This window comes from Mercurialis annua, linkage group LG8, assembly GCF_937616625.2.
Source record: "Mercurialis annua linkage group LG8, ddMerAnnu1.2, whole genome shotgun sequence".
In the NCBI taxonomy this organism is placed as follows: domain Eukaryota; kingdom Viridiplantae; phylum Streptophyta; class Magnoliopsida; order Malpighiales; family Euphorbiaceae; genus Mercurialis; species Mercurialis annua.
This window is the reverse complement of record NC_065577.1, coordinates 21,257,193-21,401,371: the sequence shown is the minus strand read 5'-3', so window position 1 is coordinate 21,401,371 and position 144,179 is coordinate 21,257,193.

Sequence of the window (144,179 nt, the reverse complement as noted above, 5' to 3'; positions counted from 1 at the left end):
CGTGTTAGAGAGACTTGTAATGCGACATAAGCATGGTAATCGAAACGACGCATTAAAGAGACTTGAGATGCGACATACTAATCTAGCGTTACTTTTCACGCACGCTTTGTGTAATATAACCTAACCATGCTTAGGTAATCAGAACGACGTGTTAGAGAGCTTTGAGACGCGACATACTAATTTAGCGTCACTTTTCACGTACACTCTGTGTAATATAACCTAACCATGCTTAAGTAATTGGAACGACGCGTTAAATAGACTTAGACGCGACATACTAATCTATTGTAATTTTTCACGCACATTTAGCCTAATATAACCTAACCATGCTTAGGTAATCGGAACGGCGCGTTAGAGAGACTTGTGACGCGACATAAGCATGGTAATCAAAACGACACATACCTAACCATACTTAGGAAATCACAACCACGTGGTAGAGAGACTTTTCACGTGACATACTAATCTAGCGTCACTTTTCACGCACACTTTAACCTAACCATGCTTAGATAATCGGAACGTTAAAAAGACCTGAGACGCTATATACTAATCTAGCGTCACTTTTCACGCACACTTTGGTTAATCTAACCTAACCAAGCTTAGATAATCGGAACGACGCGTTAGAGACACTCGTGACACGACATAAGCATGGTAAACAAAACAACGCGTTAAAGAGACTTAAAACGCGCCATACTAACCTGGTGTCACTTTTTACGCACTCTTTGCGTAATATATCGTAACCGTGCTTAGGTAATCGGAACGACGCGTTAAGAGACTTGAGACGTAACATACTAATCTACCGTAATTTTTCACGCACACTTTGCGTAATATAATCTAACCATGCTTAGGTAATCGGAATGACGCGTTAAAGAGGCTTGAGACGCGACATACTAATCAAGCGACAGTTTTCACGCACACATGTAATATAACCTAACCATGCATAGGTAATTGGAACGACACAAAGAGACTTGAGACGCGACATACTAATCTAGCGTCACTTTTCACGGACACTACCTAACCATGCTTAGATAATCGGAACGACGCGTTAAAGAGACTTGAGACGCGACACACTAATCTAGCGTCACTTTTCATGCAGACTTTGTGTAATATAACCTAACAATGCTTGGGTAATCGGAACGACGCGTTAAAGAGACTTCAGACACGACATACTAATCTAGCGTCACTTTTCACGCACACTTTGTGTAATACTCCCTCCGTCCCAATAGAGTTGTCCACTCTGAGAAATTTTTTTATTGCAAAACTTTTGTCCACTTTCAAAAAGTAACTAACTTTTACACTCAATTTTCTATATTACCCTTATTTAAAATCCACTAATGAGTAAATTGAAAGTAAATTATAAGTGGACCCTATATTAAATAGGGGTATGACAAGAAAAGTAAGGAAAATTTTACAAACTCCATAAATAATAATTACTTTTCTTAAACTGTGTGATAAAGACAACTGACAACTCTATTAGGACGGAGGGAGTATAACCTAACCATGCTTAGGTATTCAAAATACGCGTTAAAGAGACTTAAGACGTGACATACTAATCTAACGTCACTTGTCATGCACACTTTGCGTAATATAACCTAACCATGCTTAGGTAATCAGAATGACACATTAAAGAGACTTGAGACACGACATACTAATCTAGCTTCAATTTTCACGCACACTCTGTGTAATCTAACCTAACCATGCTTAGATAATCATAACGACGCGTTAGAGACACTTGTGACGCGACATAAGCATGGTAACCGAAACTACACGTCAAAGAGACTTGAAAAACGCCATGCTAATCTAGTGTCACTTTTTACGCACTCTTTGCGTAATATAACCTAACCATGCATACGTAATCAGAACGACGCGTTAAAGAGACTTGAGATGCGACATACTAATCTAGCGTAACTTTTCCTGCACACATTGCGTAATGTGACCTAACCATGCTTAGGTAATCGGAACGACGCGTTAAAAAGACTTGAGACGCGCCATACTAATCTAGCGTCACTTTTTACGCAAACATTGCGTAATATTAACCTAACCATGTATAGGTATTCGGAACGACGCGTTACATATCTAGCGTCACTTTTCACGCACAATTTGCGTATAAGAACCTAACCATGCTTAGGTAATCGGAACGACGCGTTAAAGTGACTTCAGATGCGTCATACTAATCAATTGTCACTTTTAACGCACAATTTGCGTAATACAACCTACAAATGCTTAGGTAATTTGAACGACATGTTTGAGAGACTTGTAACGTGACATATGCATGCTAATCGAAACGACGCGTTAAAGAGACTTGAGACGTGTCATACTAATCTAGCGTCATTTTTTACGCACACTTAACGTAATATAACCTAACCATGCTTAGGTAATCGTAACAACGCGTTAAAGAGACTTGTGACGTGACATACTAATCTAGCGACTCTTTTAACGCGCAGTAACATAACCACGCTTAGGTAATCGGAACGACGCGTTAAATAGACTTGAGACACGAAATACTAATTGATTGTCACTTTTCATGCACATTTTGTGTAATATAACCTAACCATGCTTAGGTAATCGGAACGATGCGTTAAAGAGACTTGAGACGCGAAATACTGATTTATTGTCAGTTTTTACGGACACTTAGCGTAATATAACCAAACCATGGTTTGGTAATCAGGACGCGTTAGAGACACTTGTGACGCGACATAAGCACAGTAATTGAAACGACATATTAAAGAGACTTGAAACGCGCCATACTAATCTAGCATCACTTTTCACGCACACTTTGCAAAAAATAAACTCCCCATGTTTAGGTAATCGGAACGACATGTTAAAGAGACTTGCGACGCGACATACTAATCTATTGTCACTTTTCACGCACACTATGTGTAATATAACCTAACCATGCTTTGGAAATCGGAACATTGTGTTAGAGAGACTTGTAATGTGACATAAGCATGGAATCGAAACAAAGCGGTAAAAACACTTGAGACGTGCCACACTAATCTAGCCTCACTTTTTACTTACACTACGTAATATAACTTAAGCAAGCTTAGGCAATCGTAACAACACGTTAAAGAGACTGGTGACGAGACATACTAATTCTGCGATACTTTTAACGCGCACTTGGCGTAATATAACATAACCATGATTTGATAATCGGAACGACGCGTTATAGAGACTTTGAGACACGACATACTAATCTATTGTCACTTTTCACACACACTTTGCGTAATATAACTTAACCATTCTTAGGTAATCGGAACGACGCATTAAAGAGAGTTGAGACGCGACATATTAATCAAGCGTCACTTTTCACCTACACTTTGCGTAATATATCCTAACTATGCATAGGTAATCAGAATACGCGTTAAAGAGACTTGTGACACGACATAAGCATGGTAATCGAAACGACGCGTTAAAGAGACTTGAGACGCGCCATAAGCATGGTAATCCAAACGACGCGTTAAAGAGACTTGAGGCATGCCATACTAATCTAGCGTCACGTTTTATGCAGACTTTGCGTAATATAACCTAACCATGCTTAGGTAATCGTAATGACGCATGAAAGAGAGACTTGAGACGCGACATACTAATCTAGCGTCACTTTTCACGCACATTTTGTGTAATATAACCTAGCAATGCTTGGGTAACCGGAACGACGCGTTAGAGAGATTTGAGATGCTACATAAGCATAGTAATCAAAACGACGCGTTAAAGAGACTTGAGACGCGAGATACTAATTTAGCTTCATTTTTCACGCACACTTTGCGTAATATAGCCAAATGATGCTTAGGTGACGCGTTAGAGAGACTTGTGACGCGACATATAAATCTAGTGTCACTTTTCACGCACACTTTGCGTAATATAACTCAGCCATGCTTAGGTAATCAGAACGACGCGTTAGAGAGACTTGTGACGCGACATAAGCATGGTAATAAAAACGACGCGCTAAAGTGCACGCCATACTAATCTAGCGTCACTTTTTTACGCAGACTTTGCGTAGTAATACCTAACCATGCTTAGGTAATTAGAATGACACATAAAGAGACTTGAGACGTGACATACTAATTTAGCGTCACTTTTCACGCACACTTTGCGTAATATAGCCTAATGATGCTTACGTAATCGGAATGACGCGTTAGAGAGACCTGTGACGCGACATACTAATCTAGCGTCACATTTCACGCACACTTTGCGTAATATAACCTAACCATGCTTAGGTAATCGGAACACGCGTTAAATAAGGATAGTAATCGAACGACGCGTTAAAGAGACTTGAGACACGACATACTAGTCTATTGTCTCTTTTAACGCACACTTTGCGTAGTATAAACTAACCATGCTTAGGTAATCGGAACGACGCGTTAAAGAGACTTCAGACGCGACATACTAATCTAGCGTCACTTTTAACCATGCTTAAGTAACCGGAACACGCGTTAAAGAGATTTGAGACGTGACATATTAATCGAGCGTCTCTTTTCATGCACACTTTGCGTAATATAACCTAACCATGCTTAGATAATCGAACGATGCGTTAAAGAGACTTGCGACGCGACATACTAATCCAGCGTAACTTTTCACGCACACTTTGGTAAAATAACCTAACCATGCTTAGGTAATCGGAACGACGCGTTCTTGACTTATGACGTGACATACTAGTCTAGCGTCACTTTTCAGGCACACTTTCGTAATATAACCTAACCAATCTTAGGTAATCGGAACGATACATTAAAGAGACTTGAGACGCGCCATACTAATCAAACGTCACTTTTAGAGTACACTTTGCGTAATACAACCTAACCATGCTTAGGTAACGGAACAACGTGTTAAAGAGACTTGAGACGCTACATACTAATGTAGCGTCTCTTTTTATGCACACATTGCTTAATATAACCTAACCATGCTTAGGTAATCGGAATGACACGTTAAAAAAGACTTGAGACACGCCATACTATTTTAGCGTCACTTTTTGCGTACACTATGCGTAATATAACCTTACCATGCGTATGTAATCGGAATGACGCGTTAAAGAGACTTGAGACACGACATCTTAATTCAGTCACTCTTTGAGTAATACTACCTAACCATGCTTAGGTAATCGCAACGATGCGTTAAAGAGACTTGATACGCGACATACTAATCTATTTTCACTTTTGCTGCACACTTTGCGTAATATAACCTAACCATGCTTAGGTAATCAGAACGACGCATTAGATAGACTTGTGACGCGAAATAAGCATGGTAATCGTTACGACGCTTTAAAGAGACTTGAGACGCAACTTACTAATTTATTGTCACTTTTCACGCACACTTTGCGTATGATAACCTAACCATGCTTAGATAGTAAGAACGACGCATTAAAGAGACTTGAGACGCGACATACTAATCTAGCGTCTCTTTTCACGCACTCTCTACGTAATATAAACTGAACATCCTTAGGTAATCGGAACGACGCGTTAGAGAGATTTGCGACGGGACATACTAATCTAGCGCCACTTTTCATGAACACGTTGCGTAATATAACCTAACAATGCGTAGGTAATCGAAACAACGCGTTAGAGAGACTTGTGACGCGACATAGGCATGGTAATCCAAAACGACACGTTACAAAGATTTGACACGCGTAATACTAATCTAGCGTCACTTGTTTTGCACACTTTGCGTAATATAACCTAACCATGCCTAGAAATTGGAACGACGCATCAGAGAGACTTGAGATGCGACGTACTAATCTAGCGCCACTTTTCACGCACACTTTGTGTAATATAACCTAACCATACTTATGTAATCGGAACAACGCGTTAATGAGACTTGTGACGCGAGATAAGCATGGTAATCGAAACGACGCGTAAAAGAGACTTGAGACTCGACATACTAATCTAGCATCACTTTTTATGCACACTTTTCGTAATATAACTCAACCATGCTAGTTAATCAGAACAACGCGTTAAAGAGAATTGAGACGCGACATACTAATCTAGTGTCACTTTTCACGCACACTTTCTATAATATAATCTAACCATGCTTATGTAATCGGAACGACGCGTTAAATTCGAGACACGACATACTAATTTATTGTTTCTTTTCACGCACACTTTGTGTAATATAACCTAACCATGCTTAGGAAATCGGAACGACGCGTTATAGAGACTTGTGACGCGACATAAGCATGGTAAGTAAAACGACGCGTTAAAGAGACTTGAGACACGGCATACTAATCTAGCGTCACTTTTTACGCACACCTCGCGTATATCCTAACCATGCTTAGGTTATCAGAACGACGCGTTAAAGAGACTTGAGACGCGACATACTAATCTAGCTTCACTTTTCAAGCACACTTTGCGTAATATAATATAACCATGCTTAGGTAATCGGAACGATACGTTAAGAGCCTTGAGACACGACATACTAATCTAGCGTCACTTTTCATGCACACATTGCGTAATATAACCTAACCATGCTTTGGTAATCGGAACGACGTGTTAAAGAGACTTGAAAAGCGACATGCTAATCTAGCGTCACTTTTCACGCACACCTTGCGTAATATAACCTCACCATGATTAGGTAATCGGGACGACTCGTTAAAGAGAGTTTAGATGCGACATACTAATCTATTGTTACTTTTCACGCACACTTCGCGTAATATAACCTAACCATGCTTAGGTATTAGAAACGACGCGTTAGAGAGACTTATGACGCGATTTCAACATGGTAATCAAAACGACGCGTTCAAGACACTTCAAAACGCGACATACTAATCTAGCGTCATGGTTAACGCACACTTTGCGTAATATAACCTAACCATGCTTAGGTAATCGGAACGACGCGTTGAATAGACTTGATACGCGACATACTAATCTAGCGTCACTTTTCACACACACTTTGCGTAATATAACCGTGCTTAGGTATTCGGAACACGCGTTAAAGAGACTTGAGACGTGATATACTAATCTAGCGTCACTTGTCATGCACACTTTGCGAAATATAATATAACCATTCTTAGATAATCAGAATGGCGCGTTAAACAGACTTGAGACACAACATACTAATCTAGCTTCAATTTTCACGCATACTCTGCGTAACCTAACCTAACCATGCTTAGATAATCATAACGACGCGTTAGAGACACTTGTGACGCGACATAAGTATGGTAACCGAAACTACGCGTCAAAGAGTCATGAAACGCGCCATACTAATCTAGCGTCACTTTTTACGCACGCTTTGCGTAATATATCCTAACCATGCTTAGGTAATCGGAACGACGCGTTAAAGAGACTTGAGACGCGGCATACTAATCTAGCCATCACTTTCCACGCACACTTTGCGTAATACAACCTAACCATGATTAGGTAATCGGAATGACGCTTTAAAGAGACTTGAGACACGACATACTAACCTACCAACAGTTTTCACGCACACATTGCGTAATATAACCTAACCATGGTTTGGCAATCGGAACGACGCGTTAAAGAGATTTGAGACGCGACATACTAATCTAGCGTCACTTTTCACGCACTTTGCGGAAAATAAACTCACCATGATTAGGTAATCGGAACGACATGTTAAAGAGACTTGCGACGCGACATACTAATCTATTGTCACTTTTCACGCAAACTAGGTGTAATATAACCTAACCATGCTTTGGAAATCGGAACATTGTATTAGAAACTCTTGTAACGTGACATAAGCATGGAATCGAAACGAAGCGTTAAAAAGACTTGAGACGCGCCACACTAATCTAGCCTCACTTTTTACGCACACTGCGTAATATAACTTAAGCAAGCTTAGGCAATCGTAACAACGCGTTAAAGAGACTTGTGACGCGACATACTTATATTTCGACACTTTTAGCGTGCACTTGGCGTAATATAACATAACCATGATTTGGTAACCGGAACGATGCTTTATAGAGACTTGACACGCGACATACTAATCTATTGTCACTTTTCACGCACACTTTGCGTAATATAACTTAACCATTCTTAGGTAATCGGAACGACGCATTAAAGAGACTTGAGACGCGACATACTAATCAAGCGTCACTTTTCACGAACACTTTGCGTAATACAACCTAGCCATGCTTAGGCAATCGAAGCACGCGTTAAAGAGACTTATGACACGACATAAGCATGGTAATTGAAACGACGCATTAAAGAGACTTGAGACGCGCCATAAGCATGGTAATCCAAACGACGCGTCAAAGAGACTTGAGGCCCGCCATACTAATCTAGCGTCACGTTTTATGCAGACTTTGCGTAATATAACCAAACCATGCTTAGGTAATCGGAATGACGCATTAAAGAGACTTGAGACGCGACATACTAATCTAGCGTCACTTTTCACGCACACTTTGCGTAATATAACCTAACCGTACTTAAGTAATCGGAACGACGCGTTAGAGAGATTTGAGACGCGACATAAGCATGGTAATTAAAACGACGCGTTACATAGACTTGAGACGCGACATACTAATTTTGCTTCACTTTTCACGCACACTTTTCGTAATATAGCTTAATGATGCTTAGGTGACGCGTTAGAGAGACTTGTGACGCGACATATTAATCTAGTGTCACTTTTCAAGCACACATTGCATAATATAACTCAGCCATGCTTAGGTAATCAGAACGACGCGTTAGAGAGACTTGTGACGCGACATAAGCATGGTAATAAAAACGACGCACTATTGTGACTTGAGACACGCCATACTAATCTAGCGTCACTTTTTACGCAGACTTTGCGTAATATAATCTAACCATGCTTAGGTAATTGGAATGACACATTAAAGAGACTTGAGACCCGACATACTAATTTAGCGTCACTTTTCATGCACAGTAATATAGCCTAATGATGCTTAGATAATAGGAACGACGCGTTAGAGAGACTTGTGAGGCGACATACTAATCTCAATTTGCGTAATATAACCTAACCATGCTTAGGTAATCGGAACACGCGTTAAAGAGACTTGTGACACGACATAAGCATGGTAATCGAACGACGCGTTAAAGAGACTTGAGACGCGCCATACTAATCTACCATAACAATGCATAGGTAATTGGAACAACGAGTTAAGGAGACTTGAGACGTGACATACTAATATGGCGTCACTTTTCAGGCACACTTTGTGTAATATAACCTAACCATGCGTAGGTAATCGGAACGACGCGTTAGGGAGACTTGTGATGCGACATAAGCATGGTAATCTAAACGACGCATTAAAGATACTTGAGACGCGACATACTAATCTAGCGTCACTTTTCAACCACATATTGCGTAATATAACCTAACTATGCTCAGGTACTCAGAACAACGCGTTAAAGAGACTTGAGATGCGACATACTAATCTAGCGTCACTTTGACGCACACCTTGCGTAATATAAGCTAACCATGCTTAGGTAATCCGAACGACGCGTTAAAAAGACTTGAGACGCGGGACACTAATTTCGCGTAACTTTTCACGCACACTTTCCGTAATATAACCATTATTAGGTAATCAAAACGACGTGCTAAAGAGACTTGAGATGCGACATAGTCGTCTAGCGTTATTTTTCACGCACTCTTTGCGTGATATAACCTAACCAAGATTAGGTAATCGGAACGACTCGTTAAAGAGACTTTAGATGCGGCATACTAATCTATTGTTACTTTTCAGACACACTTTGAGTAATATAACCTAACCATGCTTAGGTATTCGGAACGACGCGTTTGAGAGACTTGTGACGCGACATAAGCATGGTAATCGAAACGACGCGTTAAAGAGACTTGAAATGCGACATACTAATCTAGCGTCACGTTTAACGCACACTTTGCGTAATATAACCTAAGCATGCATAGGTAATCGGAACAACGCGTTAGAGAGACTTTTGACGCGACATAGGCATGGTAATCGAATCGACGCGTTACATAGACTTGAAACGCGTAATACTAATTTAGTTTCAACCTAACCATGCTTAGGAAATAGGAACAAATGCGTTAGAGAGACTTTAGACGCGACATACTAATATAGCGTCACTTTTCTTGAATGCGTAATATAACCTAACCATACCTAGGTAATCGGAACGACGCGTTAAAGAGACTTGTTACGTGAGATAAGCATGGTAATCGAAACGACGCGTGAAAGAGACTTGAGACGCGACATACTAATCTAGCGTCACTTTTCACGAACACTTTTCGTAATATAACCTAACCATGCTTAGGTTAAGAACAACGCGTTAAAGAGAATTGAGATGCGACATACTAATCTAGATTCACTTTTCACGTACACTTTGCGAAATATAACATAATCATGGTTAGGTAGTTACAACGACGCGTTAAATCGACTTGAGACACGACATACTTAATTTATTGTTATTTTTCGCGCACACTATTCATTATATAACCTAACCATTCTTGGGTAATCGGAACGAAGCGTTAAGAAGACTGGAGATGCGACATACTAATCTAGCTTCACTTTTCATGCACCCTTGCGTAATATACCCTAACCATGCTTAGGTAATCGTAACGACGCGTTAAAGAGACTTGAGAAGCAACATACTAATCTAGCCTTACTTTTCTCGCACACTTTGCGTAATATAACCTAACCATTCTTTGGTAATCGGAACGACGCGTTAAAGATATTTGAGACGTGACATACTAATCCTGCGTCACTTTTCACGCACTCTTTGCGTAATATAACCTAACCATACTTAGGTAATCGGAACGACGCATTAAAGAGCCTTGAGACGCGACATACTAATCTAGCGTGACTTTTCACGCACTTTGCGTACTATAACCTTAACCATGCTTAGCTAATTCGAACGACGCATTAAAGACACTTGAGACGAAACATACTAATCTAGCGTTACTTTTCTCGCACACTTTGCGTAATATAACCTAATCATTCTTGGGTAATCGGAAAGACGCGTTAATAATGATCATAATATAACCTAATTTATAATTAAAATAATAACAAATAAATAATAAAAAAATACCACATACTCACTGTCAACAGAAGGCTGAGGCGGAGGCGATGGTCGGCGATCTAAGCGGCGGTCGGAGGTCGGCAGATTGAGGTAGATGGAGGAGTGGACTGTTTTTAAAAAAATTAACATCTAAAATATATAATTAACAAGTAAAAGAAAAGAAAAGAGAGAAAACTTACCGGAATAAGAAGAGATGGCAGCAATTTCCAGTTAGTGGCGGCGGCAGCGGTTACAGGAGGCAGCGGCAGCAGTTCCAGTTACCGGCGAGGAGAGGAGAGGGTAAAGAGAGGGAAAGATGGCGGCAAGGGAGGAGGGGAAAGATGGCGGCAGCGGAGGAGGGGAAAATGGCGGGGGAGAGGAGAGGGAAAGATGGCAGACCGGAGGAGGGGAAAGATGGTGGCGGCGGGGAAGATGCTCTGCAAACTGGAAAAAGAAATAAATGGGAGGAAGAAAAGAAAGGTCTGGTCATCGAAAATGGCGAGGAAGCTCCCGCCATTTCAATTTAGCTATTTGGCGACAGAATATTAATTCCGTCGCCAAATCCGTCGGTAAAAGTAATTTAGCGATTTAAAATACATCGCTAAATTTCGTCGGTAAATTACTGTATTTTAGTAGTGATAAAAGTTATAAAACAAATCTAAACGTTTCACCTTTTTAGCGATTTAAGCCAAACGCTTGCAAACGTCATGAAATGAAACCAAACATTTCGCATTTTTAGCGATTTAAGCCAAACGTATATAAACATTACAAAACAAATCCAAACATTACCCATTTTAGCTATTTAAGCCAATCGTTTAAAACGTTACAAAACAAATCCAAACGTTTCACCTTTTTAGCGATTTTAGCCAAACGTTTAAAACGTTACGAAACAAATCCAAACGTTTCCCTTATTTAGCGATTTAAGCCAAACTTTACAAACGTTACGAAACAAATCCAAACGTTTCACCTTTTTAGCGATTTAAGCCAAACGCTTACAAACGTTACGAAATAAAACCAAAGGTTACGAAACAAAGCCAAAAGTTTCACCCTTGGTTCTCATTTTTAGCGATTTAAGTCAAACGTTTATAAACGTTACGAAACAAATCCAAACGTTTTACCTATATAGTGATTTAAGCCAAACGTTTACAAACGTTACGAAACAAATCCAAACGTTTCCCCTTTTTAACGATTTAAGCCAAACGTTTACAAATGTTACAAAATAAAATTACGAAACAAATCCAAATGTTTCACCTTTTTAGCGATATAAGCTAAACTTTTACAAACGTTACGAAACAAATCCAAACGTTTCACCTATTTAGCGATATAAGCTAAACTTTTACAAACGTTACGATACAAATCCAATCGTTTCACCTTTTTAGTGATTTAAACCAAACGTTTACAAAGGTTATGAAACAAAACTAAATGTTTTCACCTTTTTAGCGATTTAAGCCAAATGTTTACAAACGTTACAAAACAAATACTAACGTTTCACCTTTTTAGCGATTTAAGCCGAACGTTTACTAAATAAATCCAATTGTTCCCTATTTTAGTGATTTAAGCCAAACGTTTACAGATGTTACGAAACAAATCCAAACGTTTCACCTTTTTAGCGATTTAAGACAAACGTTTACAAACGTTACGAAACAAATCCAAACGTTTCCCCATTTTAGCGATTTAAGCAAAATGTTTAAAACGTTACGAAATAAATCCAAACGTTTCACCTTTTTAGCGATTTAAGCCGAACGTTTACAATCGTTACAAAACAAAAACAAATGTTTCCCCTTTTTAGCGATTTAAGCCAAACGTTTACAAATGTTATGAAACAAATCCAAGCGTTTCACCTTTCTAGCAATTTAAGCCAAATGTTTACAAACGTTACGAAACAAATCCAAACATTTCACCTATTTAGCAATTTAAGCCAAACGTTTACAAACGTTACGAAAAAATCCAAACGTTGAATCACCTTTTTAGCGATTTAAGCCAAACGTTTACGAACGTTACGAAACAAATCCAAGCGTTTCTACTTTATAGCAATTTAAGCCAAACGTTTACAAAGCCAAGCATTTCACCTTTTTAGAAATTTATGCCAAATGTTAACAAACGTTACAAAACAAATCCAAACGTTTCACCTTTTAGCGATTTAAGCTAAACTTTTGCAAATGTTGCGAGAAAAAAAATCCAAATGTTTCCCCGTTATAGCAATTTAAGCCAAACGTTTAGAAACGTTACGAAACAAATCCAAGCGTTTCATCTTTTTAGCAATTTAGTCCGAACGTTTACAAATGTTATGAAACAAATCAAAACGTGTCACCTTTTTAGCGATTTAAGCCAAACGTTTAACCTTTTTAGCGATTTAAGCCAAACGTTTACAAACGTTATGAAAAAAAACCAACCGTTTCACCTTTTTAGCAATTTAAGCAAAACGTTTACAAATGTTACGAAACAAATCCAAACTTTTAAAACATGACGAAACAAATCCAAGCGTCTCATCTTTTTAGCTATTTGATCCGAATGTTTACAAATGTTATGAAACAAAATCAAACGTTTCCCCTTTTCAGCTATTTAAGCCAAATGTTTACAAAACGTTAAGAAACAAATCCAAGGGTTTCACGTTTTTAGCAATTTAAGCCAAAAATTTACAAACGTTAAGAAAAAAACCAAACGTTTCACCTTTTTAGCGATTTAAGCCAAACGTTTATAAATGTTACGAAACAAACGTTTAAAACGCGACAAAACAAATCCAAGCGTCTCACCTTTTTAGCTATTTAATCCGAACGTTTACAAACGTTACGAAACAAAACCAAACATTTCCCCTTTTCAGCGATTTAAGCCAAACGTTTACAAACGTTAAAAAACATATTGAAGACCTTTTTAGCAATTTAAGCCAAACATTTACAAACGTTACGAAACAAATCCAAACATTTGACCTTTTTAGCAATTTAATTTACAAACTTGCGAAACAAATCCAAACGTTTCACCTTTTTAGTGATTTAAGCCAAACGTTTACAAATGTTATGAAACAAAACTAAATGTTTCACCTTTTTAGCGATTTAAGCCAAATGTTTGCAAACGTTGCAAAACAAATCCTAACGTTTCACCTTTTAAGCGATTTAAGCCGAACGTTTACTAAGCAAATCCCATTGTTCCCTAATTTAGCGATTTAAGCCAAACGTTTACAAATGTTACGAAACAAATCCAAACGTTTCACCTTTTTAGCGATTTAAGCCAAATGTTTACAAACGTTACGAAACAAATCCAAACGTTTCACCTTTTTAGCGATTTAAGCCAAACGTTTAAAAACTTCACGAAACAAATCCAAACGTTTCACCTTTTTAGCGATTTAAGACAAACCTTTACAAATGTTACGAAACAATTCCAAATGTTTCACCTTTTTAGCGATTTAAGCCAAACGTTTACAAATGTTTTCACCTTTTTAGCGATTTAAGCCAAACTTTTATAAACGTTACAAAACAAATCCAAATGTTTCACATTTTTAGCAATTTGAGCCAAACTTTACAAACGTTACGAAACAAATCCAAACGTTTCCCCATTTTAGCGATTTAAGCTAAATGTTTACAAACTTTACGAAACAAATCCAAACGTTTCACATTTTTAGCGATTTAAGCCAAACATTTACAAACGTTTTAAAAAAACCAAACTTTTTACCTTTTTAGTGATTTAAGCCAAACGTTAACAAACATTACGTAACAAATCCAAGTGTTTCACCTTTTTAGCGATTTAAGCCAAAAGTTTACAAAGGTTATGAAGCAAAACGTTTCACATTTTTATCGATTTAAGCAAAACGTTTACAAACGTTACAAAACAAATCCAAACGTTTCCCCGTTTTAGAGATTTAAGTCAAATATTTAATACGTTCCGAAACAAATCCAAACATTTCTAGCGATTTAAGCCAAACGTTTAAAATGTTACGAAACAAATCCAAACGATTCTAGCGATTTAAGCCAAATGTTTCACCTTTTTAGCGATTTAAGCCAAAAGTTTACAAAGGTTATGAAACAAAACGTTTGGATTTGATTCGTAACGTTTGTAAATGTATCCCCATTTTAGCGATATAAGCCAAACGTTTAGAAACGTTACGAAACAAATCCAACTGTTTCCCTTTTTTAGCAATTTAAGCCTAACGTTTACAAAGGTTATGAAACAAAACCAAATGTTTCCCCATTTTAGCGATTTAAGCCAAACGTTTACCAACGTTATGAAACAAAGCCAAAGGTTTACAAACGTTAAGAAACAAATCCAAACGTTTCACCTTTTTTGCGATTTAAGCCAAACGTTTACAAACGTTACGAAAAAAATCCAAACGTTTCACCTTTTTAGCAGTTTAAGCCAAACGTTTACAAACATTACGGAACAAAACCAAACCTTTCACATTTTTAGCGATTTAAGCAGAACGTTTACAAACGTTACGAAACAAATCCAACCGTTTCACATTTTTAGCGATTTAAGCCAAACGTTACGAAACAAATCCAATCCAAACGTTTCCCCATTTTAGCGATTTAAGCCAAAGGTTTACAAACGTTACGAAACAAATCCAAACGTTTCACCTTTATAGTGATATAAGCCAAATGTTTACAAACTTTACGAAACAAATCCAAACGTTTCCCCTTTTTAGCGATTTAAGCCAAACGTTTACAAACGTTACGAAAAAAATCCAAACGTTTCACCTTTTTAGCGATATAAGCCAAATGTTTATAAATGTTATGAAACGAATCCAAACGTTTCACCTTTTTAGCGATTTAAGCCAAACGTTTACAAACGTTACAAAACAAATCCAAGCGTTTCACCTTTTTTGCGATTTAAGACAAGCGTTTACAAACATTACGAAACAAATCCAAACATTACCCATTTTTAGCAATTTAAGCCAAACGTTTCCTAACGTTATGAAACAAATCCAAAAGTTTCCCCATTTTAGCGATTTAAGCCAAACGTTTACAAACATTACGATATAAAACCAAACGTTTCCCTTTTAGGTTACGAAACAAATCCAAACATTTCCACTTTTTTGTGATTTATGCCAAACATTTACAAACGTTACGGAACAAAACCAAACGTTTCACATTTTTAGCAATTTATGACAAACGTTTACAAACGCTAGGGAACAAATCCAAACGTTTCATCTTTTTAGCAATTTAAGGCAAACGTTTACAAACGTTACAAAACAAATTCAAATGTTTCACGTTTTTAGCGATTTAAGCCAAACGTTTACAAACGTTACGCAACAAATCCAAACGTTTCACATTTTTAGCAATTTAAGCCAAACGTTACCAAACAAATCCAGACGTTTCCCCTTTTTAGCGATTTAAGCCGAACGTTTACAAACGTTACGAAACAAAACTAAACGTTTCCCCTTTTTAGCAATTTAAGCCAAACGTTTACAAACATGGTTATCGAAACGACGCGTTAAAGAGACTTGAGACGTGACATACTGATATAGCGTCACTTTTCATGCACACGTTGCGTAATATAATGCTTAAGTAATCGGAACGACGCGTTAAAGAGACTTCAGATGCGACATACTAATCTAGCGTCACTTTTCACGCACCCACATAGATTAATATAACCTAACCATGTTTGTATAATCGAAACGACGCATTAAAGAGACTTGAGACGCAACATATTAATTTAGCGTCACTTTTCATGCACTATTTGCGGAATATTTCCTAACCATGCTTTGGTAATCGGAATGATGCGTTATAGAGATTTTTGACGCAACATATGCATGGTAATCGAAAAAGACGCGTTAAAGAGACATGAGACACGAGATACTAATCTAGCGTCAGTTTTTACGCACACTTTGCGTAATGTAACCTATCCATGCTTAGGTAATCGGAACGAGGCTATAAAGAGACTTGTGATGCGACATACTAATCTAGCGGCACTTTTAACGTGCACTAGGCGTATTATAACCTAACCAAACTTAGGTAATCGAAACGACACGTTAAAGAGACTTAAGACACGGCATACTAATCTAGCGTCTTCATTATACGCAAAATTGGAACAACGGATTAAAGAGACTTGAGATGAGACATACAAATCTATTGTCACTTTTCATGCACACTTTGTGTAATATAACCTAACCATGCTTAGGTAATCGGAACGACGCGTTAGAGAGACTTGTGCCGCAACATACTAATCTTGCATCACTCTTCATGCATAATTTGCGTAATATAACCTAACCATACTTAGGTAATCGAAACGACGCTTTAAAGAGAATTGTGACGCGACACGCTAATCTAGCGGCATTTTAACGCGCACTTGGCGTAATAATAACCAAACCATGCTTAGGTAATCGGAACGACGAGTTAAACTTGTGCCGCGACATACTAATCTAGCGGCACTGTTAATGCGCACTTGGTGTAACATAACCTAACCATGCTTAGGTAATTGGAACGACACGTTAAAGGGACTTAAATCTACTATCACTTTTCACCCACATTTTGTGTAATATAACCTAACCAAGCTTAGGTAATCGGAACGACGCGTTAGAGAGACTTGTGACGGGACACACTAATCTTGCGTCACTTTTCACGCACACTTTGTGTAATATGACCTAACCATGCTTAGGTAATCGGAATGATGCGTTAAAGAGACTTGGAACGCGACATACTAATAGACTTGAGACGCGACATACTAATTTAATGTCATTTTTAACGCACACTTTGCGTAATATAACCCAACCATGCTTAGCTAATCGGAACAACGCTTTAGAGAGACTTGTGACACGACATAAGCACGGTAATCGAACCGACGCGTTAAAGAGACTTCAGACGCGACATACTAATCTAGCGTCACTTTTCACGCACTCCTTGCGCAATATAATATAACCTAACCATGCTTAGGTAATCAGAACGACGCGTTAATGAGACTTCTGACGCACCATACTTATCTAGCGTCACTTTTCACGCCACTTTGATATAACCTAACCATGCTTAGGTAATCGGAATGACGCGTTAAACAGACTTGAGACGCGACATACTTATCTAGCGTCACTTTTCGAGCATGCTTTGCGTAATATAACCTAACCATGCGTTGGTAATCGGAACGACGCGTTAAATAGAATTTATACGCGACATACTATCTATAGTCACTTTTCACGCACACTTTGCGTAATATACCTAACCATGCTTAAGGTAATCGGAACGACGCGTTAAAGAGACTTGAGGCGCAACATATTAATCAATTGTTACTTTTCACGCACACTTAACCTAACCATGCTTAGGCAATCAGAACGACGCGTTAGAGAAACTTGTGACGTGACATAAGCATGGCAATCGAAACGACGCGTTAAAGAGACTTGAGACGCGACATACTAATATACCGTCACTTTTTGCGCAAACTTTGCATAATATAACCATTCTTAGGTAATTGGAACGACGCATTAAAGAGCCTTAAGACGTGACATACTAATATAGCGTCACTTTTCACGCACACCTTGCGTAATATTACATAACAATGCTTAGGTAATCGGAACGACGCATTAAAGAGACTTGAGACGGGACATACTAATATAGCGTTACTTTTCTTGCACATTTTGCGTAATATAACCTAACCATTCTTGGGTAATCGGAACGACGCGTTAAAGAGACTTGAGACGCGACATACTAATCTAGCGTCATGTTTCACGCACTCTTTGCGTAATACAACCTAACCATTCTTAGGTCATCGGAACAATGCGTTAAAGAGACTTGAGACACGACACACTAATCCAGCGTCACTTTCTACGCACACTTTGCGTAATATAATCTAACCATGCTTAGGTAATCGGAACGACGTGTTAAAGAAACTTGTGACGCGACATACTAATATAACCTAACCATGTTTATGTAATCGGAAAAACGTGTTAAAGAGAAATGAGACCCGACATACTAATCTAGCGTCACTTTTCACGCACACTTTGCGTAATATAACCTGGCTGCTTAGGTAATCGGAATGACGCGTTAAATAGACTTGATACGCGGTATACTAATCTATTGTCACATTTTACGCACACTTTGCGTAATATAACTTAAACATGCTTAGGTAATCGGAACGACGCGTTAAAGAGATTTGAGACGTGATATACTAATCTATTGTTACTTTTTACGCACACTTTGCGTACTATAACCTAACCATGCTTAGGTAATAAGAAAGATGCGTTAGAGAGACTTGAGACGCGATATAAGTATGGTAATCGAAGCGACGCGTTAAAGAGACTTGAGAGGGGACATACTAATCTAGCGTCACTTTTTACGCAAACTTTGCATAAAATAACTTAACCATGCTTATAAACGGCGCATTAAAGAGCCTTTATACGCGGCAATATAACCTAACCATGCTTAGGTATTCAGAACAACGCGTTAAAGAGACTTGAGACGGGCGATACTAATCTACCGTCACTTTTCACGCAGACTATGCGTAATATAACCTAATCATGCTTAGGTAATCGGAACGACGCGTTACAGAGACTTGAGATGCGACATACTAATCTAGCGTCATTTTTCACGCACACTTTGCGTAACATAGCCAAACCATGCTTAGGTAATCGGAACACGCGTTAAAGAGACTTGAGTCGTGACATACTAATTTAGAGTCGCTTTTCACGCACACTTTGCGTAAAATACCCTAACCATGCTTAGGTAATCGGAAGAACGCGGTAAATAGACTTGAGACGCGACATAAAAATCAATTGTGACTTTTCACGCACACTTTGCGTATATAACCTAACCATGCTTTGGTAATCAGAACGACATGTTAAAGACGCTTGTTACGCAACATAAGCATGGCAATCGAAACAACGCGTTAAAGAGACTTATAACGCCCACACTTATAGCGTCATGTTTTACGCACACTTTGCTTAATATAACCTAACCATAATTAGGTAATCAGACGCGTTAAAATGACTTGAGACACGCATACTAATTTAACGTCACTTTTGATGCACACTTTGCGTAATACAACCTAGCCAAGCTTAGGTAATCAGAACGACGCGTTAAACACACTTGAGATGTGACATACTAATCAAACACAACTTTCCATGCACACTTTGCATAATATAACCGAACCATGCTTAGGTAATCAGAACGATGCATTAGAGACGCTTGTTATGCGACATAAGACTGGTAATCGAAATGACGGGTTAAAGAGACTTGAGACGCGACATACTATTCTAGCGTCACTTTTCATGCACACTTTGCGTAACCTAACCATGCTTAGGTTGCAGGAACGACGCGTTAGAGACACTTGTGATGCGACATACTAATCTAGCGTCAGTTTTCACGCACACTTTGCGTAATATAAGTAATCCCTGCTTAGGAAATCGGAACATCGCATTAGAGAGTCTTGAGACGCGCGACATACTAATCTAACGTCACTTTAACGCACACTTTGCGTAATATAACCTAACCATGCTTTGGTAATCGGAACGACGCGTTAATGAGACTTGTGCTGCGAGATAAGCATGGTAATCAAAACGACGCGTTAAAGAGATTTGAGACGAAACATATTAATCTGGCGTCACTTTTTACGCATACTTTACGTAATATAACCTAACCATGCTTAGGTAATCGAAACGACGCAGTTAAAGAAACTTAAGACTGGACATACAAATATAGCATCACTTTTCACGTACACTTTGCATAATAAAACCTAACCATGCTTAGGTAATCGGAATGACGTGTGAAAGAGACTTGGAACGCGACAACTAATCTATTGATCCTTTTCACGCACTCTTTGTGTACTATAACCTAACCATGCTTTAGTAATCAAAACGACGCGTTAAAGAGACTTGAGACGCGACATACTAATCGAGCGTCACTTTGCATAATATAACCTTACCATGTTTATGTAATCGGAACGATGCGTTAGATAGACTTAAGACGCGACTAACTAATCTATTGTGATTTTTCACGTACATTTTGCGTAATATAACCCAACCATTCTTACGTAATTAGAACGACGCGTTAAATGGATTTGAGACGCGACATAGTAATCTATTGTCATTCTTTACGCACACTTTTGCATAATATAACCAAACCATGCTTAGGTAATCGGAAGGACGCGTTAGAGAGACCTGTGACGCAACATACTATTCTAGCGTAACTTTTCACGCACACTTTGCGTAATATAATTAACCATGCTTAGGTAGTCGGAACGACGCGTTAGACAGACTTGTGAGACATACTTAATCTAGTGTCACTTTTCACACACATTTTGCGTAATATAACCTAACCATGCTTAGGTAATCGGAACGGCGCGTTAGTGAGACTTGTGACACGACATACAAATCTAGCGTCACTTTTCACGTACAGTTTTCGTAATATAATCTAACCATGCATAGGTAATCGGAACGATGCGTTAAAGATACCTGAGACTAATCTAGCGTCACTTTTCACACACACTTTGCTTAGGCAATCGGAACGACGCGACATACTAATCTAGGGTCACTTTTCACGCACATCTTGCGTAAAATAACATAACCATGCTTAGGTAATCGGAACACACGTCAAAGAGACTTGAGACGCGACATACTAATCCATCGTCACTTTTCACGCACACTTTTCGTAAAATAACCTAACTTTAGGCAATCATAACGACGCGTGAAAGAGACTTGAGACACGACATACTAATCTGGCGTCACTTTTCACGCACACTTTACATAAAATAACCTAACAATTGGTAATCAGAACGACGCGTTAAAGAGACTTGAGATGCGACATACTAATCTATTGTCACTTTTCGCGCAAACTGCGTAACATAACCTAACAATTGGAACAACGCAATAGAGAGACTTGGATGCAACATAAGCATGGTACTTGAAACGACACGTTAAAGCGACTTGAAACACGACATACTAACTTAGCGTAATGTAACCTAACCATGCTTTGGTAATCGGAAAGATGCATTAAAGAGACTTGAGACGCGACATACTAGTCTAGCGTCACTTATCACGCACACTTTCCGTAATATAACTTCACCATACTTAGGTAATTGGAACGACGCGTTAAAGAGACTTGTGATGCAACATACTAACCGGAACACACTTTAAAGAGACTTGAGACACGACATACTAATCTAGCGTCTCTTTTCACGCACGCATTGCGTAAAATAACCTAACCATACTTAGGTAATCGGAACGACCCGTTAAAGAGACTTGAGACACGACATACTAACCTACCATTGTCACTTTTCACGTAAACTTAGCGTATTATAAGCTAATCATGCTTAGGTAATCGGAACGACGCGTTAAAGAGACTTGAGACACTACATATTATTCTAGCATCACTTTTCACGCACACTTTGCGTAATATAACCTAACCTTGCTTAGGTAATCGGAAGGACACGTTAAAGAGACTTGAGACACTACATACTAATCTAGCATCACTTTTCACGCACACTTTGTGTAATATAACCTAACCATGCTTAGGTAATCGGAACTACGCGTTAAAGAGGCTTGAGACGCGACATAGTAATCTAGCGTCACTTTTCACGCACACTTTGTGTAATATAACCTAACCATGCTTAGGCAATCAGAACACGCGTTAAAGAGACTTGAGACACGACATACTAATCTAGCGTCACTTTTCACGCAAACTTTGCAAAATATAACCTAACCATGCTTAGGTAATTGGAACGACGCGTTAAAGACTTCAGACGCGACATACTAATCTAGCATCACTTTTCACGCACACATTGCGTAAAATAACCTAACCATGCTTTGTTAATCGAAACGACGCGTTATAGTGACTTGAGAGGCGACATACTAATCTAGCGTCACTTTTCACGCACACTTTGTGTAATATAACCTAACCATGCTTAGGTAATCAGAACACGCATAAAAGAGACTTGATATGTGACATACTAATTTAGTGTTACTTTTCACGCACACTTTGCGTAAAATACCTTAACCATTCTTAGGAAATCGGGACAGCGCGTTAAAGAGACTTGAGACGCGACATACTAATCAATTGTGACTTTTCACGCACACTTTGCATAATATAACCTAACCATGCTTCGGTAATCAGAACGACGTGTTTGAGACGCTTGTTACGCGACATAAGCATAATAATCGAAACGACTCGTTAAAGAGACGTGAGACGCGACATACTAATCCACCATTACTATTCATGTAATTTATGCGTAATATAACCTAACCATGCTTAGGGAATCAGAACGATGCACTAAAGAGACTTGAGACGTGACATATTGATCTAGCGTCACTTTTAACACACATTTTGCGTAGTATAACCTAACCATGCTCAGGTAATCGGAACGACGGGTAGGCTTGTTACTCGACAAACAAATCTAGCATCACTTTTCACGCACACTTTGCGTAATATAACCTAACCATGCTTTGGTAATCAGAACGACGATTTAGAGAGACTTGTGACGCGACATAAGCATGGTAATTGAAACGACGCGTATATTGTCACTTTTCAAGCACACTTTGGTAAATATAACCTAACCATGCTTTGGTAATCGGAACGACCTGTAAAGGAGACTTGTGATGCGACATAAGCATAGTATAGTAATCGAAACTACGCGTTAAAGAGACTTGAGATACGACATACATTATCTATTGTCACTTTTCACGCACACTTTGTGCAATATAACCTAACCATGCTTTGGTAATCGGAACGACGCATTAAAGAGACTTGAGACGCGACACTAATCTAGCGTCACTTTTCACGCACACTTTGCGTAATATAACCTAACCATGATTAGGTAATTTGAACGACTCGTTAGAGAGACTTGTGACGTGACATACTAATCCTCCATCACTTCTCACGTAAATTTTGCGTAATTTAACCTAACTATGCTTAGGTAATCAGAACGACGCGTTAAAGAGACTTGTGACTCGACATACAAATCTAGCATCACTTTTCACGCACACTTTGCGTAATATAACCTAACCATTCTTAGGTAATCGAAACGACGAAATAGAGAGACCTATAACGCGACATAAGCATGAAAATCCAAACGACACATTTAAGAGACTTGAGAGGCATTAATCAATTGTCACTTCTCACGCGCACTTCTTATAATATAACCTAAACATGATCAGAACGACGGGTTAGAGACGCTTGTAACTCGACATAAGCATGGTAATCGAAACGACGCGTCAAAGAGACTTGAGACACGACATACTAATCTATTATCGCTTTTCACGCACACATTGCATAATATAACCTAAGCATACTTTGCTAATCGGAACGACGCATTAAAGAGACTTGAGACGCAACATACTAATCTAGCGTCAGTTTTCACGCACATTTTGCATAATATAACGTAACCATGCTTAGGTGATCAGAACGACGCGTTTGAGAGACTTGTGACGCGATACATTATCTAGCGTCTCTTTTCACACAAACTTTGCGTAATATAACCTAACCATGCTTAGGTAATCGGAACGACAGGTTAAAGAGACTTGTGACTCGACATACAAATCTAGCATCACTTTTCACGCACACTTTGCGTAATATAACCTAACCATGCTTAGGTAATCAGATCGATGAGTTAGAGAGACTTGTGACGCTACATAAGCATGGTAATTGAAACGACGCGTTAAAGAGACTTGAGACGCGACATACTAATCTGTTACCACTTTTCACGCACGCTTTGGTAAATAACCTAACCATTCTTAGATAATCGGAACGACGTGTGAGAGAGACATGTGATTATTCGACATAAGCATGGTAATCGAAACGACGCGTTAAAGAGACTTGAGACACGACATACTACTCTATTGTCCATTTTCATGGACACTTTGCGTAAGATAACCTAATCATGCTTTGGTAATCTGAACGACGCATTAAAGAGACTTGAGACACGACAACTAATCTAGCGTCACTTTTCACGCACACTTCGCGTAGTATAACCTAACCATGATTAGGTAATTTAAACGACGCGTTAGAGAGACTTGTGACGCGACATGCTTATCTAGCGTCACTTTTAAAACACACTTTGCGTAATATAACCTAACCATGCTTACGTAATCGGAACGATGCGTTAGAGAGACTTGTGACGCGACATTCTAATCAAACGTCACTTTTCACATACACTTTGCGTAATATAACCTAACCATGCATAGGTAGTCGGAACGGCGCGTTAAAGAGACATGTGACTCGATATAAAAATCCAGCATCACTTTTCACGCAAACTTTGCGTAATATAACCTAACCATGATTAGGTAATCGGAACGACGAGTTAGAGAGACTTGTGACGTGACATAAGTATGCTAATCGAAATGACGCATTAAAGAGACTTGAGAAGCGCCATACTAATCCAGCATCACTATTTACGCACACTTTGCATAATATTACTTAACCATGCTTAGGTTATCGGAACGGCGCGTTAAAGTGACTTGAGACACGAGATACTAATCTTGCGTCACTTTTCACGCACATTTTGCGTAATATAACCTAACAATGCTTAGTTAATCGGAACGAAAAAGAGGCTTGAGACGCGACATACTACTCAAGCGTCACTTTTCACGCACACTTTGCGTAATATAACCTAACCATGCTTAGGTAATCGGAACACGCGCTTAAGACACTTGAGAAGCGACATACTAATCTAGCGTCACTTTTCACGCACACTTTTTACCAATCTAGTGTGACGTTTCACGCACACTTTGTGTAATATAACCTAACCATGCTTTGGTAATCGGACACATGCGTTAAAGAGACTTGAGATGCGACATACTAATCCAGCGTCATTTTTCACGCACACTTTGCGTAAAATAACCGAACCATACTTAGGTAACCGGAACGACGTGTTAAAGAGACTTTAGACGCGAAATACTAATCTATTGAAACTTTTTATGCACACTTCGCGTAATATAACAAACGATGCTTACGTAATCAGAATGACGCGTCACTCTTCACGCACACTTTGCGTAATATAACCTAACCATGCTTAGCTAATCGGAACGACGCGTTAAAGAACAAGAGACTCGACATGCTAATCTTGCGTCACTTTTCACGCAAGCTTTGCGTAATATAACTTTACCATGCATAGGTAATCGAAAAGACGCGTTAAAGAGACTTGAGACACGACATATTAATCTAGCGTTACTTTTCAAGAACACTTTGCGTGAAATAAACTACCCATGCATAAGTAATCGGAACGACGCGTTAAATAGACTTGATACACGATATACTATTGCCACTTTTCATGCGCACTTTGCGAAATATATCCTAACCATGCTTAGGTAATCGGAACGACGCGATTTAGCGACTTGTAATGTCACATAAGCATGGTAACTAAAACGACGCATGAACGAGACTTGAGACGCGCAATATTAATTTAGCGTCACTTTTCACGCACACTTTGCGTAATATAACCTAACCATGCTTAGGTAATATTAACGACACGTTCAAGAGACTTGAGACACGATATACTAATCTAGCGTCACATTACACGCACACTTTGCGTAACATAACCTAATTATGCTCAGGTAATCGGAGCACGCGTTAAAAAGACTTGAGACGTGACCTACTAATTTAGCGTCACTTTTCACGCATACTTTGCTTAAAATACCCTAACCATGTTTAGGTAATCGGAACGACCCTTTAAAGAGACTTGAGACGCGACATGGTAATCGAAACGACGCGTTAAAGAGACTTGAGAAGCGACATACTAATCTAGCGTCACATTTCACGCAAACTTTGCAAAATTTTACCAAACCATGCTTAGGTAATCGGAAGTACGCGACATAGTCTAGCATCACTTTTCACGCTCACCTCGCGTAATATAACCTAACCATGCTTATGTAATCGAAACGACGCGTAAAAGACACCTGAGACGCGACATACAAATCTAGCATCACTTTGCATGCACACTTTGCCTAATAAAACCTAAGCATGCTTAAGTAATCGGCACAACGCGTTAGATAGACTTAAGACGCGACATTCTAATCTATTGTCGTTTTTCATGCACACTTTGCGTAATACAACCTAACCATGCTTAGGTAATCAGAATGACGCGTTAGATAGAATTGTGACGCGATCTAAGCATGGTAATCGAAACGATGCGTCGTCACTTTTTATGCACACTTTACGTAATATAACCTAACCATGCTTAGGAAATTGAAACGACGCGTTAGAGAGACTTGAGAGGCGACATACTAATCTAGCGTCAGTTTTCACGCACACTTTACGTAATATAAGTAATCCCTGCTTAGGAAATCGGAACGTTCCGTTAGAGAGTCTTGAGACGCGCGACATACTAATCTAACGTCACTTTCACGCACACTTTGCGTAATATAACCTAACAATGCTTTGGTAATCGGAACGACGCGTTAAAGAGACTTGTGCTGCGAGATAAGCATGGTAATCAAAACGACGCGTTAAAGAGATTTGAGACGAAATATCCTAATCTATCGTCACTTTTTACGCACACTTTGAGTAATATAACCTAACCATGCTTAGGTAATCGAAACGACGCAGTTAAAGAAACATAAGACTGGACATACCAATATAGCATCACTTTTCACGCACACTTTGCATAATATAACCTAACCATGCTTAGGTAATCGGAATGACGCATGAAAGAGGCTTGACACGCGACATACTAATCTATTGAGCCTTTTCACGCACTCTTTGTGTACTATAACCTAACCATGCTTTGGTAATCGAAACGACGCGTTAAAGAGACTTGAGAAGCGACATACTAATCATACGCGACATACTAATCGAGCGTCACTTAAGACGCGACTAACTAATCTATTGTGATTTTTCACACACACTTTGATGTAACATAACCTAACCATTCTTATGTAATTAGAATGACGCGTTAAATGGATTTGAGACGCGACATACTAATCTATTGTCATTCTTTACACACACTTTTGCCTAATATAACCAAACCACGTTTCAGTAATCGGAACGACATGTTATAGAGACTTTTGACGCGACATAATCATGGTCATCGAAACAACGCGTTAAAGCGACTTGAGACGCGCCATATTAATCTAACGTCACTTTTCACGCCAACTTTGCATAATATCACCTAAGCATGCTTAGGTAAATGAGAACAACGCAATAAAGAGCCTTGAGACACGACATACTAATCTAGCGTCACTTTTCACGGATACCTTGTGTAGTATAACATAACCATGCTTAGGTAATCGGAACGACGCGTTAAAGAGACTTGAGAAGTGACATACTAATCTAGCGTTACTTTTCTCTCACACTTTGCGTAAACCTAACCATTCTTAAGTAATCAGAACGACGCGTTAAAGAGACTTGAGACGCGACATACTAATCTAGCGTCACTTTTCACGCACTCCTTGCGTAATATAATGTAACCCATCTTAGGTAATCGGAACGACGCGTTAAAGAGTCTTGAGACGCTGTCATACTAATCTAGCGTCACTTTTCAAGGACTCTTTTCATAATATAGCCTAACCACGCTTAGGTAATCGGAACTATGTGTTAGAGAGACATGTGACGCGACATAAGCATGGTAATCGAAAAGACGCGTTAAAGAGACTTAAGTTTCGCAATTTTAATCTAGCGTCACTTTTTACGCACATTTTGCGTAATATAATATAACCATGCTTAGGAAATCAGAACGATACTTTAAAGAGACTTGAGATGCAATATACTAATCTAGTGTCACTTTTTCACGCACACTTTGCGTAATATAACCTAACCATGCTTAGGAAATTGGAACGACGAGTTAAAGATACTTGAGACGCGCCGTACTAATCTACCGTCACTTTTCACGCAGACTTTACGTAATATAACCTAACAATGCATAGGTAATCAGAACGGCGTGTTAAAGAGACTTGAGACAAAACATACTAATCTAGAGTCACTTTTTACGCACACTTTGCGTAATATAACCTAACCATGCTTAGATAATCGGAATGACGCCTTAAAGAGAGTCGAGAGTAGCGTCACTTTTTACGCACACTTTGCATAATATAACATAATCATGCTTAGGTCATCGGAACGACGCGTTAAAAAGACTTGAGACGTGACATACTAATCTATTGTCATTTTTCACGCACACTTTGCGTAATATAACTTAACAATGCTTTAGGTAATCGGAACGACGCGTTAGAAGAATTCTGTCTCGACATAAGCATGGTAATCGAAACGACGCGTTAAAGTGACTCGAGACACGCCATACTAATCTAGCGTCACCTTTTACGCACACTTTGTGTGATATAACCTAACCACGATTAGGTAATCAGAACGATGCCTTAAGAGACGTTAGCCGTGACATACTAATCTAGTGTCACTTTTCACGCACACTTTGCATTATATAACCTAACCATGCTTAGACAATCGGAACGACGCGTTAAAGAGACTTGAGATACGACATACTAATCTAGCAATCCTTTTCACGCACGTTTTGCGTACTATAATCTAACCATGCTTAGGTAATCAGAACAAAGCAATAAAGAGAATTGTGACGCGACATAAGCATGGTAATCGAAACGACGTGCTAAAGAGACTCGAGACTCGCCATACTAATCTAGCGTCACTTTTAACGCACAGTTTGCGTAATATAACCTAACCATGCTTAGGTAATCGGAAAGACGTGTTAAAGAGACTTGAGAGGCGACATAATAATCTAGCGTTACTTTTCACACAAACTTTGTGTAATATAACCTAACCATGCTTAGGTAATCAGAACGACGCGTTAAAGAGACTTGAGACGCGACATACTTTGTAATATTTTACGCTTCAATAAAAATGCCTTGTTTCTAAACATCTCTCTTCTCCAATTTTCTATAAGTAAAGGATAGTTATATATGTTTGTTTCTCTTCATATTCAGCCAGAAAAGGCATAAGGGTATGCTCTTCACTTGCATCTCCTGAGGATCCTGTGAATCAAAACCTTGTGTCATAAAAATGGTAATGGAATAAATCTTAACAAATACTAAGAGGACATACCGGTTGATAAAATGCCCATGGTGAGGCTGTGATCCTGGCTAGTCATACATGTATCTGTTATGGTTTATCGTCGTATCTCTAAATACGCAAAGTCTGCGTGAAAAGTGACGCTAGACTAGTATGTCGCGTCTCAAGTCTCTGTAACGCGCCGTTTTGATTACCATGTTTATTTCGCATCAAAAGTCTGTCTAACGTGTCGTTGCGATTACCTAATAATGGTTAGGTTATAATACGCAAAGTGTGCGTGAAAAGGATCAGTCGCGTCTCAAGTCTCTTTAACGCGTCGTTCCGATTGCCTAAGCATGGTTAGGTTATATTACGCAAAGTGTGCGTGAAAAGCAACGCTAGATTAGTATGTCCAGTTTCAAGTCTCTTTAACGTGTCGTTCCGATTACCTAAGCATGGTTAGGTTATATTACGCAAAGTGTGCGTAAAAAGTGACGCTAGAATAATATATTTCGTCTCAAGTCTATTTAACGCGTCGTTTTGATTACCATGTTTATCTCGCGTCATAATTCCCTTTAAAGCGTCGTTCCGATTACCTAAGCATGGTTAGGTTATGTTACGTAAAGTGTGCATGAAAAGTGACGTTAGATTAGTATGTCGCGTCACAAGTCCCTCTCATGCGTCGTTCCGATTTCCTAAGCTAGTTAGGTTGTATTACGCAAAGTGTGCATAAATAATGACACTAGATTATTATGTCGCGTCTTAAGTATCTCTAACGCGTCGTTCCGATTTCCTATGAATGATTATGTTATATTACGCAAAATGTGCGTAAAAACAGTAACGCTAGATTAAAATTGCCTGTCTCAAGTCTCTTTAATGCGTCGTTTCGATTACCATGTTTATGTCGAGTCACAAGTCTTTTTAACGCGTTGTTCCAATTACCAAAGCATGGTTATGTTATATTACGCAAAGTGTGCGTGAAAAATGACAATGGATTGGTACGTCGCGTCTCAAGTCTTATATTATGCAAGGTGTGCGTGAAAAGTGACGCTAGATACTTGAGTCTCAAGGCTCTTTAATGCGTCGTTCCGATTACCTAAGCGGTGTTAGGTTATATTATGCAAAGTTTGCGTGAAAAGTGACGCTAGATTAGTATGTCGCGTCTAAAGTCTCTTTAACGCGTTGTTTTGATTACCATGCGTATGTCGCGTCACAAGTCTCTCTAACGCGTCGTTCCAATTACCTAAGCGGTGTTAAGTTATAATACGCAAAATGTGCGTGAAAAGTAACAATAATGTATGTCGCGTCGCAAGTCTCTTTAACGCGTCTTTTCGATTACCTAAGCATGTTTCGGGTATATTACAAAAAGTGTGCGTGAAAAGTGACAATAGATTAGAATATCGCGTATGAAGTCTATTTAACGCGTCGTTCCAATTACCTAAGCATGGTTAGGTTATTTTACGCAAAGTGTCCGTAAAACGTGATGCTAGATTAGTATGTCGCGTCTCAATTCTCTTTAACGCGTTCTTTCGATTACTTAAGCATGCTTAGGTTATATTACACAAAGTTTGCGTGAAAAGTGATGCTAGATTAGTATGTCGCGTCTTAAGTCTCTTAAACGCGTCGTTCCAATTACCTAAGAATTGTTAAGTTATATTACGCAAAGTGTGCGTAAAAAGTGACGCTAGATTAGTATGGCGCGTCTCAAGTCTCTTTAACGTTGTTCGATTACCATTCTTATGTTGCGTCACAAGTCTCTCTAACGTGTCGTTCCGATTACCTAAGCATGGTTAGGTAATATTACGCAAAGTGTGCGTAAAAAGTGACGCTAGATTAGTATGTCCAGTTTCAAGTCTCTTTAACGCGTCGTTCCGATTACCTAAGCATGGTTAGGTATATTACGCAAAGTGTGCTTAAAAAGTCACGCTAGAATGTCGCGTCTCAAGGCTCTTCAATGCGTTGTTCCGATTACCTAAGTATGGTTAGGTTATATTATGCAAAGTTGGCGTGAAAAGTGCGTCACAAGTCTCTTTAACGTGTCGTTTCGATTATCATGCTTATGTCGCGTCACAAGTCTCTCTAACGCGTCGTTCTAATTACCTAAGCATGGTTAGGTTATATTACGCAAAGTGTGTGTGAAAAGTAACAATAGATTAGTATGTCGCTTCTCAAGTCTCTTTAATGCGTCGTTCCGATTACCTAAAAAGGGTTAGGTTATAGGGTTCCATAAAAAATCATGACCTTTACAAGAAATTTCATTTTAATCTCGACTTTTAAAAGTTGGCGTTTAAACACACGACCTTTAATTTGTTTCAAATGTATCGATAAAGTAAAATTCGGTTTATTTTTTCTAACTTAAATTTACTAATCCTACATACTCTAACTGAGATAATAATATTTAGTGTCTATTTATAATTTGGTCTTTCATTAATGGTTTAGTAGAGAATTTAGTTAACAAAAACACACTGAAATGATATATTTGAAAAACAATGAAAGGTCATGGTTTTATATGGAAACTTTTATAGGTCGTGATTAAAATGAAATTTTATATACAGATTGCGACTTATTATGGAATTGGCCCTAGGTTATTACACAAAGAGTGTGTGAAAAGTGACGCTAGATTAGTATGTCGCTTCTCAAGTCTCTTTAACGCGTCGTTCCGATTACCTAAGCATGAGCATGATTAAGTTATATTACACAAGGGTAGCGTGAAAAGTTGAGCTAGATTAGTATGTCGTGGCTAAAGGCTATTTAATGTGTCGTTCGAATTACATAAACATGGTTAGGTTATTGATAACGTTGTATATTTAGTAGGGGCGAAGGAACCACGCCAAGAACGACCATCGCTAAGTCAAGCATTTTACCAACTGGTGTCGACATAGACCACGAGACCTGGGGGGTCTCCGGATCGATGAACATTCGAGCATCATCCGAGACGCGTGCTTTTGGCAAGGTCGGATCGAAGATCCTGCCCGAGCTTCCTGACTGAAGACAGGAAAGCCCGGCGTAGACAACCCGATCTTCGAGATACACTCAAGCTCTGGACCTAGAGGCATGGGAGTTTAGTTCAGACATTCCGGGCTCTAAGCTTTGTTCGAGCTCCGAGATCTAGATAATGAGCACACTCACGTGTACCAGATTTGGGGACCACAGAAGATCCTCTGACAGGTGCGTGAGGAATGTTCCCTCCACCTGACATACCTAACAAACTGCGCCCCATACGGGGGATATTCTCCACGTAGGCATAACCGATTTCAGAGACCACACGAAAGACAGCCTGCCAGCAAGGCAAGGTTTGCTCCTAAACCCTAACTATATAAAGGGGTTTAAGAGTAAACCCTTGGTAATTCTTTTCTACTCTCTGAAAACCTTTCTCTTCTTTTCTTCTTCATTCATAGCCTCGTCGAAAAGTAACAATAGTACTATTAGGTTACATTACGCAGAGTGTGCATGGAAAGTGACGCTAGATTAGTGTGTCGCATCTCAAGTCCCTTTAACGCGTCGTTCCGATTATCTAAGCATGATTAGGTAGTGTGCGTGAAAAGTCACGCTAGATTAGTATGTCTCGTCTCAAGTCTCTTTAACTCATCGTTACGATTACCTAAGCATGGTTTAATTACATTACGCAAAGTGTGCGTGAAAAGTGACGCTACATTAGTATGTCGCGTCTCAAGTCTCTTTAACTCGTCGTTCCGATTACCTAAGCATGGTTAGGTTATACTATGCAAAGTCTGTGTAAAACGTGACACTGGATTAGTATGGCGCGTCTCAAGTCTCTTTAACGCGTCGTTTCGATTACCATGCTTATGTCGCGTCACAAGTCTCTTTAACGCGTGTTCCGATTACCTAAGCATGGTTACGTTATATTACGCAAAGCGTGTGTGAAAAGTGACGCTAGATTAGTATGTCGCGTCACAAGTCTCTCTAACGCGTCGTTCCTATTACCTAAGCAACATATTAGGATATATTACGCAAAGTGTGCTTGAAAAGTGACGCTAAATTAGTATGTCGCGTCTCAAAAATCTTTAATGTGTCGTTCCGATTACCTAAGCATGGTTAGGTTATATTACGCAAAGTCTGCATAAAACGTGACGCTAGATTAGTATGGCGTGCCTCAAGTCTCTTTAACGCGTCGTTTTGATTACCATGCTTATGTCGCGTCTCCAGTCTCTCTAACGCGTCGTTCCGATTACCTAAGCATGGTTTGGTTATATTACGCAAAGTGTGCGTGAAAAGTGGCGCTTGATTAGTATGTCGCGTCTCAAGTCTCTTTAATGCGTCGTTCCGATTACCTAAGAATGGTTAGGTTATATTACACAAAGTGTGCGTGAAAAGTGACAATAGTAGTACGTCGCATCTCAAGTCTCTTTAACGCGTCGTTCCGATTACCAAAGCATGGTTATGTTATATTACGCCAAGTACACGTTAAAAGTGTCGCTAGATTAGTATGTTGCTTCACAAGTCTCTTTAACGCGTTGTTACGATTACCTAAGAATCCTTAAGTCATATTACGCAGTGTGCGTAGAAAGTGACGCTAGATTAGAGTGGCGCGTCTCAAGTCTTTTTAACGCATCGTTTCACTTTACAAGTGTCTCTAACACATCGTTCCGATTTCCTAAGCATGGTTAGGTTATATTACACATAGTTTGCGTGAAAAGTGATAATAGATTAGTATGTCGCGTCGCAAGTCTCTTGAACATGTCGTTCCGATTAACTAAGCATGGTGAGTTTATCTTTTGCAAGTGTGCGTGAAAAGTGACGCTAGATTAGTATGTCGCGTCTGAAGTCTCTTTAACGCATTGTTTCGATTACCATGCTTATGTCGCGTCACAACTCTCTCTAACGCGTTGTTCCGATTACCTAAGCATGGTTGGGTTATATTACGCAAAATGTGCATGAAAAATGACAATAAATTTGTATGTCGCGTCTCAATTCTATTTAACGCGTCATTTCGATGACGCTTATGCTTAGGTTATATTACGCAAAGAGTGCGTGAAAAATGACGATAGATTAGTATGTCCCGTCTCAATTTTCTTTATCGCGTCGATCCGATTACCACTGAAAGGTTAGGTTATATTACGCAAAGTGTGCGAGAAAAGTAACGCTAGATTAGTATGTCGCGTATCAAGTCTCTTTAACGCCTTGTCCGATTACCTAAAAGCATGGTTAGGTTATATTACGCAATGTTTGCGTGAAAACTGTTGCTAGGTTAGTACATTGTGTCTTTAGTCTCCTTAAAGCGTCGTTTCGATTACCTAATCATGGTTAGGTTGTATTACGCAAAGTGTGCGTGAAAAATGACGGTCAAATTAGTACGCCGAGTCTCAAGTCTCTTTAACGCGTCGCGTCATTTTTAACCATGCTTAGGTAACCGGAACACGCGTTGAAGAGATTTGAGACCTGACATACTAATCAAGAGTCTATTTTCATGAACACTTTGCGTAATATAACCTAACCATGCTTAGAAAATCGAACGACGCGTTAAAGAGACTTGCGACGCGACATAATAATCCAGCGTAACTTTTCACGCACACTTTGTGTAAAATAACCTAACCATGCTTAGGTAATCGGAACGACGCGTTCTTGACCTATGACGTGACATACTAGTCTAGCGTCACTTTTCAGGCACACCTTGCATAATATAACATAACTATGCTTAGATAATCCAAACGATGCGTTAAAGAGACTTAACACGAGACATACTAATCTAGCGTCACTAAAGAACGCACACTTTGCGTAATATAACCACACCATTCTTACTTAATCGAAACGACGTGTTCAAGAGACTTGAGATGCGACATACTAATCTAGCGTCACTTTTCACGCACTCTATGCGTAATATAACCTGACCATGCTTAGGTAATCGTAACGACTCGTTAAAGAGACTTTAGACTTGACATACTAATATATGTTGTCACTTTTCGTGCACACTTTGCGTAATATAACCTAACAATGCTTAGGTAGTCGGGACGACGCGTTGAATAGATTTGAGACGCAACATACAATTATATTGTCATTTTTCACGCACACGTTGCGTAATATAACCTAACCATGCTTAGGTAATCGTAACGACGCGTTAGAGAGACTTGTGACGCGACATAGGCATGGTAATCGAAACGACGCGTTACAGAGACTTGAGATCCGTAGTACTAATCTAGTGTAACTTATTTTGCACACTTTGGGTAATATGGTTGCTTAGAAATCAGAACGACGCATTTGAGAGACTTGAGATGCGACGTACCAAACCATTCTTAGGAAATAGGAGCGACGTGTTAGAGAGACTTGAGACGCGACATACTAATCTTGCGTCAATTTTCATGAAACTTTGCGCAGTATAACCTAAACATACACTTAGGTAATCTGAACGACGCGTTAAAGTGACTTGACGCAAGATAAGCATGGTAATCGAACGACGCGTTAAAGAGACTTGAAACGCGTTATATTAATCCAGTCTCACTATTCATGCACACTTTTCGTAATATAACCTAACCATAATTAGTTAATAGGAACGCATTAAAGAGAACTGAGACGCGACATACTAAGATAGCGTCACTTTTCACGCTCACTTTCCGTAATATAACCTAACCATGGTTAGGTAATTGCAACGACGCGTTAAATATAGTTGAGACACGACTTACTAATTTATTGTTACTTTTCACGCACACTTTGTGTAATATATAACCTAACCATGCTTAGGTAATCGGAACGACGCGTTAGAGAGACGTGTGACGCGACATAAGCATGGTAATCGAAACGACGAATTAAAGATACTTAAGACGCGACATACTAATCTAGCGTCACTTTCACGCACACCTTGCGTAATACAATCTAACCATGCTTAGGTAATCAGAACGACGCGTTAAAGAGACTTGAGACGCGACATACTAATAATCTAGCTTCACTTTTCACGCACACTTTGCGTAATATAACCTAATCATGCTTTGGTAATCGGAACGACGCGTTAACGAGCCTTGAGACGCGACATGTTAATCTAGCGTCACTTTCACGCACACCTTGCGTATTATAAGCTAACCAAGCTTAGGTAATCCGAACGACGCGTTAAAGAGACTTAAGATGCGATATGCTAATTTAGCGTCACTTTTCACGCATACTTTGCGTAATATAACCTAACCGTTCTTAGGTAATCAAAACGACGTGTTAAAGAGACTGGGGATGCGACATACTAGTCTAGCGTCATTTTTCACACACTCTTTGCGTAATATAACCTCACCATGATTAGGTAATCGGGACGACTCGTTAAAAAGAGTTTAGATGCGACATACTAATCTATTGTTCCTTTTCACGCACACTTTGCGTAATATAACCTAACCATGCTTAGGTATTCGAAACAACGCGTTAGAGAGACTTGTGACGCGATTTAAGCATGGTAATCGAAAACGACGCGTTCAAGACACTTGAAAACGCGACATACTAATCTAGCGTCACGTTTAACGCACACTTTGCATAATATAACCTAACCATGCTTAGGTAATCGGAACGACGCGTTGAATAGACTTGATACACGACATACTAATCTAGCGTCACTTGTCATGCACACTTTGCGTAATATAACCTAACCATTCTTATATAATCGGAGTGACGGGTTAAACAGACTTGAGACGCGACATACTAATCTAGCTTCAATTTTCACGCATACTCTGCGTAACCTAACCTAACCATGCTTAGATAATCATAACGACACGTTAGAGACATTTGTGACGCGACATAAGTATGGTAACTGAAACTACGCGTCAAAGAGTCTGGAAACCCGCCATACTAATCTACTGTCACTTTTTACGCACTCTTTGTGTAATATAACCTAACCATGTTTAGGTAATCGGAACAACGCGTTTAAGAGACTTGAGACACGACATACTAATCTAGCGTAACTTTTCACTCACAGTTTGCGTAATGTAACCTAACCATGCTTAGGTAATCGGAACGACGCGTTAAAGAGACTTGAGACGCGACATACTAACCTAGTGACAGGTTTCACGCAAACATTGCGTAATATTAACCTAACCATGAATAAGTAATCAAAACGACGCGTTATAGAGACTTGAGAAGCGACAAACTAATCTAGCGTCACTTTTCACATACAATTTGCGTATAATAACCTAACCATGCTTAGGTAATCGGAACGACGCGTTAAAGTGACTTGAGACGCGGCATACTAATCAATTGTCACTTTTCACGCACAATTTCTTTAATACAACCTAAAAATGCTTAGGTAATTTGAACGATATGTTTGAGAGACTTGTAACGTGACATAAGCATGGTAATCGAAAAGATATATTTGAGAGACTTGTAACGTGACATAAGCATGGTAATCGAAACGAAGCGTTAAAGAGACTTGAGACGTGTCGTCATACTAATCTAGCGTCATTTTTTACGCACACTTAGCGTAATATAACCTAACCATGCTTAAGTAATCGTAACAACGCTTTACAGAGACTTATGACGTGGCATACTAATCTAGCGTTAAATAGACTTGAGACACGTTAAATAGACTTGAGACACGAAATACTAATTGACTGTCATTTTTCACGCACACTTTGCGTAATATAACCAAACCATGCTTAGGTAATCGGAACGACGCGTTAAAGAGACATGAGACGCGAAATACTGATTGACCGTCAGTTTTCACGGACACTTTGCGTAATATGCCATGATTTGATAATCAGAACGACACGTTAGAGACACTTGTGATGCGACATAAGCATAGTAATCGAAACAACGAATTAAATAGACTTGAAACGCGCCATACTAATCTAGCATCACTTTTTACGCACGCTTTGCGTAATATAACCTAACCATGCTTAGGTAATCGGAACGACGCGTTAAAGAGACTTGAGACGCGGCATACTAATCTAGCCGTCACTATTCACGCACACTTTGCGTAATACAACCTAACCATGATTAAGTAATCGGAACGACGCTTTAAAGAGACTTGAGACACGACATACTAACCTAGCAACAGTTTTCACGCACACATTGCATAATATAACCTATCTATGCTTTGGTAATCGGAACGACGCGTAAAAGAGATTTGAGACGCGACACACTAATCTAGCGTCACTTTTCACGCACAGTTTGCGAAAAAAATAAACTCACCATGATTAGGTATCGGAACGACATGTTAAAGAGACTTGAACGCAACATACTAATCAATTGTCACTTTTCACGCACACTATGTGTAATATAACCTAACCATGCTTTGGAAATCGGAACATTGTGTTAGAGATACTTGTAACGTGACATAAGCATGGAATCGAAACGAAGCGTTAAAATGACTTGAGACGCGCCACACTAATCTAGCCTCACTTTTTACGCACACTGCGTAATATAACTTAAGCAAGCTTAGGCAATCGTAACAGCGTGTTAAAGAGACTTGTGATGCGACATACTAATCTTGCGACACTTTTAGCGCGCACTTGGCGTAATATAACATAACCATGATTTGGTAACCGGAACGATGCGTTATAGAGACTTGACACGCGACATACTAGTCTATTGTCACTTTTCACGCACATTTTGCGTAATATAACTGAACCATTCTTAGGTAATCGGAACGACTCATTAAAGAGACTTGAGACGCGACATACTAATCAAGCGTCACTTTTCACGCACACTTTGTGTAATACAACCTAGGCATGCTTAGGTCATCGAAGCACGCGTTAAAGAGACTTGTGACACGACATAAGCATGGTAATCGAAACGACGCGTTAAAGAGACTTGAGACGCGCCATAAGCATGGTAATCCAAACGACGCGTTAAAGAGACTTGAGGCCCGCCATACTAATCTAGCGTCACGTTTTATGCAGACTTTGCGTAATATAACCTAACCATGCTTAGGTAATCGGAATGACGCATTAAAGAGACTTGAGACACGACATACTAATCTAGTGTCACTTTTCACGCACACTTTCATACTTAAGTAATCGGAACGACGCGTTAGAGAGATTTGAGACGCGACATAAGCCTGGTAATCAAAACGACGCGTTACATAGACTTGAGACGCGACATACTAATTTAGCTTCACTTTTCACGCACACTTTGCGTAATATAGCTTAATGATGCTTAGGTGACGCGTTAGAGAGACTTGTGAAGCGACATATTAATCTAGTGTCACTTTTCAAGAACACATTGCGTAATATAACTCAGCCATGCTTAGGTAATCAGAACGACGCGTTAGAGAGACTTGTGACGCGGCATAAGCATGGTAATAAAAACGACGCACTAAAGTGAATTGAGACACGCCATACTAATCTAGCGTCACTTTTTACGCAGACTTTGCGTAATATAACCTAACCATGCATAGGTAATTGGAATGACACATTAAAGAGACTTGAGACGCGACATACTAATTTAGCGTCACTTTTCACGCACACTTCGCGTAATATAGCCTAATGATGCTTAGGTAATCGGAACGACGCGTTAGAGAGACTTGTGAGGCGACATACTAATCTAGCATCACTTTTCACGCACAATTTGCGTAATATAACCTAACCATGCTTAGGTAATCAGAACACGCGTTAAAGAGACTTGTGACACGACATAAGCATGGTAATCGAATGACGCGTTAAAGAGACTTGAGACGCGCCATACTAATCTAGCGTAACCATGCATAGGTAATCGGAACAACAAGTTAAGGAGACTTGAGACGTGACATACTAATCTAGCGTCACTTTTCACGCACACTTTGCGTAGTATAAACGAACCATGTAAGGGTAATCGGAACGACGCGTTAAAGAGACTTCAGACACGACATACTAATCTAGCGTCACTTTTAACCATGCTTAGGTAACCGGAACACGCGTTAAAGAGATTTGAGACATGACATACTAATCGAGCGTCACTTTTCACACACACTTTGCGTAAAATAACATAACCATGCTTAGATAATCGAACGACGCCTTAAAGAGACTTGAGTGGCGACATACTAATCCAGCGTAACTTTTCACACACACTTTGCGTAAAATAACCTAACCATGCTTAGGTAATCGGAACAACGCGTTTAGAGACTTAAGACGTGACATACTAGTCTAGCGTCACTTTTCACGGACAATTTGCATAATATAACATATCCAATCTTTGGTAATCGGAACGACACATTAAAGAGACTTGAGACACGCCATACTAATGAAACGTCACTTTTCGAGCACACTTTCCGTAATGCAACCTAACCATGCTTAGGTATTCGGAACAACGCGTTAAAGATACTTGAGACGGAAAACATACTAATGTAGCGTCCCTTTTTATGCACACTTTGCGTAATATAACCTAACCATGCTTAGGTAATCGGAATGACACGTTAAAAAGACTTAAGACGCGCAATATTATTTTAGCGTCAGTTTTTACGCACACTTTGCATAATATAACCTTATGCTTAAGTAATCGGAACGACGCGTAAAAGAGTCTTGAGACACGACATACTAATCTACCGTCACTATTCACTCACTCTTTAAGTAATATAACCTTACCATTATTTGGTAATCGAAACGATGTGTTAAAGAGACTTGATACGCGACATACTAATCTATTTTCACTTTTACCGCACACTTTGCGTAATATAACCTAACCATACTTAGGTAATCGGAACGACACGTTAGATAGACTTGTGACGCGAGTTAAGCTTGGTATTTGATACGACGCATTAAAGAGACTTGAGACACAACTTACTAATCTATTGTCACTTTTCACGCACACTTTGCGTAAGATAACCTAACCATGCTTAGATAGTAAGAACGACGCATTAAAGAGACTTGAGACGCGACATACTAATCTAGCGTCACTTTTACGCACTCTCTGCGTAATATAACCTAACCATGCTTAGGCAGTCGGAACGACGCTTTAGAGAGACTTGCGATGCGACATACTAATTAAACGTCACTTTTCATGCAAATGTTGCGTAATATAACCTAACCATGCGTAGGTAATTGAAACAACGCGTTAAAGAGACTTGTGACGCATGGTAATCCAAAACGACACGTTACAAAGATTTGAGACGCGTAATACTAATCTAGCATCACTTGTTTTGCACACTTTGCGTAATATATCCTAACCATGCTTAGAAATCGGAACGACACATTAGAGAGACTTGAGATGCGACGTACTAATCTAGCATCACTTTTCACGCACACTTTGCGTAATATAACCTAACCATGCTTAGGTAATCGGAACGACGAGTTAAATAGACTTGAGACTCGACCTACTTTTCAATTGTCATTTTTCACGCACTCATTGCGTAATATACCTCACCATGCATAGGTAATAGGAACGACGCGCTAGAGAGACTTGTGACGCTACATAGGCTTGGTAATCAAAAACGATGCGCTACAGAGATTTGAGACGCGTAATACTAATCTAGCGTCACTTTTTTTTGTACACTTTGCTAACCATGCTTAGAAATCAGAACGACACGTTAGAGAGACTTGAGATGCGACGTACTAATCTAGCGTAACTTTTCGCGCACACTTTGTGTAATATAACCTAACCATACTTAGGTAATCATAACGACGCGTTAATGAAACTTGTGACCCGAGATAAGCATGGTAATCGAAACGACGCGTTAAAGAGACTTGAGATGCAGCATACTAATCTAGCGTCATATTTCACGCACACTTTTTGTAATATAACCCAACCATGCTTAGTTAATCGGAACAACGCGTTAAAGAGAATTGAGACGCGACATGCTATTCTAGCGTCACTTTTCACGCACACTTTCCGTAATATAACCTAACCATGCTTAAGTAATCGGAACGACGCGTTAAATATATTTGAGACACGACATACTAATTTATTGTTTCTTTTCACGCACACTTTGTGTAATATATAACCTAACCATGCTTAGGAAATCGGAACGACACGTTAGAGAGACTTGTGATGCGATATAAGCATGGTAATCGAAACGACGCGTTAATGAGACTTGAGACACGGCATAATAATCTAGCGTCACTTTTCAGCACACCTCGCGTATTATAACCTAACCATGCTTAGGTATTCAGAACGATGCGTTAAAGAGACTTGAGACGCGACATAGTAATCTAGCGTCACTTTTCAAGCACACTTTGCGTAATATAATATAACCATGCTTAGGTAATCGGAACAATGCGTTAAAGAGCCTTGAGACACGACATACTAATCTAGCGTCACTTTTCATGCACACCTTGTGTAATATAACCTAACCATACTTTGGTAATAGGAACGACGTGTTAAAGAGACTTGAGACGCGACATGCTAATCTAGCGTCACTTTCCACGCACTATGCTTAGGTAATCCAGACGACGCGTTAAAGAGACTTCAGACGAGACATACTAATCTAGCGTCATTGAAAAACGCACACTTTGCGTAATATAACCTAACCATTCTTAGGTAATCGAAAAAACGTGTTCAACAGACTTGAGATTCGACATACTAATCTAGCGTCACTTTTCAAGCACTCTGTGCGTAATATAACCTGACCATGCTTAGGTAATCGTAACGACTCGTTAAAGTGACTTTAGACGCGACATACTAATATCTATTGTCATTTTTTAAGCACACTTTGCCTAATATAACCTAACCATGCTTAGGTAGTTGGAAAGACGAGTTAAATAGATTTGAGACGCAACATACTAATCTATTGTCATTTTTCACGCACACGTTGCGTAATATAACCTAACCATGCTTAGGTAATCGGAAAGACGCGTTACAGAGACTTGTGACGCGACATAGGCGTGGTGAAACGACGCGTTACAAAGACTTGAGATGCGTAATACTAATCTAGCGTAACTTATTTTGCACACTTTGGGTAATATAACCCCATGCTTAGAAATCGGAACGACGCATTAGAGAGACTTGAGACGCAACGTACTAAGCTAGCGTCACTTTTCAAGCACACTTTGCGTAATATAACCAACCATTCTTAGGAAATAGGAGCGACGCGTTAGAGAGACTTGAGACTCGACATACTAATCTTGCGTCAATTTTCATGAAACTTAACATAATATAACCTAACCATACTTAGGTAATCGGAACGACGCGTTAAAGTGACTTGTGACGCGAGATAAAATGGTAATAGAAAGGACGCGTTAAAGAAACTTGAGACGCGACATAATTATCTAGTATCACTTTTCATGAACACTTTTCGTAATATAACCTAACCATAATTATTTAATAGGAACAACACGTTAAAGAGAACTGAGACGCGTTGCAACGACACGTTAAATATACTTGAGACACGACTTACTAATTTAGTGTTACTTTTCACGCACACTTTGTGTAATATAACCTAACCATGCTTAGGTAATCGGAACGACGTGTTAGAGAGACTTGTGACGCGACATAAGCATGGTAATCGAAACGACGCATTAATGATACTTGAGGCACGACTTACTAATATAACGTCACTTTTTAAGCACACGTTGCGTAATATAACCTAACCATGCTTAGGTACTCAGAACGACGCGATAAAAAGAGCCTTGAGACGCGACATGCTAATCTAGCGTCACTTTCACGCACACCTTGCGTAATATAACCTAACCATGCTTAGGTAATCAGAACGATGCGTTAAAGAGACTTGAGACGCGACTTACTAATCTAGCTTCACTTTTCACGCACACTTTGTGTAATATAACCTAATCATGCTTAGGTACTCGGAACGACGCGACATGCTAATCTAGCGTCACTTTTCACGCACACTTTGCGTAATAACCTAGCCATTCTTAGGTAATCGGGACGACGCGTTAAAGAGACTTGAGATGCGACATACTAGTCTAGCGTCATTTTTCACGTACTCTTTTCGTAATATAACCTAACCACGATTAGGTAATCAGGACGACTCGTTAAAGAGACTTTATATGCGACATACTAATCTATTGTTACTTTTCATGCACACTTTGCGTAATATAACCTAACCATGCTTATGTATTCGAAACAACGCGTTAGAGAGACTTGTGACGCGAATTAAGCATGGTAATCGAAACGACGCGTTAAAGACACTTGAAACGCGATATACTAATCTAGCGTCACGTTTAACGCACAGTTTGCGTAATATAATCTAACCATGCTTAGGTAATCGGAACGACACATTGAATAGACTTGATACGCCACATACTAATCTATTGTCATTTTCACGCACACTTTGCGTAATATAACCTAAGCATTCTTAGGTAGTCGGAACGACGCGTTAAATAGATTTGAGACGTAACATACTAATCTATTGTCATATTTCACGCAAACATTGCGTAATATAACTAACCATGCTTAGGTAATCGTAACGACTCGTTAGTGAGACTTGTGACGCGACATAGGCATGGTAATCGAAACAACGCGTTACAGAGACTTAAGATGCGTAATACTAATCTAGCGTAACTTATTTCGCACACTTTGCGTAATTTAACCTTACCATGCTCAAAAATCGGAACAACGCATTGGAGAGACACTTGAGACGCGACGTACTAAGCTAGCGTCACTTTTCACGCACACTTTGCGTAATATAACCAAACCATTCTTAGGAAATAGGAGCGACGTGTTAGAGACACTTGAGACGCGACTTACTTATCTTCTGTCAGTTTTCATGAAACTTTGCGTAATATAACTTAACCATACTTAGGTAATCTGAACGACGCGTTAAAGTGACTTGTGACGCGAGATAAGCATGGTAATCGAAACGACGCGTTAAAGAGACTTGAGACACGATATACTAATCTAGTGTCAATTTTCATGCACACTTTTCGTAATATAACTTAACCATAATTAGTTAATAGGAGCAACGCGTTAAAGAGCACTGAGACGCGACATACTAAGCTAGCGTCACTTTTCACGCTCACTTTGCGTAATATAACCTAACCACGGTTATGTAATTGCATCGACGCATTAAATATACTTGAGACATGACATACTAATTTATTGTTACTTTTCACGCACACTTTGTGTAATATAATCGAACCATGCTTAGGTAATCGGAACGACGCGTTAGAGAGACTTGTGACGCGACATAAGTATAGTAATCGAAACGATGCATTAAAGATACTTGAGACACGACTTATTAATCTAGCGTCACTTTTCAAGCACACGTTGCGTAATATAACCTAACCATGCTTAGGTAATCGGAACGACGCGTTAGAGTGACTTGTGACGCGACATAAGCATGGTAATCAAAACGATGCATTAAAGATACTTGAGGCACGACTTACTAATCTAGCGTCACTTTTCAAGCACACGTTGCGTAATATAACCTAACCATGCTTAGGTACTCAGAACGACGCGTTAAAGAGCCTTGAGACGCGACATACTAATCTAGCGTCACTTTCACGAACACCTTGCGTAATATAACCTAACCATGCTTAGGTAATCAGAACAACGTGTTAAAGAGACTTGAGACGCGACATACTAATCTAGCTTCACTTTTCACGCACACTTTGCGTAATATAACCTAATTATGCTTAGGTAATCGGAACGACGCGTTAACGAGCCTTGAGACGCGACATGCTAATCTAGCGTCACTTTCACGCACACCTTGTGTAATATAAGCTAACCATGCTTAGGTAATCCGAACGCCGCGCTAATGAGACTTAAGACGCGACATGCTAATTTAGCGTCACTTTTCACGCAGACTTTGCTTAATATAATCTAGTTATTCTGAGGTAATCGGGACGACTCGTTAAAGAGACTTTAGATGCGACATACTAATCTATTGTTACTTTTCACGCACACTTTGCGTAATATAACCTAACCATGCTTAGGTATTCGAAACGACTCATTATAGAGACTTGTGACGCAACTTAAGCATGGTAATCGAAACGGCGCGTTAAAGACACTTGAAACGCGACATACTAATCTAGCGTCACGTTTAACGCACACTTTGCGTAATATTACCTAACCATGCTTAGGTAATCGGAACGACGCGTTGAATAGACTTGATACGCCACATACTAATCGATTGTCATTTTTTATGCACACTTGGCGTAATATAACCTAAGCATGCTTAGGTAGTCGGAACGACGCGTTAAATAAATTTGAGACGCAACATACTAATCTATTGTCATTTTTCACGCACACGTTGCGTAATATAACCTAACCATGCTTAGGTAATCGGAACAACGGGTTAGAGAGAGTTGTGACGCGACATAGGAATGGTAATCGAAACGACGCGTTACAGAGGCTTGAGATGCGTAATACTAATCTAGCGTAACATATTTCTCACACTTTGCGTAATATAACCTTACCATGATTAGAAATCGGAACGACGCATTAGAGAGACTTAAGACGCGACGTACTAAGCTAGCGTCATTTTTCACGCACACTTTGCGTAATATAACCAGACCATTCTTAGGAAATAGGACCGACGCGTTAGAGATACTTGAGACGCGACATACTAATCTAGCGTCACTTTTCACACACACTTCGCGAAAAAATAAACTCACCATGATTAGGTAATCGGAACGACCAGTTAATATGTCGCGTCTAAAGTATCTTTAACTCGTTGTTCCGATTACCTAAGCTTGGTTAGGTTATATTATGCAAACGTTGCGTGAAAAATGGCAACAGAATTAATATGTCGCGTCTCACGTCTATTTCACGCGTCGTTCCTATTACCTAAGCATGGTTAGGTTATATTACGCAAGGTGTGCGTGAAAAGTGACGCTATATTAGTATGTCGCGTCTCAAGACTCTTTATTGCGTCGTTTCGATTACCTAAGTATGGTTAGGTTATATTACACAAAGTTTGCGTGAAAAGTGACGTTAGATTAGTATATCGCGTCTCAAGTCTCTGTAACGCGTCATTTCGATTAACATGCTTATGTCGCGTCAAAAGTCTCTCTAACACTTATTACCTAAGCATGGTTATATTATAGTACGCAAAGTATGCGTGAAAAGGATCAATAGATTAGTATGTCGCATCTCATTTCTCTTTAACGCGTTGTTCCGATTACATATGCATGGTTAGGTTATATTACACAAAGTGTGTGTGAAAAGTGACATTATATTCCTAAGCATGGTTAGGTTATAACGCAAAGTGTGCGTGAAAAATGACAATAGATTAGTATGTCGCGTCTCAAGTCTATTTAACGCATTGTTCCAATTACTTCAGTATGGTTAAGTTATATTATTACGCAAAGTATGTGTGAAAAATGACAATAGATTAGTATGTCGTGTCATAGGTCTATCTAACGTGTCGTTCCGATTTCCTAAGCATGCTAAGGTTATATTACGCAAAATGTCCGTGAAAAGTGACATTAGATTAGTATATCGCGTCTCAAAACTCTTTAAACGCGTTGTTCCGATTACCTAAGCATGGTTACTTATATTACGCAAAGAGTGCGTAAAAAATGACACTAGATTAGTATGTTGCGTCTCAAGTCTCTTTAAAGCGTCGTTCCGATTACCCAAGAATTTTTAGGTTTACGTAAAGTGTGCGAGAAAAGTAACGCTAGATTAGTATGTCCCATCTCAAGTCTTTTAAACGCGTCGTTCCGATTACCTAACCATGGTTAGGTTATTACCCAAGGTGTGCGTGAAATGTGACGCTAGATTAGTATGTCGCGTCTCATGGCTCTTTAATGCGTCGTTCCGATTACCTAAGCATGGTTTGGTTATTATGCAAAGTTGGCGTGAAAAGTGACGGTAGATTAGTATGTCGCGTTCAAATCTCTTTAACGAGTGGTTTCAATTACCATGCATATGTCGCATCACAAGGCTCTCTAACGCGTCGTTCCGACTACTTAAGCATGGTTAGGTTATAGTACACAAAGTGTGCGTGAAAAGTAACATAGATTATTTTGTCACGTCTCAAGTCTCTTTAACGCTTCATTCCGATTACTTAAGCATGGTTATGTTATAGTACGCAAAGTGTGCGTTAAAAGTGACATAATGTATGTCGCGTCTCAATTCCCCTTATCGTGTTGCTCCGATTACCTAACCATGGTTAGGCTATATTACGCAAAGCGTTCGTGAAAAGTGACACTCGATTAGTATTTTGCGTCTCAAGTCTCTTTAACACGTCGTTCTGATTACCTAAGCATGGTTAGGTTATAATACGCAAAGTGTGTATGAAAAGTGACAATAGATTAGTATGTTGCGTCTAAATTATCTTTACCGCGTCGTTCCGATTACCTAAGCTTGGTTAGGTTATATTATGCAAACGTTGCGTGAAAAATGACAACAGAATTAATATGTCGCGTCTCACGTCTATTTCACGCGTCGTTCCTATTACCTAAGCATGATTAGGTTATATTACGCAATGTGTGCATGAAAAGTGACGCTAGATTAGTATGTCGCGTCTCAAGGCTCTTTATTGCCTCGTTTCGACTACCTTTATGGTTAGGTTTATATTACACAAAGTTTGCGTGAAAAGTGACGTTAGATTAGTATCTCAAGTCTCTGTAACGCGTCATTTCGATTACCATGCTTATGTCGCGTCAAAAGTCTCTCTAACGCGTATTACCTAAGCATGGTTATATTATAGTACGCAAAGTATGCGTGAAAAGGATCAATTGATTAGTATGTTGCATCTCAAGTCTCTTTAACGCGTCGTTCCGATTTCATAAGCATGGTTAGGTTATATTACGCAAAGTGTGCATGAAAAGTAAAAATATATTAGTATGTCTCGTCTTAAGGCTCTTTAATGCGTTGTTCCGATTACTTAAGCATGGTTAGGTTATTGTATGCAAAGTGTGCGTGAAAAGGATCAATAGATTAGTATGTCGTGTCTAAAGTCTCTTTAACGCGCCGTTCCGATTACCTAAGCATGGTTATGTTATATTACGCTTAATGTGAGTGAAAAGTGACGCTCGATTAGTATGTCCAAACTCAAGTGTCTTTAATGCGTCATTCCGATTACCTAAGAATGGTTAGGTTATATTACGCAAAGTGTGCGTAAAAAGTGGCGTTAGATTAATATGTTTCGTCTCAAGTCTCTTTAAAGCGTCGTTTCGATTACCTAAGCATGGTTTGGTTATATTACACAAAGTGTGCGTGAAAAGTGACACTAGATTAGTATATCGCGTCACAAGTCTCTTTATTACGTCATTCCGATTACCTAGGCATGGTTCGGTTATATTACACTAAGTGTGCACTAAAAGTTACGGTAGATTAGTATGTCGCGTCACAAGTCGCTTCAACGCGCTGTTCTGATTCCCTATGCATAGTTAGGCTATATTATGCAATGTGCGTGAAAAGTGACTCTAGATTACTATGTCGCGTCACAAGTCTATTTAACGAGTCGTTCCGATTACCAAGGCATGGTTAGGTTATATAACTCAAAGTCTGCGTTAAAGTGACGCTAGATTAGTAGTATGTTGCGTCACAAGTCTCTTTAACGTGCCGTTCCGATTACATAAGCGTGCTTAGGTTATATTACGCAAAGTGAGCATGAAAAGTGATGTTAGATTAGAGGTATGTCGCGTCTCAAGTCTCTTGAACGCGTCGTTCCGATTACCTATGCGTGGTTAGGTTATATTACGGAAACTGTGCCTGAAAAGTGACGCTATATAAGTATGTCGTGTCACAAGTCTCTTTAACGCAGGTTATATTACGCAAAGTGTGCGTTAAATGTGACGCTAGATTATTATGTCGCGTCACAAGTCTCTTTAACGCTCTGTTCCGATTACCAATGCATGGTTAGGTTATATAACGCAAAGTGTGCGTGAAAAGTGACTCTAGATTACTATATCGCGTCACAAGTCTCTTTAACGCGTCGTTCCGATTACCTAGGTGTTGTAAGGTTATATTACGCAAAGTGTGCGTGAAAAGTGATGCTAGATACTTGAACGTGTCGTTCCGATTACCTAAGGGTGGTTAGGTTATATTACGCAAAGAGTGCGTGAAAAGTGACGCAGGATTATTATGTCGTGTCTCAAGTCTCTTCAACGCGTCGTTCCGATTACCCAAGAATAGTTAGGCTATATTGCGAGTGTGCGAGAAAAGTAACACTAATCTGTCTCTTTAATGCGTCGTTCCAATTACCTAAGTATGGTTAGGTTATATTACGCAAGGTGTGCATAAAAGTGACGATAGATTATATGCCGTGTATAAAGGCTCTTTAATGCGCCGTTTATAAGCATGGTTAAGTTATTTTATGCAAAGTTTGCGTAAAAAGTGACGCTAGATTAGTATGTCACCTCTCCATTCTCTTCAACGCGTCGCTTCGACTACCATGCTTATGTCGCGTCACAAGTCTCTCTAGAGCGTTGTTCCGATTAGCTAAGCATGGTTGGCTTATATTACGCAAAGTGTGCGTGAAAAATGACATTAAATTAGTAGGCCGCGTCTCAAGTCTATTTAACGCGTCGTTCCGATTACACTTATGGTTAGGTTATATTACGCAAAGAGTGCGTGAAAAGTGATGCTAGATTAGTATTTCGCGTCTCAAGTTTCTTTATCGCGTCGTTCCGATTACCATTGAATGGTTTGGTTATATTACACAAAGTGTGCAAGAAAAGTAACGCTAGATTAGTATTCTCAAGGCTCTTTAATGGGTCGTTGCGATTACGTAAGCATGGATAGGTTATATTATGCAAAGTTTGCGTGAAAAGTGACGCTACATTAGTATGTCGCGTCTCAAGTCTCTTTAATGCGCCGTTGCGATTACCTAAGTATGGTTAGGTTATATTATGCAAAGTTTTCGTGAAAAGTGACGCTAGATTAGTATGTCGCATCTCAAGTCTCTTTAATTCGTCGTTCCGATTACCTAAGCATGGTTAGGTTATATAATGCAAAGTTTGCGTGAAAACTGACGCTAGATTAGTATGTCGTGTCTCAAGGCTCTTTAATGCGTCGTTTCGATTATCATGCTTATGTCGCATCACAAGTATTTAACACGTCGTTCTAGTTACCTAAACATGGTTAGGTTATAGTACGTACACAAAGTGTGTGTGAAATATAACAATAGGATGGTTTGACGCGACATACTAATCTAACGTCACCTTTTTTCCTATGGTTTGACGCGACATACTAATCAAACCATCCTATTGTTATATTTCACACACACTTTGCGTACGTACTATAACCTAACCATGTTTAGGTAACTAGAACGACGTGTTAAATACTTGTGATGCGACATAAGCATGATAATCGAAACGACGCATTAAAGAGCCTTGAGACACGACATACTAATCTAGCGTCAGTTTTCACGCAAACTTTGCATAATATAACCTAACCATGCTTAGGTAATCGGAACGACGAATTAAAGAGACTTGAGATGCGACATACTAATCTAGCGTCACTTTTCACGCACACTTTGCGTAATATAACCTAACCATGCTTAGGTAATCGGAACACGCGTTAAAGAGACTTGAGTCCTGACATACTAATTTAGAGTCGCTTTTCACGCACACTTTGCGTAAAATACCCTAACCATGCTTAGGTAATCGGAAGAACGCGGTAAATAGACTTGAGATGCGACATAAAAATCTATTGTGACTTTTCACGCACACTTTGCGTATATAACCTAACCATGCTTAGGTAATCAGAACGACATGTTAAAGACGCTTGTAACGCGACATAAGCATGGCAATCGAAACAGCGCGTTAAAGAGACTTATAACGCGCCACACTTATAGCGTCATGTTTTACGCACACTTTGCTTAATATAACCTAACCATAATTAGGTAATCAGAACGACGCGTTAAAATGACTTGAGACACGCCATACTAATTTAACGTCACTTTTGACGCACACTTTGCGTAATACAACCTAGCCAAGCTTAGGTAATCAGAACGACGCGTTAAAGACACTTGAGATGCGACATACTAATCAAACACAACTTTCCATGCACACTTTGCATAATATAACCGAACCATGCTTAGGTAAACAGAACGATGCATTAGAGACGCTTGTTATGCGACATAAGACTCGTAATCGAAATGACGCGTTAAAGAGACTTGAGACGCGACATAATATTCTAGCGTCACTTTTCACGCACACTTTGCGTAACCTAACCATGCTTAGGTTGCAGGAACGACGCGTTAGAGAGACTTGTGATGCGACATACTAATCTAGCGTCAGTTTTCACGCACACTTTGCGTAATATAAGTAATCCCTACTTAGGAAATCGGAACGTCGCATTAGAGAGTGTTGAGACGCGCGACATACTAATCTAATGTCACTTTCACGCACACTTTGCGTAATATAACCTAACCATGCTTTGGTAATCGGAACGACGCGTTAAAGAGACTTGTGCTGCGAGATAAGCATGGTAATCAAAACGACGCGTTAAAGAGATTTGAGACGAAACATATTAATCTGGCGTCACTTTTTACGCATACTTTGCATAATATAACCTAACCATGCTTAGTTAATCGAAACGACGCAGTTAAAGAAACTTAAGACTGGACATACCAATATAGCATCACTTTTCACGCACACTTTGCATAATAAAACCTAACCATGCTTAGGTAATCGGAATGACGTGTGAAAGAGACTTGGCACGCGACAACTAATCTATTGATTCTTTTCACGCACTCTTTGTGTACTATAACCTAACCATGCTTTGGTAATCAAAACGACGCGTTAAAGAGACTTGAGATGCGACATACTAATCATACGCGACATACTAATCGAGCGTCACTTAAGACGCGACTAACTAATCTATTGTGATTTTTCACACACACTTTGCGTAACATAACCTAACCATTCTTAAGTAATTAGAATGACGCGTTAAATGGATTTGATACGCGACATACTAATCTATTGTCATTCTTTACACACACTTTTGCATAATATAACCAAACCATGCTTCGGTAATCGGAACGACATGTTAGAGAGACTTTTGACGCGACAAAAGCATGGTCATCGAAACAACGCGTTAAAGCGACTTGAGACGCGCCATATTAATCTAACGTCACTTTTCACGCCAACTTTGCATAATATAACCTAAGCATGCTTAGGTAAATGAGAACAACGCAATAAAGAGCCTTGAGACACGACATACTAATCTAGCGTCACTTTTCACGGATACCTTGTGTAGTATAACATAACCATGCTTAGGTAATCGGAACGACGCATTAAAGAGACTTGAGAAGTGACATACTAATCTGGCGTTACTTTTCTCTCACACTTTGCGTAAACCTAACCATTCTTAAGTAATCAGAACGACGCGTTAAAGAGACTTGAGACGCGACATACTAATCTAGCGTCACTTTTCAAGCACTCCTTGCGTAATATAACGTAACCCATCTTAGGTAATCGGAACGACGCGTTAAAGAGTCTTGAGACGCTGTCATACTAATCAAGCGTCACTTTTCAAGGACACTTTTCATAATATAACCTAACCACGCTTAGGTAATCGGAACGATGCGTTAGAGAGACATGTGACGCGACATAAGCATGGTAATCGAAAAGACGCATTAAAGAGACTTGAGACACGCAATTTTAATCTAGCGTCACTTTTTACGCACATTTTGCGTAATAATAACATAACCATGCTTAGGAAATCAGAACGACGCGTTAAAGAGACTTGAGATGCAATATACTAATCTAGTGTCACTTTTTCACGCACACTTTGCGTAATATAACCTAACCATGCTTAGGAAATTGGAACGACGAGTTAAAGATACTTGAGACACGCCGTACTAATCTACCGTCACTTTTCACGCAGAGTTTACGTAATATAACCTAACAATGCTTAGGTAATCAGAACGGCGTGTTGAAGAGACTTGAGACAAAACATACTAATCTAGAGTCACTTTTTACGCACACTTTGCGTAATGTAACCTAACCATGCTTAGATAATCGGAACGACGCCTTAAAGAGACTCGAGAGTAGCGTCACTTTTTACGCACACTTTGCATAATATAACATAATCATGCTTAGGTCATCGGAACGACGCGTTAAAAAGACTTGAGACGTGACATACTAATCTATTGTCATTTTTCACGCACACTTTGCGTAATATAACTTAACAATGCTTTAGGTAATCGGAACGACGCGTTAGAAGAATTCTGACTCGACATAAGCATGGTAATCGAAACGACGCGTTAAAGTGACTCGAGACACGCCATACTAATCTAGCGTCACCTTTTACGCACACTTTGTGTGATATAATCTAACCACGATTAGGTAATCAGAACGATGCCTTAAGAGACGTTAGCCGTGACATACTAATCTAGAGTCACTTTTCACGCACACTTTGCATTATATAACCTAACCATGTTTAGACAATCAGAACGACGCGTTAAAGAGACTTGAGATACGACATACTAATCTAGCAATCCTTTTCACGCACGCTTTGCGTACTATAATCTAACCATGCTTAGGTAATAAGAACAAAGCAATAAAGAGAATTGTGACGCGACATAAGCATGGTAATGGAAACGACGTGCTAAAGAGACTCGAGACTCGCCATACTAATCTAGCGTCACTTTTAACGCACAGTTTGCGTAATATAACCTAACCATGCTTAGGTAATCGGAAAGACGTGCTAAAGAGACTTGAGAGGCGACATAATAATCTAGCGTTAACCTAACCATGCTTAGGTAATCAGAACGACGCGTTAAAGAGACTTGAGACGCGACATACTTTGTAATATTTTACGCTTCAATAAAAATGCCTTGTTTCTAAACATCTCTCTTCTCCAATTTTCTATAAGTAAAGGATAGTTATATATGTTTGTTTCCCTTCATATTCAGCCAGAAAAAGGCATAAGGGTATATGCTCTTCACTTGCATCTCCTGAGGATCCTGTGAATCAAAACCTTGTGTCATTAAAATGGTAATGGAATAATTATAACAAATACTAAGAGGACATGCCGGTTGATAAAATGCCCATGGTGAGGCTGTGATCCTGGCTAGTCATACATGTATCTGTTATGGTTTATCGTCGTATCTCTAAATACGCAAAGTCTGCGTGAAAAGTGACGCTAGACTAGTATGTCGCGTCTCAAGTCTCTGTAACGCGTCGTTTTGATTACCATGTTTATTTCGCATCAAAAGTCTGTCGAACGCGTCATTGCGATTACCTAAGAATGGTTAGGTTATAATACGCAAAGTGTGCGTGAAAAGGATCAATAGATTAGTATGTCGCGTCTCAAGTCTCTTTAACGCGTCGTTCCGATTACCTAAGCATGGTTAGGTTATATTACGCAAAGTGTGCGTAAAAAGTCACGCTAGTATGTCGCGTCTCAAGGCTCTTTAATGCGTCGTTCCGATTACCTAAGCATGGTCAAGGTTACATTACGCAAAGTTGGCGTGAAAAGTGACGCTAGATTAGTATGTCGCGTCTCAAGTCTCTTTAATACGTCGTTCTGATTACCTAAGCATGTTAAGGTTATATTATGCAAAGTGTGTGTATCAAGTGACGCTAGATTAGTATGTCGCATCTCAAGTCTCTTTAATGCGTCGTTCCGATTACCTAAGCATGGTTAGGTTATATTACGCAAAGTGTGCGTAAAAAGTGACGCTAGAATAATATGTTTCGTCTCAAGTCTCTTTAACGCGTCGTTTCGATTACCATGTTTATCTCGCGTCATAATTCCCTTTAAAGCGTCGTTCCGATTACCTAAGCATGGTTAGGTTATGTTACGCAAAGTGTGCGTGAAAAGTGACGTTAGATTAGTATGTCGCGTCACAAGTCCCTCTCATGCGTCGTTCCGATTTCCTAAGCTAGTTAGGTTGTATTACGCAAAGTGTGCATAAATAATGACACTAGATTATTATGTCGCGTCTTAAGTATCTCTAACGCGTCGTTCCGATTTCCTAAGAATGATTATGTTATATTACGCAAAATGTGCGTAAACATAGTAACGCTAGATTAAAATTGTGTGTCTCAAGTCTCTTTAATGCGTCGTTTTGATTACCATGTATATGTCGAGTCACAAGTCTTTTTAACGCGTTGTTCCAATTACCTAAGCATGGTTATGTTATATTACGCAAAGTGTGCGTCAAAAATGACAATGGATTGGTATGTCGGGTCTCAAGTCTTATATTTTCAAGGTGTGCGTGAAAAGTGACGCTAGATACTTGCGTCTCAAGGCTCTTTAATGCGTCGTTCCGATTACCTAAGCGGTGTTAGGTTATATTATGAAAAGTTTGCGTGAAAAGTGACGCTAGATTAGTATGTCGCGTCTAAAGTCTCATTAACGCGTTGTTTTGATTACCATGCTTATGTCGCGTCACAAGTCTCTCTAACGCGTCGTTCCAATTACCTAAGCGGTGTTAAGTTATAATACGCAAAATGTGCGTGAAAAGTAACAATAATGTATGTCGCGTCGCAAGTCTCTTTAACGCGTCTTTTCGATTACCTAAGCATGTTTCGGGTATATTACAAAAAGTGTGCGTGAAAAGTGACAATAGATTAGTATATCGCGTATGAAGTCTATTTAACGCGTCGTTCCAATTACCTAAGCATGGTTAGGTTATTTTACGCAAAGTGTGCGTAAAACGTGATGCTAGATTAGTATGTCGCGTCTAAATTCTCTTTAACGCGTTGTTTCGATTACTTAAGCATGCTTAGGTCATATTACGCAAAGTTTGCGTGAAAAGTGATGCTAGATTAGTATGTCGCGTCTTAAGTCTCTTAAACGCGTCGTTCCAATTACCTAAGAATTGTTAGGTTATATTACGCAAAGTGTGCGTAAAAAGTGACGCTAGATTAGTGTGGCGCGTCTCAAGTCTCTTTAACGTTGTTCAATTACCATTCTTATGTTGCGTCACAAGTCTCTCTAACGTGTCGTTCCGATTACCTAAGCATGGTTAGGTAATATTACACAAAGTGTGCGTAAAAAGTGACGCTAGATTAGTATGTCCAGTTTCAAGTCTCTTTAACGCGTCGTTCCGATTACCTAAGCATGGTTAGGTTATATTACGCAAAGTGTGCTTAAAAAGTCACGCTAGAATGTCGCGTCTCAAGGCTCTTCAATGCGTTGTTCCGATTACCTAAGTATGGTTAGGTTATATTTTGCAAAGTTGGCGTGAAAAGTGCGTCACAAGTCTCTTTAACGTGTCGTTTCGATTACCATGCTTATGTCGCGCCACAAGTCTCTCTAACGCGTCGTTCTGATTACCTAAGCATGGTTAGGTTATATTACGCAAATTGTGGGTGAAAAGTAACAATAGATTAGTATGTCGCTTCTCAAGTCTCTTTAATGCGTCGTTTCGATTACCTAATAATGGTTAGGTTATAGGGTTCCATAAAAAATCATGACCTTTACAAGAAATTTCAATTTAATCTCGACTTTTATAAGTTGGCATTTAAAAACACGACCTTTAGTTTTGTTTCAAATGTATCGATAAAGTAAAATTCGGTTTATTTTTTCTAACTTAAATTTACTAATCCCATACTCTAACTGAGATAATAATATTGTCTATTTATAATTTGGTCTTTCATTAATGGTTTAGTAGAGAATTTAGTTAACAAAAACACACTGAAATGATATATTTGAAAAACAATGAAAGGTCATGGTTTTATATGGAAACTTTTATAGGTCGTGATTAAAATGAAATTTTATATACAGATTGCGACTTATTATGGAATTGGCCCTAGGTTATTACACAAAGAGTGTGTGAAAAGTGACGCTAGATTAGTATGTCGCTTCTCAAGTCTCTTTAACGCGTCGTTCCATTACTTAAGCATGAGCATGATTAGGTTATATTACACAAGGGTAGCGTGAAAAGTTGAGCTAGATTAGCATGTCGTGGCTAAAGGCTATTTAATGTGTCGTTCGAATTACATAAACATGGTTAGGTTATTGATAACGTTGTATATTTAGTAGGGGCGAAGGAACCTCGCCAAGAACGACCATCACTAAGTCAAGCATTTTACCAACTGGTGTCGACATAGACCACGAGACCTGGGGGGTCTCCGGATCGATGAACATTCGAGCATCATCCGAGACGCGTGCTTTTGGCAAGGTCGGATCGAAGATCCTGCACGAGCTTCCTGACTGAAGACAGGAAAGCCCGGCATAGACAACCCGAGCTTCGAGATACACTCAAGCTCTGGACCTAGAGGCATGGGAGTTTAGTTCAGACAGTCCGGGCTCTAAGCTTTATTCGAGCTCCGAGATCTAGCTAACGAGCACACTCACGTGTACCAGATTTGGGGACCACAGAAGATCCTCTGACAGGTGCGTGAGGAATGTTCCCACCACCTGACACACCTAACAAACAGGGCCCCATACGGGGGATATTCTCCACGTAGGCATAACCGATTTCAGGGACCACACGAAGGACAGCCTGCCAGCAAGGCAAGGTTTGCTCCTAAAACCTAACTATATAAAGGGGTTTAAGAGTAAACCCTAGGTAATTCTTTTCTACTCTCTGAAAACCTTTCTCTTCTTTTCTTCTTCATTCATAGCCTCGTCAAAAAGTGACAATAGTATTGTTAGGTTATATTACGCAGAGTGTGCGTGGAAAGTGACGCTAGATTAGTGTGTCACATCTCAAGTCCCTTTAACGCGTCGTTCCGATTATCTAAGCATGATTAGGTAGTGTGCGTGAAAAGTCACGCTAGATTAGTATGTCCCGTCTCAAGTCTCTTTAACTCACCGTTACGATTACCTAAGCATGGTTTAATTACATTACGCAAAGTGTGCTAACTCGTCGTTCCGATTACCTAAGCATGGTTAGGTTATACTATGCAAAGTCTGTGTAAAACATGACACTGGATTAGTATGGCGCGTCTCAAGTCTCTTTAACGCGTCGTTTCGATTACCATGCTTATGTCGCGTCACAAGTCTCTTTAACGCGTGTTCCGATTACCTAAGCCTGGTTACGTTATATTACGCAAAGCGTGCGTGAAAAGTGACGTTAGATTAGTATGTCGCGTCACAAGTCTCTCTAACGCGTCGTTCCTATTACCTAAGCAACATATTAGGATATATTACGCAAAGTGTGCTTAAAAAGTGACGCTAAATTAGTATGTCGCGTCTCAAATCTCTTTAATGTGTCGTTCGGATTACCTAAGCATGGTTAGGTTATATTACGCAAAGTCTGCATAAAACATGACGCTAGATTAGTATGGCGTGCCTCAAGTCTCTTTAACGCGTCGTTTTGATTACCATGCTTATGTCGCATCTCCAGTCTCTCTAACGCGTCGTTCCGATTACCTAAGCATGGTTTGGTTATATTACGCAAAGTGTGCGTGAAAAGTGACGCTTGATTAGTATGTCGCGTCTCAAGTCTCTTTAATGCGTCGTTCCGATTACCTAAGAATGGTTAGGTTATATTACACAAAGTGTGCGTAAAAAGTGACAATAGTAGTAAGTCGCATCTCAAGTCTCTTTAACGCGTCGTTCCGATTACCAAAGCATGGTTATGTTATATTACACCAAGTACACGTTAAAAGTGTCGCTAGATTAGTATGTTGCTTCACAAGTCTCTTTAACGCGTTGTTACAATTACCTAAGCATGCTTAAGTCATATTACGCAGTGTGCGTAGAAAGTGACGCTAGATTAGAGTGGCGCGTCTCAAGTCTTTTTAACGCATCGTTTCACTTTACAAGTCTCTCTAACACATCGTTCCGATTTCCTAAGCATGGTTAGGTTATATTACACATAGTTTGCGTGAAAAGTGATAATAGATTAGTATGTCGCGTCGCAAGTCTCTTGAACATGTCGTTCCGATTACCTAAGCATGGTGAGTTTATCTTTTGCAAAGTGTGCGTGAAAAGTGACGCTAGATAAGTATGTCGCGTCTGAAGTCTCTTTAACGCATTGTTTCGATTACCATGCTTATGTCGCGTCACAACTCTCTCTAACGCGTTGTTCCGATTACCTAAGCATGGTTGGGGTATATTACACAAAGTGTGCATGAAAAATGACAATAAATTTGTATGTCGCGTCTCAATTCTATTTAACGCGTCGTTTCGATTACGCTTATGCTTAGGTTATATTACGCAAAGAGTGCGTGAAAAATGACGATAGATTAGTATGTCCCGTCTCAATTTTCTTTATCGCGTCGTTCCGATTACCACAGAAAGGTTAGGTTATATTACGCAAAGTGTGCGAGAAAAGTAACGCTAGATTAGTATGTCGCGTATCAAGTCTCTTTAACGCGTTGTCTGATTACCTAAAGCATGGTTAGGTTATATTACGCAATGTGTGCGTGAAAACTGTTGCTAGGTTAGAACGTTGTGTCTTTAGTCTCCTTAAAGCATCGTTTCGATTACCTAATCATGGTTAGGTTGTATTACGCAAAGTGTGCGTGAAAAATGACGGTCAAATTAGTACGCCGCGTCTCAAGTCTCTTTAACGCGTCGCGTCATTTTTAACCATGCTTAGGTAACCAGAACACGCGTTAAAGAGATTTGAGACGTGACATACTAATCAAGAGTCTCTTTTCATGAACACTTTGCGTAATATAACCTAACCATGCTTAGATAATCGAACGACGTGTTAAAGAGACTTGCGATGCGACATAATAATCCAGCGTAACGTTTCACGCACACTTTGTGTAAAATAACCTAACCATGCTTAGGTAATCGGAACGACGCGTTACATAACTATGCTTAGGTAATCCAAACGATGTGTTAAAGAGAATTAACACGGGACATACTAATCTAGCGTCCACACTTTGCGTAATATAACCAAACCATTCTTACTTAATCGAAACGACGTGTTCAAGAGACTTGAGATGCGACATACTAATCTAGCGTCACTTTTCACGCACTCTATGCGTAATATAACCTGACCATGCTTAGGTAATATATGTTGTCACTTTTCGCGCACACTTTGCGTAATATAACCTAACAATGCTTAGGTAGTCGGGACGACGCATTGAATAGATTTGAGACGCAACATATAATTATATTGTCATATTTCACGCACACGTTGCGTAATATAACCTAACCATAATTAGTTAATAGGAACGCATTAAAGAGAACGCGACATGCTTAGGTAATCGGAACGACGCGTTAGAGAGACTTGTGACGCGACATAGGCATGGTAATCGAAACGACGCGTTACAGAGACTTGAGATCCGTAGTAATAATCTAGTGTAACTTATTTCGCACACTTTGGGTAATATGGTTGCTTAGAAATCGGAACGAGGCATTTGAGAGACTTGAGATGCGACGTACCAAACCATTCTTAGGAAATAGGAGCGACGTGTTAGAGAGACTTGAGACGCGACATACTAATCTTGCGTCAATTTTCATGAAACTTTGCGCAGTATAACCTAAACATACACTTAGGTAATCTGAACGACGCGTTAAAGTGACTTGACGCGAGATAAGCATGGTAATCGAACGACGCGTTAAAGAGACTTGAAACGCGTTATACTAATCTAGTGTCACTATTCATGCACACTTTTCGTAAAATAACCTAACCATAATTAGTTAATAGGAACGCATTAAAGAGAACGCGACATACTAAGATAGCGTCACTTTTCACGCTCACTTTCCGTAATATAACCTAACCATGGTTAGGTAATTGCAACGACGCGTTAAATATACTTGAGACGCGACTTACTAATTTATTGTTACTTTTCACGCACACTTTGTGTAATATATAACCTAACCATGCTTAGGTAATCGGAACGACGCGTTAGAGAGACTTGTGACGCGACATATGCATGGTAATCGAAACGACGAATTAAAGATACTTAACACGCGAGATACTAATCTAGCGTCACTTTCACGCACACCTTGTGTAATACAATCTAACCATGCTTAGGTAATCAGAACGACGCGTTAAAGAGACTTGAGACGCGACATACTAATAATCTAGCTTCACTTTTCACGCACACTTTGCGTAATATAACCTAATCATGCTTTGGTAATCGGAACGACGCGTTAACGAGCCTTGAGACGCGACATGCTAATATAGCGTCACTTTCACGCACACCTTGCGTATTATAAGCTAACCAAGCTTAGGTAATCCGAACGACGCGTTAAAGAGACTTGAGACGCGATATGCTAATTTAGCGTCACTTTTCACGCACACTTTGCGTAATATAACCTAACCGTTCTTAGGTAATCAAAACGACGTGTTAAAGAGACTGGAGATGCGACATACTAGTCTAGCGTCATTTTTCACGCACTCTTTGCGTAATATAACCTCACCATGATTAGGTAATCGGGACGACTCGTTAAAGAGAGTTTAGATGCGACATACTAATCTATTGTTCCTTTTCACGCACACTTTGCGTAATATAACCTAACCATGCTTAGGTATTCGAAACGACGCGTTAGAGAGACTTGTGACGCGATTTAAGCATGATAATCGAAACGACGCGTTCAAGACACTTGAAAACGCGACATACTAATCTAGCGTCACGTTTAACGCACACTTTGCGTAATATAACCTAACCATTCTTAGGTAATCGGAACGACGAGTTGAATAGACTTGATACGCGACATACTAATCTAGTGTCACTTGTCATGCACACTTTGCGTAATATAACCTAACCATTCTTAGATAATCGGAATGACGCGTTAAAAAGACTTGAGACGCGACATACTAATCTAGCTTCAATTTTCACGCATACTCTGCGTAACCTAACCTAACTATGCTTAGATAATCATAACGACGCGTCAAAGAGTCTGGAAACCCGCCATACTAATCTAGTGTCACTTTTTACGCACTCTTTGTGTAATATAACCTAACCATGCTTAGGTAATCGGAACAACGCGTTTAAGAGACTTGAGACACGACATACTAATCTAGTGTAACTTTTCACTCACACTTTGCGTAATGTGACCTAACCATGCTTAGGTAATCGGAACGACGCGTTAAAGAGACTTGAGACGCGACATACTAACCTAGTGACAGGTTTCACGCAAACATTGCGTAATATTAACCTAACCATGAATAGGTAATCAAAACGACGCGTTATAGAGACTTGAGAAGCGACAAACTAATCTAGCGTCAGTTTTCACATACAATTTGCGTATAATAACCTAACCATGCTTAGGTAATCGGAACGACACGTTAAAGTGACTTGAGACTCGACATACTAATCAATTGTCACTTTTCACGCACAATTTCTGTAATACAACCAAAAAATGCTTAGGCAATTTGAACGATATGTTTGAGAGACTTGTAACGTGACATAGGCATGGTAATCGAAAAGATATGTTTGAGAGACTTGTAACGTGACATAAGCATGGTAATCGAAACGAAGCGTTAAAGAGACTTGAGACGTGTCATCATACTAATCTAGCGTCATTTTTTATGCACACTTAGCGTAATATAACCTAACCATGCTTAAGTAATCGTAACAACGCTTTAAAGAGACTTATGACGTGACATACTAATCTAGCAACTCTTTTAACGCGCAGTAACATAACCATGCTTAGGTATTCGGAACGACACGTTAAATAGACTTGAGACACGAAATACTATTTGATTGTCATTTTTCACGCACACTTTGCGTAATATAAACAAACCATGCTTAGGTAATCGGAACGACGCGTTAAAGAGACTTGAGACGCGAAATACTGATTGACCGTCAGTTTTCACGGACACTTTGCGTTATATGCCATGATTTGATAATCAAAACGACGCATTAGAGACACTTGTGATGCGACATAAGCACAGTAATCGAAACGACGAATTAAAGAGACTTGAAACGCGCCATACTAATCTAGCATCACTGTTTACGCACGCTTTGCGTAATATAACCTAACCATGCTTAGGTAATCGTAACGACGCGTTAAAGAGACTTGAGACGCGGCATACTAATCTAGCCGTCACTATTAACGCACACTTTGCGTAATACAACCTAACCATGATTAGGTAATCGGAACGACGCTTTAAAGAGACTTGAGACACGACATACTAACCTAGCAATAGTTTTCACGCACACATTGCATAATATAACCTAACTATGCTTTGGTAATCGGAACGACGCGTAAAAGAGATTTGAGACGCGACATACTAATCTAGCGTCACTTTTCACGCACACTTTGCGAAAAAATAAACTTACCATGATTAGTTATCGGAACGACATGTTAAAGAGACTTGCGACGCAACATACTAATCTATTGTCACTTTTCACGCACACTATGTGTAATATAACCTAACCATGCTTTGGAAATCGGAACATTGTGTTAGAGATACTTGTAACGTGACATAAGCATGGAATCGAAACGAAGCGTTAAAAAGACTTGAGACACGCCACACTAATCTAGCCTCACTTTTTACGCACACTGCGTAATATAACTTAAGCAAGCTTAGGCAATCGTAACAACGCGTTAAAGAGACTTGTGACGCGACATACTAATCTTGCGACACTTTTAGCGCGCACTTGGCGTAATATAACATAACCATGATTTGGTAACCGGAACGATGCGTTATAGAGACTTGACACGCGACATACTAGTCCATTATCACTTTTCACGCACACTTTGCGTAATATAACTGAACCATTCTTAGGTAATCGGAACGACGCATTAAAGAGACTTGAGACGCGATATACTAATCAAGCGTCACTTTTCACGCACACTTTGCGTAGTACAACCTAGCCATGCTTAGGTCATCAAAGCACGCGTTAAAGAGACTTGTGACACGACATAAGCATGGTAATCGAAAAGACGCGTTAAAGAGACTTGAGACGCGCCATAAGCATGGTAATCCAAACGACGCGTTAAAGAGACTTGAGGCCCGCCATACTAATCTAGCGTCACGTTTTATGCAGACTTTGCGTAATATAGCCTAACCATGCTTAGGTAATCGGAATGACGCATTAAAGAGACTTGAGACGCGACATACTAATCTAGCGTCACTTTTCACGCACACTTTCATACTTAAGTAATCGGAACGACGCGTTAGAGAGATTTGAGACGCGACATAAGCATGGTAATCAAAACGACGCGTTACATAGATTTGAGACGCGACATACTAATTTAGCTTCACTTTTCACGCACACTTTGCGTAATATAGCTTAATGATGCTTAGGTGACGCGTTAGAGAGACTTGTGACGCGACATATTAATCTAGTGTCACTTTTCAAGAACACATTGCGTAATATAACTCAGCCATGCTTAGGTAATCAGAACGACGCGTTAGAGAGACTTGTGACGCGGCATAAGCATGGTAATAAAAACGACGCACTAAAGTGACTTGAGACACGCCATACTAATCTAGCGTCACTTTTTACGCAGACTTCGCGTAATATAACCTAACCATGCTTAGGTAATTGGAATGACACTTTAAAGAGACTTGAGACGTGACATACTAATTTAGCGTCACTTTTCACACACACTTCGCGTAATATAGCCTAATGATGCTTAGGTAATCGGAACGACGCGTTATAGAGACTTGTGAGGCGACATACTAATCTAGCATCACTTTTCACGCACAATTTGCGTAATATAAAATAACCATGCTTAGGTAATCAGAACACGCGTTAAAGAGACTTGTGACACGACATAAGCATGGTAATCGAACGACGCGTTAAAGAGACTTGAGACGCGCCATACTAATCTAGCGTAACCATGCATAGGTAATCGGAACAACGAGTTAAGGAGACTTGAGACGTGACATACTAATCTAGCGTCACTTTTCACGCACACTTTGCGTAGTATAAACGAACCATGTAAGGGTAATCGGAACGACGCGTTAAAGAGACTTCAGACGCGACATACTAATCTAGCGTCACTTTTAACCATGCTTAGGTAACCGGAACATGCGTTAAAGAGATTTGAGACATGACATACTAATCGAGCGTCACTTTTCACGCACACTTTGCGTAAAATAACATAACCATGCTTAGATAATCGAACGACGCCTTAAAGAGACTTGAGTGGCGACATACTAATTCAGCGTAACTTTTCACACACACTTTGCGTAAAATAACCTAACCATGCTTAGGTAATCGGAACAACGCGTAAAGAGACTTAAGACGTGACATACTAGTCTAGCGTCACTTTTCACGGACAATTTGCATAATATAACATATCCAATCTTTGGTAATCGGAACGACACATTAAAGAGACTTGAGACGCGCCATACTAATGAAACGTCACTTTTCGAGCACACTTTCCGTAATGCAACCTAACCATGCTTAGGTATTCGGAACAACGCGTTAAAGATACTTGAGACGGAAAACATACTAATGTAGCGTCCCTTTTTATGCACACTTTGCGTAATATAACCTAACCATGCTTAGGTAATCGGAATGACACGTTAAAAAGACTTAAGACGCGCAGTATTATTTTAGCGTCAGTTTTTTTGCACACTTTGCATAATATAACCTTATGATGCTTAAGTAATCGGAACGACGCGTAAAAGAGACTTGAGACACGACATACTAATCTACCGTCACTATTCACTCACTCTTTGAGTAATATAACCATACCATTCTTTGGTAATCGAAACGATGTGTTAAAGAGACTTGATACGCGACATACTAATCTATTTTCACTTTTACCGCACACTTTGCGTAATATAACCTAACCATACTTAGGTAATCGGAACGACACGTTAGATAGACTTGTGACGCGAGTTAAGCTTGGTATTTGATACGACGCATTAAAAAGGCTTGAGACACAACTTACTAATCTATTGTAACTTTTCACACACACTTTGCGTAAGATAACCTAACCATGCTTAGATAGTAAGAACGACACATTAAAGAGACTTGAGACGCGACATACTAATCTAGCGTCACTTTTACGCACTCTTTGCGTAATATAACCAAACCATGCTTAGGCAGTCGGAACAGCGCATTAGAGAGACTTGCGATGCGACATACTAATCTAACGTCACTTTTATGCACATGTTGCGTAATATAACCTAACCATGCGTAGGTAATTGAAACAACGCGTTAGAGAGACTTGTGACGCATGGTAATCCAAAACGACACGTTACAAAGAATTGAGACGCGTAATACTAATCTAGCGTCACTTGTTTTGCACACGTTGCGTAATATAGCCTAACCATGCTTAGAAATCGGAACGACGCATTAGAGAGACTTGAGATGCGACGTACTAATCTAGCATCACTTTTCACGCACACTTTGCGTAATATAACCTAACCATGCTTAGGTAATCGGAACGACGCGTTAAATAGACTTGAGACTCGACCTACTTTTCAATTGTCATTTTTCACGCACTCATTACGTAATATAACCTCACCATGCATAGGTAATCGGTACGACGCGCTAGAGAGACTTGAGACGCGTAATACTAATCTAGCGTCACTTTTTTGTACACTTTGCTAACCATGCTTAGAAATCAGAACGACACGTTAGAGAGACTTGAGACGCCACGTACTAATCTAGCGTCACCTTTCGCGCACACTTTGTGTAATATAACCTATCCATACTTAGGTAATCAGAACGACGCGTTAATGAGACTTGTGACCCGAGATAAGCATGGTAATCGAAACGACGTGTTAAAGAGACTTGAGACGCGACATACTAATCTAGCGTCACATTTCACGCACACTTTTCGTAATATAACCCAACCATGCTTAGTTAATCGAAACAACGCGTTAAAGAGAATTGAGACGCGACATGCTATTCTAGCGTCACTTTTTACGCACACTTTCCGTAATATAACCTAACCATGCTTAAGTAATCGGAACGACGCGTTAAATATATTTGAGACACGACATACTAATTTATTGTTTCTTTTTACGCACACTTTGTGTAATATATAACCTAACCATGCTTAGGAAATCGGAACGACACGTTAGAGAGACTTGTGATGCGATATAAGCATGGTAATCGAAACGACGCGTTAAAGAGACTTGAGACAGGGCATACTAATCTAGCGTCACTTTTAAGCACATCTCGCGTATTATAACCTAACCATGCTTAGGTATTCAGAACGACGCGTTAAAGAGACTTGAGACGCGACATACTAATCTAGCGTCACTTTTCAAGCACACTTTGCGTAATATAATATAACCATGCTTAGGTAATCGGAACAATGCGTTCAAGAGCCTTGAGACACGACATACTAATCTAGCATCACTTTTCATGCACACCTTGTGTAATATAACCTAACCATACTTTGGTAATAGGAACGACGTGTTAAAGAGACTCGAGACGCGACATGCTAATCTAGCGTCACTTTCCACGCACTATGCTTAGGTAATCCAGACGACGCGTTAAAGAGACTTCAGATGAGACATACTAATCTAACGTCATTGAAAAACGCACACTTTGCGTAATATAACCTAACCATTCTTAGGTAATCGAAAAAACGTGTTCAAGAGACTTGAGATTCGACATACTAATCTAGCGTCACTTTTCAAGCACTCTGTGCGTAATATAACCTGACCATTCTTAGGTAATCGTAACGACTCGTTAAAGTGACTTTAGACGCGACTTACTAATATCTATTGTCATTTTTTAAGCACTCTTTGCCTAATATAGCCTAACCATGCTTAGGTAGTTGGAAAGACGAGTTAAATAGATTTGAGACGCAACATACTAATCTATTATCATTTTTCACGCACACGTTGCGTAATATAACCAAACCATTCTTAGGAAATAGGAGCGACGCGTTAGAGAGACTTGAGACTCGACATACTAATCTTGCGTCAGTTTTCATGAAACTTTACATAATATAACCTAACCATACTTAGGTAATCGGAACGACGCGTTAAAGTGACTTGTGACGCGAGATAAAATGGTAATCGAAAGGACGCGTTAAAGAAACTTGAGACGCGGCATACTAATCTAGTATCACTTTTCATGCACACTTTTTGTAATATAACCTAACTATAATCATTTAATAGGAACAACACGTTAAAGAGAACTGAGACGCGTTGCAACAACACGTTAAATATACTTGAGACACGACTTACTAATTTAGTTTTACTTTTCACGCACACTTTGTTTAATATAACCTAACCATGCTTAGGTAATCGGAACGACATGTTAGAGAGACTTGTGACGCGACATAAGCATGGTAATCGAAACGACGCATTAATGATACTTGAGGCACGACTTACTAATCTAGCGTCACTTTTTAAGCACACGTTGCGTAATATAACCTAACCATGCTTAGGTACTCAGAACGACGCGATAAAAAGAGCCTTGAGACGCGACATACTATTCTAGCGTCACTTTCACGCACACCTTGCGTAATATAACCTAACCATGCTTAGGTAATCACAACGACGCGTTAAAGAGACTTGAGACGCGCGACTTACTAATCTATCTTCAATTTTCACGCACACTTTGCGTAATATAACCTAATCATGCTTAGGTACTCGGAATGACTCGTTAACGAGCCTTGAGACGCGACATGCTAATCTAGTGTCAGTTTCACGGACACCTTGTGTAATATAAGCTAACTATGCTTAGGTAATCCGAACGACGCGTTAATGAGACTTGAGACGCGACATGCTAATTTAGCGTCACTTTTCACGCACACTTTGCGTAATTTAACCTAGCCATTCTTAGGTAATCGGGACGACTCGTTAAAGAGACTTGAGATGCGACATACTAGTCTAGCGTCATTTTTCACGCACTCTTTCCGTAATATAACCTAACCACGATTAGGTAATCGGGACGACTCGTTAAAGAGACTTTTGATGCGACATACTAATCTATTGTTACTTTTCATGCACATTTTGCGTAATATAACCTAACCATGCTTATGTATTCGAAACGACGCGTTAGAGAGATTTGTGACGCGACTTAAGCTTGGTAATTGAAACGACGCGTTAAAGACACTTGAAACGTGACATACTAATCTAGCGGCACGTTTGACGCACAGTTTGCATAATATAATCTAACCATGCTTAGGTAATCGGAACGACGCGTTGAATAGACTTGATACGCCACATACTAATCTATTGTCATTTTCACGCACACTTTGCGTAATATAACCTAAGCATGCTTAGGTAGTCGGAACGACGCGTTCAATAGATTTGAGACGCAACATACTAATCTATTGTCATTTTTCACGCAAACGTTGCGTAATATAACCTAACCATGCTTAGGTAATCGTGACGACTCGTTAGAGAGACTTGTGACGCGACATAGGCATGGTAATCGAAACGACGCGTTACAGAGACTTGAGATGCGTAATACTAATCTAGCGTAACTTATGTCGCAAACTTTGTGTAATTTTACGTTACCATTCTCAGAAATTGGAACAACGCATTGGAGAGACACTTGAGACGCGACGTACTAAGCTAGCGTCACTTTTCACGCACACTTTGCGTAATATAACCAAACCATTCTTAGGAAATAGGAGCGACGTGTTAGAGAGACCTGAGACGCGACTTACTTATCTTCCGTCAGTTTTCATGAAACATTGAGTAATATAACTTAACCATACTTAGGTAATCTGAACGACGCGTTAAAGTGACTTGTGACGCGAGATAAGCATGGTAATTGAAACGACGCGTTAAAGAGACTTGAGACACGATATACTAATCTAGTGTCAATTTTCATGCACACTTTTCGTAATATAACCTAACCATAATTAGTTAATAGGAGCAATGCGTTAAAGAGAACTGAGACGCGACATACTAAGCTAGCGTCACTTTTCACGCTCACTTTGCGTAATATAACCTAACCATGGTTAAGTAATTGCAACGACGCATTAAATATACTTGAGACATGACTTACTAATTTATTGTTACTTTTCACGCACACTTTGTGTAATATAATCGAACCATGCTTAGGTAATCGGAACGACGCGTTAGAGAGACTTGTGATGCGACATAAGTATAGTAATCGGAACGACGCATTAAAGATACTTGAGACACGACTTATTAATCTAGCGTCACTTTTCAAGCACACGTTGCGTAATATAACCTAACCATGCTTAGGTAATCGGAACGACGCGTTAGAGTGACTTGTGACGCGACATAAGCATGGTAATCAAAACGATGCATTAAAGATACTTAAGACACGACTTACTAATCTAGCGTCACTTTTCAAGCACACGTTGCGTAATATAACCTAACCATGCTTAGGTACTCAGAACGACGCGTTAAAGAGCCTTGAGACGCGACATACTAATCTAGAGTCACTTTCACGCACACCTTGCGTATTATAACCTAACCATGCTTAGGTAATCAGAACAACGTGTTAAAGAGACTTGAGACGCGACATACTAATCTATCTTCACTTTTCACGCAGACTTTGCGCAATATAACCTAATTATGCTTAGGTAATAGGAACGACGCGTTAACGAGCCTTGAGACGCCTTCTGATTCCCTATGCATGGTTAGTATGTGGCGTTAGATTAATATGTTTCGTCTCAAGTCTTTTTAAAGCGTCGTTTCGATTACCTAAGCATGGTTTGGTTATATTACACAAAGTGTGCGTGAAAAGTGACGCTAGATTAGTATATCGCGTTACAAGTCTTTTTATTACGTCATTCCGATTACCTAGGCATGGTTCGGTTATATTACGCTAAGTGTGCCTTAAAAGTGACGGTAGATTAGTATGTCGCGTCACAAGTCTCTTCAACGCGCTGTTCTGATTCCCTATGCATAGTTAGGCTATATTATGCAGTGTGTGTGAAAAGTGACTCTAGATTAATATGTCGCGTCACAAGTCTATTTAATGAGTCGTTCCGATTACCAAGGCATGGTTAGGTTATATAACACAAAGTGTGCGTTAAAGTGACGCTAGATTAGTAGTATGTTGCGTCATAACTCTCTTTAACGCGCCGTTCCGATTACATAAGCGTGCTTAGGTTATATTACGCAAAGTGAGCATGAAAAGTGATGTTAGATTAGTGGTATGTCGCGTCTCAAGTATCTTGAACGCGTCGTTCCGATTACCTATGCGTGGTTAGGTTATATTACGGAAAGTGTGCCTGAAAAGTGACGCTATATAAGTATGTCGTGTCACAAGTCTCTTTAGCGCAGGTTATATTACGCAAAGTGTGCGTTAAAAGTGACGCTAGATTATTATGTCGCGTCACAAGTCTCTTTAACGCTCTGTTCCGATTACCAATGCATGGTTAGGTTATATAACGCAAAGTGTGCGTGAAAAGTAACTCTAGATTACTATATCGCGTCACAAGTCTCTTTAACGCGTCGTTCTGATTACCTAGGTGTTGTAAGGTTATATTACACAAAGTGTGAGTGAAAAGTGATGCTAGATACTTGAACGCGTCGTTCCGATTACCTAAGGGTGGTTAGGTTATATTACACAAAGAGTGCGTGAAAAGTGACGCAGGATTAGTATGTCGTGTCTCAAGTCTCTTCAACGCGTCGTTCCGATTACCCAAGAATGGTTAGGCTATATTGCGAGTGTGCGAGAAAAGTAACACTAATCTGTCTCTTTAATGCGTCGTTCCAATTACCTAAGTATGGTTAGGTTATATTACGCAAGGTGTGCATAAAAGTGACGCTAGATTATATGCCGCGTATAAAGGCTCTTTAATGCGCCGTTTACAAGCATGGTTAAGTTATTTTATGCAAAGTTTGCGTAAAAAGTGACGCTAGATTAGTGTGTCACCTCTCAAGTCTCTTTAACGCGTCGCTTCGATTACCATACTTATGTCGCGTCTCAAGTCTCTCTAACGCGTGTTTCTTATTACCTAAGCATGGTTAGGTTATAGTACGCAAAGTGTGCGTAAAAAGTAACAATAGATTAGTATATCGCGTCTCAAGTCTCTTTAACGCGTCGTTCCGATTACCTAAGCATGTTTAAGTTATATTACGCAAAGTGTGCGTGAAATGTGACAATAGATTAGTATGTCGCGTATCAAGTCTATTTAACGCGTCGTTCCGATTACCTAAGCATGGTTAGGTTATATTACACAAAGTGTGCGTGAAAAGTGACGCTAGATTAGTATGTCGCGTCGCATTTCTCTTTAACACGTTTTTCCGATTACTTAAACATGGTTAGGTTATATTAGTATGTCGCGTCACAAGTTTCTTTAACGCGTCGTTCCGATTACCTAAGCATGGTTAGATTATATTACGCAAAGTGTGCGTAGAAAGTGATGCTGGATTAGTATGTCGTGTCTCAAGTCTCATTAACGCATTGTTCCGATGACCTAAGAATGGTTAGGTTGTATTACGCAAAGAGTGCGTGAAACATGATGCTAGATTAGTATGTTGCGTCTCAAGTCTCTTTAACGCGTCGTTCCGATTACCCAAGAATGGTTAGGTTATATTACGCAAAATGTGCAAGAAAAGTAACGCTAGATTAGTATGTCCCATCTCAAGTCTCTTTAATGCGTCGTTCCGATTACCTAAGCATTGTTATGTAATATTACGCAAGGTGTGCGTGAAAAGTGACGCTAGATTAGTATGTCACGTCTTAAGGCTCTTTAATGCGTCGTTCCAATTACCTAAGCATGGTTATATTATGCAAAGTTTGCGCAAAAAGTGACGGTAGATTAGTATGTCGCGTCTCAAGTCTCTTTAACGCGTCGTTTCGATTGCCATGCTTATGTCACGTCACAAGTCTCTCTAACGCGTCGTTCTGATTGCCTAAGCATGGTTAGGATAAGTGTGCGTGAAAAGTAACAATTGATTAATATGTTGCGCCTCAAGTCTCTTTAATGTGTCGTTCCGATTACCTTAAGCATGTTTAGGTTATATTACGCAAAGTGTGCGTGAAAAGTGACTATAGATTAGTATGTCGCGTATAAATTCTATTTAACGCGTCGTTCCGATTACCAAAGCATGGTTAGGTTATATTACGCAAAGCATGCTCGAAAAGTGACGCTAGATTAGTATGTCGCGTCTCAAGTCTGTTTAACGCGTCATTCCGATTACCTAAGCATGGTTAGGTTATATCAAAGTGGCGTGAAAAGTGACGCTAGATAAGTATGGTGCGTCAGAAGTCTCATTAACGCGTCGTTCTAATTACCTAAGCATGGTTAGGTTATATTACGCAAAGTTTGCGTAAAAAGTGACGCTAGATTAGTATGCCGCGTCTGCAGTCTCTTTAACGCGTCGTTTCGATTACCGTGCTTATGTCGCGTCACAAGTCTCTCTATAGCGTTGTTCCGATTAGCTAAGCATGGTTGGGTTATATTACGCAAAGTGTGCGTGAAAAATGACATTAAATTAGTAGGTCGCGTCTCAAGTCTATTTAACGCGTCGTTCCGATTACACTTATGGTTAGGTTATATTACGCAAAGAGTGCGTGAAAAGTGACGCTAGATTAGTATTTCGCGTCTCAAGTTTCTTTATTGCGTCGTTACGATTACCAGTGAATGGTTTGGTTATATTACACAAAGTGTGCGAGAAAAGTAATGCTAGATTAGTATTCCCGATTACGTAAGCATGGATAGGTTATATTATACAAAGTTTGCGTGAAAAGTGACGCTACATTAGTATGTCGCATCTCAAGTCTCTTTAATGCGCCGTTGCGATTACCTAAGCATGGTTAGGTTATTTTATGCAAAGTTTTTGTGAAAAGTGATGCTAGATTAGTATGTTGCATCTCAAGTCTCTTTAATGCGTCGTTCCGATTACCTAAGCATGGTTAGGTTATATTATGCAAAGTTTGCGTGAAAACTGACGCTAGATTAGTATGTCGTGTCTCAAGGCTCTTTAATGCGTCGTTTCGATTATCATGCTTATGTCGCATCACAAGTATTTAACGCGTCGTTCCTGTTACCTAAACATGGTTAGGTTATAGTACGTACGCAAAATGTGTGTGAAATATAACAATTGGATGGTTTGACGCGTCTCCAGTCTTTTTAACGCGTCGTTCTGATTACCTAAGAATCGTTAGGTTATATTACGCAAAGTGTGCGTGAAAAATGACAATAGATTAGTATGTCGCATATCCAGTCTATATCTAACTAGTCGTGCCGGTTACCTAAGCATGGTTAGGTTATATTACGCAAGGTGTGCGTGAAAAGTGACGCAAGATTAATATGTCGCGTCTTAATCCTCTTTAACGCGTCGTTCCAATTACGTAAGCATTGTTAGGTTATATTATACAAAGTTTGCGTGAAAAATTACACTAGATTAGTATGTTGAGTCATAAGTCTCTTTGACGCATCACTTCGATTACCATGCTTATGTCGCGTCACAAGTCTCTCTAGCGCGTTGTTCCGATTACCTAAGCATGTTTAGGTTATATTACGCAAAATGTGCTTGAAAAGTAACAATTGATTAGTATGTCGCTTCTCAAGTCTCTTTAATGCGTCGTTCCGATTACCTAAAAATGGTTATGTTATATTACACAAAGAGTGCGTGAAAAGTGACGCTAGATTAGTATGCCGTGTCTCAAGTCTCTTTAATGCATCGTTCCGATTACCTAAGAATGGTTAGGTTATATTCAGCAAAGTGTGCTTGTAAACTGAAGCTAGATTAGTATGTCGCAACTCAAGTCTCTTTAAGGCGTCGTTCTGATTACCTAAGCATGATTAGGTTATATTACGCAAGGTGTGCTTGAAAAGTGACGCTAGATTAGTATGTCGCGTCTGAAGGCTTTTTAATGTGTCGTTCCAATTACATAAGCATGGTTAGGTTATATTACGCAAAGTGTGCGTGAAAAAGTGACGGTAGATTAGTATGTCGAGTCTCAAGTTTCTTTAACGCGTCATTTAGATTAACATGCTTATGTCGCGTCATTAGTCTGTCTAACGCGTCATTCCGAATACCATAAGCATGGTTAGGTTATAATACGCAAAGTGTGCGTGAAAAGTGACGCTAGAATAGTATGTCGCTTCTCCAATCTCTTTAATGCGTGGTTTCGATTACCATGCTTATGTCACGTCACAAGTCTGTCAAACGCATCGTTCCGATTACCTAAGCATGGTTAGGTTATAGTACGCAAAGTGTGTATAAAAAGGATCAATAGATTAGTATGTCGCGTCTCAAATCTCTTTAACACGTCGTTCCGATTACATAAGCATGGTTAGGTTATATTACGCATAGTGTGCGTGAAAAGATAATCGAACGACGCATTAAAGAGACTTGAGTTGCGACATACTAATCCAGCGTAACTTTTCACGCGCACTTTGTGTAAAATAACTTAACCATGCTTAGGTAATCGGAACGACGCGTTAAAGAGACTTAAGACGTGACATACTAGTCTAGCGTCACTTTTCATGCACACTTTGCGTAATATAACCTAACCAGTCTTAGGTAATCGGAACGACGCATTAAAGAGACTTGAGATGCGCCATACTAATCTAACATCACTTTTCGAGCACACTTTGCGTAATACAGCCTAACCATGCATAGGTAATCGGAACAACGCGTTAAAGAGACTTGAAACACGACATACTAATGTTGCCTCCCTTTTTACACACACTTTGCGTAACATAACCTAACCATGCTTAGGTTATCGGAATGACACGTTAAAAAGACTTGCGACGCTCCATACTATTTTAGCGTCACTTTTTACTCACACTTTGCGTAATATAACCTTACCATGCTTAAGTAATCGGAATGACGCGTTAAAGAGACTTGAGACACGACATACTAATCTACCATTATTCACTCACTCTTTGAGTAATATAACCTAACCATACTTAGGTAATCGAAACGATGCGTTAAAGAGACTTGATACGCGACATACTAATCTATTTTCACTTTTACCGCACACTTTTTGTAATATAACCTATCTATTCTTAGGTAATTGGAACGACACGTTAGATAGACTTGTGACGCGACATAAGCATGGTAATCGATACAACGCAATAAAGAGACTTGAGACAAGACTTACTAATCTATTGTCACTTTTCACGCACAGTTTGCGTAAGATAACCTAGCCATGCTTAGATAGTAAGAACGACACATTAAAGAGACTTGAGACGCGACATACTAATCTTGCGTCACTTTTCACGCACACTTTGCGTAATATAACCTAACCATTCTTAGGAAATAGGAGCGACGCGTTAGAGAGACTTGAGACACGACATACTAATCTAGCGTCAGTTTTCATGGAACTTTGCGTAATTTAACCTATCCATACTTAGGTATTCAGAACGACGCGTGAAAGTGACTTGTGACGCGAGATAAGCATGGTAATCGAAACGACGCGTTAAAGAGACTTGTGACGCGACATACTAATCTAGTGTCACTTTTCATGCACACTTTTCGTAATATAACCTAACCATAATTAGTTAATAGGAACAACGCGTTAAAGATAACTGAGACGCGACATACTAAGCTAGTGTCACTTTTCACGCTCACTTTTCGTAATATAACCTAACCATGGTTAGGTAATTGCAACGACGCGTTAAATCTACTTGATACACGACTTACTAATTTATTGTTACTTTTCACGCACACTTTGTGTAATATAACCTAACCATGCTTAGGTAATCAGAACGACGCGTTAGAGAGACTTGTGACGCAACATAAGCATGGTAATCAAAACGACACATTAAAGGTACTTGAGACGCGACATACTAATCTAGCGTCACTTTTCAACCACACATTGCGTAATATAACCTAACCATGCTTAGGTACTCTGAACAACGCGTTAAAGAGCCTTGAGACACGATATACTAATCTAGCGTCACTTTCACGCACACCTTGCCTAATATAACCTAATCATGCTTAGGTAATCAGAACGACGCGTTAAAGAGACTTGAGACGCGACATACTAATCTAGCTTCACTTTTCATGCACACTTTGCGTAATATAACCTAATCATGCTTAGTTAATCTGAACAACGCCTTAAAGACCTTTGAGACGCAACATTCTTATGTTGCGTCACAAGTGTCTCTAACGCGTCGTTCCGATTACCTAAGCAAGGTTTAGTTATATGCGCAAAGTGTGCGTGAAAAGTGACGCTAGATTAGTATGTCGCGTCTCAAATCTCTTTATCTCGTCGTTCCGATTACCTAGGCATGGTTAGGTCATATGGCGAAAAGTCTGCGTAAAAAGTGATGCCATATTAATAGTCCGCGTCTCAAGTCTTTTTAACTCGTCGTTTCGATTGCCATGCTTATGTTGCGTCTCAAGTCTTGTCAACTCGTCGTTTCGATTGCCATGCTTATGTCGCGTCCCAAGTCTCTCTAACGCGTCCTTCTTATTACCTAAGCATGGTTAAGTTATATTACTCAAAGTGTGTGTAAAAAGTGACGCTAGATTAGTATGTCGTGTCACAAGTCTCTCTAACGTGTCGTTTCGATTACCTAAGCATGTTTAGATTATATTGCTCAAAGTGTGCGTGAAAAGTTAAGCTAGATTAGTATGTCGCGTCTCAAGTCCCTTTAACGCGTGTTCCTATTACCTAAGGTTAGGTTATATTACGCGAAGTGTGCGTGAAAAGTGACGCTTGATTAGTATGTCGCATCTCAAGTCTCTTTAACGCGTTGTTCCGATTACCTAAGCATGGTTATGTTATTACGCCAAATGCGCGTTAAAAGAGTCGCTAGATTAGTATGTCGCGTCACAAGTCTCTTTAACGCTTGTTTACGATTACCTAAGCATTGTTTAGTTATATTACGCAAAGTGTGAGTAAAACGTGACGCTAGATTTATAACACGTCTCAAGTCTCTTTAACGCATCGTTTTGATTACCATGCTTACGTCACGTTACAAGTCTCTCTAACACGTCGTTCCGATTACCAAAGCTTGGCTAGGTTATATTACACAAAGTATGCGTGAAAAGTGATAATAGATTAGAATGTCGCGTCGCAAGTCTCTTTAACGTGTCGTTCTGATTACCTAAGCATAGTTAGGTGATATTACACAATGTGTGCGTGAAAACTGTTGCTAGGTTAGTATGTCGAGTTTCAAGTCTCTTTAACGCGTCGTTTCGATTACCTAATCATGGTTAGGTTTAATTATGCAAACTTTGCCTGAAAAGTGACGGCTAGATTAGTATGTCGCGTCGCAAGTCTCTTTAACACGTCGTTCCGATTACCTAAGCATGGTTCGGATATATTACACAAAGCGTGCGAAAAAAAGTGATGATAGATTAGTATTGCGCGTTTCGAGTCTCTTTAACGCGTCGTTTTGATTACTGTGCTTATGTCGCGTCACAAGTGTCTCTAACGCGTCGTTCTGATTACCTAAGCATTGTTAGATTATATTACTCAAAATATACATGAAAAGTGACAATAGATTAGTTTGCCGTGTCTCAAGTCTTTTTAATGCGTCGTTCCGGTTACCTAGGCATGGTTAGGTTTTTTTACGCAAGGTGTGCGTGAAAAGTGACGCTAGATTAGTACGTCGCGTCTCAAGTCTCTTTAATGCGTATTCCGATTACCTAAGCATGGTTAGAATATTTTACGTAAAGTGTGCGTGAAAAGTGACGCTATATTAGTATGTCGCGTCTCAAGTCACATTAACGCGTCTTTCCGATTACCTAAGCATGGTTATATTACGCAAAGTGTGCCTGAAAAATGACGCTAGATTAGTATGTCGCTACTCAAGTCTCTTCAACGCGGCGTTCCGATTTCATAAGCATGGTTTGGTTATATTATGCAAAGTTTGTGTGAAAAGTGACGCTAGATTAGTATGTCGCATCTCAAGTCTCTTTAACTCGCCGTTTCGATTACCTGAACATGGTTAGGTTTTATGCAAAGTCTACATAGGTAATAAGAACGCCGCGTTAAAGAGACTTGAGAAGCGCGGCATACTAATCTAGCATCACTTTTAACGCACACTCTGCGTAAAATAACCTAACCATGCTTAGGTAATCGAAACGAAGCGTTATAGAGACTTGAGACGCGACATACTAATATCACTTTTCACGCACACTTTGTGTAATATAACCTAACCATATTTTGGTAATTGAAACGACGTGTTAAAGAGACGTGTAACGTGACATAAGCATGGTAATAGAAACGACGCATTAAAGAGACTTGAGACGCGCCATACTAATCTAGCGTCACTTTTTACGCACACATTGCGTAATATTACCTAATCATGCTTTGGTAATCGGACCTAACCATGCTTAGGTAATCGGAACGAGGCGTTATAAAGACTTGATACGCGACATACTAATCCATTGTAACTTTTCACGCACACTTTGCGTAATATAACCTAACCATTCTTTGGTAATCAGAATGACGTGTTAAAGAGACTTGTAACGTGACATAAGCATGGTAATCAAAAAGACGCGTTAAAGAGACTTGAGACGTGCCATACTAATCCAACGTCACCTTTTACGCACACATTGCGTAATACAACCTAGACGTGTTAAAGAGACTTGCGTAGCGACATGAGCATGGTAATTGAAACAACGCGTTAAAGAGACTTAAGACGCGACATACTAATCTACTGTCACTTTTCACGCACACTTTGCATAATATAATCTAACCATGCTTAGGTAATCCAAACGACGCATTAAAGATACTTGAGACGCGACATAATAAACTAGCGTCACTTTTCATGCACACTTTGCGTAATATAATATAACCATGCTTAGGTAATTGGATCGATGCGTTAGAGAGACTTGTGACGTGGTACACTAATCTAGCGTCACTTTTTATGCACACTTTGCGTAATATAACCTAACCATGCTTAGGTAATCGGAACGACGCGTTAAAGTCACTTGAGACGCGCCATACTAATTTAGCGTCACTTTGTACTCGCACTTTGTGTAATATAACCTAACCATGCTTAGGTAATCGGAAAGACGCCTTAAATTGACTTGAGACACGACATACTAATCTAGCGTCACTTTTCACGCACACCTTGCCTAATATAACCATACCATGCTTAGGTAATAGGAACGACGCGTTAAATAGACTTGAGACGCGACATACTAATATATTGTCATTATTCATGCACACTTTGCGTAATATAACCTAACCATGTTTAGGAAATAGGAACGACGCGTTAAAGAGACTTGAGAAATGACATACTAATCTATTTTCACTTTTCATGCACAATTTGTGTAATATAACGTAACCATACTTAGGTAATCGGAACGACGAGTTAGAGAGACTTGTAATGCGACATAAGCAAGGTAATTGAAACGACGCATTAAAGAGACTTGAGATGCGACATACTAATCTAGCGTTACTTTTCACGCACGCTTTGTGTAATATAACCTAACCATGCTTAGGTAATCGGAACAACGCCATAAAGAGAATTGAGACGCGACATACTAATCTAGCGTCACTTTTCACGCACACTTTGCGTAGTATAACCTAACCATGCTTAGGTAATCAGAACGACGTGTTAGAGAGCCTTGAGGCGCGACATACTAATCTAGAGTCACTTTTCACGTACACTCTGTGTAATATAACCTAACCATGCTTAAGTAATTGGAACGACGCGTTAAATAGACTTATGATGCGACATACTAATCTATTGTAATTTTTCACGCACACTTAGCCTAATATAACCTAACCATGCTAAGATAATCGGAACGACACGTTAGAGAGACTTGTGACGCGACATAAGCATGGTAATCGAAACGACACATACCTAACCATACTTAGGAAATCACAACCATGTGTTTAGAGAGACTTTTCACGTCACATACTAATCTAGCGTCACTTTTCACGCACACTTTGACCTAACCATGCTTAGATAATCGTAACGTTAAAGAGACCTGAGACGCGATATACTAATCTAGCGTCACTTTTGGTTAATCTAATTAGAGACACTTGTGACGCGACATAAGCATGGTAAGCAAAACAACGCGTTAAAGAGACATAAAACACGCCATACTAATCCGGTGTCACTTTTTACGCACTCTTTGCGTAACATATCGTAACCGTGCTTAGGTAATCGGAACGACGCGTTAAGAGACTTGAGACGTAACATACTAAACTACCGTATTTTTTCACGCACACTTTGCGTAATATAATCTAACCATGCTTAGGTAATCGGAACGACACGTTAAAGAGGCTTGAGACGCGACATACTATCAAGCGACAGTTTTCACGCACACATGTTATATAACCTAACCATGCATAGGTAATCAGAACGACACAAAGATATTTGAGACGCGACATACTAATCTAGCATCACTTTTCACGGACACTACCTAACCATGCTTAGATAATCGGAACGACGCGTTAAAGAGACTTGAGACGCGACACACTAATCTACCGTCACTTTTCACGCAGACTTTGCGTAATATAACCTAACCATGCTTAGGTAATCGGAACAACACATTAAAGAGACTTCAGACACGACATACTAATCTAGCTTCAATTTTCACGCACACTCCGCGTAATCTAACCTAACCATGCTTAGATAATCATAACGACGCGTTAGAGACACTTGTGACGCGACATAAGCATGGTAACCGAAACTACACGTCAAAGAGACTTGAAAAACGCCATTTACGCACTCTTTGCATAATATAACCTAACCATGCTTAGGTAATCAGAACGACGAGTTAAAGAACGACGAGTTAAAGAGACTTGAGACGCGGCATACTAATCTAGCCGTCACTTTTCACGCACACTTTGCGTAATACAACCTAACCATGATTAGGTAATCGGAACGAGGCCTTAAAGAGACTTGAGACACGACATACTAATCTAGCGTCACTTTTCACGCACACTTTGCGAAAAATAAACTCCCCATGTTTAGGTAATCGGAACGACATGTTAAAGAGACTTGCGACGCGACATACTAATCTATTGTCACTTTTCACGCACACTATGTGTAATATAACCTAACCATGCTTTGGAAATCGGAAAATTGTGTCAGAGAGACTTGTAACGTGACATAAGCATGGAATCGAAACAAAGCGTTAAAAAGACTTGAGACGTGCCACACTAATCTAGCCTCACTTTTTACTTACACTACGTAATATAACTTAAGCAAGCTTAGGTAATCGTAACAACATGTTAAAGAGACTTGTGACGAGACATACTAATTCTGCGATACTTTTAACACGCACTTGGCGTAATATATCATAACCATGATTTGGTAATCGGAACGACGCGTTATAGAGACTTTGAGACACGGCATACTAATCTATTGTCACTTTTCACACACACTTTGCGTAATATAGCTTAACCATTCTTAGGTAATCGGAACGACGCATTAAAGAGAGTTGAGACGCGACATACTAATCAAGCGTCACTTTTCACGCACACTTTGCGTAATATATCCTAACTATGCATAGGTAATCGGAATTCGCGTTAAAGAGACTTGTGACGCGCCATAAGCATGGTAATCCAAACGACGCTTTAAAGAGACTTGAGGCACGCCATAATAATCTAGCGTCACGTTTTATGCAGACTTTGCGTAATATAACCTAACCATGCTTAGGTAATCAGAATAACGCATGAAAGAGACTGGAGACGCGACATACTAATCTAGCGTCACTTTTCACGCACATTTTGTGTAATATAACCTAACAATGGGTAATCGGAACGACGCGTTAGAGAGATTTGAGACGCGACATAAGCATGGTAATCAAAACAACGCGTTAAAGAGACTTGAGACGCGACATACTAATTTAGCTTCACTTTTCACGCACACTTTGCGTAATATAACCTAACCATTCTTAGATAATCGGAATGACGCGTTAAACAGACTTGAGACGCGACATACTAATCATGCTTCAATTTTCACGCATATACTCTGCGTAACCTAACCTAACCATGCTTAGATAATCATAACAACGCGTTAGAGACACTTGTGACGCGACATAAGTATGGTAACCGAAACTACGCGTCAAAGAGTCTAGAAACCCGCATACTAATCTAGTGTCACTTTTTATGCACTATTTGCGTAATATAACCTAACCATGCTTAGGTAATCGGAACAACGCGTTTAAGAGACTTGAGACACGACATACTAATCTAGCGTAACTTTTCACTCACACTTTGTGTAATGTGACCTAACCATGCATAGGTAATCGGAACAACGCGTTAAAGAGACTTGAAACACGACATACTAATGTTGCCTCCCTTTTTACACACACTTTGCGTAACATAACCTAACCATGCTTAGGTTATCGGAATGACACGTTAAAAAGACTTGCGACGCTCCATACTATTTTAGCGTCACTTTTTACTCACACTTTGCGTAATATAACCTTACCATGCTTAAGTAATCGGAATGACGCGTTAAAGAGACTTGAGACACGACATACTAATCTACCATTATTCACTCACTCTTTGAGTAATATAACCTAACCATACTTAGGTAATCGAAACGATGCGTTAAAGAGACTTGATACGCGACATACTAATCTATTTTCACTTTTACCGCACACTTTTTGTAATATAACCTATCTATTCTTAGGTAATTGGAACGACACGTTAGATAGACTTGTGACGCGACATAAGCATGGTAATCGATACAACGCAATAAAGAGACTTGAGACAAGACTTACTAATCTATTGTCACTTTTCACGCACAGTTTGCGTAAGATAACCTAGCCATGCTTAGATAGTAAGAACGACACATTAAAGAGACTTGAGACGCGACATACTAATCTTGCGTCACTTTTCACGCACACTTTGCGTAATATAACCTAACCATTCTTAGGAAATAGGAGCGACGCGTTAGAGAGACTTGAGACACGACATACTAATCTAGCGTCAGTTTTCATGGAACTTTGCGTAATTTAACCTATCCATACTTAGGTATTCAGAACGACGCGTGAAAGTGACTTGTGACGCGAGATAAGCATGGTAATCGAAACGACGCGTTAAAGAGACTTGTGACGCGACATACTAATCTAGTGTCACTTTTCATGCACACTTTTCGTAATATAACCTAACCATAATTAGTTAATAGGAACAACGCGTTAAAGATTACTGAGACGCGACATACTAAGCTAGTGTCACTTTTCACGCTCACTTTTCGTAATATAACCTAACCATGGTTAGGTAATTGCAACGACGCGTTAAATCTACTTGATACACGACTTACTAATTTATTGTTACTTTTCACGCACACTTTGTGTAATATAACCTAACCATGCTTAGGTAATCAGAACGACGCGTTAGAGAGACTTGTGACGCAACATAAGCATGGTAATCAAAACGACACATTAAAGGTACTTGAGACGCGACATACTAATCTAGCGTCACTTTTCAACCACACATTGCGTAATATAACCTAACCATGCTTAGGTACTCTGAACAACGCGTTAAAGAGCCTTGAGACACGATATACTAATCTAGCGTCACTTTCACGCACACCTTGCCTAATATAACCTAATCATGCTTAGGTAATCAGAACGACGCGTTAAAGAGACTTGAGACGCGACATACTAATCTAGCTTCACTTTTCATGCACACTTTGCGTAATATAACCTAATCATGCTTAGTTAATCTGAACAACGCCTTAAAGACCTTTGAGACGCAACATTCTTATGTTGCGTCACAAGTGTCTCTAACGCGTCGTTCCGATTACCTAAGCAAGGTTTAGTTATATGCGCAAAGTGTGCGTGAAAAGTGACGCTAGATTAGTATGTCGCGTCTCAAATCTCTTTATCTCGTCGTTCCGATTACCTAGGCATGGTTAGGTCATATGGCGAAAAGTCTGCGTAAAAAGTGATGCCATATTAATAGTCCGCGTCTCAAGTCTTTTTAACTCGTCGTTTCGATTGCCATGCTTATGTTGCGTCTCAAGTCTTGTCAACTCGTCGTTTCGATTGCCATGCTTATGTCGCGTCCCAAGTCTCTCTAACGCGTCCTTCTTATTACCTAAGCATGGTTAAGTTATATTACTCAAAGTGTGTGTAAAAAGTGACGCTAGATTAGTATGTCGTGTCACAAGTCTCTCTAACGTGTCGTTTCGATTACCTAAGCATGTTTAGATTATATTGCTCAAAGTGTGCGTGAAAAGTTAAGCTAGATTAGTATGTCGCGTCTCAAGTCCCTTTAACGCGTGTTCCTATTACCTAAGGTTAGGTTATATTACGCGAAGTGTGCGTGAAAAGTGACGCTTGATTAGTATGTCGCATCTCAAGTCTCTTTAACGCGTTGTTCCGATTACCTAAGCATGGTTATGTTATTACGCCAAATGCGCGTTAAAAGAGTCGCTAGATTAGTATGTCGCGTCACAAGTCTCTTTAACGCTTGTTTACGATTACCTAAGCATTGTTTAGTTATATTACGCTAAGTGTGAGTAAAACGTGACGCTAGATTTATAACACGTCTCAAGTCTCTTTAACGCATCGTTTTGATTACCATGCTTATGTCACGTTACAAGTCTCTCTAACACGTCGTTCCGATTACCAAAGCTTGGCTAGGTTATATTACACAAAGTATGCGTGAAAAGTGATAATAGATTAGAATGTCGCGTCGCAAGTCTCTTTAACGTGTCGTTCTGATTACCTAAGCATAGTTAGGTGATATTACACAATGTGTGCGTGAAAACTGTTGCTAGGTTAGTATGTCGAGTTTCAAGTCTCTTTAACGCGTCGTTTCGATTACCTAATCATGGTTAGGTTTAATTATGCAAACTTTGCCTGAAAAGTGACGGCTAGATTAGTATGTCGCGTCGCAAGTCTCTTTAACACGTCGTTCCGATTACCTAAGCATGGTTCGGATATATTACACAAAGCGTGCGAAAAAAAGTGATGATAGATTAGTATTGCGCGTTTCGAGTCTCTTTAACGCGTCGTTTTGATTACTGTGCTTATGTCGCGTCACAAGTGTCTCTAACGCGTCGTTCTGATTACCTAAGCATTGTTAGATTATATTACTCAAAATGTACATGAAAAGTGACAATAGATTAGTTTGTCGTGTCTCAAGTCTTTTTAATGCGTCGTTCCGGTTACCTAGGCATGGTTAGGTTTTTTTATGCAAGGTGTGCGTGAAAAGTGACGCTAGATTAGTACGTCGCGTCTCAAGTCTCTTTAATGCGTATTCCGATTACCTAAGCATGGTTAGAATATTTTACGTAAAGTGTGCGTGAAAAGTGACGCTATATTAGTATGTCGCGTCTCAAGTCACATTAACGCGTCTTTCCGATTACCTAAGCATGGTTATATTACGCAAAGTGTGCCTGAAAAATGACGCTAGATTAGTATGTCGCTACTCAAGTCTCTTCAACGCGGCGTTCCGATTTCATAAGCATGGTTTGGTTATATTATGCAAAGTTTGTGTGAAAAGTGACGCTAGATTAGTATGTCGCATCTCAAGTCTCTTTAACTCGCCGTTTCGATTACCTGAACATGGTTAGGTTTTAAGCAAAGTCTACATAGGTAATAAGAACGCCGCGTTAAAGAGACTTGAGAAGCGCGGCATACTAATCTAGCATCACTTTTCACGCACACTCTGCGTAAAATAACCTAACCATGCTTAGGTAATCGAAACAAAGCGTTATAGAGACTTGAGACGCGACATACTAATATCACTTTTCACGCACACTTTGTGTAATATAACCTAACCATGTTTTGGTAATTGAAACGACGTGTTAAAGAGACGTGTAACGTGACATAAGCATGGTAATAGAAACGACGCATTAAAGAGACTTGAGACGCGCCATACTAATCTAGCGTCACTTTTTACGCACACATTGCGTAATATTACCTAATCATGCTTTGGTAATCGGACCTAACCATGCTTAGGTAATCGGAACGAGGCGTTATAAAGACTTGATACGCGACATACTAATCCATTGTAACTTTTCACGCACACTTTGCGTAATATAACCTAACCATTCTTTGGTAATCAGAATGACGTGTTAAAGAGACTTGTAACGTGACATAAGCATGGTAATCAAAAAGACGCGTTAAAGAGACTTGAGACGTGCCATACTAATCCAGCGTCACCTTTTACGCACACATTGCGTAATACAACCTAGACGTGTTAAAGAGACTTGCGTAGCGACATGAGCATGGTAATTGAAACAACGCGTTAAAGAGACTTAAGACGCGACATACTAATCTACTGTCACTTTTCACGCACACTTTGCATAATATAATCTAACCATGCTTAGGTAATCCAAACGACGCATTAAAGATACTTGAGACGCGACATAATAAACTAGCGTCACTTTTCATGCACACTTTGCGTAATATAATATAACCATGCTTAGGTAATTGGAACGATGCGTTAGAGAGACTTGTGACCTGACATACTAATCTAGCGTCACTTTTTATGCAAACTTTGCGTAATATAACCTAACCATGCTTAGGTAATCGGAACGACGCGTTAAAGTCACTTGAGACGCGCCATACTAATTTAGCGTCACTTTGTACTCGCACTTTGTGTAATATAACCTAACCATGCTTAGGTAATCGGAAAGACGCCTTAAATTGACTTGAGACACGACATACTAATCTAGCGTCACTTTTCACGCACACCTTGCCTAATATAACCATACCATGCTTAGGTAATAGGAACGACGCGTTAAATAGACTTGAGACGCGACATACTAATATATTGTCATTATTCATGCACACTTTGCGTAATATAACCTAACCATGTTTAGGAAATAGGAACGACGCGTTAAAGAGACTTGAGAAATGACATACTAATCTATTTTCACTTTTCATGCACAATTTGTGTAATATAACGTAACCATACTTAGGTAATCGGAACGACGAGTTAGAGAGACTTGTAATGCGACATAAGCAAGGTAATTGAAACGACGCATTAAAGAGACTTGAGATGCGACATACTAATCTAGCGTTACTTTTCACGCACGCTTTGTGTAATATAACCTAACCATGCTTAGGTAATCGGAACAACGCCATAAAGAGAATTGAGACGCGACATACTAATCTAGCGTCACTTTTCACGCACACTTTGCGTAGTATAACCTAACCATGCTTAGGTAATCAGAACGACGTGTTAGAGAGCCTTGAGGCGCGACATACTAATCTAGAGTCACTTTTCACGTACACTCTGTGTAATATAACCTAACCATGCTTAAGTAATTGGAACGACGCGTTAAATAGACTTATGACGCGACATACTAATCTATTGTAATTTTTCACGCACACTTAGCCTAATATAACCTAACCATGCTAAGATAATCGGAACGACACGTTAGAGAGACTTGTGACGCGACATAAGCATGGTAATCGAAACGACACATACCTAACCATACTTAGGAAATCACAACCATGTGTTTAGAGAGACTTTTCACGTCACATACTAATCTAGCGTCACTTTTCACGCACACTTTGACCTAACCATGCTTAGATAATCGTAACGTTAAAGAGACCTGAGACGCGATATACTAATCTAGCGTCACTTTTGGTTAATCTAATTAGAGACACTTGTGACGCGACATAAGCATGGTAAGCAAAACAACGCGTTAAAGAGACATAAAACACGCCATACTAATCCGGTGTCACTTTTTACGCACTCTTTGCGTAACATATCGTAACCGTGCTTAGGTAATCGGAACGACGCGTTAAGAGACTTGAGACGTAACATACTAAACTACCGTATTTTTTCACGCACACTTTGCGTAATATAATCTAACCATGCTTAGGTAATCGGAACGACACGTTAAAGAGGCTTGAGACGCGACATACTATCAAGCGACAGTTTTCACGCACACATGTTATATAACCTAACCATGCATAGGTAATCAGAACGACACAAAGATATTTGAGACGCGACATACTAATCTAGCATCACTTTTCACGGACACTACCTAACCATGCTTAGATAATCGGAACGACGCGTTAAAGAGACTTGAGACGCGACACACTAATCTACCGTCACTTTTCACGCAGACTTTGCGTAATATAACCTAACCATGCTTAGGTAATCGGAACAACACATTAAAGAGACTTCAGACACGACATACTAATCTAGCTTCAATTTTCACGCACACTCCGCGTAATCTAACCTAACCATGCTTAGATAATCATAACGACGCGTTAGAGACACTTGTGACGCGACATAAGCATGGTAACCGAAACTACACGTCAAAGAGACTTGAAAAACGCCATTTACGCACTCTTTGCATAATATAACCTAACCATGCTTAGGTAATCAGAACGACGAGTTAAAGAACGACGAGTTAAAGAGACTTGAGACGCGGCATACTAATCTAGCCGTCACTTTTCACGCACACTTTGCGTAATACAACCTAACCATGATTAGGTAATCGGAACGAGGCCTTAAAGAGACTTGAGACACGACATACTAATCTAGCGTCACTTTTCACGCACACTTTGCGAAAAATAAACTCCCCATGTTTAGGTAATCGGAACGACATGTTAAAGAGACTTGCGACGCGACATACTAATCTATTGTCACTTTTCACGCACACTATGTGTAATATAACCTAACCATGCTTTGGAAATCGGAAAATTGTGTCAGAGAGACTTGTAACGTGACATAAGCATGGAATCGAAACAAAGCGTTAAAAAGACTTGAGACGTGCCACACTAATCTAGCCTCACTTTTTACTTACACTACGTAATATAACTTAAGCAAGCTTAGGTAATCGTAACAACATGTTAAAGAGACTTGTGACGAGACATACTAATTCTGCGATACTTTTAACACGCACTTGGCGTAATATATCATAACCATGATTTGGTAATCGGAACGACGCGTTATAGAGACTTTGAGACACGGCATACTAATCTATTGTCACTTTTCACACACACTTTGCGTAATATAGCTTAACCATTCTTAGGTAATCGGAACGACGCATTAAAGAGAGTTGAGACGCGACATACTAATCAAGCGTCACTTTTCACGCACACTTTGCGTAATATATCCTAACTATGCATAGGTAATCGGAATTCGCGTTAAAGAGACTTGTGACGCGCCATAAGCATGGTAATCCAAACGACGCTTTAAAGAGACTTGAGGCACGCCATAATAATCTAGCGTCACGTTTTATGCAGACTTTGCGTAATATAACCTAACCATGCTTAGGTAATCAGAATAACGCATGAAAGAGACTTGAGACGCGACATACTAATCTAGCGTCACTTTTCACGCACATTTTGTGTAATATAACCTAACAATGGGTAATCGGAACGACGCGTTAGAGAGATTTGAGACGCGACATAAGCATGGTAATCAAAACAACGCGTTAAAGAGACTTGAGACGCGACATACTAATTTAGCTTCACTTTTCACGCACACTTTGCGTAATATAACCTAACCATTCTTAGATAATCGGAATGACGCGTTAAACAGACTTGAGACGCGACATACTAATCTTGCTTCAATTTTCACGCATATACTCTGCGTAACCTAACCTAACCATGCTTAGATAATCATAACAACGCGTTAGAGACACTTGTGACGCGACATAAGTATGGTAACCGAAACTACGCGTCAAAGAGTCTAGAAACCCGCATACTAATCTAGTGTCACTTTTTATGCACTATTTGCGTAATATAACCTAACCATGCTTAGGTAATCGGAACAACGCGTTTAAGAGACTTGAGACACGACATACTAATCTAGCGTAACTTTTCACTCACACTTTGTGTAATGTGACCTAACCATGCATAGGTAATCGGAACAACGCGTTAAAGAGACTTGAAACACGACATACTAATGTTGCCTCCCTTTTTACACACACTTTGCGTAACATAACCTAACCATGCTTAGGTTATCGGAATGACACGTTAAAAAGACTTGCGACGCTCCATACTATTTTAGCGTCACTTTTTACTCACACTTTGCGTAATATAACCTTACCATGCTTAAGTAATCGGAATGACGCGTTAAAGAGACTTGAGACACGACATACTAATCTACCATTATTCACTCACTCTTTGAGTAATATAACCTAACCATACTTAGGTAATCGAAATGATGCGTTAAAGAGACTTGATACGCGACATACTAATCTATTTTCACTTTTACCGCACACTTTTTGTAATATAACCTATCTATTCTTAGGTAATTGGAACGACACGTTAGATAGACTTGTGACGCGACATAAGCATGGTAATCGATACGACGCAATAAAGAGAATTGAGACAAGACTTACTAATCTATTGTCACTTTTCACGCACACTTTGCGTAAGATAACCTAGCCATGCTTAGATAGTAAGAACGACACATTAAAGAGACTTGAGACGCGACATACTAATCTTGCGTCACTTTTCACGCACACTTTGCGTAATATAACCTAACCATTCTTAGGAAATAGGAGCGACGCGTTAGAGAGACTTGAGACACGACATACTAATCTAGCGTCAGTTTTCATGGAACTTTGCGTAATTTAACCTATCCATACTTAGGTATTCAGAACAACGCGTGAAAGTGACTTGTGACGCGAGATAAGCATGGTAATCGAAACGACGCGTTAAAGAGACTTGTGACGCGACATACTAATCTAGTGTCACTTTTCATGCACACTTTTCGTAATATAACCTAACCATAATTAGTTAATAGGAACAACGCGTTAAAGATAACTGAGACGCGACATACTAAGCTAGTGTCACTTTTCACGCTCACTTTTCGTAATATAACCTAACCATGGTTAGGTAATTGCAACGACGCGTTAAATCTACTTGATACACGACTTACTAATTTATTGTTACTTTTCACGCACACTTTGTGTAATATAACCTAACCATGCTTAGGTAATCAGAACGACGCGTTAGAGAGACTTGTGACGCAACATAAGCATGGTAATCAAAACGACACATTAAAGGTACTTGAGACGCGACATACTAATCTAGCGTCACTTTTCAACCACACATTGCGTAATATAACCTAACCATGCTTAGGTACTCTGAACAACGCGTTAAAGAGCCTTGAGACACGATATACTAATCTAGCGTCACTTTCACGCACACCTTGCGTAATATAACCTAATCATGCTTAGGTAATCAGAACGACGCGTTAAAGAGACTTGAGACGCGACATACTAATCTAGCTTCACTTTTCATGCACACTTTGCGTAATATAACCTAATCATGCTTAGTTAATCTGAACAACGCCTTAAAGACCTTTGAGACGCAACATTCTTATGTTGCGTCACAAGTGTCTCTAACGCGTCGTTCCGATTACCTAAGCAAGGTTTAGTTATATGCGCAAAGTGTGCGTGAAAAGTGACGCTAGATTAGTATGTCGCGTCTCAAATCTCTTTATCTCGTCGTTCCGATTACCTAGGCATGGTTAGGTCATATGGCGAAAAGTCTGCGTAAAAAGTGATGCCATATTAATAGTCCGCGTCTCAAGTCTTTTTAACTCGTCGTTTCGATTGCCATGCTTATGTTGCGTCTCAAGTCTTGTCAACTCGTCGTTTCGATTGCCATGCTTATGTCGCGTCCCAAGTCTCTCTAACGCGTCCTTCTTATTACCTAAGCATGGTTAAGTTATATTACTCAAAGTGTGTGTAAAAAGTGACGCTAGATTAGTATGTCGTGTCACAAGTCTCTCTAACGTGTCGTTTCGATTACCTAAGCATGTTTAGATTATATTGCTCAAAGTGTGCGTGAAAAGTTAAGCTAGATTAGTATGTCGCGTCTCAAGTCCCTTTAACGCGTGTTCCTATTACCTAAGGTTAGGTTATATTACGCGAAGTGTGCGTGAAAAGTGACGCTTGATTAGTATGTCGCATCTCAAGTCTCTTTAACGCGTTGTTCCGATTACCTAAGCATGGTTATGTTATTACGCCAAATGCGCGTTAAAAGAGTCGCTAGATTAGTATGTCGCGTCACAAGTCTCTTTAACGCTTGTTTACGATTACCTAAGCATTGTTTAGTTATATTACACAAAGTGTGAGTAAAACGTGACGCTAGATTTATAACACGTCTCAAGTCTCTTTAACGCATCGTTTTGATTACCATGCTTACGTCACGTTACAAGTCTCTCTAACACGTCGTTCCGATTACCAAAGCTTGGCTAGGTTATATTACACAAAGTATGCGTGAAAAGTGATAATAGATTAGAATGTCGCGTCGCAAGTCTCTTTAACGTGTCGTTCTGATTACCTAAGCATAGTTAGGTGATATTACACAATGTGTGCGTGAAAACTGTTGCTAGGTTAGTATGTCGAGTTTCAAGTCTCTTTAACGCGTCGTTTCGATTACCTAATCATGGTTAGGTTTAATTATGCAAACTTTGCCTGAAAAGTGACGGCTAGATTAGTATGTCGCGTCGCAAGTCTCTTTAACACGTCGTTCCGATTACCTAAGCATGGTTCGGATATATTACACAAAGCGTGCGAAAAAAAGTGATGATAGATTAGTATTGCGCGTTTCGAGTCTCTTTAACGCGTCGTTTTGATTACTGTGCTTATGTCGCGTCACAAGTGTCTCTAACGCGTCGTTCTGATTACCTAAGCATTGTTAGATTATATTACTCAAAATGTACATGAAAAGTGACAATAGATTAGTTTGTCGTGTCTCAAGTCTTTTTAATGCGTCGTTCCGGTTACCTAGGCATGGTTAGGTTTTTTTACGCAAGGTGTGCGTGAAAAGTGACGCTAGATTAGTACGTCGCGTCTCAAGTCTCTTTAATGCGTATTCCGATTACCTAAGCATGGTAAGAATATTTTACGTAAAGTGTGCGTGAAAAGGGACGCTATATTAGTATGTCGCGTCTCAAGTCACATTAACGCGTCTTTCCGATTACCTAAGCATGGTTATATTACGCAAAGTGTGCCTGGAAAATGACGCTAGATTAGTATGTCGCTACTCAAGTCTCTTCAACGCGGCGTTCCGATTTCATAAGCATGGTTTGGTTATATTATGCAAAGTTTGTGTGAAAAGTGACGCTAGATTAGTATGTCGCATCTCAAGTCTCTTTAACTCGCCGTTTCGATTACCTGAACATGGTTAGGTTTTAAGCAAAGTCTACATAGGTAATAAGAACGCCGCGTTAAAGAGACTTGAGAAGCGCGGCATACTAATCTAGCATCACTTTTCACGCACACTCTGCGTAAAATAACCTAACCATGCTTAGGTAATCGAAACGAAGCGTTATAGAGACTTGAGACGCGACATACTAATATCACTTTTCACGCACACTTTGTGTAATATAACCTAACCATGTTTTGGTAATTGAAACGACGTGTTAAAGAGACGTGTAACGTGACATAAGCATGGTAATAGAAACGACGCATTAAAGAGACTTGAGACGCGCCATACTAATCTAGCGTCACTTTTTACGCACACATTGCGTAATATTACCTAATCATGCTTTGGTAATCGGACCTAACCATGCTTAGGTAATCGGAACGAGGCGTTATAAAGACTTGATACGCGACATACTAATCCATTGTAACTTTTCACGCACACTTTGCGTAATATAACCTAACCATTCTTTGGTAATCAGAATGACGTGTTAAAGAGACTTGTAACGTGACATAAGCATGGTAATCAAAAAGACGCGTTAAAGAGACTTGAGACGTGCCATACTAATCCAACGTCACCTTTTACGCACACATTGCGTAATACAACCTAGACGTGTTAAAGAGACTTGCGTAGCGACATGAGCATGGTAATTGAAACAACGCGTTAAAGAGACTTAAGACGCGACATACTAATCTACTGTCACTTTTCACGCACACTTTGCATAATATAATCTAACCATGCTTAGGTAATCCAAACGACGCATTAAAGATACTTGAGACGCGACATAATAAACTAGCGTCACTTTTCATGCACACTTTGCGTAATATAATATAACCATGCTTAGGTAATTGGAACGATGCGTTAGAGAGACTTGTGACCTGACATACTAATCTAGCGTCACTTTTTATGCAAACTTTGCGTAATATAACCTAACCATGCTTAGGTAATCGGAACGACGCGTTAAAGTCACTTGAGACGCGCCATACTAATTTAGCGTCACTTTGTACTCGCACTTTGTGTAATATAACCTAACCATGCTTAGGTAATCGGAAAGACGCCTTAAATTGACTTGAGACACGACATACTAATCTAGCGTCACTTTTCACGCACACCTTGCGTAATATAACCATACCATGCTTAGGTAATAGGAACGACGCGTTAAATAGACTTGAGACGCGACATACTAATATATTGTCATTATTCATGCACACTTTGCGTAATATAACCTAACCATGTTTAGGAAATAGGAACGACGCGTTAAAGAGACTTGAGAAATGACATACTAATCTATTTTCACTTTTCATGCACAATTTGTGTAATATAACGTAACCATACTTAGGTAATCGGAACGACGAGTTAGAGAGACTTGTAATGCGACAAAAGCAAGGTAATTGAAACGACGCATTAAAGAGACTTGAGATGCGACATACTAATCTAGCGTTACTTTTCACGCACGCTTTGTGTAATATAACCTAACCATGCTTAGGTAATCGGAACAACGCCATAAAGAGAATTGAGACGCGACATACTAATCTAGCGTCACTTTTCACGCACACTTTGCGTAGTATAACCTAACCATGCTTAGGTAATCAGAACGACGTGTTAGAGAGCCTTGAGGCGCGACATACTAATCTAGAGTCACTTTTCACGTACACTCTGTGTAATATAACCTAACCATGCTTAAGTAATTGGAACGACGCGTTAAATAGACTTATGACGCGACATACTAATCTATTGTAATTTTTCACGCACACTTAGCCTAATATAACCTAACCATGCTAAGATAAACGGAACGACACGTTAGAGAGACTTGTGACGCGACATAAGCATGGTAATCGAAACGACACATACCTAACCATACTTAGGAAATCACAACCATGTGTTTAGAGAGACTTTTCACGTCACATACTAATCTAGCGTCACTTTTCACGCACACTTTGACCTAACCATGCTTAGATAATCGTAACGTTAAAGAGACCTGAGACGCGATATACTAATCTAGCGTCACTTTTGGTTAGAGACACTTGTGACGCGACATAAGCATGGTAAGCAAAACAACGCGTTAAAGAGACATAAAACACGCCATACTAATCCGGTGTCACTTTTTACGCACTCTTTGCGTAACATATCGTAACCGTGCTTAGGTAATCGGAACGACGCGTTAAGAGACTTGAGACGTAACATACTAAACTACCGTATTTTTTCACGCACACTTTGCGTAATATAATCTAACCATGCTTAGGTAATCGGAACGACACGTTAAAGAGGCTTGAGACGCGACATACTATCAAGCGACAGTTTTCACGCACACATGTTATATAACCTAACCATGCATAGGTAATCAGAACGACACAAAGATACTTGAGACGCGACATACTAATCTAGCATCACTTTTCACGGACACTACCTAACCATGCTTAGATAATCGGAACGACGCGTTAAAGAGACTTGAGACGCGACACACTAATCTACCGTCACTTTTCACGCAGACTTTGCGTAATATAACCTAACCATGCTTAGGTAATCGGAACAACACATTAAAGAGACTTCAGACACGACATACTAATCTAGCTTCAATTTTCACGCACACTCCGCGTAATCTAACCTAACCATGCTTAGATAATCATAACGACGCGTTAGAGACACTTGTGACGCGACATAAGCATGGTAACCGAAACTACACGTCAAAGAGACTTGAAAAACCCCATTTACGCACTCTTTGCATAATATAACCTAACCATGCTTAGGTAATCAGAACGACGAGTTAAAGAGACTTGAGACGCGGCATACTAATCTAGCCGTCACTTTTCACGCACACTTTGCGTAATACAACCTAACCATGATTAGGTAATCGGAACGAGGCCTTAAAGAGACTTGAGACGCGACATACTAATCTAGCGTCACTTTTCACGCACACTTTGCGAAAAATAAACTCCCCATGTTTAGGTAATCGGAACGACATGTTAAAGAGACTTGCGACGCGACATACTAATCTATTGTCACTTTTCACGAACACTATGTGTAATATAACCTAACCATGCTTTGGAAATCAGAAAATTGTGTCAGAGAGACTTGTAACGTGACATAAGCATGGAATCGAAACAAAGCGTTAAAAAGACTTGAGACGTGCCACACTAATCTAGCCTCACTTTTTACTTACACTACGTAATATAACTTAAGCAAGCTTAGGTAATCGTAACAACATGTTAAAGAGACTTGTGACGAGACATACTAATTCTGCGATACTTTTAACACGCACTTGGCGTAATATAACATAACCATGATTTGGTAATCGGAACGACGCGTTATAGAGACTTTGAGACACGGCATACTAATCTATTGTCACTTTTCACACACACTTTGCGTAATATAACTTAACCATTCTTAGGTAATCGGAACGACGCATTAAAGAGAGTTGAGACGCGACATACTAATCAAGCGTCACTTTTCACGCACACTTTGCGTAATATATCCTAACTATGCATAGGTAATCGGAATTCGCGTTAAAGAGACTTGTGACGCGCCATAAGCATGGTAATCCAAACGACGCGTTAAAGAGACTTGAGGCACGCCATAATAATCTAGCGTCACGTTTTATGCAGACTTTGCGTAATATAACCTAACCATGCTTAGGTAATCGGAATAACGCATGAAAGAGACTTGAGACGCGACATACTAATCTAGCGTCACTTTTCACGCACATTTTGTGTAATATAACCTAACAATGGGTAATCGGAACGACGCGTTAGAGAGATTTGAGACGCGACATAAGCATGGTAATCAAAAGAACGCGTTAAAGAGACTTGAGACGCGACATACTAATTTAGCTTCACTTTTCACGCACACTTTGCGTAATATAACCTAACCATTCTTAGATAATCGGAATGACGCGTTAAACAGACTTGAGAGGCGACATACTAATCTTGCTTCAATTTTCACGCATATACTCTGCGTAACCTAACCTAACCATGCTTAGATAATCATAACGACGCGTTAGAGACACTTGTGACGCGACATAAGTATGGTAACCGAAACTACGCGTCAAAGAGTCTAGAAACCCGCCATACTAATCTAGTGTCACTTTTTATGCACTATTTGCGTAATATAACCTAACCATGCTTAGGTAATCGGAACAACGCGTTTAAGAGACTTGAGACACGACATACTAATCTAGCGTAACTTTTCACTCACACTTTGTGTAATGTGACCTAACCATGCATAGGTAATCGGAACAACGCGTTAAAGAGACTTTAGACGCGACATACTAACCTAGCGACAGGTGTCACACAAACATTGCGTAATATTAACCTAACCATGAATAGGTAATCAAAACGACTCGTTATAGAGACTTGAGAAGCGACATACTAATCTAGCGTCACCTTTCACATACAATTTGCGTATAATAACCTAACCATGTTTAGGTAATCGGAACGACGCGTTAAAGTGACTTGAGACGCGACATAGTAATCAATTGTCACTTTTCACGCACAATTTCTGTAATACAACCTAAAAATGCTTAGGTAATCTAGCGTCATTTTTTACGCACACTTAGCGTAATGTAACCTAACCATGCTTATGTAATCGTAACAACGCTTTACAGAGACTTGTGACGTGACATACTAATCTACGGACTCTATTAACGCGCAGTAACATAACCATGCTTAGGTATTCGGAACGACACGTTAAATAGACCTGAGACACGAAATACTAATTGATTGTCATTTTTCACGCACACTTTGCGTAATATAACCAAACCATGCTTAGGTAATCGGAACGACGCGTTAAAGAGACTTGAGACGCGAAATACTGATTGACCGTCAGTTTTCACGGACACTTTGCGTAATATGCCATGATTTGATAATCAGAACGACACGTTAGAGACACTTGTGATGCGACATAAGCACAGTAATCGAAACAACGAATTAAATAGACTTGAAACGCGCCATACTAATCTAGCGTCACTTTTTACGCACGCTTTGCGTAATATAACCTAACCATGCTTAGGTAATCGGAACGACGCGTTAAAGACTCTTGAGACGCGGCATACTAATCTAGCCGTCACTATTCACGCACACTTTGCGTAATACAACCTAACCATGATTAGGTAATCGGAACGACGCTTTAAAGAGACTTGAGACACGACATACTAACCTAGCAACAGTTTTCACGCACACATTGCGTAATATAACCTAACCATGCTTTGGTAATCGGAACGACGCGTTAAAGAGATTTGAGACGCGACATACTAATCTAGCGTCACTTTTCACGCACACTTTGCGAAAAAATAAACTCACCATGATTAGGTAATCGGAACTACATGTTAAAGAGACTTACGACGCGACATACTAATCTATTGTCTCCATCAAAGTAGTTGATTGTTAGGAATAATTTTCCCTTTAAAATTGAGCATTTTTGGAAATGAAGAACAATCCATAAGCACTTTGAACTTGTGACCGATCAGATGAAATTCAAACTTCTTGATCCCATATTTGACCGCTAGCACTTCTTTAAATGTGGAATGATAATGAGTTTCCGCTTCTGAGAATTTTCCACTAGCATAAGCGCATATCCTTTGTTTGTTGTCTTGTTCTTCTGTTAACCTAACCATGCTTTGGAAATCGGAACATTGTGTTAGAGATAATTGTAACGTGACATAAGCATGGAATCGAAACGAAGCGTTAAAAAGACTTGAGACGCGCCACACTAATCTAGCCTCACCTTTTACGCACACTGCGTAATATAACTTAAGCAAGCTTAGGCAATCGTAACAACGCGTTAAAGAGACTTGTGACGCGACATACTAATCTTGCGACACTTTTAGCGCGCACTTGGCATAATATAACATAACCATGATTTGGTAACCGGAACGACACGTTAGAGAGACTTGTGACACGACATAAGCATGGTAATCGAAACGACGCGTTAAAGAGACTTGAGACGCGCCATAAGCATGGTAATCCAAACGACGCGTTAAAGAGACTTGAGGCCCGCCATACTAATCTAGCATCACGTTTTATGCAGACTTTGCGTAATATAACCTAACCATGCTTAGGTAATCGGAATGATGCATTAAAGAGACTTGAGACGCGACATACTAATCTAGCGTCACTTTTCACGCACACTTTGCGTAATATAACCTAACCATACTTAAGTAATCGGAACGACGCGTTAGAGAGATTTGAGACGCGACATAAGCATGGTAATCAAAACAACGCGTTACGTAGACTTGAGACGCGACATACTAATTTAGCTTCACTTTTCACGCACACTTTGCGTAATATAGCTTAATGATGCCTAGGTGACGCGTTAAAGAGACTTGTGATGCGACATATTAATCTAGTGTCACTTTTCAAGCACACATTGCGTAATATAACTCAGCCATGCTTAGATTATCAGAACGACGCGTTAGAGAGACTTGTGACGCGACATAAGCATGGTAATAAATCTAGCGTCACTTTTTACACATACTTTGCGTAATACAGCCTAACCATGCTTAGGTAATTGGAATGACACATTAAAGAGACTTGAGACGCGACATACTAATTTAGCGTCACTTTTCACGCACACTTTGCGTAATATAGCTTAATGATGCTTAGGTAATCGGAACTACGCGCTAGAGAGACTTGTGAGGCGACATCCTAATCTAACATCACTTTTCACGCATAATTTGCGTAATATAACCTAACCATGCTTAGGTTATCGGAACACGCGTTAAAGAGACTTGTGACACGACATAAGCATGGTAATCGAACGACGCGTTAAAGAGACGCGCCATACTAATCTAGCGTAACCATGCATAGGTAATCGGAACAACGAGTTAAGGAGACATGAGACGTGACATACTAATCTAGCGTCACTTTTCACGCACACTTTGCGTAGTATAAACGAACCATGTAAGGGTAATCGCAACGACGCGTTAAAGAGACTTCAGACGCGACATACTAATCTAGCGTCACTTTTAACCATGCTTAGGTAACCGGAACACGCGTTAAAGAGATTTGAGACATGACATACTAATCGAGCGTCACTTTTCACGCACACTTTGCGTAAAATAACCTAACCATGCTTAGATAATCGAACGACGCATTAAAGAGACTTGAGAGGCGACATACTAATCCAGCGTAACTTTTCACACACACTTTGCATAAAATAACCTAACAATGCTTAGGTAATCGGAACAACGCGTTAAGAGACTTAAGACGTGACATACTAGTCTAGCGTCACTTTTCACGCACAATTTGCATAATATAACATAACCAATCTTTGGTAATCGGAACGGCACATTAATGAGACTTGAGACGCGCCATACTAATGAAATGTCACTTTTCGAGCACACTTTCCATAATGCAACCTAACCATGCTTAGGTATTCGGAACAACGCGTTAAAGATACTTGAGACGGAAAACATACTAATGTAGCGTCCCTTTTTATGCACACTTTGCGTAATATAACCTAACCATGCTTAGGTAATCGGAATGACACGTTAAAAAGACTTAAGACGCGCAATATTATTTTAGCGTCAGGTTTTACGCACACTTTGCATAGTATAACCTTACGATACTTAAGTAATCGGAACGACGCGTAAAACAGACTTGAGACACGACATACTAATCTACCGTCACTATTCACTCACTCTTTGAGTAATATAACCTTACCATGCTTTGGTAATCGAAACGATGTGTTAAAGAGACTTGATACGCGACATACTAATCTATTTTCACTTTTACCGCACACTTTGCGTAATATAACCTAACCATACTTAGGTATTCGGAAAGACACGTTAGATAGACTTGTGACGCGAGTTAAGCTTGGTAATTGATACGACGCATTAAAGAGACTTGAGACGCAACTTACTAATCTATTGTAACATTTCCCGCACACTTTGCGTAAGATAACCTAACCATGCTTAGATAGTAAGAACGACGCATTAAAGAGACTTGAGACGCGACATACTAATCTAGCGTCACTTTTACGCACTCTCTGCGTAATATAACCTAACCATGCTTAGGCAATCGGAACGACGCATTAGAGAGACTTGCGACGCGACATACTAATCTAACGTCACTTTTCATGCACATGTTGCGTAATATAACCTAACCATGCGTAGGTAATTGAAACAACGCGTTAGAGAGACTTGTGACGCATGGTAATCCAAAACGACACGTTACAAAGATTTGAGACGCGTAATACTAATCTAGCGTCACTTGTTTTGCACACTTTGCGTAATATAGCCTAACCATGCTTAGAAATCGGAACGACGCATTAGAGAGACTTGAGATGCGACGTACTAATCTAGCATCACTTTTCACGCACACTTTGCGTAATATAACATAACCATGCTTAGGTAATCGGAACGACGTGTTAATTAGACTTGAGACGCGACCTACTTTTCAATTGTCATTTTTCACGCACTCATTGCGTAATATAACCTCACCATGCATAGGTAATCGGAACGACGCGCTAGAGAGACTAGTGACGCGACATAGGCATGGTAATCAAAAACGACGCGCTACATAGATTTGAGACACGTAATACTAATCTAGCGTCACTTTTTTTGTACACTTGCTAACCATGCTTTGAAATCAGAACGACGCGTTAGAGAAACTTGAGACGCGACGTACTAATCTAGCGTCACTTTTCGCGCACACTTTGTATAATATAACCTAACCATACTTAAGTAATCCGAACGACGCGCTAATGAGATTTGTGACCCGACATAAAGCATGGTAATCGAAACGATGCGTTAAAGAGAATTGAGACGCGACATACTAATCTAGCGTCACATTTCACGCACACTTTTCGTAATATAACCCAACCATGCTTAGTTAATCGGAACAACGTGTTAAAGAGAATTGAGACGCGACATGCTATTCTAGCGTCACTTTTCACGCACACTTTCTGTAATATAACCTAACCATGCTTAAGTAATCGGAACGACGCGTTAAATATATTTAAGACACGACATACTAATTTATTGTTTCTTTTCACGCACACTTTGTGTAATATAACCTAACCATGCTTAGGAAATCGGAACGACGCGTCAGAGAGACTTGTGATGCTATATAAGCATGGTAATCGAAACCTCGCGTTAAAGAGACTTGAGACACAGCATACTAATCTAGCGTCACTTTTCACGCACACCTCGCGTATTATAACCTAACTATGCTTAGGTATTCAGAACAACGCGTTAAAGAGACTTGAGACGCGACATACTAATCTAGCGTCACTTTTCAAGCACACTTTGCGTAATATAATATAACCATGCTTAGGTAATCGGAACGATGCGTTAAAGAGCCTTGAGACACGACATACTAATCTAGCGTCACTTTTCATGCACACCGTGTGTAATATAACCTAACCATACTTTGGTAGTAGGAACGACGTGTTAAAGAGACTTGAGACACGACATGCTAATCTAGCGTCACTTTCCACACACACGTCGCGTAATATAACCTAACTATGCTTAGGTAATCCAGACGACGCGTTAAAGAGACTTTTCACGCACACTAATCTAGCGTCACTTTTCACGCACACTAATCTAGCGTCACTTTTCACGCACACTTTGACCTAACCATGCTTAGATAATCGTAACGTTAAAGAGACCTGAGACGCGATATACTAATCTAGCGTCACTTTTGGTTAATCTAATTAGAGACACTTGTGACGCGACATAAGCATGGTAAGCAAAACAACGCGTTAAAGAGACATAAAACACGCCATACTAATCCGGTGTCACTTTTTACGCACTCTTTGCGTAACATATCGTAACCGTGCTTAGGTAATCGGAACGACGCGTTAAGAGACTTGAGACGTAACATACTAAACTACCGTATTTTTTCACGCACACTTAATCTAACCATGCTTAGGTAATCGGAACGACACGTTAAAGAGGCTTGAGACGCGACATACTATCAAGCGACAGTTTTCACGCACACATGTTATATAACCTAACCATGCATAGGTAATCAGAACGACACAAAGATATTTGAGACGCGACATACTAATCTAGCATCACTTTTCACGGACACTACCTAACCATGCTTAGATAATCGGAACGACGCGTTAAAGAGACTTGAGACGCGACACACTAATCTACTGTCACTTTTCACGCAGACTTTGCGTAATATAACCTAACCATGCTTAGGTAATCGGAACAACACATTAAAGAGACTTCAGACACGACATACTAATCTAGCTTCAATTTTCACGCACACTCCGCGTAATCTAACCTAACCATGCTTAGATAATCATAACGACGCGTTAGAGACACTTGTGACGCGACATAAGCATGGTAACCGAAACTACACGTCCAAGAGACTTGAAAAACGCCATTTACGCACTCTTTGCATAATATAACCTAACCATGCTTAGGTAATCAGAACGACGAGTTAAAGAACGACGAGTTAAAGAGACTTGAGACGCGGCATACTAATCTAGCCGTCACTTTTCACGCACATTTTGCGTAATACAACCTAACCATGATTAGGTAATCGGAACGAGGCCTTAAAGAGACTTGAGACGCGACATACTAATCTAGCGTCACTTTTCACGCACACTTTGCGACATAAGAATGGTAATCAAAACAACGCGTTAAAGAGACTTGAGACGCGACATACTAATTTAGCTTCACTTTTCATGCACACTTTGCGTAATATAACCTAACCATTCTTAGATAATCGAAATGACGCGTTAAACAGACTTGAGACGCGACATACTAATCTTGCTTCAATTTTCACGCATATACTCTGCGTAACCTAACCTAACCATGCTTAGATAATCATAACAACGCGTTTGAGACACTTGTGACGCGACCTAAGTATGGTAACCGAAACTACGCGTCAAAGAGTCTAGAAACCCGCCATACTAATCTAGTGTCACTTTTTATGCACTATTTGCGTAATATAACCTAACCATGCTTAGGTAATCGGAACAACGCGTTTAAGAGACTTGAGACACGACATACTAATCTAGCGTAACTTTTCACTCACACTTTGTGTAATGTGACCTAACCATGCATAGGTAATCGGAACAACGCGTTAAAGAGACTTGAAACACGACATACTAATGTTGCCTCCCTTTTTACACACACTTTGCGTAACATAACCTAACCATGCTTAGGTTATCGGAATGACACGTTAAAAAGACTTGCGACGCTCCATACTATTTTAGCGTCACTTTTTACTCACACTTTGCGTAATATAACCTTACCATGCTTAAGTAATCGGAATGACGCGTTAAAGAGACTTGAGACACGACATACTAATCTACCATTATTCACTCACTCTTTGAGTAATATAACCTAACCATACTTAGGTAATCGAAACGATGCGTTATAGAGACTTGATACGCGACATACTAATCTATTTTCACTTTTACCGCACACTTTTTGTAATATAAACTATCTATTCTTAGGTAATTGGAACGACACGTTAGATAGACTTGTGACGCGACATAAGCATGGTAATCGATACGACGCAATAAAGAGACTTGAGACAAGACTTACTAATCTATTGTCACTTTTCACGCACACTTTGCGTAAGATAACCTAGCCATGCTTAGATAGTAAGAACGACACATTAAAGAGACTTGAGACGCGACATACTAATCTTGCGTCACTTTTCACGCACACTTTGCGTAATATAACCTAACCATTCTTAGGAAATAGGAGCGACGCGTTAGAGAGACTTGAGACACGACATACTAATCTAGCGTCAGTTTTCATGGAACTTTGCGTAATTTAACCTATCCATACTTAGGTATTCAGAACGACGCGTGAAAGTGACTTGTGACGCGAGATAAGCATGGTAATCGAAACGACGCGTTAAAGAGACTTGTGACGCGACATACTAATCTAGTGTCACTTTTCATGCACACTTTTCGTAATATAACCTAACCATAATTAGTTAATAGGAACAACGCGTTAAAGATAACTGAGACGCGACATACTAAGCTAGTGTCACTTTTCACGCTCACTTTTCGTAATATAACCTAACCATGGTTAGGTAATTGCAACGACGCGTTAAATCTACTTGATACACGACTTACTAATTTATTGTTACTTTTCACGCACACTTTGTGTAATATAACCTAACCATGCTTAGGTAATCAGAACGACGCGTTAGAGAGACTTGTGACGCAACATAAGCATGGTAATCAAAACGACACATTAAAGGTACTTGAGACGCGACATACTAATCTAGCGTCACTTTTCAACCACACATTGCGTAATATAACCTAACCATGCTTAGGTACTCTGAACAACGCGTTAAAGAGCCTTGAGACACGATATACTAATCTAGCGTCACTTTCACGCACACCTTGCGTAATATAACCTAATCATGCTTAGGTAATCAGAACGACGCGTTAAAGAGACTTGAGACGCGACATACTAATCTAGCTTCACTTTTCATGCACACTTTGCGTAATATAACCTAATCATGCTTAGTTAATCTGAACAACGCCTTAAAGACCTTTGAGACGCAACATTCTTATGTTGCGTCACAAGTGTCTCTAATGCGTCGTTCCGATTACCTAAGCAAGGTTTAGTTATATGCGCAAAGTGTGCGTGAAAAGTGACGCTAGATTAGTATGTCGCGTCTCAAATCTCTTTATCTCGTCGTTCCGATTACCTAGGCATGGTTAGGTCATATGGCGAAAAGTCTGCGTAAAAAGTGATGCCATATTAATAGTCCGCGTCTCAAGTCTTTTTAACTCGTCGTTTCGATTGCCATGCTTATGTTGCGTCTCAAGTCTTGTCAACTCCTCGTTTCGATTGCCATGCTTATGTCGCGTCCCAAGTCTCTCTAACGCGTCCTTCTTATTACCTAAGCATGGTTAAGTTATATTACTCAAAGTGTGTGTAAAAAGTGACGCTAGATTAGTATGTCGTGTCACAAGTCTCTCTAACGTGTCGTTTCGATTACCTAAGCATGTTTAGATTATATTGCTCAAAGTGTGCGTGAAAAGTTAAGCTAGATTAGTATGTCGCGTCTCAAGTCCCTTTAACGCGTGTTCCTATTACCTAAGGTTAGGTTATATTACGCGAAGTGTGCGTGAAAAGTGACGCTTGATTAGTATGTCGCATCTCAAGTCTCTTTAACGCGTTGTTCCGATTACCTAAGCATGGTTATGTTATTACGCCAAATGCGCGTTAAAAGATTCGCTAGATTAGTATGTCGCGTCACAAGTCTCTTTAACGCTTGTTTACGATTACCTAAGCATTGTTTAGTTATATTACGCAAAGTGTGAGTAAAACGTGACGCTAGATTTATAACACGTCTCAAGTCTCTTTAACGCATCGTTTTGATTACCATGCTTACGTCACGTTACAAGTCTCTCTAACACGTCGTTCCGATTACCAAAGCTTGGCTAGGTTATATTACACAAAGTATGCGTGAAAAGTGATAATAGATTAGAATGTCGCGTCGCAAGTCTCTTTAACGTGTCGTTCTGATTACCTAAGCATAGTTAGGTGATATTACACAATGTGTGCGTGAAAACTGTTGCTAGGTTAGTATGTCGAGTTTCAAGTCTCTTTAACGCGTCGTTTCGATTACCTAATCATGGTTAGGTTTAATTATGCAAACTTTGCCTGAAAAGTGACGGCTAGATTAGTATGTCGCGTCGCAAGTCTCTTTAACACGTCGTTCCGATTACCTAAGCATGGTTCGGATATATTACACAAAGCGTGCGAAAAAAAGTGATGATAGATTAGTATTGCGCGTTTCGAGTCTCTTTAACGCGTCGTTTTGATTACTGTGCTTATGTCGCGTCACAAGTGTCTCTAACGCGTCGTTCTGATTACCTAAGCATTGTTAGATTATATTACGCAAAATGTACATGAAAAGTGACAATAGATTAGTTTGTCGTGTCTCAAGTCTTTTTAATGCGTCGTTCCGGTTACCTAGGCATGGTTAGGTTTTTTTACGCAAGGTGTGCGTGAAAAGTGACGCTAGATTAGTACGTCGCGTCTCAAGTCTCTTTAATGCGTATTCCGATTACCTAAGCATGGTTAGAATATTTTACGTAAAGTGTGCGTGAAAAGGGACGCTATATTAGTATGTCGCGTCTCAAGTCACATTAACGCGTCTTTCCGATTACCTAAGCATGGTTATATTACGCAAAGTGTGCCTGAAAAATGACGCTAGATTAGTATGTCGCTACTCAAGTCTCTTCAACGCGGCGTTCCGATTTCATAAGCATGGTTTGGTTATATTATGCAAAGTTTGTGTGAAAAGTGACGCTAGATTAGTATGTCGCATCTCAAGTCTCTTTAACTCGCCGTTTCGATTACCTGAACATGGTTAGGTTTTATGCAAAGTCTACATAGGTAATAAGAACGCCGCGTTAAAGAGACTTGAGAAGCGCGGCATACTAATCTAGCATCACTTTTAACGCACACTCTGCGTAAAATAACCTAACCATGCTTAGGTAATCGAAACGAAGCGTTATAGAGACTTGAGACGCGACATACTAATATCACTTTTCACGCACACTTTGTGTAATATAACCTAACCATATTTTGGTAATTGAAACGACGTGTTAAAGAGACGTGTAACGTGACATAAGCATGGTAATAGAAACGACGCATTAAAGAGACTTGAGACGCGCCATACTAATCTAGCGTCACTTTTTACGCACACATTGCGTAATATTACCTAATCATGCTTTGGTAATCGGACCTAACCATGCTTAGGTAATCGGAACGAGGCGTTATAAAGACTTGATACGCGACATACTAATCCATTGTAACTTTTCACGCACACTTTGCGTAATATAACCTAACCATTCTTTGGTAATCAGAATGACGTGTTAAAGAGACTTGTAACGTGACATAAGCATGGTAATCAAAAAGACGCGTTAAAGAGACTTGAGACGTGCCATACTAATCCAACGTCACCTTTTACGCACACATTGCGTAATACAACCTAGACGTGTTAAAGAGACTTGCGTAGCGACATGAGCATGGTAATTGAAACAACGCGTTAAAGAGACTTAAGACGCGACATACTAATCTACTGTCACTTTTCACGCACACTTTGCATAATATAATCTAACCATGCTTAGGTAATCCAAACGACGCATTAAAGATACTTGAGACGCGACATAATAAACTAGCGTCACTTTTCATGCACACTTTGCGTAATATAATATAACCATGCTTAGGTAATTGGATCGATGCGTTAGAGAGACTTGTGACGTGGTATACTAATCTAGCGTCACTTTTTATGCAAACTTTGCGTAATATAACCTAACCATGCTTAGGTAATCGGAACGACGCGTTAAAGTCACTTGAGACGCGCCATACTAATTTAGCGTCACTTTGTACTCGCACTTTGTGTAATATAACCTAACCATGCTTAGGTAATCGGAAAGACGCCTTAAATTGACTTGAGACACGACATACTAATCTAGCGTCACTTTTCACGCACACCTTGCGTAATATAACCATACCATGCTTAGGTAATAGGAACGACGCGTTAAATAGACTTGAGACGCGACATACTAATATATTGTCATTATTCATGCACACTTTGCGTAATATAACCTAACCATGTTTAGGAAATAGGAACGACGCGTTAAAGAGACTTGAGAAATGACATACTAATCTATTTTCACTTTTCATGCACAATTTGTGTAATATAACGTAGCCATACTTAGGTAATCGGAACGACGAGTTAGAGAGACTTGTAATGCGACATAAGCAAGGTAATTGAAACGACGCATTAAAGAGACTTGAGATGCGACATACTAATCTAGCGTTACTTTTCACGCACGCTTTGTGTAATATAACCTAACCATGCTTAGGTAATCGGAACAACGCCATAAAGAGAATTGAGACGCGACATACTAATCTAGCGTCACTTTTCACGCACACTTTGCGTAGTATAACCTAACCATGCTTAGGTAATCAGAACGACGTGTTAGAGAGCCTTGAGGCGCGACATACTAATCTAGAGTCACTTTTCACGTACACTCTGTGTAATATAACCTAACCATGCTTAAGTAATTAGAACGACGCGTTAAATAGACTTATGACGCGACATACTAATCTATTGTAATTTTTCACGCACACTTAGCCTAATATAACCTAACCATGCTAAGATAATCGGAACGACACGTTAGAGAGACTTGTGACGCGACATAAGCATGGTAATCGAAACGACACATACCTAACCATACTTAGGAAATCACAACCATGTGTTTAGAGAGACTTTTCACGTCACATACTAATCTAGCGTCACTTTTCACGCACACTTTGACCTAACCATGCTTAGATAATCGTAACGTTAAAGAGACCTGAGACGCGATATACTAATCTAGCGTCACTTTTGGTTAATCTATTTAGAGACACTTGTGACGCGACATAAGCATGGTAAGCAAAACAACGCGTTAAAGAGACATAAAACACGCCATACTAATCCGGTGTCACTTTTACGCACTCTTTGCGTAACATATCGTAACCGTGCTTAGGTAATCGGAACGACGCGTTAAGAGACTTGAGACGTAACATACTAAACTACCGTATTTTTTCACGCACACTTTGCGTAATATAATCTAACTATGCTTAGGTAATCGGAACGACACGTTAAAGAGGCTTGAGACGCGACATACTATCAAGCGACAGTTTTCACGCACACATGTTATATAACCTAACCATGCATAGGTAATCAGAACGACACAAAGATACTTGAGACGCGACATACTAATCTAGCATCACTTTTCATGGACCCTACCTAACCATGCTTAGATAATCGGAACGACGCGTTAAAGAGACTTGAGACGCGACACACTAATCTACCGTCACTTTTCACGCAGACTTTGCGTAATATAACCTAACCATGCTTAGGTAATCGGAACAACACATTAAAGAGACTTCAGACACGACATACTAATCTAGCTTCAATTTTCACGCACACTCCGCGTAATCTAACCTAACCATGCTTAGATAATCATAACGACGCGTTAGAGACACTTGTGACGCGACATAAGCATGGTAACCGAAACTACACGTCAAAGAGACTTGAAAAACCCCATTTACGCACTCTTTGCATAATATAACCTAACCATGCTTAGGTAATCAGAACGACGAGTTAAAGAGACTTGAGACGCGGCATACTAATCTAGCCGTCACTTTTCACGCACACTTTGCGTAATACAACCTAACCATGATTAGGTAATCGGAACGAGGCCTTAAAGAGACTTGAGACGCGACATACTAATCTAGCGTCACTTTTCACGCACACTTTGCGAAAAATAAACTCCCCATGTTTAGGTAATCGCAACGACATGTTAATGAGACTTGCGACGCGACATACTAATCTATTGTCACTTTTCACGCACACTATGTGTAATATAACCTAACCATGCTTTGGAAATCAGAAAATTGTGTCAGAGAGACTTGTAACGTGACATAAGCATGGAATCGAAACAAAGCGTTAAAAAGACTTGAGACGTGCCACACTAATCTAGCCTCACTTTTTACTTACACTACGTAATATAACTTAAGCAAGCTTAGGTAATCGTAACAACATGTTAAAGAGACTTGTGACGAGACATACTAATTCTGCGATACTTTTAACACGCACTTGGCGTAATATAACATAACCATGATTTGGTAATCGGAACGACGCGTTATAGAGACTTTGAGACACGGCATACTAATCTATTGTCACTTTTCACACACACTTTGCGTAATATAACTTAACCATTCTTAGGTAATCGGAACGACGCATTAAAGAGAGTTGAGACGCGACATACTAATCAAGCGTCACTTTTCACGCACACTTTGCGTAATATATCCTAACTATGCATAGGTAATCGGAATTCGCGTTAAAGAGACTTGTGACGCGCCATAAGCATGGTAATCCAAACGACGCGTTAAAGAGACTTGAGGCACGCCATAATAATCTAGCGTCACGTTTTATGCAGACTTTGCGTAATATAACCTAACCATGCTTAGGTAATCGGAATAACGCATGAAAGAGACTTGAGACGCGACATACTAATCTAGCGTCACTTTTCACGCACATTTTGTGTAATATAACCTAACAATGGGTAATCGGAACGACGCGTTAGAGAGATTTGAGACGCGACATAAGCATGGTAATCAAAACAACGCGTTAAAGAGACTTGAGACGCGACATACTAATTTAGCTTCACTTTTCACGCACACTTTGCGTAATATAACCTAACCATTCTTAGATAATCGGAATGACGCGTTAAACAGACTTGAGAGGCGACATACTAATCTTGCTTCAATTTTCACGCATATACTCTGCGTAACCTAACCTAACCATGCTTAGATAATCATAACGACGCGTTAGAGACACTTGTGACGCGACATAAGTATGGTAACCGAAACTACGCGTCAAAGAGTCTAGAAACCCGCCATACTAATCTAGTGTCACTTTTTATGCACTATTTGCGTAATATAACCTAACCATGCTTAGGTAATCGGAACAACGCGTTTAAGAGACTTGAGACACGACATACTAATCTAGCGTAACTTTTCACTCACACTTTGTGTAATGTGACCTAACCATGCATAGGTAATCGGAACAACGCGTTAAAGAGACTTTAGACGCGACATACTAACCTAGCGACAGGTGTCACACAAACATTGCGTAATATTAACCTAACCATGAATAGGTAATCAAAACGACTCGTTATAGAGACTTGAGAAGCGACATACTAATCTAGCGTCACCTTTCACATACAATTTGCGTATAATAACCTAACCATGTTTTAGTAATCGGAACGACGCGTTAAAGTGACTTGAGACGCGACATAGTAATCAATTGTCACTTTTCACGCACAATTTCTGTAATACAACCTAAAAATGCTTAGGTAATCTAGCGTCATTTTTTACGCACACTTAGCGTAATGTAACCTAACCATGCTTATGTAATCGTAACAACGCTTTACAGAGACTTGTGACGTGACATACTAATCTACGGACTCTACTAACGCGCAGTAACATAACCATGCTTAGGTATTCGGAACGACACGTTAAATAGACCTGAGACACGAAATACTAATTGATTGTCATTTTTCACGCACACTTTGCGTAATATAACCAAACCATGCTTAGGTAATCGGAACGACGCGTTAAAGAGACTTGAGACGCGAAATACTGATTGACCGTCAGTTTTCACGGACACTTTGCGTAATATGCCATGATTTGATAATCAGAACGACACGTTAGAGACACTTGTGATGCGACATAAGCACAGTAATCGAAACAACGAATTAAATAGACTTGAAACGCGCCATACTAATCTAGCGTCACTTTTTACGCACGCTTTGCGTAATATAACCTAACCATGCTTAGGTAATCGGAACGACGCGTTAAAGACTCTTGAGACGCGGCATACTAATCTAGCCGTCACTATTCACGCACACTTTGCGTAATACAACCTAACCATGATTAGGTAATCGGAACGACGCTTTAAAGAGACTTGAGACACGACATACTAACCTAGCAACAGTTTTCACGCACACATTGCGTAATATAACCTAACCATGCTTTGGTAATCGGAACGACGCGTTAAAGAGATTTGAGACGCGACATACTAATCTAGCGTCACTTTTCACGCACACTTTGCGAAAAAATAAACTCAGCATGATTAGGTAATCGGAACTACATGTTAAAGAGACTTACGACGCGACATACTAATCTATTGTCTCCATCAAAGTAGTTGATTGTTAGGAATAATTTTCCCTTTAAAATTGAGCATTTTTGGAAATGAAGAACAATCCATAAGCACTTTGAACTTGTGACCGATCAGATGAAATTCAAACTTCTTGATCCCATATTTGACCGCTAGCACTTCTTTAAATGTGGAATGATAATGAGTTTCCGCTTCTGAGAATTTTCCACTAGCATAAGCGCATATCCTTTGTTTGTTGTCTTGTTCTTCTGTTAACCTAACCATGCTTTGGAAATCGGAACATTGTGTTAGAGATAATTGTAACGTGACATAAGCATGGAATCGAAACGAAGCGTTAAAAAGACTTGAGACGCGCCACACTAATCTAGCCTCACCTTTTACGCACACTGCGTAATATAACTTAAGCAAGCTTAGGCAATCGTAACAACGCGTTAAAGAGACTTGTGACGCGACATACTAATCTTGCGACACTTTTAGCGCGCACTTGGCATAATATAACATAACCATGATTTGGTAACCGGAACGACGCGTTAGAGAGACTTGTGACACGACATAAGCATGGTAATCGAAACGACGCGTTAAAGAGACTTGAGACGCGCCATAAGCATGGTAATCCAAACGACGCGTTAAAGAGACTTGAGGCCCGCCATACTAATCTAGCATCACGTTTTATGCAGACTTTGCGTAATATAACCTAACCATGCTTAGGTAATCGGAATGATGCATTAAAGAGACTTGAGACGCGACATACTAATCTAGCGTCACTTTTCACGCACACTTTGCGTAATATAACCTAACCATACTTAAGTAATCGGAACGACGCGTTAGAGAGATTTGAGACGCGACATAAGCATGGTAATCAAAACAACGCGTTACGTAGACTTGAGACGCGACATACTAATTTAGCTTCACTTTTCACGCACACTTTGCGTAATATAGCTTAATGATGCCTAGGTGACGCGTTAAAGAGACTTGTGATGCGACATATTAATCTAGTGTCACTTTTCAAGCACACATTGCGTAATATAACTCAGCCATGCTTAGATTATCAGAACGACGCGTTAGAGAGACTTGTGACGCGACATAAGCATGGTAATAAATCTAGCGTCACTTTTTACACATACTTTGCGTAATACAGCCTAACCATGCTTAGGTAATTGGAATGACACATTAAAGAGACTTGAGACGCGACATACTAATTTAGCGTCACTTTTCACGCACACTTTGCGTAATATAGCTTAATGATGCTTAGGTAATCGGAACTACGCGCTAGAGAGACTTGTGAGGCGACATCCTAATCTAACATCACTTTTCACGCATAATTTGCGTAATATAACCTAACCATGCTTAGGTTATCGGAACACGCGTTAAAGAGACTTGTGACACGACATAAGCATGGTAATCGAACGACGCGTTAAAGAGACGCGCCATACTAATCTAGCGTAACCATGCATAGGTAATCGGAACAACGAGTTAAGGAGACATGAGACGTGACATACTAATCTAGCGTCACTTTTCACGCACACTTTGCGTAGTATAAACGAACCATGTAAGGGTAATCGCAACGACGCGTTAAAGAGACTTCAGACGCGACATACTAATCTAGCGTCACTTTTAACCATGCTTAGGTAACCGGAACACGCGTTAAAGAGATTTGAGACATGACATACTAATCGAGCGTCACTTTTCACGCACACTTTGCGTAAAATAACCTAACCATGCTTAGATAATCGAACGACGCATTAAAGAGACTTGAGAGGCGACATACTAATCCAGCGTAACTTTTCACACACACTTTGCATAAAATAACCTAACAATGCTTAGGTAATCGGAACAACGCGTTAAGAGACTTAAGACGTGACATACTAGTCTAGCGTCACTTTTCACGCACAATTTGCATAATATAACATAACCAATCTTTGGTAATCGGAACGGCACATTAATGAGACTTGAGACGCGCCATACTAATGAAATGTCACTTTTCGAGCACACTTTCCATAATGCAACCTAACCATGCTTAGGTATTCGGAACAACGCGTTAAAGATACTTGAGACGGAAAACATACTAATGTAGCGTCCCTTTTTATGCACACTTTGCGTAATATAACCTAACCATGCTTAGGTAATCGGAATGACACGTTAAAAAGACTTAAGACGCGCAATATTATTTTAGCGTCAGGTTTTACGCACACTTTGCATAGTATAACCTTACGATACTTAAGTAATCGGAACGACGCGTAAAACAGACTTGAGACACGACATACTAATCTACCGTCACTATTCACTCACTCTTTGAGTAATATAACCTTACCATGCTTTGGTAATCGAAACGATGTGTTAAAGAGACTTGATACGCGACATACTAATCTATTTTCACTTTTACCGCACACTTTGCGTAATATAACCTAACCATACTTAGGTATTCGGAAAGACACGTTAGATAGACTTGTGACGCGAGTTAAGCTTGGTAATTGATACGACGCATTAAAGAGACTTGAGACGCAACTTACTAATCTATTGTAACATTTCCCGCACACTTTGCGTAAGATAACCTAACCATGCTTAGATAGTAAGAACGACGCATTAAAGAGACTTGAGACGCGACATACTAATCTAGCGTCACTTTTACGCACTCTCTGCGTAATATAACCTAACCATGCTTAGGCAATCGGAACGACGCATTAGAGAGACTTGCGACGCGACATACTAATCTAACGTCACTTTTCATGCACATGTTGCGTAATATAACCTAACCATGCGTAGGTAATTGAAACAACGCGTTAGAGAGACTTGTGACGCATGGTAATCCAAAACGACACGTTACAAAGATTTGAGACGCGTAATACTAATCTAGCGTCACTTGTTTTGCACACTTTGCGTAATATAGCCTAACCATGCTTAGAAATCGGAACGACGCATTAGAGAGACTTGAGATGCGACGTACTAATCTAGCATCACTTTTCACGCACACTTTGCGTAATATAACATAACCATGCTTAGGTAATCGGAACGACGTGTTAATTAGACTTGAGACGCGACCTACTTTTCAATTGTCATTTTTCACGCACTCATTGCGTAATATAACCTCACCATGCATAGGTAATCGGAACGACGCGCTAGAGAGACTAGTGACGCGACATAGGCATGGTAATCAAAAACGACGCGCTACATAGATTTGAGACACGTAATACTAATCTAGCGTCACTTTTTTTGTACACTTGCTAACCATGCTTAGAAATCAGAACGACGCGTTAGAGAAACTTGAGACGCGACGTACTAATCTAGCGTCACTTTTCGCGCACACTTTGTATAATATAACCTAACCATACTTAGGTAATCCGAACGACGCGTTAATGAGATTTGTGACCCGACATAAAGCATGGTAATCGAAACGATGCGTTAAAGAGAATTGAGACGCGACATACTAATCTAGCGTCACATTTCACGCACACTTTTCGTAATATAACCCAACCATGCTTAGTTAATCGGAACAACGTGTTAAAGAGAATTGAGACGCGACATGCTATTCTAGCGTCACTTTTCACGCACACTTTCTGTAATATAACCTAACCATGCTTAAGTAATCGGAACGACGCGTTAAATATATTTAAGACACGACATACTAATTTATTGTTTCTTTTCACGCACACTTTGTGTAATATAACCTAACCATGCTTAGGAAATCGGAACGACGCGTCAGAGAGACTTGTGATGCTATATAAGCATGGTAATCGAAACCACGCGTTAAAGAGACTTGAGACACGGCATACTAATCTAGCGTCACTTTTCACGCACACCTCGCGTATTATAACCTAACTATGCTTAGGTATTCAGAACGACGCGTTAAAGAGACTTGAGACGCGACATACTAATCTAGCGTCACTTTTCAAGCACACTTTGCGTAATATAATATAACCATGCTTAGGTAATCGGAACGATGCGTTAAAGAGCCTTGAGACACGACATACTAATCTAGCGTCACTTTTCATGCACACCGTGTGTAATATAACCTAACCATACTTTGGTAGTAGGAACGACGTGTTAAAGAGACTTGAGACGCGACATGCTAATCTAGCGTCACTTTCCACACACACGTCGCGTAATATAACCTAACTATGCTTAGGTAATCCAGACGACGCGTTAAAGAGACTTCAGACGAGACATACTAATCTAGCGTCACTGAAAAACGCACACTTTGCGTAATATAACCTAACCATTCTTAGTTAATCGAAAAAACGTGTTCAAGAGACTTGAGATGCGACATACTAATCTAGCGTCACTTTTCAAGAACTCTGTACGTAATATAACCTGACCATGCTTAGGTAATCATAACAACTCGTTAAAGTGACTTTAGACTCATACTAATATCTATTGTCATTTTTTAAGCACACTTTGCCTAATATAACCTAATCATGCTTAGGTAGTTGGAAAGACGAGTTAAATAGATTTGACACGCAACATACTAATCTATTGTCATTTTTCACGCACACGTTGCGTAATATAACCTAACCATGCTTAGATAATCGGAACGACACGTTAGAGAGACTTGTGACACGACATAGGCATGGTGAAACGACGCGTTACAGAGACTTGAGATGCGTAATACTAATCTGGCGTAACTTATTTTGCACACTTTGGGTAATATAACCCCATGCTTAGAAATCGGAACGACGCATTAGAGAGACTTGAGACGCAACGTACTAAGCTAGCGTCACTTTTCAAGCACACGTTGCGTAATATAACCAAACCATTCTTAGGAAATAGGAGCGACGCGTTAGAGAGACTTGAGACGCGACATACTAATCATACGTCAGTTTTCATGAAACTTTACATAATATAACCTAACCATACTTAGGTAATCGGAACGACGCGTTAAAGTGACTTCTGACGCGAGATAAAATGGTAATCGAAAGGACGCGTTAAAGAAACTTGAGACACAACATACTAATCTAGTATCACTTTTCATGCACACTTTTCGTAATATAACATAACCATAATTATTTAATAGGAACAACACGTTAAAGAGAACTGAGACGCGTTGCAACGACACGTTAAATATACTTGAGACACGACTTTGCGTAATATAACCTAACCATGCTTAGGTAATCGGAACGACGCGTTAGAGAGACTTGTGACGCGACATAAGCATGGTAATCGAAACGACGCATTAATGATACTTGAGGCACGACTTACTAATCTAGCGTCACTTTTTAAGCACACGTTGCGTAATATAACCTAACCATGCTTAGGTACTCTGAACGACGCGATAAAAAGAGCCTTAAGACGCGACATACATACTAATCTAGCGTCGCTTTCACGCACACCTTGCGTAATATAACCTAACCATGCTTAGGTAATCAGAACGACGCGTTAAAGTGACTTGAGACGCGACTTACTAATCTATCTTCACTTTTCACGCACACTTTGCGTAATATAACCTAATCATGCTTAGGTACTCGGAACGACGCGTTAACGAGCCTTGAGACGCGACATGCTAATCTAGCGTCACTTTTCACGCACACCGTAATAACCTAGCCATTCTTAGGTAATCGGGACGACGCAGTAAAGAGACTTGAGTTGAGACATACTAGTCTAGCGTCATTTTTCACGTACTCTTTCCGTAATATAACCTAACCACGATTAGGTAATCAGGACGACTCGTTAAAGAGACTTTAGATGCGACATACTAATCTATTGTTACTTTTCATGCACACTTTGCGTAATATAACCTAACCATGCTTATGTATTCGAAACGACGCGTTAGAGAGACTTGTGACGCGACTTAAGCATGGTAATCGAAACGACGCGTTAAAGACACTTGAAACGCGACATACTAATCTAGAGTCACGTTTAACGCACAGTTTGCGTAATATAATCTAACCATGCTTAGGTAATTGGAACGACGCGTTGAATAGACTTGATACACCACATACTAATCTATTGTCATTTTCACGCACACTTTGCGTAATATAACCTAAGCATTCTTAGGTAGTCGAAACGACGCGTTAAATAAATTTGAGACGTAACATACTAATCTATTGTCATATTTCACGCAAACGTTGCGTAATATAACTAACCATGCTTAGGTAATCGTAACGACTCGTTAGTGAGACTTGTGACGCGACATAGGCATGGTAATCGAAACGACGCGTTACAGAGACTTAAGATGCGTAATACTAATCTAGCGTAACTTATTTCGCACACTTTGCGTAATTTAACCTTACCATGCTCAAAAATCAGAAAAACGCATTGGAGAGACACTTGAGACGCGACGTACTAAGCTAGCGTCACTTTTCATGCACACTTTACGTAATATAACCAAACCATTCTTAGGAAATAGGAGCGACGTGTTAGAGAGACTTGAGACGCGACATACTAATCTTCCGTCAGTTTTCATGAAACTTTGCGTAATATAACTTAACCATACTTAGGTAATCTGAACGACGCGTTAAAGTGACTTGTGACGCGAGATAAGCATGGTAATCGAAACGACCCGTTAAAGAGACTTGAGACACGACATACTAATCTAGTGTCAATTTTCATGCACACTTTTCGTAATATAACCTATTCATAATTAGTTAATAAGAACAACGCGTTAAAGAGCACTGAGACGCGACATACTAAGCTAGCGTCACTTTTCACGCTCACTTTGCGTAATATAACCTAACCATGGTTAAAGTAATTGCAACGACGCATTAAATATACTTGAGACATGACTTACTACTTTATTGTTACTTTTCACGCACATTTTGTGTAAAATAATCTAACCATGCTTAGGTAATCGGAACGACGCGTGAGAGAGACTTGTGACGCGACATAAGTATGGTAATCGAAACGACGCATTAAAGATACTTGAGACACGACTTATTAATCTAGTGTCACTTTTCAAGCACACGTTGCGTAATATAACCTAACCATGCTTACGTAATCGGAACGACGCGTTAGAGTGACTTGTGACGCGACATAAGCATGGTAATCAAAACGATGCATTAAAGATACTTGAGACACGACTTACTAATCTAGCGTCACTTTTCAACCACACGTTGCGTAATATAACCTAACCATGCATCGGTACTCAGAACGACACGTTAAAGAGCCTTGCGACGCGACATACTAATCTAACGTCCCTTTCACGCACACCTTGCGTAATATAACCTAACCATGCTTAGGTAATCAGAACGACCCGTTAAAGAGACTTGAGACGCGACATACTAATCTAGCTTCACTTTTCACGCACACTTTGCGTAATATAACCTAATTATGCTTAGGTAATCGGAACGACGCGTTAACGAGCCTTGAGACGCGACATGCTAATCTAGCGTCACTTTCACGAAAACCTTGCGTAATATAAGCTAACCATGCTTAGGTAATCCGAACGACGCGCTAATGAGACTTGAGACGCGACATGCTAATTTAGCGTCACTTTTCACGCACACTTTGCGTAAAATAAGCTAACCATGCTTAGGTATTCGAAACGACTCATTAGCGAGACTTGTGATGCAACTTAAGCATGGTAATCGAAACGGCGCGTTAAAGACACTTGAAACGCGACATACTAATCTAGCGTCACGTTTAACGCACACTTTGCGTAATATAACCTAACCATGCTTAGGTAATCGGAACGACGCGTTGAATAGACTTGATACGCCACATACTAATCGATTGTCATTTTTCACGCACACTTTGCGTAATATAACCTAAGCATGCTTAGGTAGTCGGAACGACGCGTTAAATAAATTTAAGACGCAACATACTAATCTATTGTAATTTTTCACGCACACGTTGCGTAATATATCCTAACCATGCTTAGGTAATCGGAACGACGGGTTAGAGAGACTTGTGACGCGACATAGGCATGGTAATCGAAACGACGCGTTACAGAGACTTGAGATGCGTAGTACTAATCTAGCGTAACTTATTTCTCACACTTTGCGTAATATAACCTTACCATGCTTAGAAATCGTAACGACGCATTAGAGAGACTTGAGACGCGACGTACTAAGCTAGCGTCACTTTTCACGTACACTTTGCGTTATATAACCAGACCATTCTTAGGAAATAGGACCGACGCGTTAGAGAGACTTGAGACGCGACTAACTAATCTAGCGTCACTTTTCACACACACTTTCTGAAAAAGTAAACTCACCATGATTAGGTAATCAGAACGACAAATTAAAGAGACTTGCGATGCGAGATAATCATGGTAATCGACACGACGCGTTAAAGAGACTTGAGACGCGACATACTAATATAGTGTCACTTTTCATACAAACTTTTTGTAATATAACCTAACCATAATTAGTTAATAGGAACAACGCGTTAAAGAGAACTGAGACGCGACATACTAAGCTAGCGTCACTTATCACGCTCACTTTGCGTAATATAACCTAACGACGCGTTAAATATGCTTGAGACACGACTTACGAATTTATTGTTACTTTTCACGCACACTTTGTGTAATATAACCTAACCATGTTTAGGTAATCGGAACAACGCGTTAGAGAGACTTGTGACGCGACATAAGCATGGTAACCGAAACGACGCATTAAAGATACTTGAGGCACAACTTACTAATCTAGCGTCAATTTTCAAGCACACGTTGCGTAATATAACCTAACCATGCTTAGGTACTCAGAACGACGCATTAAAGAGCCTTGAGACGCAACATACTAATCTAGCGTCACTTTCACGCACGCCTTGTGTAATATAACCTAACCATGCTTAGGTAATCAGAACGACTCGTTAAAGAGACTTGAGACGCGACTTACTAATCTAGCTTCACTTTTCACGCACACTTTGCGTAATATAACCTAATCATGCTTAGGTACTCGGAACGACGCGTTAACGAGCCTTGAGACGCGACATGCTAATCTAGCGTCACTTTTCACGCACACCGTAATAACCTAGCCATTCTTAGGTAATCGGGACGACGCGTTAAAGAGACTTGAGTTGCGACATACTAGTCTAGCGTCATTTTTCACGTACTCTTTCCGTAATATAACCTAACCACGATTAGGTAATCAGGACGACTCGTTAAAGAGACTTTAGATGCGACATACTAATCTATTGTTACTTTTCATGCACACTTTGCGTAATATAACCTAACCATGCTTATGTATTCCAAACGACGCGTTAGAGAGACTTGTGACGCGACTTAAGCATGGTAATCGAAATGACGCGTTAAAGACACTTGAAACGCGACTTACTAATCTAGAGTCACGTTTAGCGCACAGTTTGCGTAATATAATCTAACCATGCTTAGGTAATCGGAACGAAGCGTTGAATAGACTTGATACGCCACATACTAATCTATTGTCATTTTCACGCACACTTTGCGTAATATAACCTAAGCATTCTTAGGTAGTCGAAACGACGCGTTAAATAAATTTGAGACGTAACATACTAATCTATTGTCATATTTTACGCAAACGTTGCGTAATATAACTAACCATGCTTAGGTAATCGTAACGACTCGTTAGTGAGACTTGTGACGCGACATAGGCATGGTAATCGAAACGACGCATTACAGAGACTTAAGATGCGTAATACTAATCTAGCGTAACTTATTTCGCACACTTTGCGTAATTTAACCTTACCATGCTCAAAAATCAGAACAACGCATTGGAGAGACACTTGAGACGCGACGTACTAAGCTAGCGTCACTTTTCATGCACACTTTGCGTAATATAACCAAACCATTCTTAGGAAATAGGAGCGACGTGTTAGAGAGACTTGAGACGCGACATACTAATCTTCCGTCAGTTTTCATGAAACTTTGCGTAATATAACTTAACCATACTTAGGTAATCTGAACGACGCGTTAAAGTGACTTGTGACGCGAGATAAGCATGGTAATCGAAACGACCCGTTAAAGAGACTTGAGACACGACATACTAATCTAGTGTCAATTTTTATGCACACTTTTCGTAATATAACCTATTCATAATTAGTTAATAAGAACAACGCGTTAAAGAGCACTGAGACGCGACATACTAAGCTAGCGTCACTTTTCACGCTCACTTTGCGTAATATAACCTAACCATGGTTAAAGTAATTGCAACGACGCATTAAATATACTTGAGACATGACTTACTAATTTATTGTTACTTTTCACGCACATTTTGTGTAATATAATCTAACCATGCTTAGGTAATCGGAACGACGCGTTAGAGAGATTTGTGACGTGACGTAAGTATGGTAATCGAAACGACGCATTAAAGATACTTGAGACACGACTTATTAATCTAGCGTCACTTTTCAAGCACACGTTGCGTAATATAACCTAACCATGCTTAGGTAATCGGAACGACGCGTTAGAGTGACTTGTGACGCGACATAAGCATGGTAATCAAAACGATGCATTAAAGATACTTGAGAGACGACTTACTAATCTAGCGTCACTTTTCAACCACACGTTGCGTAATATAACCTAACCATGCATCGGTACTCAGAACGACACGTTAAAGAGCCTTGCGACGCGACATACTAATCTAGCGTCCCTTTCACGCACACCTTGCGTAATATAACCTAACCATGCTTAGGTAATCAGAACGACCCGTTAAAGAGACTTGAGACGCGACATACTAATCTAGCTTCACTTTTCACGCACACTTTGCGTAATATAACCTAATTATGCTTAGGTAATCGGAACGACGCGTTAACGAGCCTTGAGACGCGACATGCTAATCTAGCGTCACTTTCACGAACACCTTGCGTAATATAAGCTAACCATGCTTAGGTAATCCGAACGACGCGCTAATGAGACTTGAGACGCGACATGCTAATTTAGCGTCACTTTTCACGCACACTTTGCGTAAAATAAGCTAACCATGCTTAGGTATTCGAAACGACTCATTAGCGAGACTTGTGATGCAACTTAAGCATGGTAATCGAAACAGCGCGTTAAAGACACTTGAAACGCGACATACTAATCTAGCGTCACGTTTAACGCACACTTTGCGTAATATAACCTAACCATGCTTAGGTAATCGGAACGACGCGTTGAATAGACTTGATACGCCACATACTAATCGATTGTCATTTTTCACGCACACTTTGCGTAATTTAACCTAAGCATGCTTAGGTAGTCGGAACGACGCGTTAAATAAATTTAAGACGCAACATACTAATCTATTGTCAATTTTCACGCACACGTTGCATAATATAACCTAACCATGCTTAGGTAATCGGAACGACGGGTTAGAGAGACTTGTGACGCGACATAGGCATGGTAATCGAAACGACGCGTTACAGAGACTTGAGATGCGTAATACTAATCTAGCGTAACTTATTTCTCACACTTTGCGTAATATAACCTTACCATGCTTAGAAATCGTAACGACGCATTAGAGAGACTTGAGACGCGACGTACTAAGCTAGCGTCACTTTTCACGTACACTTTGCGTTATATAACCAGACCATTCTTAGGAAATAGGACCGACGCGTTAGAGAGACTTGAGACGCGACTAACTAATCTAGCGTCACTTTTCACACACACTTTCTGAAAAAGTAAACTCACCATGATTAGGTAATCAGAACGACAAATTAAAGAGACTTGCGATGCGAGATAATCATGGTAATCGAAACGACGCGTTAAAGAGACTTGAGACGCGACATACTAAAATAGTGTCACTTTTCATACAAACTTTTTGTAATATAACCTAACCATAATTAGTTAATAGGAACAACGCGTTAAAGAGAACTGAGACGCGACATACTAAGCTAGCGTCACTTATCACGCTCACTTTGCGTAATATAACCTAACGACGCGTTAAATATGCTTGAGACACGACTTACGAATTTATTGTTACTTTTCACGCACACTTTGTGTAATATAACCTAACCATGTTTAGGTAATCGGAACGACGCGTTAGAGAGACTTGTGACGCGACATAAGCATGGTAACCGAAACGACGCATTAAAGATACTTGAGGCACAACTTACTAATCTAGCGTCACTTTTCAAGCACACGTTGCGTAATATAACCTAACCATGCTTAGGTACTCAGAACGACGCATTAAAGAGCCTTGAGACGCAACATACTGATTAGCGTCACTTTCACGCACGCCTTGCATAATATAAACTAACCATGCTTAGGTAATCAGAACGACGCGTTAAAGAGACTTGAGACGCGACATACTAATCTATCTTCACTTTACACACACACTTTGCATAATATAACCTAATCATGCTTAGGTAATCGGAACGACACGTTAACGCTAGCCTGGTTAGGTCATATTACGCAAAGTGTGCGTGAAAAATGACAATAGATTGTATGTCGCGTCTCAAGTCTATGTAACTCATTGTTCCAATTACTTCAGTATGGTTAGGTTATATTATTACGCAAAGTATGTGTGAAAAATGACAATAGATTAGTATGTCGCGTCATAAGTCTATCTAACGCGTCGTTCCAATTTCCTAAGCATGCTAAGGTTATATTACGCAAAGTGTCCGTGAAAAGTGACGCTAGATTAGTATATCGCGTCTAAAAACTCTTTAAACGCGCTGTTCCGATTACCTAAGCATGGATACTTATATTACGCAAAGAGTGCGTAAAAAATGACACTAGATTAGTATTTTAAGTCTCAAGTCTCTTTAACGCGTCGTTCCGATTACCCAAGAATTGTTAGGTTTACGTAAAGTGTGCGAGAAAAGTAACGCTAGATTAGTATGTCCCATCTCAAGTCTCTTAAACGCGTCGTTCCGTTTACCTAACCATGGTTAGGTTATATTACCCAAGGTGTGCGTGAAATGTGACGCTAGATTAGTATGTCGCGTCTCATGGCTCTTTAATGCGTCGTTACGATTACCTAAGCTTGGTTAGGTTATATTATGCAAAGTTGGCGTGAAAAGTGACATTAGATTAGTATGCCGCGTCTCAAGTCTCTTTAACGAGTCGTTTCAATTACCATGCATATGTCGCATCACAAGCCTCTCTAACGCGTCGTTCCGACTACCTAAGCATGGTTTGGTTATAGTACACAAAGTGTGGGTGAAAAGTAACAATAGATTAGTATGTCACGTCTCAAGTCTCTTTAACGCTTCATTTCGATTACTTAAGCATGGTTATTTTATATTACGCAAAGTGTGCGTTAAAAGTGACATAATGTATGTCGCGTCTCAATTCCCTTTATCGCATTGCTCCGATTACCTAACCATGGTTAGGCTATATTACGCAAAGCGTTCGTGAAAAGTGATGCTCGATTAGTATTTTGCGTCTCTAGTCTCATTAACACGTCGTTCCGATTACCTAAGCATGGTTAGGTTATAATACGCAAAGTGTGTATGAAAAGTGACAATAGATTAGTATGTTGCGTCTAAAGTATCTTTAACGCGTCGTTACGATTACCTAAGCTTGGTTCGGATATATTATGCAAACGTTGCGTGAAAAATGACAACAGAATTAATATGTCGCGTCTCACGTCTATTTCACGCGTCGTTCCTATTACCTAAGTATGATTAGGTTATATTACGCAAGGTGTGCGTGAGAAGTGACGCTAGATTAGTATGTCGCGTCTCAAGGCTCTTTATTGCGTCGTTTCGATTACCTAAGTATGGTTATATTACACAAAGTTTGCGTGAAAAGTGACGTTAGATTAGTATATCGCGTCTCAAGTCTCTGTAACGCGTCATTTCGATTACCATGCTTATGTCGAGTCAAAAGTCTCTCTAACGCGTATTACCTAAGCATGGTTATATAATAGTACGCAAAGTATGCGTGAAAAGGATCAATTGATTAGTATGTCGCATCTCAAGTCTCTTTAACGCGTCGTTCCGATTACATAAGCATGGTTAGGTTATATTATGCAAAGTGTGCGTGAAAAGTAAAAATATACTAGTATGTCGCGTCTTAAGGCTCTTTAATGCGTCTTTCCGATTACTTAAGCATGGTTAGGTTATTGTACGCAAAGTGTGCGTGAAAAGGATCAATAGATTAGTATGTCGTGTCTAAAGTCTCTTTAACGCGCCGTTCCGATTACCTAAGCATGGTTATGTTATATTACGCTTAATGTGAGTGAAAAGTGACGCTCGATTAGTATGTCCAATGTCAAGTGTCTTTAATGCGTCATTCCGATTACCCTTATGGTTAGGTTATATTACGCAAAGTGTGCGTAAAAAGTGGCGCTAGATTAATATGTTTCGTCTCAAGTCTCTTTAAAGCGTCGTTTCGATTACCTAAGCATGGTTTGGTTATATTACGCAAAGTGTGCGTGAAAAGTGACGCAAGATTAGTATGTCGCGTCACAAGTCTCTTTATTGCGTCATTTTGATTACCTAGGCATGGTTCGGTTATATTACGCTAAGTGTGCCTTAAAAGGGACGGTAGATTAGTATGTCGTGTCACAAGTCTCTTCAACGCGATGTTCTGATTCCCTATGCATAGTTAGGCTATATTATGCAGTGTGCGTGAAAAGTGACTCTAGATTACTATGTCGCGTCACAAGTCTATTTAACGAGTCGTTCCGATTACCTAGGCATGGTTAGGTTATATAACACAAAGTGTGCGTTAAAGTTACGCTAGATTAGTAGTATGCTGCGTCACAAGTCTCTTTAACGCGTCGTTCCGATTACATAAGTGTGCTTAGGTTATATTACGCAAAGTGAGCATGAAAAGTGATGTTAGATTAGTGGTATGTCGCGTCTCAAATCTCTTGAACGCGTCGTTCCGATTACCTATTTGTGGTTAGGTTATATTACGGAAAGTGTGCCTGAAAAATGACGCTATATAAGTATGTCGTGTCACAAATCTCTTTAACGCGGATTATATTACGCAAAGTGTGCATTAAAAGTGACGCTAGATTATTATGTCGCGTCACAAGTCTCTTTAACGCTCTGTTCCGATTACCAATGCATGGTTAGGTTATATAACGCAAAGTGTGCGTGAAAAGTGACTCTAGATTACTATATCGCGTCACAAGTCTCTTTAACGCGTCGTTCCGATTATCTAGGTGTTGTAAGGTTATATTACGCAAAGTGTGCGTGAAAAGTGATGCTAGATACTTGAACGCGTCGTTCCGATTACCTAAGGGTGGTTAGGTTATATTACGCAAAGAGTGCGTGAAAAGTGACGCAGGATTAGTATGTCGCGTCTCAAGTCTCTTCAACGCGTCGTTCCGATTACCCAAGAATAGTTAGGCTATATTGCGAGTGTGCGACAAAAGTAACACTAATCTGTCTCTTTAATGCGTCGTTCCAATTACCTAAGTATGGTTAGGTTATATTACGCAAGGTGTGCATAAAAAGTGACGCTAGATTATATGCCGCGTATAAAGGCTCTTTAATGCGCCGTTTATAAGCATGGTTAAGTTATTTTATGCAAAGATTGCGTAAAAAGTGACGCTAGATTAGTATGTCACCTCTCAAGTCTCTTTAACGCGTCGCTTAGATTACCATACTTATATCGCGTCTCAAGTCTCTCTAACGCGTGTTTCTTATTACCTATGCATGGTTAGGTTATAGTACGCAAAGTGTGCGTAAAAAGTAACAATAGATCAGTATGTCGCATCTCAAATCTCTTTAGCGCGTCGTTCCGATTACCTAAGCATGTTTAAGTTATATTACGCAAAGTGTGTGTGAAATGTGACAATAGATTAGTATTCCGCGTATCAAGTCTATTTAACGCGTCGTTCCGATTACCTAAGCAACCAAGTTATATTACGCAAAGTGTGCGTGAAAAGTGACGCTAGATTAGTATGTCGCGTCTCATTTCTCTTTAACACGTTTTTCCGATTACATAAACATGGTTAGGTTATATTAGTATGTCGCGTCATAAGTTTCTTTAACGCGTCGTTCCGATTACCTAAGCATGGTTAGATTATATTACGCAAAGTGTGCGTAGAACGTGACGCTGGATTAGTATGTTGTGTCTCAAGTCTCTTTAACGCATTGTTCCGATGACCTGAGAATTGTTAGGTTGTATTACGCAAAGAGTGCGTGAAACATGACGCTAGATTAGTATGTCGCGTCTCAAGTCTCTTTAACACGTCGTTCCGATTACCCAAGAATGGTTAGGTTATATTACGCAAAATGTGCAAGAAAAGTAACGAACGATTAGTATGTCCCGTCTTAAGTCTCTTTAATGCGTCGTTCCGATTACCTAAGCATTGTTATGTAATATTACGCAAGGTGTGCGTGAAAAGTGACGCTAGATTAGTATGTCACGTCTTAAGGCTCTTTAATGCGTCGTTCCAATTACCTAAGCATGGTTATATTATGCAAAGTTTGCGCAAAAAGTGACGATAGATTAGTATGTCGCGTCTCAAGTCTCTTTAACGCGTCGTTTCGATTGCCATGCTTATGTCACGTCACAAGTCTCTCTAACGCGTCGTTCCGATTGCCTAAGCATGGTTAGGTTAAGTGTGCGTGAAAAGTAACAATTGATTAATATGTTGCGCCTCAAGTCTCTTTAACGTGTCGTTCCGATTACCTTAAGCATGGTTAGGTTATATTACGCAAAGTGTGCGTGAAAAGTGACTATAGATTAGTATGTCGCGAATAAATTCTTTTTAACGCGTCGTTCCGATTACCAAAGCATGGTTAGGTTATATTACGCAAAGCATGCTCAAAAAGTGACGCTAGATTAGTATGTCGCGTCTCAAGTCTGTTTAACGCGTCATTCCGATTACCTAAGCATGGTTAGGTTATATCAAAGTGGCGTGAAAAGTGACGCTAGATAAGTATGGTGCGTCAGAAGTCTCATTAACGCGTCGTTCTGATTACCTATGCATGGTTAGGTTATATTACGCAAATTTTGCGTAAAAAGTGACGCTAGATTAGTATGCCGCGTCTGAAGTTTCTTTAACGCGTCGTTTCGATTACCGTACTTATGTCGCGTCACAAGTCTCTCTAAAGCGTTTTTCCGTTTAGCTAAGCATGGTTGGATTATATTACGCAAAGTGTGCGTGAAAAATGACATTAAATTAGTATGTCGCGTCTCAAGTCTATTTAACGCGTCGTTCCGATTACACTTATAGTTAGGTTATATTACGCAAAGAGTGCGTGAAAAGTGACGCTAGATTAGTATTTCGCGTCTCAAGTTTCTTTATTGCGTCGTTCCGATTACCACTGAATGGTTTGGTTATATTACACAAAGTGTGCGAGAAAAGTAACGCTAGATTAGTATTCTCAAGGCTCTTTAATGGGTCGTTGCGATTACGTAAGAATGGATAGGTTATATTATAAAAAGTTTGCGTGAAAAGTGACGCTACATTAGTATGTCGCGTCTCAAGTCTCTTTAATGCGCCGTTGCGATTACCTAAGCATGGTTAGGTTATATTATGCAAAGTTTTCGTGAACAGTGACGCTAGATTAGTATGTCGCATCTCAAGTCTCTTTAATGCGTCGTTCCGATTACCTAAGCATGGTTAGGTTATATTATGCAAAGTTTGCGTGAAAACTGACGCTAGATTAGTATGTCGTGTCTTAAGGCTCTTTAATGCGTCGTTTCGATTATCATGCTTATGTCGAATCACAAGTATTTAACGCGTCGTTCCTGTTACCTAAACATAGTTAGGTTATAGTACGTACGCAAAGTGTGTGTGAAATATAACAATAGGATGGTTTGACGCGTCTCAAGTCTTTTTAACGCGTCATTCTGATTATCTAAGAATCGTTAGGTTATATTACGCAAAGTGTGCGTGAACAATGACAATAGATTAGTATGTCGCGTATCCAATCTATATCTAACTAGTCGTGCCGATTACCTAAGCATGGTTAGGTTATATTACGCAAAGTGTGCGTAAAACGTCACGCTAGTATGTCGCGTCTCAAGGCTCTTTAATGCGTCGTTCCGATTACCCATGGTTAGGTTACATCATGCAAAGTTGGTGTGAAAGGTGACGCTAGATTAGTATGTCGCGTCTCAAGTCTCTTTAATATGTCGTTCCGATTACCCAAGCATGATTAGGTTATAATATGCAAAGAGTGTGTAACAAGTGACGCTAGATTAGTATGTCGCATCTCAAGTCTCTTTAATGCGTCGTTCCCATTACCTAAGCATGGTTAGGTTATATTACGCAAAGTTGCGTAAAAAGTGACGCTAGAATAATATGTTTCGTCTCAAGTCTCTTTAACGCGTCGTTTCGATTACCATGCTTATCTCGCGTCATAATCCCCTTTAACGCGTTGTTCTGCGTACCTAAGCATGGTTAGGTTATGTTACGGAAAGTGTGCGTAAAAAGTGACGTTTGATTAGTATGTCGCGTCACAAGTCCCTCTAATGCGTCGTTCCGATTTCCTAAGCATGGTTAGGTTGTATTACGCTAAGTGTGCATAAAAAATGACACAAGATTATTATGTCACGTCTTAAGTCTCTCTAACGCATCGTTCCGATTTCCTAAGAATGATTATGTTATATTACGCAAAATGTGCGTAAAAATAGTAATGCTAGATTAAAATTGCGTGTCTCAAGTCTTTTTAATGCGTCGTTTAGATTACCATGTTTATGTCGAGTCACAAGTCTTTCTAACGCGTTGTTACAATTACCTAAGCATGGTTATGTTATATTACGCAAAGTGTGCGTGAAAAATTGTCATAGATTGGTATGTCGCGTCTCAAGTCTTATATTATGGAAGGTGTGCGTGAAATGTAACGCTAGATTAGTATGTTGCGTCTCAAAGCTCTTTAATGCGTCGTTCCGATTACCTAAGCTCTGTTAGGTTATATTATGCAAAGTTTGCGGGAAAAGTGACGCTAGATTAGTATGTCGCGTCTAAAGTCTCTTTAACACGTTGTTTCGATTACCATGCTTATGTCGCGTCACAAGTCTCTCTAACGCGTCGTTCCAATTACCTAAGCATGGTTAAGTTATAGTACGCAAAATGTGCGTGAAAAGTAACAATAGATTAGTATGTCGCGTCTCAAGTCTCTTTAACGCGTCTTTTCGATTATCTAAGCATGTTTCGGGTATATTACAAAAAGTGTGCGTGAAAAGTGACAATAGATTAGTATGTCGCATATGAAGTCTATTTAACGCGTCATTCTGATTACCTAAGCATGGTTAGGTTATTTTACGCAAAGTGTGCGTAAAACGTGATGCTAGATTAGTATGTCGCGTCTCAATTCTCTTTCACGCGTTGTTTCGATTACTTAAGCATGCTTAGGTTATATTACGCAAAGTTTGCGTGAAAAGTGACGCTAGATTAGTATGTCGCGTCTTAAGTCTCTTACACGCGTCGTTCCGATTACCTAAGAATTGTTAGGTTATATTACGCAAAGTGTGCGTAAAAAGTGACGCTAGATTAGTATGGCGCGTCTCAAGTCTCTTTAACGTTGTTCGATTACCATTCTTATGTGGCGTCACAAGTCTCTCTAACGCGTCGTTCCGATTACCTAAGCATGGTTAGGTAATATTACGCAAAGTGTGCGTAAAAAGTGACGCTAGATTAGTATGTCCAGTTTCAAGTCTCTTTAACGCGTCGTTCCGATTACCTAAGCATGGTTAGGTTATATTACGCAAAGTGTGCGTAAAAAGTCACGCTAGAATGTCGCGTCTCAAGGCTCTTCAATGCGTTGTTCCGATTACCTAAGTATGGCTAGGTTATATTATGCAAAGTTGGCGTGAAAAGTGCGTCACAAGTCTCTTTAACGTGTCGTTTCAATTACCATGCTTATGTCGTGTCACAAGTCTCTCTAACGCGTCGTTCTGATTACCTAAGCATGGTTTGGTTATATTACGCAAAGTGTGTGTGAAAAGTAACAGTAGAATAGTATGTCACTTCTCAAGTCTCTTTAATGCGTCGTTCCGATTACCTAAAAACGGTTAGGTTATAGGGTTCCATAAAAAATCATGACCTTTACACGAAATTTCATTTTAATCTCGACTTTTAAAAGTTGGCATTAAAGACACGACCTTTAATTTTGTTTCAAATGTATCGATAAAGTAAAATTCGGTTTATTTTTTCTAACTTGAATTTACTAATCCTACATACTCTAACTGAGATAATAATATTTAGTGTCTATTTATAATTTGGTCTTTCATTAATGGTTTAGTAGAGAATTTAGTCAACAAAAACACACTGAAATGATATATTTGAAAAACAATGAAAGGTCATGGTTTTATATGGAAACTTTTATAGGTCGTGATTAAAATGAAATTTTATATACAGATTGCGACTTATTATGGAATTGGCCCTAGGTTATTACACAAAGAGTGTGTGAAAAGTGACGCTAGATTAGTATGTCGCTTCTTAAGTCTCTTTAACGCGTCGTTCCGATTACCAAAGCATGATTAGGTTATATTACACAAGGTGCGCGTGAAAAGTTAAGCTAGATTAGTATGTCGTGGCTAAAGGCTCTTTAATGTGTCGTTCCAATTACATAAACATGGTTAGGTTATTGATAACGTTGTACATTTAGTAGGGGCGAAACAACCTCGCCAAGAACGACCATCGCTAAGTCAAGCATTTAACCAACTGGTGTCGACATCCGACCATCTCCTAGATTATAGATCACGCGACCTGGGAGGTCACCGGATCGATGAACATTCGAGCATCATCCGAGACGCGTGCTTTTGGCAAGGTAGGATCAAAGATCCTGCCAAAGCTTCCTGACTGAAGACAGGAAAGCCCGGCGTAGACAACCCGAGCTTCGAGATACACTCAAGCTCTGGACCTAGAGGCATGGGAGTTCAGTTCAGACAGTCCGAGCTCTAAGCTTTATTCGAGCTCCGAGATCTAGCTAACGAGCACACTCATGTGTACCAGATTTAGGGACCACAGAAGATCCTCTGACACGTGCGTGAGGAATGTTCCCTCCACCTGACACACCTAACAAACTGCGCCCCATACGGGGGATATTCTCCACGTAGGCATAGCCGATTTCAGGGACCACACGAAGGACAACCTGCCAGCAAGGCAAGGTTTGCTCCTAAACCCTAACTATATAAAGGGGTTTAAGAGCAAACCTTAGGTAATTATTTTCTACTCTCTGAAAACCTTTCTCTTCTTTTCTTCTTCATTCATAGCCTCGTCGAAAAGTGACAATAGTATGGTTAGGTTATATTACGCAGAGTGTGCGTGGAAAGTGTAGCTAGATTAGTGTGTCGCATCTCAAGTCCCTTTAACGCGCCGTTCCGATTACCTAAGCATGGTTAGGTTATACTATGCAAAGTCTGTGTAAAACGTGACGCTAGATTAGCATGGCACGTCTCAAGCCTCTTTAACGCGTTGTTACGATTACCTAAGCATGGTTTAGTTATATTACGCAAAGTGTGCATGAAAAGTGACGCTAGATTAGTATGTCGCGTCTCAAGTCTCTTTAACTCTTTGTTCCGATTACCTAAGCATGGTTAGGTTATACTATGCAAAGTCTGTGTAAAACGTGACGCTGGATTAGTATGGCACGTCTCAAGCCTCTTTAACGCGTCGTTTCGATTAGCATTCTTATATCGCGTCACAAGTCTCTTTAACGCGTGTTCCGATTACCTAAGCATGGTTACGTTATAGTACGCAAAGCGTGTGTGAAAAGTGACGCTAGATTAGTATGTCGCGTCACATGTCTCTCTAACGCATCGTTCCTATTACCAAAGCATCATATTAGGCTATACGCAAAATGTACTTGAAAAGTGACGCTAAATTAGTATGTCGCGTCTCAAGTCTCTTTAATGTGTCGTTCCGATTACCTAAGCATGGTTAGGTTATATTACGCAAAGTCTGCATAAAACGTGACACTAGTCTCTCTAACGCGTCGCGTCTCCAGTCTCTCTAACGCGTCGTTCCGATTACCTAAGTATGGTTTGGTTATATTATGCAAAGTATGCGTGAAAAGTGACGCTTGATTAGTATGTTGCGTCTCAAGTCTCTTTAATGCGTCGTTCCGATTACCTAAGAATGGTTAGGTTATATTACACAAAGTGTGCGTGAAAAGTGACAATAGTAGTATGTTGCATCTCAAGTCTCTTTAACGCGTCGTTCCGATTACCAAAGCATGGTTATGTTATATTACGCCAAGTACACGTTAAAAGTGTCGCTAGATTAGTATGTTGCTTCACAAGTCTCTTTAACGCGTTGTTACGATTACCTAAGCATGCTTAAGTTATATTACGCAGTGTGCGTAGAAAGTGACGCTAGATTAGTGTGGCGCGTCTCATGTCTTTTTAACGCATCGTTTCACTTTACAAGTCTCTCTAACACATCGTTCCGATTTCCTAAGCATGGTTAGGTTATATTACACATAGTTTGCGTGAAAAGTGATAATAGATTAGTATGTCGCGTCGCAATTCTCTTGAACATGTCGTTCCGATTACCTAATCATGGTTAGGTTGTATTACGCAAAGTGTGCGTGAAAAATGACGGCCAGATTAGTACGCGCGTCTCAAGTCTCTTTAACGCGCCGTTCCGATTACCTAAGCATGGCTAAGTTATATTACGCAAAGCGTGCGTAAAAATTGACGCTGGAAGTATGGCGCGTTTCATCGCGTCTCAAGTGTCTCTAATGCGTCGTTCTGATTACCTAAGCATGGTTTGGTTATATTACGCAAAGTGTGCGTGAAAACTGACAATCAATTAGCATTTTGCGTCTCAAGTCTCTTTAACGCGTCGTTCCGATTATCTAAGCATTGTTTGGTTATATTATGCAAAGTGTGCGTGAAAAGTGACAATCAATTAGTATTTCGTGTCTCGGGTCTATTCAACGCGTCGTTCCGATTACCTAAGCATGGTTATTTTTGTGCGCGTTAAAAGTGTCGCTAGATTAGTATGTCACGTCACAAGTCTCTTTAACGCGTTATTACGATTACGTCTAAGAGTGCGTAAAAATGATGCTAGATTAGTATGGCACGTCTCAAGTCTCTTTAACTCATAATTTGATTACCATGCTTATGTCACGTTTCAAGTCTCTCAAACACGTCGTTCCAATTACCTAAGCATTTGTAGGTTGTATTACGCAAATTGTGTGTGAAAAGTGACAATTGATTAGTATGTCGCGTCTCAAGTCACTTTAACGCGTCGTTCCGATTACCTAAGCATGGTTAGGTTATTTTACGCAAATTGTGCGTGAAAAGTGACGCTAGATTAGTATGTCGCGTCTCAAGTCTCTTTAACTCGTCGTTCCGATTACCTATACATGGTTAGGTTAATATTACGCAATGTGTGTGTGAAAACTGTCACTAGGTTAGTATGTCGCGTCTCAAAGTCTCTTTAACGCGTCGTTCCGATTACCTAAGCATAATTAGGTCACACTACGTAATGTGTGCGTGAAACGTTACGCTAGATTAGTATGTCGCGTCTCATGTCTCTTTAACGCGTCGTTCTGATTACTTAAGCATGGTTAGGTTACATTACGCAAAGAGTGCGTAAAAAGTGACACTGAATTAGTATGGCGCGTATCAAGTCTGTTGGACTCGTCGTTTTGATTATCATGCTTATGTCGCGTCACAAGTGTCTCTAACGCGTCGTTCTGATTATCTAAGCATGGTTTGGTTAGATTACGCAGAGTGTGCGTGAAAAGTGAAGCTAGATTAGTTTGTCGCATATCAAGTCTCTTTAACGCGTCGTTCCGATTATTTAAGCATGTTTAGGTTGTATTACGCAAAGTGTGCGTGAAAAGTGACGCTAGATTAGTATGTCACGTGTCAAGTCTATTTAACGCGTGTTCCGATTACCTAAGCGTGGTTAGGTTGTAGTACGCAAAGTGTGCTTGAAAAGTGACGCTAGATTAGTATGTCGCTTCTGAAGTCTCTTTAACGCGTCGTCCCAATTACCTAAACATTGTTAGGTTATTGTTCCGATTACCTAACCATGGTTAGGTAGTGTGTGTGAAAAGTAACGCTAGATTAGTATGCCGCGTCTCAAGTCTCTTTAACTCGTCGTTTCGATTACCTAAGCATGGTTTAGTTATATTACGTAAAATGTGCGTGAAAGGTGATGCTTGATTAGTATGTCGCTTCTCAAGTCTCTTTAACTTGTCGTTCCGATTACCTAAGCATGGTTAGGTTATATTACGCGAAGTCTGCGTAAAAAGTGATGCTAGATTAGTATGGCGCGTCTCAAGTCTCTTTAACGCGTCGTTTCAATAACCATTCTTATGTTGCGTAACAAGTGTCTCTAACGCGTCGTTCCGATTACCTAAGCAAGGTTTAGTTATATGCGCAAAGTGTGCGTGAAAAGTGACGCTAGATTAGTAGTATGTTGCGTCTCAAGTCTCTTTATCTCGTCGTTCCGATTACCTAAGCATGGTTAGGTAATATGGCGAAAAGTCTGTGTAAAAAGTGATGCCATATTAATACGTCCGCGTCTCAAGTCTTTTTAATTCGTCGTTTCGATTTCCATGCTTATGTTGCGTCTCAAGTCTTGTTAACTCGTCGTTTCGATTGCCATGCTTATGATGTGTTTCAAGGCTTGTTAACTCGTCGTTTCGATTGCCATGCTTATGTCGCGTCACAAGTCTCTCTAACGCGTCGTTCTTATTACCTAAGCACGATTAAGTTATATTACGCAAAGTGTGCGTGAAAAGGTGACGCTAGATTAGTATGTCGTGTCACAAGTCTCTCTAACGTGTCGTTTCAATTACCTAAGCATGTTTAGATTGTATTGCTCAAAGTGTGCGTGAAAAGTTAAGCTAGATTAGTATGTCACGTCTCAAGTCCCTTTAACGCGTGTTCCTATTACCTAAGGCTAGGTTATATTACGCGAAGTGTGCGTGAAAAGTGACGCTTGATTAGTATGTCATATCTCAAGTCTCTTTAACGCGTTGTTCCGATTACCAAAGCATGGTTATGTTAGTACGCCAAGTACGCGTTATTAGAGTCGCTAGATTAGTATGTCACGTCACACGTCTCTTTAACGCTTGTTTACGATTACCTAAGCATTGTTAAGTTATATTATGCAAAGTGTGAGTAAAACGTGATGCTAGATTAGTATAACGCGTCTCAAGTCTCTTTAACGCATCGTTTCGATTACCATGCTTATGTCACGCTACAAGTTTCTCTAACACGTCGTTCCGATTACCAAAGCATGGTTAGGTTATATTGCACAAAGTATGCGTGAAAAGTGATAATAGATTAGAATGTCGCGTCGCAAGTCTCTTTAACGTGTCGTTCTGATTACCTAAGCATAGTTAGGTGATATTACACAATGTGTGCGTGAAAACAGTTGCTAGGTTATTATGTCGAGTCTCAAGTCTCTTTAACGCCTCGTTTCGATTACCTAATCATGGTTAGGTTTAATTATGCAAACTTTGCCTAAAAAGTGACGGCTAGATTAGTATGTCGCGTCGCAAGTCTCATTAACACGTCGTTCCGATTACCTAAGCATGGTTCGGATATATTACACAAAGCGTGCGCAAAAAGTGACGCTAGATTAGTATGGCGCGTTTCGAGTGTCTTTAACGCGTCGTTTTGATTACTGTGCTTATGTCGCGTCACAAGTGTCTCTAACGTGTCGTTCTGATTACCTAAGCATGGTTAGATGATATTACGCAAAATGTACATGAAAAGTGACAATAGATTAGTTTGTCGTGTCTCAAGTCTTTTTTACGCGTCGTTCCGATTACCTAGGCATGGTTAGGTTATTTTACACAAGGTGTGCATGAAAAGTGACGCTAGATTAGTACGTCGTGTCTCAAGTCTCTTCAATGCGTATTCCGATTACCTAGCATGGTTAGAATATATTACGTAAAGTGTGCGTAAAAAGTGACGCTAGATTAGTATGTCGCGTCTCAAGTGACATTAACGCGTCTTTCCAATTACCTAAGCATGGTTAGGTTATATTACGCAAAGTGTGCGTGAAAAATGACGCTAGATTAGTATGTCGCTACCCAAGTCTCTTCAACGCGGCGTTCCGATTTCCTAAGCATGGTTTGGTTATATTACGCAAAGTTTGCGTGAAAAGTGACGCTAAATTAGTATGTCGCATCTCAAGTCTCTTTATCTCGCCGTTTCGATTACCTGAACATGGTTAGGTTATAAGCAAAGTCTGCTTAGGTAATCAGAACGACGCGTTATAGAGACTTGAGACGCGCGACATACTAATCTAGCGTCACTTTTCACGCACACTCTGCGTAAAATAACCTAACCATGCTTAGGTAATCGGAACGAAGCGTTATATAGACTTGAGACGCGACATACTAATATCACTTTTCACGCACACTTTGCGTAATATAACCTAACCATGCTTTGGTAATCGAAACGACGTGTTAAAGAGACGTGTAACGTGACATAAGCATGGTAATCGAAACGACGCGTTAGAGAGACTTGAGACGCGCCATACTAATCTAGCGTCACTTTTTACGCACACATTGCGTAATATTACCTAACCATGCTTTGGTAATCGGACCTAACCATGCTTAGTTAATCGAAACGAGGCGTAATAAAGACTTGATACGCGACAAACTAATCCATTGTAACTTTTCACGCACACTTTGCGTAATATAACCTAACCATTCTTTGGTAATCGGAATAACATGTTAAAGAGACTTGTAACGTGACATAAGCATGGTAATCGAAACGACGCGTTAAAGAGACTTAAGACGTGCCATACTAATCCAGCGTCACATTTTACGCACACATTGCGTAATACAACCTTACCGTACTTTGGTAACCGTAACAACGTGTTAAAGAGACTTGTGTAGCGACATGAGCAAGGTAATTGAAACAACGCGTTAAAGAGACTTAAGACGCGACATACTAATCTACTGTCACTTTTCACGCACACTTTGCATAATATAATCTAACCATGCTTAGGTAATCCAAACGACGCATTAAAGAGACTTGAGACGCACTTTTCATGCACACTTTGCGTAATATAATATAACCATGCTTAGGTAATTGGAACGACGCGTCAGAGAGATTTGTGACGCGACATACTAATCTAGCGTCACTTTTTACGCAAACTTTGCGTAATATAACCTAACCTTGCTTAGGTAATTGGAACGACGCGTTAAAGTCACTTGAGACGCGCCATACTAATTTAGCGTCACTTTGTACTCGCACTTTGTGTAATATAACCTAACCATGCTTAGGTAATCGGAAAGACGCCTTAAATTGACTTGGGACGCGACATACTAATCTAGCGTCACTTTTCACGCACACCTTGCGTAATATAACCATACCATGCTTAGGTAATAGGAACGACGCGTTAAATAGACTTGAGAAGTGACATACTAATCTATTTTCATATTTCACGCACAATTTCTGTAATATAACGTAATCATGCTTAGGTAATCGGAAAGACGCGTTAGAGAGACTTGTAATGCGACATAAGCATGGTAATCGAAACGACGCATTAAAGAGATTTGAGATGCGACATACTAATCTAGCGTTACTTTTCACGCACGCTTTGTGTAATATAACCTAACCATGCTTAGGTAATCAGAATGACGTGTTAGAGAGCTTTGAGACGCGACATACTAATTTAGCGTCACTTTTCACGTATACTCTGTGTAATATAACCTAACCATGCTTAAGTAACTGGAACGACGCGTTAAATAGACTTATGACGCGACATACTAATCAATTGTAATTTTTCACGCACATTTAGCCTAATATAACCTAACCATGCTTAAGTAATCGGAACGGCGCGTTAAAGAGACTTGTGACGCGACATAAGCATGGTAATCATAACGACACATACCTAACCATACTTAGGAAATCACAACCACGTGTTAGAGAGACTTGTCACGTGACATACTAATCTAGCGTCACTTTTCACGCACACTTTGACCTAACCATGCTTAGATAATCGGAACGTTAAAGAGACCTGAGACGCTATATACTAATCTAGCGTCACTTTTCACGCACACTTTGGTTAATCTAACCTAACCAAGCTTAGATAATCGGAACGACGCGTTAGAGACACTTGTGACGCGACATTAGCATGGTAAGCAAAACAACGCGTTAAAGAGACTTAAAACGCGCCATACTAATCTGGTATCACTTTTTACGCACTCTTTGCGTAATATATCGTAACCGTGCTTAGGTAATCGGAACGACGCGTTAAGAGACTTGAGACGTAACATACTAATCTACCGTAATTTTTCACGCACACTTTGCGTAATATAATCTAACCATGCTTAGGTAATCGGAATGACGCGTTAAAGAGGCTTGAGACGCGACATACTAATCAAGCGACAGTTTTCACGCACACATGTAATATAACCTAACCATGCATAGGTAATCGGAACGACACAAAGAGACTTGAGACGCGACATACTAATCTAGCGTCACTTTTCACGGACACTACCTAACCATGCTTAGATAATCGGAACGACGCGTTAAAGAGACTTGAGACGGCGACACACTAATCTATCGTCACTTTTCACGCAGACTTTGCGTAATATAACCTAACAATGCTTGGGTAATCGGAACGACGCGTTAAAGAGACTTCAGACACGACATACTAATCTAGCGTCACTTTTCACGCACACTTTGTGTAATACTCCCTCCGTCCCAATAGAGTTGTCCACTCTGAGAAATTTTTTTATCGCAAAACTTTTGTCCACTTTCAAAAAGTAAGTAACTTTTACACTCAATTTTCTATATTACCCTTATTTAAAATCCACTAACGAGTAAATTGAAAGTAAATTATAAGTGGACCCTATATTAAATAGGGGTATGAAAAGAAAACTAAGGAAAATTTTACAAACTCCATAAATAATAATTACTTTTCTTAAACTGTGTGATAAAGGCAACTAACAACTCTATTGGGACGGAGGGAGTATAACCTAACCATGCTTAGGTATTCAAAACACACGTTAAAGAGACTTAAGACGTGACATACTAATCTAGCGTCACTTGTCACACACACTTTGCGTAATATAACCTAACCATGGTTAGGTAATCGGAATGACACATTAAAGAGACTTGAGACACGACATACTAATCTAGCTTCAACTTTCACGCACACTCTGTGTAATCTAACCTAACCATGCTTAGATAATCATAACAACGCGTTAGAGACACTTGTGACGCGACATAAGCATGGTAACCGAAACTACACGTCAAAGAGACTTGAAAAACGCCATGCTAATCTAGTGTCACTTTTTACGCACTCTTTGCGTAATATAACCTAACCATGCTTACGTAATCAGAACGACGCGTTAAAGAGACTTGAGATGCGACATACTAATCTAGCGTAACTTTTCCTGCACACATTGCGTAATGTGACCTAACCATGCTTAGGTAATCGGAACGACGCGTTAAAGAGACTTGAGACGCGCCATACTAATCTAGCGTCACTTTTCACGCAAACATTGCGTAATATTAACCTAACCATGTATAGGTAATTGGAACGATGCGTTACATATCTAGCGTCACTTTTCACGCATAATTTCGTATAAGAACCTCGGAACGACGCGTTAAAGTGACTTCAGATGCGTCATACTAATCAATTGTCACTTT